The sequence below is a fragment of the Tachypleus tridentatus genome, chromosome 12 (genome assembly GCF_004210375.1).
Source record: "Tachypleus tridentatus isolate NWPU-2018 chromosome 12, ASM421037v1, whole genome shotgun sequence".
Lineage (NCBI taxonomy): Eukaryota > Metazoa > Arthropoda > Merostomata > Xiphosura > Limulidae > Tachypleus > Tachypleus tridentatus.
In genome coordinates this window covers 97,452,689-97,596,867 of record NC_134836.1, presented here as the reverse complement: position 1 = coordinate 97,596,867, position 144,179 = coordinate 97,452,689, and the positions used below count along the sequence as shown (strand labels likewise).

The 144,179-nt window shown below is 34.4% G+C and overlaps 3 protein-coding genes across 7 annotated transcripts in view; all 3 read right to left on the bottom strand.

The window, feature by feature from the left end:
* The window catches only part of LOC143234100 (doublecortin domain-containing protein 2C-like), a 45,997-nt gene extending 4,034 nt beyond the window's left edge, over nt 1-41,963 (bottom strand). Inside the window, exons 1-7 of the mRNA XM_076471163.1 lie at nt 41,344-41,963; nt 29,110-29,164; nt 28,197-28,273; nt 23,978-24,109; nt 18,730-18,876; nt 16,075-16,307; nt 15,504-15,628 (exon numbers count right to left, since the gene is read on the bottom strand). Coding sequence (XP_076327278.1) covers nt 15,504-15,628; nt 16,075-16,307; nt 18,730-18,876; nt 23,978-24,109; nt 28,197-28,273; nt 29,110-29,164; nt 41,344-41,717 — 1,143 coding nt within the window. The 5' untranslated portion in view covers nt 41,718-41,963. The remainder of the gene's footprint in view (nt 1-15,503; nt 15,629-16,074; nt 16,308-18,729; nt 18,877-23,977; nt 24,110-28,196; nt 28,274-29,109; nt 29,165-41,343) is intronic.
* Nucleotides 41,964-53,413: 11,450 nt separating this feature from the next.
* Nucleotides 53,414-61,824, bottom strand: LOC143234098 (uncharacterized). The gene is made up of 2 exons (XM_076471162.1): nt 61,667-61,824; nt 53,414-57,404 (listed from the first exon to the last, which is right to left on the bottom strand). Exon 2 carries the CDS (start codon nt 57,399-57,401, stop codon nt 55,785-55,787), a length of 1,617 nt encoding a protein of 538 aa, XP_076327277.1. The 5' UTR covers nt 57,402-57,404; nt 61,667-61,824; the 3' UTR covers nt 53,414-55,784.
* Nucleotides 61,825-82,023: 20,199 nt separating this feature from the next.
* LOC143234097 (enteropeptidase-like) lies at nt 82,024-138,509 on the bottom strand. 5 transcript variants are annotated; one of them, XM_076471159.1, is made up of 10 exons: nt 138,115-138,509; nt 107,257-107,410; nt 101,650-101,863; nt 96,951-96,989; nt 94,569-94,681; nt 91,423-91,490; nt 90,867-91,027; nt 90,479-90,541; nt 87,074-87,403; nt 82,028-83,609 (listed from the first exon to the last, which is right to left on the bottom strand). In XM_076471159.1, the coding sequence occupies exons 2-10, from the start codon at nt 107,392-107,394 to the stop codon at nt 83,359-83,361; spliced, it is 1,377 nt and encodes a 458-aa protein (XP_076327274.1). In that variant the 5' UTR covers nt 107,395-107,410; nt 138,115-138,509; the 3' UTR covers nt 82,028-83,358. The 5 variants fall into 5 exon arrangements, with proteins under 5 accessions (XP_076327276.1, XP_076327275.1, XP_076327274.1 ...); XM_076471158.1 differs by lacking the exon at nt 138,115-138,509 and adding an exon at nt 107,603-107,626; XM_076471160.1 differs by lacking the exon at nt 138,115-138,509 and having other exon boundaries at nt 82,025-83,609; nt 87,074-87,145; nt 107,257-107,627.
* Nucleotides 138,510-144,179: the final 5,670 nt, after the last annotated feature.

Below are 144,179 nucleotides of genomic sequence, written 5' to 3'. Positions count from 1 at the left end.
TATAAAACTTTACAAAAGTTTTTCCATAATTAATTGTAAATTAATAGACTATAATTACTGGGGCAATTTTCATCACTTCTTGTGAAAAGAGGAGAGACATTAATGTCCTATCCTCTGGCACTTGCCCATTATTAAAGAACTAACAAAAGATATTAACAAGCATATCCAATCTTTAATCCAGTATCTGGCCCAAAAGCCTTCTCTTTCTTTATCCTGTCCAATTTTTTTCTTAAGAAGCTCAAAATTATTGTGATAATCTTATTTGATCTTCTTGTCACCTATGAATTGTTCAAGATGAGAAATATTGCTTAAAGTTTCATTAGCAAAAACTGAAGAAAAAGTAGAATTTAATAACTTGGTAATTTCATGATTATCAGATAGTAGCCTTTCTTTATCATCACTCAAGGGTCCTACCTCTATCCTAACATTTTGTTTGCCCTCAATATACATACAAAATCCTTACTGCTAATTTTTATGTTTTCAGCCAATTTATTTTCATACGTCCTTTCAGATGTCCTAATTTCCTGTTTGACCAACTTTCTTGACCTTCTATAATATCAGTCTATTTAAACTCTATACATTTGTGATGCTTTTCTTTATCTCTCATATCCTTTGTTTGTCATCTCTCATATCCTTTGTTAGTCATCTCTCATATCCTTTGTTTGTCAACATGGTTTTTTACTTGCAGCCACTATTTTCTTTCTATAAGGAATTTGTTTATCTTGAATATTTGTAAATTTATTCTTAAAATTTCGCATTTGATCTGTGTATTAAAATAATTTAGCTGCTTAATTCACAACAGATAATTATTGTTGCATTCTTTCAAAATTTGCAAGCAAAATATCATTATTCCAGACCTCCGTACACAGAAAACATCATACCTGATAGAGCAATGATGACTTACACACAGATGTTCCTCAATTTCCATCAACCATTTCTATACTAGAAGTTAATAAAACTAAAACAACACTGGTTTTAATGGGCTCCTTGACCAAATAGTGAAGAAAAGTATTTTGAACAGTTAAAAAAAAAACCTTTCTCCCTCATGGTTTGACCCTAACATTTACTAATTTATATGCCAGAAATTAAAGTCACCAACAATTATGACATCATTAAAAGCTGAAATATTAATATCACTGTAAAAGTTTTTATTAATCTTACTCAGTATCATCTGGTACTCAAGTTCCCATAAAAGGCTTTTCCCTTTATATCTGTTGATAGGAAAATGAATTCATTCTCTTTGCTATTATCTTTAATATCCTCAACTTCAACAAGGTGTTTAAGTATAAAGCCTATCCTCCTCCTCTCTTTAGAACTGTATCTCTGTTAAGTAACCTATGATCCTGCATTTCAAAGACTTTTCTGTCACCTAAATTTATATGTTTGAGTTATTTCCATTCCTTCCAGTGCCCTACAGCCATCTAATTAATTTCTATTACTTCTAGTATTGTAATAGTAACAATTAAGTTTGTTCTTAACACTGTTGTAGGTCTTGGTTTCAGACCATTTGGGTCTTGATGTTTTACAGATCTTGAAAACAAGACAGGATAAATTTAAGTGTTATAAGTATTTAAACCTGCCCAGATGATTAAACCCTAAATATTGATTATAGAGCAATTCATATGAAGTGTAGTATTAAATCAAAGATGTTTTACTACTAAAAACACTTGGTAGTTGGTACTATATCTTTGCAATGATTTTTATAGTCTGTTCCTTATTTTTGCTTATAGACCTCAGATAGAGTGGTGTTGTTGAAAATTGTATTTAAACTGGAAAGAGAGCATTAATGTAGATTGATGTTGGGTTAAGAGGAAGGGTAGTTAGATTGGTACAATTGAGCCAACATTACAGAAAGAGATACAGAAAGTAAGGGTGAGACATAAGGGCAGTTAAGGGATCACAGAAAACATTTCACTGATTCCCCAAAGCTCACTGAAGGGGATGTATGTGTGCATGATTAACTCTAACACTACTTGCTTGATCAATTCAGCTGAGTTTGTGATCCCAAACTAACCTTTATAGTTTCCATACCATAATGAAAATATACAAAACATTAGAAGTTAAGTTTTGTAAGCTTTCAGTACTCATTAAGTCATCTGTAGACAAAAAAAGAGAACAGAATTTTTAATGAAGTATAGTTACTAAAATTTCTCCATGAATATAGGAGTTAAATTGTTGATAGTTCCAATTGCAAAATAATTTCTTGTTAAGATTAAAAATATCTTTCTCACATACTTATTTACACCCAGAGCTAAAAAGCTTAATTTGCCCTCTAAGCATTGCAAAAATGTAACAGCACACCAATTTATTATACTTAATTTTTGAGCTTTTACAGCAACATGTGCTGATCATGTCATCACACCCTCCACCAATCATACTGTACCACCTAGTTCAGGTACCTTCTACCACTGCAGCACAATCCTCACTTTTAAGAATTGGTAGTACAAACCAGAAATACTGGCAAAACAGTTGGGAGGAAGTGTGTGAGAAGAGATGTTAGAAAATGTTAGTTTCCTAAACGGTACTAGCTCCACTTACGCAAAGCTAGAATCCCACATTGCAAAGGTAGAGAGGGCTAGTGAAGGTGGAAATTTAATCGAAGAAATGGAGAATAACCTCCATGAAAGAACAGGTGTTCCAAAATTATAAAAGCAGGCACCTGTGGGATATATAACTACTTCTAGAACAGGTTTGTTCTTTGCCCAGTAATGAGTATATTAAGACACATAGGGCAGAACGGAATAGATAGTCACCATGTCGTGTAAGATAAATTCTGTCTGTGGACAACAGACTGTATGTAAGACATCCACATACGTAAAGAGTATGAACACATGACACGGTGATAATTGGATTTCAAGAAGGTGTCTGTAAGTTGATATATGAATATGTGGCTAGGTCTAAAGATCTGTTTATGAACACTCCAAGTGCAATCCACCCAGGCAGAAAACATTCAGGTGAAATGCCTTGTAACAGGTCATGCTAAGTATAGTTTATGGGCAAAAACAACAATGGAAGCACTTTTAATAAGTTTATAAGATCAACAAGTATTGTCTGCCTGGGCAAAAAACACCCAAGGGTAACACCTTGGATAATATGGAGTATGCCAAATGCAGTCCATTTGAATATAAAACATCCAGTGAAAGTACTTTGCATAAGGTTGATCATGGTACATTGTAATTATATGAGAATGAGATATGAACAAGTGCATACCACATATGCATAGACATATGTAGAAGTGCCTTGTGTTACGTGATAGCATGATAAGTGTACAGTCCATATGAGCAGAAAATATCCAGTGTAAGTGCCTTGCATAAAACTGTAGATTTCATACTTTATATAAAACTCGCTGAGAGATCAAAGTGCAGTCTGTACAGCCAGAAATATCCAGAGGAAGCATCTTATGTTCAATATTGAGTATGGCAAGTACAGTTCATATGAGCAGAAACCTCCACTGGAAGTGCCTTGCATAAAAAATTAATAATAGTGTGAACAAGTCCAGTCAGCCTGTGCAAAAACATCTGAGATAAGAGCCTTGTGGTTATTGAGTATGGTAATTGTGGTCCAGCGAGGCAGAAAATGTTCAGTGGAAGCACCTTGCATGAATAGTGGATGTCTGTCATGATCAACAAGTATGGTCAACTTGAGCAAAACCCAACTGCAAAAAGCATCTTGGATTGAGAATATTATTGTGATAATGTATATATACTCTTCAAAAAAAGAAACGCAAAAGGGATATTTTTGTTATTTTAAAGAGAAATATGTGTAATAACGTTACAAGCTCAGAGTATGTGATGTTACACGTATGTCAGACCAAAATGACAATAAAAGTTGTGCACTGTGAAAACGGAGGCAAACATTGGATTATTCGCCAAAACGCATGCGTGTCCAATAAATTTGTTTGAGAGATCTGCATGTTCTGCAAGTGCAACATGTGCAAAATCCTATAAAAGTGACGGATTCTCGGTTTCCATAGCTCAGTGTTAAGCCACTGACAGGCAATACAGTTACACCAAGACTGACTGAAGCACAACGCAACAACGCCATTGGTCGCTTGGAAGCAGGTGAATCTCGATCAGATGTTGCTAGAGCTGTGAATGTCCACCCAAGCAGCACCATCACAAGGTGACAATGGAATCGTCACCAACAACATGGATCAACTTGTGACCGTCCACGATCTGGCAGACCTCGTGTGACCACGCCCGCACAAGATCACAACATCCGGTTATGTCACCTTTGGGATAGGACCACCACTGCGATGTCTACTGCCTCAACCATACCAGGGCTGCATAGGATTTCCAATCAGACAATACGCAACCGTCTACGAGATTCTTAGGCCCATGTGCAACCCATCATGGTGAACGTCAACGACGTTTTTCAACATGACAACGCCTGTCCTTACACAGCCCGACTCACCACTGTCTTCTTGAGACACCACAACATCAACGTTCTTCCCTGGCCCTCCAGATCACCAGATTTAAACCCCATCAAACATCTTTGGGACGAGTTGGACCGACGTCTGCGACGGCGACAACCTCAACCGCAGACTCTACCTCAGCTTGCAGCAGCTTTGCAGGCTGAGTGGACGGCCATTCCACAGGATGTGATTCGTCATCTCATCGCTTCCATGGGCAGGAGGTGCCAAGCAGTTATTGATGCTTACGGGGGGGCATACTCGTTATTGACGTTGAGTGACGTTAAACTTCACCTAGTGAGCGTGGACCTCGCCTTTGCAGACTTTGGATGTTCAGCAGTGAATGTGCAAAGTTTCACACATGTCATACAGAACTCCTGGAATAAACTTGTTAACAATTTGTCTCATATTTTGCCTTTTGCATTTCTTTTTTTGAAGAGTATATGAAGTATAAGAACAATCAACAGCCCTGTTTTCACAGAGTGGACACATGTAATTATGAAGTTTGTTTTATCATACAAATTCCACTGCTACAGAAACCTCCACAATTCACCACTCCAGTGACTGAAAATTTGAAGTAATAAGGACCTCTGTGCTCTACTAGAAAGAAAAAGAAAAGAGGAGATATGCATGAGGGGGTCTAGAGAAATGACACATTGGATAAAGTGCAATGGGAATCTGTGTGTTTCTCTATTTTGAAAAGTAGAAAGAGTATGATTATAAAATTAACAGGTAAGTGGGGATGGGCAAAAATCTGCTTTACTTATGAGTGATGGTCCTTTATATACGATAGTGATAACAATAAAAAATATATATATCCACACTACTTGAAAAGCAGCTGGTGGTGTTACAGAAACACCCCATCTCCATGATGAATGTTACAGAAATACACAGACGTGCTGCTAAGATATAAAATTCAACATAATTGACCAGGTAACATGCACCACCATTTGGGATCCTGAAATGTAATGTATATCAATGAAATAAGATGAAAAATTATGGTATGATGACTTAACACAGTTAAAGGCAAACAGACATATATAGAGTTGCCACAGGAAGAAGACAATACTCATCCAAGAAAGAAGCAGCTATGTCATGCAGAGGAAGACTGACAAATGTATTGGGAGTTGTTCACACACAAGGCTGAAGAATCTCCTACAAAAGATGACAGTTTTAAACAATTAAAGACTTACTTAGATGATGAATTTGGGATGAGGAAACAGTATTTGGAAGGCAGCCTACTACAGACATATCAAAATATGTCAGTCATATGAAATGATGAACCCAAACAGAGACCTTCATAGATGAAGATCATGGAAAACAGAAGAATACCAACCCTGAAAGGAGGTAGTACAAACCAAATAACATAGCAGGGAACAAACTGGACAAAGGAGATGATCCAGATCCAAATGAGAATACAGGAGGGAAAAGGAAGGTACAAGAAATAAGAAAAGAGGCAAAAGAACCTTCCTGGGCAGCAGATGTCTCCTGAAGGAAGGCCTGATCCCACCAGTGGACAATGTACAAGAAATTATAAAGGATGGCATAAATATTGGAATGATGCTGCCTGTATGCCAGGATGGAAAAGAATCAGGTTTTAAAGGAAAAATGGTACTAAGAATGAACTGTAATGGGTTCAAAGGAAGAACTCGACAGGGTATGAAAAACATCACTGAGGTCTCAATAAAGGAAGGAAAAAACTAGGGAAGAGAAAGCTTTTTGACACTAGGAGCATGAAAGGTGACAAACATAGCAGTCCTATAAAAAACTAAAGTTGAAGCAGATGAACCCAGATCAAACAACCAGATGAATAACTGAGACAGGTGAGGAACAGAAGCACAGGATGATCAGAAGCCATGACACAAATACCAAAGTCAGAAGCAAGACCAATGCCTCTGGTACTTAGACAAGGAGGAAGAGCAAACAGCACAGGCAAGAAAAAAAGCTACACGAGGGGCAAGTCCCTAAGGTGAGGCACAGGTCCAGGTAAAAGCTGCACAAAAAGATGGAGTATGGTGACACTAGTAAGAAAAATTTCGGATTTCAGTTATTGGAAGAGCAAACAAGTCAGAAAATGGCAGAGTATGTTGCTCCAGTAAGAAAAAGAGCAGAAGAAACCACTACTGAGTTGACCAATACAAAGCAGCCAGCAAAACACAACAAAGGGTGGTCTGGATGAGGGAGAACTCATATAAGAGTGCAGGCATATATGGGAAGACCCTTTCAATTTTGACTGAAAGCATCCACCTATAGAACTGAGGGAGGAGGAACTGGAGACCAAACAGGAAGAAAGTTTTGCCATTCCAATGTATGAGAAATACATACAGATATGTGGTGTTCCCTCTTGGGAACACACCCACTGAAATACCTGAGGAAGAATCTTGTTGGGATGTGATAAGAGATCAACCATAAAATTCTTAACTCTGGGAATATGATATGCCAGAATCATCACAGGCCTAGTACAGGAAATTTGGAGTCTGAAAAGACAGAGACTTGGATTTGGTTCCTCCTTGCTTAATGATAAAGAACATGGCAGTGGAATTGTCAGAATGAACCACAACTACCCCTCCCCCACAAAAGTGGGAGGAAAAAATACAAAGTTTAATGAACTGCCAAAAGTTCCAGAATGTGGATATGGAGAGAAGCCTCCTCAACTGATCACTGACCTGAGAGCTCTGAGGAATTAAGAAATATCCCCAACTCACCAAAGAAGCATTTATGAACAGATAAGATTCAGGATGAAGTGGAGGAATGGGGACCCCCACTGTGGTGAAATTCCTGTCAAGTTACCAAGCAAGGTTGGCCCTGATCCCAGGTGAAAGGGAGATAGGATGATCCAAGGTAAAGTGGGAGAAGTTACACTGGTCTAGAAGCATCCAATGAAGGGAATGCATGTGCACTCAACCCAAGGAAATGAGAGCTTCCAAGGAAGCTCACATTCTCAACTGAGATAGGATTTAATGTTGCAGAGACTTAGAGGAGATGGTAGGACTAATGTGACTGCCCACTCCATATCCTGGAATTGAAGTGAAGATGGTTAGGCCAGACAAAAATGAGAAGTGAAGAGAACTCCTAAGTGAATAAAGTATTACAATGGGTTAGTAAAATACTTCTCCAAATTGATGAGAAACCCAATCTGAGGAGTTTCTCAAAGAAGGATGCTGGTGTGAGTGACTTACTAGGCACAGGAAGAAGGAAGCAGTAGCCAGTCGTTCATCAAATATGGTTTGTTTGTTTTTTATGAATTTTGCGCAAAGCTACTTGAGGGCTATCTGTGCTAGCCATCCCTAATTTAGCAGTGTAAGACTAGAGGGAAGGCAGCTAGTCATCACCACTCACTGCCAATTATTTTAACAACAAATAGTGGGATTGACCATCTTATTATAATGCCCCCACAGCTGAAAGGGCAAGCATGTTTGGTGCTACAGGGATTCAAACCAGTGACCCTTAGCTTACAAGTCGAATGCTTTAACCCACCTGACCATGCCGGACCTTCATCAAATATGGAGTCCAATGACCCAAGTAGTGAAGATGAGGTGCAAAAGAGTATACTATTCAAAACAAATACAGAGCTGAAGAAAGACAGAATAGAGGCACCTAGAAATGGGAGGTAGAATCCTTGTAGAGGAACCAAAGAAAAATGACAAGAGAGTGGGGCAAAAAACCCACTGCAGTGAGAGGTAGGGCTTGATGGTGAAGTGAGGCCAAAACAGAATAGTGATGGGAATCCATGCTTCTATGTATATCAAGACATAACATAAGCAGTAATAAGGTTCCTGTTAAGTAGATACTACCTGTTTGATAGCTCCTTTGTGTAATAGGACTTGAACAGATTTGGTGAAACAGCTGGACAAGGTACACTCTCAAAGAAGAGGGAAGGAGACCTGGGAAGTAGTTAGAGGTGGAGAAAAACAGGACCTGTAAATCCTCAGAAAGAACCTTTATAAATAATGGAACTCTTGCAAAGTGTAGCCAAAAAAGATACATATATTAATGAACTTGGAGAAAGTATCCATTACTAATGAACTAACATAGTGTAAAAACATGCAGCCTACAAAGTACATAAAAATAACAAACCTGCAAAACTATAAAAGTTGACCTAAAAAAGTAAAATAAGTAACATCTAGAGTACAAAACCACTAAAACGACTTAGATGATAAAGGACCCTTAAAATATCAGACTTAAGTCCACTCAAAGAATCTCTAAGACAAAGAACAAGATAAGACCTACCTAAAATAAAGTGTGAATAAAAAAAACACTCAGTTAACAATAACAGTTTGACTCAAAACCCATCCTTAATTAGATGTGACAGAGTAGTAAAGACAAAGAACTTACAAACATTTAAATAATATTAACAGTGAAAAGAAGTAAAGATGAAACAACTCTAAATTCAAGTTTAAATTGAAGTAATCTAGATTATAAAAGTATAAAATCTAGCCCTTACCCAACACTGAGCAGAGAGGACATGAGTTACCCATGTTACTGAATGCAGAAATTAGATCCCTCCAAATCAGCTCATATAAACTATTTGAATATGTGTATATCTACGAGGAGTGAGAAATACACCCTTAAAAACTTACCACAGATCCCCTGGAGAAGAAGAACAACATCTAATCCATCAGATTATGAGAGGGCACAGTATCAGGTAGGAAGTACCACAGAAAGAAACTTTCCACATAATAGTTCTCACCTTCTCTACAAAAATCGTAATGTGAAAGGAACAAACCCTGGCCAAACGTCAGATATAAACTCCCTGCAAACAAAAGCTTGTGGTTTTACGCTTACGAAGGGAATTTTATCATCTGCCATATTGAATCTTGAATTCATATGAACAAAGTACAATTCAGAAAACAAAACCATTTCAAAACAAATGAGTAGAAACAATGAAAATCAAACACAAGAAATCCAAACTCATATTAATTTGCAATCAAGCTCAATCAAAGTTTTGTAGTTACATGGAGAACAAGTTAAAACACATGCCTAAACAGCAGAATGTCAATTGAGATAGGTTGGTTGGTTTGGTGTTTTGTGGAGCAAAGTGACTCGGCTATCTGTGCCAAACATCCATGAGATAGGTTGGTTGGTTTGGTGTTTTGTGGAGCAAAGTGACTCGGCTATCTGTGCCAAACATCCATGAGATAGGTTGGTTGGTTTGGTGTTTTGTGGAGCAAAGTGACTCGGCTATCTGTGCCAAACATCCATGAGATAGGTTGGTTGGTTTGGTGTTTTGTGGAGCAAAGTGACTCGGCTATCTGTGCCAAACATCCATGAGATAGGTTGGTTGGTTTGGTGTTTTATGGCACAAAGTGACTCGGCTATCTGTGCCAAACATCCAGTAAAACGTTAAAATTAAATTTAAATTATTAAAATTCATAAAAGGAAATTAAGGTAAAACAAAACAAAGTTTAATTTTTGAAATATAAACATAAATAACATTAAATCCAATTTTCACATCTAGTCTACAGGAATAAGAGAAAACTACAGTAATACAAGTTGTAAAGGTCTTTCTCTAGCATAATTGTAATTATCATAACTTGCCAAGATGACTTAATGAGTAAGTTCAAAAATCAGTGTTAGTCACCTGAAGTTGGCCTTTTCAGTTGTGGTTTTGAGTTATTTGATAATATGGCCATTTTCTAACTTCAAATTGAACTAGATGTACTTTGATTCTTAAAAGGAAATCACATTAAAAAAACAACACTTAAATAGCATTAAAAAGATTAATGGCCTTTAAAAAACTAAAAACACTTCTAAGGTGGACAGTGTTACCATTGCCAGTAACACTGTCTAACGTTATGGATAAGCCTTGAGACAAAACATGTTTAAAATGGTGCCGTCATTGAGAGTCGTAATTATGGTAAAACAGTAAAATGTGGCTTATCGTGACCTCAATGTCACACAGACAACACATTGGTGCATCAGCCCCAGATAAAAGAAAATGATGAGTTAAATTCTGTGACCAATGCTTAACCTCGTTAGGACAACTTCTTTCCAATTCTCACAGAAGCAAGATGGCTAAAGTCCAATAGAGGGTTTCATTTGGAAAAGCTTATTTTCACGTTGCTCACTACAAGTCTACTGCTAACTGGCACAGAGCCGAGCCTTGAAAACAAGACCATAGTTCATGTATGGAACAGGTACAGCAGTGACAGTACTAGAGCAGACAGATTTAGCTGTGGTGTTGGCAAACCCATTCCTGAAATACCAATGTGGCCTGGTATCCACCTTCAATACAGGACCATAATCCATGTATGGAACAGGCACAGCAGTGACAGTGCCTGTCACTGCTTTTATGTGATCCAGGGCAAGAGAAATGGCGTACAGTTCGGCAGTGAACATAGAAATTATAGAGGGCAATCACTGAACCACAACAAACCATGGTAGAGCCCACAGAGTCACCTGATTTTGAACTATCTGTATAAATAGGAATGGAAGGATGGTTTGAAAGATGTTTAGCAAATAACAGACAGTATATGCTTTTTTCAGATTACTTAAAGAAGGGCCACATTTGGGGACTATAATAAGCAATGGTGGGATGGGCTGACCAGTGGTTACAGCAATATTATCCAATGACAGACCCAATTCATCCAACTGTGCCTGGATATAAATGTCAAAAGAAGCAATGGCAAATCATGTTCTGAAAAAGCATAGCACAACAAGGAAGGAAAACACAACCTGTGGTAAGAATTGAAGTTTTGAAGCATACAGTAAAGACAGTTGCAAATGGTGGAGGTGTAGAGGAAGTTCATGAGACTCTGAGCATAAGCTCTGAGCTGGGGAAGTGCAGAAAGCCCTGGTGCAGAGCCGAAGTCCCTGAGGATGAATGGGGTCCAGCATCTTCAAAGCTGAGGTTCTGGCAGAGCCATAGACCAGTGGTCCATTGTTTAGTTTTGATCAAATAAGAGCACAATATATCTTTAACATAGAACATCGATCTGCTTCCCAAGTGATGGAAGAGAGAACATGGAGGATGTTCAGTGTTCTTGTACATTTGACCTGTAGCTGCTTGATGTATGGCATAAAGATCAGCTTATGGTCAAAGATAAGCTCCAAGAACTTTGTCTCAGGGACCATAGGCAACACAACTTCACCGATATGGAGTTCAGGATCAGGGTGAATACCCTGTTGGCAGCAAAAGTGCATGCAAATGGTTTTAGAGAGAGAGAAGTTAAAACCATTTGCTGTGATCCACTTCAGTAAACAATTGAGGGCAGTCTGTAGTTGCTGATCAACATACTTAATGTTCGATGACTGACATGAAATCTGAAAATCGCCAACACAGAATCTGTTTGCAACAGTAAGAGGGAGTTGTTCAGTGACAGCGTTAATCTTTATACTGAAAAGTGTGACACTCTAAACACAGCCCTGAGGGATTCCAAGTTCCTGGAGAAAAGAATGGGAAAGTGTCGAACCCACATGAACTTGGAATTGCCTGTCCTTGAAAAATTGTTAATAGAAATGGGCAAATGGCCACGTAACTTAAATAAATGGTGGTCTCTCAAAATTCCATACCTCCATGTTGTATCATAAGCCTTCTCAATGCCAAAGAATATTGATACAAGATGTTGTCATTTGAGAAAGGCTTCTTTGATTGACATTTCAAGTTGAATTAGGTAGTTCGTGTTGGAGAGCTGTTGTCAGAGGTTATTTGATTGGAAGAACCAAACAAGATGAGCATTAGCCATCCTCTCTGAGGTCATACAGAGACAGCTCATCAAAGCAATTGGATGGTAGTTTGAAGGAATCCTTCCCAGGCTTAGAGAAAGATAGGACAATTGCCTGGTGTCAGGCATCAGGAAAAACATTTTCCTGCCAGATCCAGTTGAAAACAATCAGAACAGCAAGAAAAGGGAGATAGATGGTGCAGCATTTTGTAGTGTACATCATCAGGTCTGACTGATGCCGGAATGAATGTTAGGGACAGTGGGTGTTGACGTTACTTCATTAACTTTTTTTAACCATGGAGGTCAAAAGACTTTTCATTTGGTTTGAGAACGTTTATTTTGGGGGTACAGAGAGATCTGTCTGCACTCCCACTGTGGTAGTGGAACAAAGTGCAGCAGCATATGTCCGAGATGAAGTGGTGGTGAGTAGCTTTTGAGCCTCAGGGTAAGTAATGTTTTGAATTGTCTTCAAATCCTGCTTCTCTTTTTCTTCCAACCATTTAGGGCAAGAACAAAAGTGGAATGAGTGAGAACCATTGCAACTGACACAGTGAGGTCTGTTTTACACTTACAGGCATCGTGGTCCTTGCCACCACAACAAGCACACATCAGGGACCACAACATAATGGCTTCAAGTAATGGAACTGTTGACACAGGAAACATCTGAGAAGGTTTAGAATGTATGGCTGTACCATGCATTTAAGATAATCTGCCTTGATAGTGGCAGGTGGACGTGGTGTTGTAAATGTCAGAATGAGGACATTGGTTGGCACCATAATTCCATCTTTGAGAGTGGATATACGCCTCACTGCAGAAACTCCTTGGGTGGAGAAACCAGTGAGAATCTCTGACTTGGTGATGTTCTTCAAATCCCTCTCAACAATCACTCCTCGTGATGAATTCAAAATAGCATGAGGCATAACCTCAATAGGTATATCCCCAATCAGCTTTGAATGTAAGAGGAGTTCACTGTGTTGAGATGTGATGTTTCCACCAATATGTCACCAGAGCAAAGCTTCTTGACTGGCTTTGGAGAGCCAGCAAGTCCTTCTGATTGAAAAAGGGAGACATTTGCCCTAAATGATTGTCTGAAAGAGAATGTAGTATAAGAAAATGAGGTACAGGTGTTACAGATGTTGAAGATTGCTGCTCAGAATTTTCAAAATGTAGCTGTTTACCTATGGACTGTTTTTTTCACTATTTTGTTTAAGTTTTTATTTGGAAGATCGTTAATAAGAAAATGATTTTTTTGGTGCCAACTGACCCCAGTCACCATGGAGCACTACAATAGGATGCACTATAATGCCAAACAAGGACACTGCAGCAATACCAGGGTTTTGTGAGCACTGTACCCAAATGCCTGTTGAGATCATCCAACACTGGTACTTGGTTGACCATAGTCCAAATGGACCAGCCAACTGACCTAGGGTAGCTACCCCAAGGATGCCCATCTACAAGAATTCAAGGCCAAAGTGATGTGTTAGGGTTGGACCCCTCAACCAACAGGATCCTCTCCTCCCCTTCACAGGTCACCATGCACGGCAAACATGTAGGTGGATGTTTAGATCCCAGAGGGGATAAACTGAAAGGACAGAACCTTCCCTGGGAGGTCCCCTCATCACATACAGGAATTCACACTGAAGGATCTATTGAGATAATGAGGATTGGACTGAAATTTTAGAGGGAGCTAGTACAGATGGTACAGTATAATTGGTGGAGGGTAATCACATGGTCAGCACATTTTGCTGCAATGGTACAAAATGACTGGGTATACAGCACTGGTGTACTGTTGAAAATTTAAAAAAATGTTTTAAAATTAAGGTCGAGATAGCTTTTGGTGAACAAATGTAGACTCTTTCAGAAAGAGAAGTATGAAATTGAAAAGGTTGACAATCAGAAGGAACTTGCACAACCTTTGGGTGTTGAAAACAAGAGATTAGGTGCTAACAGGCTCAGAGCTAAGAATTAATTCCAAAGATGGTTCACCATTGATAGCTATTCCCTCCTGATGTAGGAGGGGAGCAGCAATCAGAAGTGACTGGATGAAGAACAGGTGAGGGGTTAGCCTAACATGACTCCTGAGACAAAGCAGCTAACTGAGGTACCCATTATATAGTGAGTTGGGAAACCAGAGAAACAATGGAAGACTTCTGGGAAGAAGCCTCAGCCCAAGATACCAAGGACTTGGTCTGTGAGAAAAGAAGTTAAATAAAGTATCTCCAAAAAAGAGAAATTAAGTCAAAAGAGACAGCAGAAGAAGAATGAGAAGCCAAGGTGGAAAATAAATAAAAATAGGTGCCCTAATATAAAACTTAGGAGGTCACAGTCCTTGATAAGGAGATAGAGGGTGGAGATAAAGTGAATGAGATGGATAAAGGTCAGACAAATGTGACTAGGTTGCTTGTAAAAAAAGGGGCAATGAAGGAGAAAGAGGAATGTCTGAAGTTGAAAGAGACTTGAGTTCCAGAAATGTAGAAGGATCATGATCACAAGCCACAGAAAGAGTCTTGAACATGAGGGGAAGAAGAGAAAAATGTTGATTGACATCAAAATGGGCACAAATGTCCAGGGAGGGATGAGGGGAAAGAGTAAGTCAGAAGAGTGAAACTTATGAACTAAAAAAAATCTGAAAGTCATCCTTACTTTCTGGTGAAAGAGACAGAGTGTCACATACCTAACTTATAAGGGTAACAAACAAAGAAGGCATAGGTAACTGTTCCTTGTGAGGAAAGTGAAGGCTGGAGGTGGCAAGAGCTAGACAAACTCATTCACAGTCGAGGCAGGTTCCATGGAATGCAATGAAAACAGAATGATGAAGGACCTGAATTTGATGAGAAGAAATAAACAGAAGGGGAACCAATCACCTGATGAGTTATAGTGGAAACATTAAGAATGGATAATGTACCTCCAGTCAGTGTTGATACAGGTGTAAAAGATTACTGAATGATAAAATCTTGGCAACATGGGTTTGAGAATTCATGATAAATTGGCAATCAATGAGTGACTTATGTATATGTATAATATTAATAGAATAAAGAAATATAGTGGTGGCTACAGGGAAAAAGCTTGCAATAAGGTGGATGGAACAAAATTGCAATGATGAACGCAGTTGATCAAAGTCACTAGAAACTCGAAAGATACAGTAAAAATCACATCTGAACATATGCAATCCTGAGGAAAAAGTGAGCTAGAATCATATACTAGTACTCACAGGGATTACTGCACATGAAAATTACATTGCTCTCCTGTCAGTGAAAAGATATAGCATTATGACGATTATATCATGAGATAGAGCATTAAATGTTGATGTACATAAAGGTAGGAATTTATTCAACATTTTTGGAATGTGCAGGAAATTTCATGTTAGTTGTGCATAAGGTAATATCTTTAGTACAGACTTTTATTGGATAATTTGAATTAAAACATACCAAAACTTCTTCAGCCTCTAGCTGTTCAACTGGTAAATCCACAGCAGTTTCAGGAGTTTCATTAATTTCTGTTGCTCCTTCTGTTAGTGGGCTATGTTGTTTAGCTCTATATACTCCACCTAAGTCTGACAAAGTTTGTAAAGACATTTTTGAACATATATTTACCTAATGAAGATCTTACAAACTCTTCAGTTTGAGGCCTTGTAATCAGCTTTACATATATAGATGCATAACTTAGTTTACTATATTTTGTATATACTTTTAAGTTAACATAAACTTATTTAACTAATACAGCCTAATGATCTCTTGAAGTATTTAAAATTAGAGTGAAATAAGTTGCAAATGTACGTACAAAGTATAACACATTTGTGGATCATGTGGAATATTTTGTAAAAAAACAAATATATAAAAATGATCATTTGCTAATTACTTTACAGAAAAGCTGTTAAATTTAGTATTTACTTTGAGAATATATTTTAGTATTTAAATATATAACATTTTGTTTATAGGCATATTATGTTACTGAGTTTCAAAAATTAATAAAACTAAAACATCTAACATTAACTGTTACCTTGATCAAGATCTACCTCTCTGGCAGGTCCAGCTGATGTACTGCCAAAACCTTTGGCATGAAAGAGATTCTCAGAATCGGCAGTACTTGATTTAGAGATTGACTCGTATTCTTCTGTGGAAAGTACATCTTCATTTGTATTTTTAGTTGACTGTTGACTGCCAGTTTTGGGTTTTGCCTTTGTAGTTTTATTTGTTCCTGTTTTTAATCCTTTGGCTGGAGAAGGTTGTAACCTAAAGTTTCAAATATGTATAATTTATTGATAAATGTTTTCATTCTGTAGCTTGTGTTACATGACATCACAATGAGATTAAGTATAACATTTTACAGACCTTTCTTTACTTGCCTTGTACTGTAGTGTGCAATAAGAATAAATATAATAGGATCTTTTTATTGGAAAACTATTGGAAGTCATTTGTTTATCACCCATTATCAGCATTCAGGAGCAATCTTCATATAAGTTGTGCAGGCATACTCACCCGTCAACTATTCAGCCATCCAAACTGTGTTGTAATAAAGTTGCTATTACATGATGTACTGTGAGAATCATGGAACTGTTCAACAGGTTGAAAAGTGACAAATACCAATTTCTGCTAGTCTGTATTATCATAAGATTAATGGAGAATACTTCTCATATGGTCTGAGAATGAGACCAGTTTTTAATTGCTACAGTCTTTGCAGAGACAGCAAATATTAGATCCTTGGTTACTGTTTGATATAAAATCTCCAGTCCTGTGCATATAAACACACAATTTCTTGGTTTCAATTCAAGTCTAATTCATTTATTCACTGGAATACAGTTATTAAGTTCTCTGTTATAACTTTAGATGTTCAACCAAATCCAACTATTTTAGACTTTATTAACACAATTCTTCATTGCAGTTCTCCAAGTAAATTTCATTAATCTCCAGAAAGTGGCAGGTGCATTATATAAACAAAATGGTATAATGTGGAACTTGTATGACCGTAGGCATATTATCATCTACCTTGACCTGTCAATAGATGGAAGCCAAATATAGCATGCTGAAACCATGAATGCTCTAGAGATTTGTCTATCTGGCAAAAAAAAAGGAAAGGCATTGACATGTATTACCACATTAGCCCCACTGCATTCTTAATATTATTAACAAATGCATAGATTGACCCAACAGTACAATGTTTGTGTTATCCTATTCTTCAACCTCTGTTAGATTTCTATGTTGGCAACATCTGTGATGCTTCAAGGAAGACTGTGTAGTAGTTATTTTATCAGATGCATTTGCTATCTGTATCTATGTGATGATGTATGATCATTGTCTGACCTAATTGGCTATTTTCTCCTCCAAAAACCTTACAAACTCAGTGAGTAATACTTACAGTCCATGACTCTCTCGAGTTTAGATTATTAACATACCACTAAACTAGAGACCACATATACTCAAGAAATCGTGTATTCACTCTCAGACAGGTTACAATGACTGTGACTCTAACTGACCACATAGTTTTCACAACTTTTATCTTCACCATTATTCAAATAACAATTCTAGTTGAAAGCTGAATATCTTTAATTACAGGCTTCACCAGTGACTTCCAACTGTTTCGTAATTGTTTCCATTAATGACCATCACCATAATACGTTCAAGAGAGATAAACCCTCAACTTGTATTCTAAAAGATGGTTGTATGGGTATTAAAACTTTAATTAAAATAAAGTACAGAATAACTTTTCAACCTTCTAAAGTCATTATCAGGTTAACAATAAGAGTTTGCAACTGACCTTTACTGGGCATGTCTTTGGGACAAGAGTGTGAATGAGTACAAGACTACAGGAGGCATTGTTCTTTATTTTATTAAAGTTTTAATACTCATACCAGGAGTCTTTAAATTGATTTTAACTTTAAGTGGGTTTCTCATCATCATGAAACCCTCAACTTATTCTAACTCATATAAGTATCACATACAATTAGAGTAGTGATGACACAAAGTCCAGCAAGTACAAAGGTTTACTGAGTGACCACTATAGTTACAGACCTTTGTCCAGAGGATCACTACAAACTTACAACTTTTTAATCTTATTTCAGAGGACTTCAACTAAAGAAAAGTAGAACACCTGCATGAAAGTTTTGCAAAATATTTGACTAAAGATATTTTGTTTTCTAGTTATGAAAAGTAAAATATAGCTGTTTTTCAACTGTCACAGATAAAGGTTTCAAGATCTGAAAAATCTAAAACGTTATTAAAAAGTGATACAGTGTTTACATATCAAGACAAAAAGATATATATCAATGAATATCAATAATGATAGTGTTTGGTTAATATTACTGGAGGTGGTACATCTTTAAAACAATAGGTTTCCTCTTGAAGAGAGAGAAATAAGAAAAAAAAGGACATCAGAGGCACAAATACAAAACATACAATTAATAAGATATGTTTAACAAATTTTCAATAAATTGTACCTGTATGGAATGGAAGGTATATAACTTCAAAAATTTCCCACAAGTTAGTATCTTTAATGAAAATGTATCAAGTTTAAATTAAGAATATTTTTCTACTCTTTATGATACATAAAATGGAATGAAGTTAGTATTTGTCTTTTTGTCTGATTTTAAATAATATTAATATAGAGTGAATCTACAGTTACACATAAAAGTTATAAGTGAATAAAAGTTATGCTCACACTGAAAGTTTTTTAGATGTCACATTTCCTTTGCTCATCCCATAATTAACTTTTTTAAAGGTTTCAGAGTTACCAACAACCACATACTTTCTGCCACTAACTAGGTCTTCTGGTCCATTTACAGGTTTTCCATCAATTGTATGTAACCTGGAGTGGGAAGATTAATAGTCACATGTATATTTACACACACATAAATAAATGAATGAATGTTTGTGTATACAGAGATACAATATATTGTATTTTGGGGCATTACAAATTGTGATAGTTGTCTACATACAGATTAGATTATGCATTCATTTCATTCTCTAGCTGCTTGAGATATGCAATGGTTAAAAAGGTATCTCATGAAAGTGACATGTGTCACACTTCCATTGAAGATCCTTCTTGATTATGCTGTGTACTACTGCCTGGGGTACATGAATGCCTCTTTCCACTGACCTTTGTGGTCATCAGGTCTCACCTTCTCCATGGCTAGGTTATGATTTGTAGGTCTATTTTTGAACAGTTTTGTTTTCTTATGCCATTAAGTTCAAGGGATACCTTCATCTTAATTCTAAATCACTGATTTAAACTCATCTTTATGATTTGAACATATGAATATTTTGCACTGGAAAGTGCTGTGGTACGTTTCTGGTGGCATCACACTACCTATGAAATATTAAAATGTAGTTCTAATCTATTCCATTCCACAAAAATTTTGTATCAGCTGTGGATGTCATGACTTGCTGACTTGCATGCTCAAAATCACTGTAATAAGTAATCAAACTTCTGTGTGTGCATGTGTAGACATGCTAGCATAATGTAACTGAATTTGTGTCAAAATTACTTGAAACACTTAGCTTTATGCTCTTATCATATTTACAGAAGGAAAAGTATGTATGTATAGATGTATGTATGTGTATAAATATAATATATACAAATATATTTATAAGCTAATGTTTCAATGATACAGAATATTCTTCTGTTTTTAAAGGCAAGTTAAAGCATATAATTATAATGAAAAAACAAAGAGTTAAGAATTTCAAGTCCTTAAAAGCACTTAAAGTTTAGAGAAATATTTTCTTAACATATTATTTAGAATTTCCATGCAAATCTACACAAGGTTCAATGGCTATCAGCACATAAGCATCCTTAATTTTTAACTCATAAATTAGAGAGAAATCAATTAGGCAAAAACAAACACTACCAACTCAGGGGTTTACTCTTCTCTAACCAAATAATGGAATTTGAATATGATGCCCATGGTAGACCCATGACCCAAAGGCATAGAGTGAATTTTTGCAGCTAAGTGACATAAAACTTGAATCCTTGGATCCACGATACAATTAAATATAATAAAAGTTTACAATCACACATCTATTCATTAGGGTGGTATGTTTCAGGTCATTGTACTGCTAAAATTCCAAGACAGGGTTATTTAAGTATCATCCATTGGGTATTGTGTCGTATAACAGTATATCATTATAACACTATAAAGTTTAAAAATATTTCCCACATAATTCTGAAGCAGAAGAGCCTTCTCACACTATTATCCATTACCATGTTTTACTAATTTTTAAATACTTGCATAAACTTTCCATGGTAATGTCACCAGATAAAATTTTTCCAGATTTTTCAAAACTCTCAATTTTATTTAATTAGTCCATAGCACACTGTTCACTGTAAGCTTTAAACACTTGAGCATGTTCATACCTGACATATTACTCTTTTTGTCTTTTGCTTCACCTATTCTTTACTATAAGCACTTTTGAATAGCTTTATTGCAGGCTCTGATTACATGCACATAATGTATTTCCATATTTATTTTTGTAAATGATTTCAAAAAATTAAACGTTGAACTTGTTCTTTCTGGTCTTTATTCTTGAATGTCCTTGCCTTCAGGTGCAGCAAAACAATGAACTATAGTGTTTCAAACACTAAGTTTTTAGCAGCATGTTGTTAAATTTTTATTATGTAAAAGAATAACCCATGTTAATTTTTTACTGAGTAATTCTAAATTATTTTTCATACTTTTTTTAGTTTTAGGCATATTGAAATATGTGATGTCTTTGGATGATGTTGGCATTTTATTGATCATTTGCAAGTAACTTAAGTGATGGAAAGAGGGTATGAACTTAAAACAGGTATAAAAGATAAATACATCATTATAAAAACACAAATTGATGAAACCCACTCAATCTACATTTAAGGATAAGAAAAGGGAGGCTGCAGTTAAGGATGCTTAATCGAATGGGGCAGGAAGGAGTTGGTTATCTAGACAGTAGTGGAAACGTAGGTTCAACAAATGCACCCTTCATACCAATGCTCTCTATACCTGACTGAAAACATACATGGCTGAGACCAATTGAAATGGAAGGGTACAAAACTGAACATTCTGCTCATTGTGGATGTACTGGACAAATCAGAACATAAAGGAATACATCCCAAACATCACCTGAAAGGAAACATGTACCTCAGATTGAGAAAACCATCCATCTGGAACCAAGAAATGACAAGAAGGTAGTTTAAGTATGATAGACCTATGATAGGTTGCCAATCTTTAATCTTCTTGAGAATGAAAAAAAAAGGGGGTAATAAAAAATATGTTGTTGTTCCTAAATAGGAAATAAGATAGTTTCCATCAAGCAATGAAGATACAAGGAATCTGAGGGGGTAGAAAGAGGAAGTTGTGTATACAATGACAAGAAAATCGATGACAAAGTATCTGTGTGACCTCAAATTCTTCTACAAAGGAAGTCCAGAAACAAGTCACAGTCTTGTTTATGACAGTAAGCCCTTCAAGATAGGACTGTTAGAAAGTAGTAAGAAGTGACATTATAAGGCTCTTTAGGATGAGAAACCTGTTTGGAACTCAAGATCAAGTAAAGAAGAAAACTACAAAAGAGCCAAGATGACTGCTGCTGATCTTCATTGTTTAGAGTTTCCACTCTAAGAGTAACTAAGAAACTAAATTGTCCTCAGTAAAGCTGTTGGGATAACAATCTAAAGTTTCCAAAAGAAAGAGAAATATTGACAAAGTGAGCAAATGCAAGATGAAGATGAGCAGAATGAAGGCAAAATAAAGACAAAGAAAGAGATCACCAAACTGAGAAAAAGAGAGTCACAGGATTAAAGTTTAAGGAAAAGAGAATCATGACCATACATCACACAAAAATTCTTGGTGTCTAGGAGGATAATGCAGTTGGGGTTTGATTAGGTAGTCTGAGAAGATGGAGGCTTACACAAGGTAACCCAAAATTCTGCAGATAACTACTGGAAAAAGAAAATCATAAGTGTTTAATCAAAGCAGCAAAGGAGAAAGATGAGGTTATACTTTCTTCATAAGAAAAGAAAGTATCTGAAGCAAACAGATGCTGGGAACAGCTACATAAAAATTACTAAAACACAAAGCAGGATGTTGAGAATCCTGAATCTGAGATTAGAATGAAACCAACTACCTGATGCAATATGGTAACAGCATAACTAACCATCAGAGTACTTCCAACTTTCATTAACACAGTAGATGATGACTACTGTCACAGAGTGTGAGGACCTAGGGAGATGTAAGAAGTGTGAATACATGAACTCATAGGAAGGCCAATAAAAAAAATGTACTATTTACCAATGTTTTAAAGTAGATCTGATATGTTGTTGTACAAAGTCCTGGTAATTAGCATAATGATGAAAATGTTGAGTAATTCCTGTGAAACAAACCATCACAAACACTGAAACACATGATTTAACACAAAAATGTGTTAAGAGAATAAACCAATTTAATTATAGGAAAGGTAATAACTCAATTTAAAGTCTAATATCTAAAAGGTTTAAAATTTTGTATCTTTTGCTCTCAAAATGAAAAAAAATAACAAGAAGATATATCATAAATCTGAATAATAAACTGAAACTGTAAATAATAATATAAACCTTCTGTAATTACATAGGCTTGCAAAGTTAAATTTCATAAAAGTTGTTTTGGTTTTAATAATGGATTTTCAATAATTCAGCTATGCATATTTTTAAAATAATATTTATTTTTTTTACCAATTGGGAAAAGAGCTTTCTTAGATCAAATCATTATTTTGTTTATCACAATGAACACTTTTTTGCTTTTACATTTGTTAACAAAAATACAGATAGACTGAAGAAAAGGGAAGAAAACTAATGTCAAAGGAATATTCATTCTCAGTCAGCCTGATCTTTTGTGTGAAATTTACATCATTTAGTCTCAAAATTATGTGTTGCAGTCTTTCTTTTATGTATTGCATCTGGAGCATCTGGTTTTAACGACCATTAGCATCAGTATTTTAAGCACAACAAGAATGTGAACCAATTTCAATGAAAATAATTCATTTATGTAAAAAAGTACATGAGATATTTTGTGGAAAATTTGTTGTATAGTAAAAAAATTGATATTTTTGGATTCAGTATACAGTAATTATAGTAGAACATATAAACATTTCAAAACATGTAGAACCATAAATAGGTCTGTATTATTAAAAAAAAACATTTTTGAAGCCAAGAAATACCACAGAAAGAATGATCTTGTGGTATTGCCTTCCTATTGGTGGCGGTTATGGCCTATACATATATGGTTGTGTATTTTTTCAGGGTTTGTCACATGCACAAAATCTTTTTTTTTTATAGTGTTGTGAGATAACATCCATCATTTCTGGTGAGGCAAGTAGCATTTCTGAAGGTTTTTTTTTATCATTTACTGTCTATGTTGAATGATTCCTTTTGTCAGCATTTTTAATAAATAACCAATTTAGTGTGTTGCCATTTACAAGAAATGTACAGTAAGACAGAAATCATACTGCACAGCTTTTAAGTCATTTTTGAAATTGGTTACTGCATTTGTCTTTATTGTATTTCTAAACTAAAAACACAAAAAAATCCAGTTTATTTGGTTATCAAACCTGATTATTCCATGTTTATATATAATGAAGGGTCACTACATTATTTATAATTAAACAACTAATTTCAGATTTAAATACACTTATTTTTATCTGTTTTTACCATTTGTTTCATGGTTATTTTTTACACAACAATCAAAATAAATTTTCAGGTTAAAGACAAATAAAGATAGTTGTTTAGTTATAAATATAAGCTAATAATTTCAGTCTGTGTTTATAATTTATAAACTAAATTTTGTTTCAGAACACTTGTTATTGTACTTTCAGAAAGCAAATCATTCTCAACAGCTTCATACGACTTAAAATTTTACTGTAAGTAAAAGAAACCATGTGGTTTACATATAACCAAATATTACCTTTTAGCAACTCTAGACTGTGGCTGGACAGCTTCTCCAATTGTTTGTAACACTCGACTCCAATTTGTCAATTCATGCTTGTTGATAACAATCTTCTGGGGAGATGTGAATCCGTCTCCATTATTGAAAGCACTATTTAAGCAAATCAATAGTTAGTTATTAAGTATTTTGTAATACCTTGACTATAATCTCTCTTTTTCAGTCACATACACGTAGATATATAAAAAGAGACATAAATGTCTATTAAAATAGTTTCTTCAATAAAATTTGTCTAAGTCACTAAAAATATAAATACACCACCAAGAGTACTAACAGTCTTTATTTAACACTTTGACAATAAACATTTTCCAGATAGAAATATCAAATGAGCTTACTATACAAGAGAAAATGATTTGAATAAATAAATGATGTAAAATTAAGATTTTTAATGTATTTCTGAACTTGTCAAAAAGTAAAACTTGCCACAATTTGTAGCTGAGAAAATATTCTACAGTGATTTTAAGAACTGTTGTTTTATTTTCATTCTTGCCAATGAAGACTTAAATAAATTAAACATCACCTTTCAAACATTACAAGACCAATAGTGTTGTTTGATTCCACTGACAGTAATGATGTATGTCATAGGTTCTTTATCATAAAAGAGAAAATACACTTTAAAATAAGTTTGTCTTTATAACTTTTGTAGATTGGGCATCATTCAGTACCAAAGAGAAATGGTTTAGAACAATGAAACATAGAGCTATATCAGACCAAATTAGATTACCACAGCTCTAGTTAACTATGGTTGGCCTACAGAGCTTCAGAAAGCTATGTTCTCCACTACCAGTTATATGAAACAAGATCCATAAGTAAGTAATCTATGAGTTTAAAGTAAACTATTTGATCTGGAACTGTAGGCTAGAATTAATTAATACATCACACAAGTAGGGTGTCTTTTTTGTAATTATTATTTTATAGATCTGTGATAAATCTTCCTTATGGCTATGAATCCCTACTCTGCCATCTTGATTCTCATGTAAATATCCTTGAGTTTGCAACCTATGGAAAGCTATCTCTTACTGCATATTTCTGGGATTTCAAATAAACACCATTTATAAAGGGTTTTATAACTCAAAAAGCAACAATATGTTATGATTGTTACAGATGAGTTAATAACTTGTTATGGTAAGGATCAGTTATTCATGAAAAAAAAGTATAACATGGAAACAAACAAGCCATCTCAAACTAGACTTCCAATATCTTAAAACCATTTATTCTCAAGCCTTACATTGGGATCTAAAGTTCTGTTACTAAAAATGTCATAAATGAGAAAATGCATAATAAGTAAAAAGTCTATCTTTATAACTTGTGTACATTCTAAAACTGCTATTTTTACAGGGTTTTTTAAGCTTCACATAATATCTGAAAGTAAACATTTAGTTTTGTTAGGGCTAAATATTGCACTGGTAACAGATTTTATATCAAAATTATTTCTCTTATATATAAAATGTCTCCAAATTTCACATTTAGAGTGCTGTTCCTATGTCTTGGTAGATACAAAATGTTTCAGTTTTTATTTTTCTCAGTAAATTTTAACTACTTATACTGGTACTTAGTACTATGAAGCCTTTTGACAACCATGAATCAATAGATACACATTTGTTTTTAACTGAGTAGGGAAATTATCACATGGTTTGGAATGGTTCTGAATTGCCTTTACTGTTTCCTCAGAAGTTGGTTATAAGGCAGACTGCAGAAGACAACATCATGTCACTATGGGATATATCACTAAGCACATCATTTTGAACCTGCTAAAACAAAGATGGACAACTGATTGCAAATGTCAGGTAATTTTTAAGTGATAAAGCATTTATTTAAAATTGAAACTGCACAATTAGTGGAATTTCTTAATTGATTGTTCTAATTTGAAATGACAAAAAAATTTTTTAATGCTATAAATCCAAATCTTACAGTGGCCAAAGCACAGATGGCCCATTGTGTATCTTTGTGCTTAAAAGTAAACAAACAATAATTTTTTTAATTACATGAACAGTTGAAATAATAAAAAAATAGAATTCTTCATTTTGATTAGTTGAAAATTTTAATAAGTAGTAACATCAATTAGTGAAGTTGAAAAACTTGATTTATTAGAAAATAATAATGAAAAGTCAATTCTTTGATAGATTGTTTAAGTGAAGTATTTATTATGAAACTTTGTAGAATGGACAGCAACTGCTTGTTGTGGAGACACAAGTGTAGAGAACGTTTTGAAAGTCTTCAGCCTTTCCTCTTCAAGTCAGTGTGTGTGTAGGTGTTGTCATTCTTTCATAGTGTCCTGGTGGATTGAGGAGAGCATGTTATGATTGGTTGGATAATCACTGTTTCTAATTGGAGGAGAGATTTCCTGTAGATTCAATCCATGAAAGCCACAGGATACGCATCTCTAATCTGGAATCTCTGTTAATGAAGGTTTAATGGTGTTAATATAAAATGATTTTTTGATTTTTCTTGTCTTCCAAAATTTGATTATGTCAATGATTCTAGCTTTTTCCCAGTTTATTGTGTCCAGTTAATATGGTGTACCCTGCAATGCGTGAATTTTGTGTTTTCATGAGTCTTGTACTATCTTTATATTCTTTTATTCTTGTTGCAAGTTTTTTTCCCGTTTCTCCAATGTATGTATCATTGCAGGAACATGGAATTTCATAGATGATCTTTTCGAGATTATTTTTGGTAGGTTGCTGTTTGTTTTTTTACCAGAATGGACCTTAAGGTATTGTAGGATTTCCATTGGACTTCTATGTTGAATTTCTTGGCTATGCATTTGAGTTTTTCACTGAAATGTTGCAGGTATGGTAGGTAAATGGTGGTAGTGATGGTGACTTTCTGATCTTTTCTTTTTCTCATAGTCTTCTTCAAGAAGTTTTTGATGAAGGGGGAGGTGTAACCATTCTGTTTAAAACTCTCTACAATCTTTTGGTGTTCTGCTTCGATGGATGTCTTATCACAAATGTTTTCTGTTCTTGTTTAAGCATTGGATTATACCACGTTTTATCAAGGTTGGATGATAGGACTGGAAGTGTAGGTATCTGTCCATGAGGATGGGTTTTCTGTATACAGTTGTGGTTATTTGTCTTGCTTGTTTGCTGATGAGTATGCCAAGGAATGATAGACTGTTTTGTTCCTCTATTTTCATAGTGAACTGGATTCTTTTGTCTATGGAATTTAGATTTTCTAAGAAGACTAGTAAGTCTTCATGACCATGGGGCCAATTAACAAAGGTGTTGTCGACATAATGTTTGTAGAAACTTGGTTTTATGGGTGTGGATGAAAGGGCTCTTTTTTTCAAAGTCTTCCAAGAAAATGTCTGCTAGGGTTGGAGAGAGCAGTGATCCCATGGCTGAACCATCTGTTCGTTTGTAGAATCCCTTGTTGTATTGGAAATAGATTGACTGAAGACAAATGGTTGTTAGTTCCATTATGGCATCTATTTTCATATCTGCTCTGTGTGGTGTAGAGTTGTTATTCAGCAGTTGTTGTCTGGCGATGTGAAGGGTTTCTGAGGTTGGAGCATTGGCAAATAGATCTGTGACATCAAAACTGACCTTTATATCCTGGGATTTGATATGTAGCTTTCTGAGTTATCCTATAGAACCTGTTAAGTTTTGAATGTGATGTTTAGTGTTTCCTTGTAGTGGAGATAAGATAGGTACTAGGAAAGTACCCAGTTGATGGCAAGGTGAGTTTTGAGCACTGACGGTAGGCTTTAGAGGCATATTAGGTACTATAATACTGTACTATAAATTACTTTATAGTAGAGTATTATTTATCTCAAAACACCAAGTGTAAAAATTTATTTTTGATTTATTTATAGCTTTGTACAGAGTATTTAACTTTCATAACTTTTCACCTAGTATGCAAATTTTATATTTAGTTATTTGCCTTACCATATTTACAATCATAAAAAATCTAAATAAAGCTTACATGACCATACTTCTTAAGGATCTATTCACAGGTTAAATTAGTCATCAAAAATAGTTTAAACTGTGATATATATACAGGAATGTGGCTGAGAATCTTTGATAAATTATAATTTCCAAATTTGTGGGTAACCCCATCATTAGTGATAAAATACCCAATGATTACAACTACTTGTATACCTTTTGACAAGTATTAAATTTTACAATTACTTGTAGATGATTTCTGTAAAATATACAATAAAAGTATCCTGATAACTTACAAGATTGTCACCACATCAGGTGATGAGTTGTGAATTTTGACAGAGTCTTGGACTTTACTGTGGCTAGCAGGCTTTACCTGTAAACAAAACATTTAAAACAATACAGTGAACATCACTGTGTATTACAAAATAGGATGAGGCAATGCTACTTATTAAAACTGTAATATGTATTAGAATGTCCACAAATAATCTAATGACAATAATAAATAAAATAATAAAAAATCCATTAGATAAACACATAAAAATTCCTATATTAAGGTTGAACTTAATTATTAAGTAAATTACTTTAAGCAGGAACAAATTTCCATTACTGAATTTGAGGTTCCACCTTGTAACTTTCAGCATTTTTCTCTACCAATAAATTCTGTTTATTAAGTTAAATAACTTGCAACGAGCAGGTAGAAATCAAGAGAAAATATGATCATTATAAGTTAGTACATTCAACAAAATCTAATTTTTTATTCACTGTTTTCATCAATTCTCTAGTTTTTAATTGTTTAATAATAATAACAAATTTTCATTCTATAACTGAGTTTTCCTTATGACTATGATCTATTGGAAAAGTATATTAAATAAAGCCGGCCCGGCATGGCCAAGCTTGTTAAGGCGTGCGACTCGTAATCTGAGGGTCGCGAATTCACATCCCGTTGCGCCAAACATACTTGCCCTTTCAGCCGTGGGGGCATTATAATGTGATGGTCAATCTCACTATTCGTTGGTAAAAGAGTAGCCCAAAAGTTGGTGGTGGGTGGTGATGACTAGCTGCCTTCCCTCTAGTCTTACACTGCTAAATTAGGGACGGCTAGCACAGATAGCCCTCAAGTAGCTTTGTGCGAAATTCAAAACAAACAAACAAACAAAACAAACAAATAAAGCTTCTTTACAATATTCAATATGTCTTAGACAAACATACCTTTGGGTTGACCTTGCGAACAGGTTTTTTAAGATTTCCTCCAATTTCTGCATATCTGAGGTAAAATATTTATTTAAAAATCAATTGACAATAAATGACATGACTTAGTTTTCTAAGCCTATTAGGAGCTTTAAGGTAAATGACATCTGTTATAAACAAATGAAAAAAACACATATAACATTCACTAAATTAAGACTAAAACAAACAGTCACTTGTTTTTACAGCATTTTAGAGTCAGTTATACATAATATATTACTAAATTAAACTATATCAAGTGTTCTGTAACTTCTTGCACAAAAGTTTACATTATATGTATGATTTAACTCAGATGATTTGGGCAACCTAATAATTTCCAGTATAGTTTGCTATATGTTACTTCTGCACATTTTTTAATAATATCTCGTTCTTTAAGCTGAGAGATAAGTAGTTGAATTTTTTAAAGTTAATTTGTGTTGAATTAGACTGTGAAGAAGAAAGCTATTATATGATGGTAAAACTTGGAAACTGATAGTTACAATAATTATTTATAACATTTTCAGTTATTACAGCTCGCACTCAAATCCAGTTAAATAAAACTGACATCAATGCATTGAACATTTATAGTAAAATGAAGGCTAGTCATATATAAACATGTATCTTTCACTCATTACATATAAGGGTGGAAATGCAAAGGATGAGTTGATTGCAAATATGTTTAAATGTTTCTATTTGTATCTTTAGGAGCTTAATTTAAACCGTATTAAAATGGTATCTTAATTGACTTCAGCATTTAATAGAACACTATCTGGATAACAAGTTGCATTAGTAAAATAACTTATTTTCAAAAGATACATACATAAAAATATGGAAGTTTTAGTTTCAGTGCACAGTTAGGTAAATGTCTAAATGAAGTTAAGCAACATGAAGGCAGAAAAACTAACCAGTAGAGGAAATAAAAAGTGTTCAGAACAAAATGAACTATAAAGAAACATCTGAGAGAAACTAAATTAGCCCCTGAATATTCTGTTATTTTGATTGTTTTTTTATATTTCATTGATATATATTTATAAATATGTACAAAATGCACCTTTATAGACTGAGTAACTAACAAAACAAAAAAACTGACTGAATATATGCATGCAAAAGAGTATGGTATAATAAATATTCAAACTGATATTTAAAAAAATATTGACATTTCTTTACACTCACTACAGATTATTCCACAAATAATAAAGGTAATAATTTTAAGCTTTGGAATTTAAGCTAAAAAGATACCCCCAAAATAATTATTTTCTGCTAAAGTTATAAACTTTTATACTGTTTTAGCTGACAATATGGTTTGTGTTGTTAGTTTGAATTATCTTAAGTTTTTACTGAATAGGTACAAGAACATAAATGGTAGAGCTGGCAAATCAGTGGAATTTGATAATTAATTAATCCTTTGGCTCCTTCATCAATTACATTCAACTAATGAAGTATTCTCATTTAGTATTTGGATAGCTGGAATAATCAAAAACTAATTATTGGAAGCATAAGTTTTGACAAGTTCATTATTTACATGAGAAGTGACACCAGGTGATTGAATCAATCAAAATTTGAATGAGAATTCATTGTGGCAATGTTTTGATTAGTTGGACAGTTTGAATGATTTGAAAAAATAATAATCAGAAAGATTATTTAACATTACACTATTTGATATAATTACTGTTCATAGGCAGTCAATTATATTAATTGAATTGCATTTAAAAGTAATTGGTTGTTTTGTTGATAAATGTTGATTTTGGTTTGCTGGTGGGCTTTTGTTACTCTTTCTAATTTTCTTAAACTTGATCTTTTGGAATTTAAATGTCAGACATCCAATGAAATAAATGAAAGTGCTTAATTATTAGTGTTCTTAAACCTTAAGAGAATCTTAAATTAACCACTTTATTATGGAAAATAACATAATGACAGATACTTCTAATTATGAGAAAATCTGTATTAAGATTTTACGCATTGTCAAATCTACCACGAGACTAAAATATTACTCACATTTTATCCAACTTAATTAAAAACTATACTATGTATATCAAGCATATATGTATTTCCTTGTTTTGAAGAAACGATTTACTTTAAATAATTTATTACTAAATAAATATGTATAAACAGAAACCACTTGCTAATGGTACTTTATGTTTAGAAACTTTAATAACATTCTTATCAATGTTATAGCTAAAAAGCATTCTTGTAAGAACATTCTGAAAATAATACAATGTACAAATAGTAATATTTAAGTAATACCTACTGTCTTATGAACTAGTGTCCACTGTCTGATAATTAGTTTAACGTTCACTAGATTTTCTACATTGCATTGAACTAAACTAAACAGTAAGCAGTCAGCTGACCTGATGAATGGTAGTAATGAGGAACAGCTTTATTGACACACAATATAAATTGTACAACTGGAATGCTATTGGCAGTGATACAATTTTCACTAGAAACCCATATAAGGCCAGTAAATAATAATATAATTAGAATATTATCAGTCTTATTGTTACATAAAATATCACACCAACTATGGATCAACAACAAAATGTTCTTCAGGCATTTATCTGGCTCAGCAACAAACAAAGCAACAAATTAAACTTTAAAGTTATATTTTTCATAAACTAAAAATGCATTTCCAGTAGATACATACCCCTCTCACATAATAGCTTTTCTCATTCATCACTAGCCTTGATACTATCACATACCTCACACATTTAATGTGGGCTATAGCATGCAACTAAGCAGGACAAAACAAGAGTGTGACACACCCTTCTTACACAGCTGGCTCACCCTCTATGTTGTAGAACCTAATCTTCACTTTGAAATTCGGCAAAAAAAGAAAAAGCACTGGAAGTGGGGTGGAAGGGTGGGAACTTTGAGAGGAAGTAAGTATGTATAGGAAATACATTTTCAGTTTAGGAAAAGTATTACTTCTAATATGATATCTCTCTCATGTAATAGCTGGAATCTAACACTGACCTAGTGTAGGGACCAATGCAAAGTTTACGTCAATGATCATCCTTCAGAAAGTGTCTGAAGTGAACCCATGGATCATAACATCTCTATGTAGAGGAATACACATGTGGGGAATCTACAATACATCTGAACCAGGCATACTCTTTTCCTATAGCAAAAATATGTGATGTTAAATTGAGTGTAATTGGATGCAACAAATGTTGTAGAGTGGGTAGGGTGCATCAGACCATAACTGGTGGATCAACACCAGACCAAAAGCAGTGGGAATCAGGATTCATTTTCTGATCTGCAGAAGGAGAGGGGTTCTAATCACTTTCACCTCTAGCTTAGGAAGATGAAGGGAAAACAAAGTCCATTCAAACTACCCAAGCAGAGTACATGTGTGCAAACCCAGTATATAACTAAAACCAGGCTACTCAGGAACCAATGTCCAAGCAATGGTAGGAAGGAGGAATGCAACATGGTGGTTCATTCAACTACAAAACCAAGTGGCATTGGGAATTTATCTGCCAGTTCACAATAGCATGAGGGCTCCCTACCAGCAATGTGTGTGAGACTTATAATAGCTGGTCCAGCTGTAATCCAACACCACAACACCTAAGAACTAATATCCAGGCAGCAATACAATAAGAGGACCCAGAAGAAGGAGTGAACTACATTCTGGTGGATCATCTTCATCTGCAAATGTATATTTGTTCTGTGATAGGATGGTTCACACCATCTTCTCTCAACTAAAGAGGACTGAGCAAACTCAGGAAGATGCCTTCCTGGTCCATTGCCCAAATGGCTAGAAGCTTGTAAGTGGCAAAATCTTTCTTACTTCATTTGATGAGGAAGAGAACAACACAGTAGGGAGTCCAAAAGAATGCAGTACTGGAGACAGTGCAATGAGTGACCACAAAAACCTACTTTTAATAGCATGCTGGTCTCAATTTATTCATCTAAAATCAGAGGGATGGGCAACATCTCAACAGGGGGCATTATTGATCAGAAAGGCCACACAGTGCAGGTTTATAGACTAGTAAACTTGGACATGAATCACTTGCCACAGGGCAGAATCTAACATGTACCTTAGAGAACCTGAGACAGAAATAAAAACTTATCCACTCATAGGTCAACTGAGGTGTGAAGAATGACAACAGGAAAAATTTGGTATCCTGAGGAGGAAGAGACAGACACATGGATATAGGTGCATTAAGTGTGATCTGCATGTCAGCTTGAATGGTTTCTTCCAATGGACAATAAAAATGGGCAGTCAGAAAAAGGAAGGTATAAGAAATATAACAGAGAAGATAGTTATACGTTATAGAAACAGGAGGGTGTGTTGCACTCCTACTGGTACGGGGTTGTCACATTTATTTACATTCTATAATGCAGCTGTGCCATGTGAAACACATGAGAGTATTGAGGCTAGTGGCAAGCAAAAAATTAGTGCATATAGAGGGCAACACTAAATGAGAAAAGCTATTATGTGAGAGAAGGTATCATGTCAGAAACATCTATGTTTGCCCAAGCTGAAGAGTGAAGTTGAACATATTTTTGTTCTAACACTTGAAAAATATCTAATTCACTAACATGTACTCAACACTTGAATCATACACAAGTTAATTTAATAATGTATTAATACAATAAGATAAGCCTTGAAAATGTACTTCACATACGTACTTACCTCTCTGCACTACTAACAGCTATTACATCATGAACAAATGTGGAATTCCATAATACTTTAGTTTTCTACCAATATAAAAAGAACACAATCACCACGCACACTAATCTTTGTCAGCACCAGCACGTGATTATAAGGCTATTTTATCTGAAGTACATCTTCAAATAACAAAAATGTTACTTACTGCTCTGCACCATTAATAACTATAATCTTAAAATGGCAACTGCTCATCAGTTACAAAAATGAAATCCTTTCTGAAATAATGACAGAAAAGGAAAGTTCTTAGTGTATGATTTATGGGAGATAAAGACCACCTGGTGGAACAGAACCCAGTGTGAGACAACATCCTTCTCAAGCAGGGATTTTTCTTCATTATTTTTTCTTTTATAAGACAACAGACCAGATGGTACATATTGAAAAGGTCCCGTGCTGGGGGTTATGCAACACAAAAGTGGGCAGTGCATTAGAATGCGTGGATATGGCTTTAAGTCTTTTGACTTGATCAAATACTTATGTGAGATGGGTACCCTATTGGGAAGAGGAAAGAAGTCCTCATTTACATTCCAAGGCAAATCCAGGTCTTATCCAGCTGGACATATCCACTGTTAGATATTTTAACGAATTACACCTCCAAACCTACACTTCAAATAAGGAGTGGGTCCAAATGCTCTCTTACCAGAGAGGAAAACACCATTTACAAAAGTGAACTTTCCACACTAGCATTCCCCATTACGTAGGACTGGAAAAGTAATGGTTCTCCTATACTCCACTACAAGAACAGTATAGGAAAATATGCATGAACCACTGGAGTGGCGGCCCAACTGGTAGATAGGTCAGTGTATTACTATGGTTAAAGTGTGATCCATGTTTAAGGGCAGGACTTGGCCTGGTGTTGTATGTTTTGCTTTTAACACTAGATACAAATTTAAGGTAAATATTAACTGTGTGGCAATACTGGCTACTGAACAGAATGTGATAACACTAAAAATTAGGAATGCAGTGTTTAGTTATTTATTTGTTTTTTATTTTCTCTTTTTTGGGTTGTTATTCATCATACGTTTTTTAATATATATATGAAAGTATTGGTAAACTAATGGCAGTGCCACGAAAAGTGTAGGTAATATGGAGCTGAAAATGAAAAGCAACAGACCAAACTAACCATGCTAAAACCTCTGAATGTACTGGAGATGAAAGGAGATGCACACCAGAGTTGCATTAAACTGTTCAGTGATGTATGTAAGGGGAGATGAATGTCTTGAAAGATGTCCACCTTCCAGCCTGTGAGATCTCCTCCAATGGTTGGCATCAAAAACAGACAAGAGAAACTATGCTATGCTAAATCTGATGGTAGGTGAAACAAAAGGAGTATGGTTGGACCCACCTACAGAAGAATATGTTAAATAGATGAGCTGATGAACTCAAGTGGAAGGGAATAAGTTATGATAGTAGGAGGTATGTCATGGTAAAAATAGGCTATGGAAAATTCCACAAAAAGGGGAAGTCCAAGCAAAAAGTTAGGAAATGCCCACATACGGCATGAAAAATAATCATTATTGGAATAATCTTAAAATGAGGAAGCAGAAGTAGGAGAGGTCAAAGAAAACATTCAATATCCTGCATAGACAGCCATAGTCTTTAGAGGAAAGAAGTAGTCACAATATAATATCAACTGGTCTCTGTGATAGAGTCTAGGAAACATCTAAAGTATAAATGTCCATATGATGACAATCACAGGCAGGTAGAAGGAGAAAATATATTACAGGCACAAATGGTATAAGGAACTTAAAGAGAGACAAACAGTGGTAAACAGCTTGCTTACATGGATAAAGAAAAGAGAAAAAAAGAAGTACACCCAACAACATGTTGTGAACAACAGACATTCATGGCTGATGGAGGAAAGACTTACAAAAAGAGGTGGGAAGAACTTCCTGTGGGAAGAAGCAGTACAGTAGTAGAAAACAAAACTGAACCACCATAAAAGAACAATCAGAAGAATCATGCAAAAAGTATCACAAATGACAGAGAGTGTCTGGGAAAATGAGAATGGACAAGTATAGGCATAAAGAAAAAGACTGGCCTAGACCTGGCTAAGAATATTGACATTCAGAGTAGTTGAGTCTTAAGTGTGGTGAGGGAAAGCTTGGACTTGAGAGGGGTCAGAAAAATATTAATCAGAGGAGTAGTGAAATGCAAAAAAACCAAAAAAACACTGGAAAACTGAAAATTGCATCCAGTTTGCCTGTAGTAAGCATTTGCCATCAAAGTCAAAACCCCTGAGACCTAACATGCCACTAAGTGAATTTGACAATCCCAGCCCAATAAAGGAATTTTAGGATGATGGCCAAGATGGCAAACAAGTAAAAAGGGTTATTCTCTATGTCCTTTACAAAACTATAAGAACTACAATGGAGACCCTCAGTTGTACTGTGAAAAGTAGAGATATAGTAAAAGGTTTGAGTAACTGTAAGACTTAGAAGAGTAGGTTGCTCTTAAGAAAAAAACAAAGGAGGAAAGAGAGGAGGGACTCTAGAGACTGGTGTTTAAGAAATTTAAAAAGGTCATGACCACAGACCATAGAAAGAAAGACATTATGTTGAAGCAGACAGAGAAAGCACTGACCAATAAGAAGTAGGGATAGAAATGGATGAGCATGTGCACAAATGTCTGGGGAAATTGGAAAAGTAAAGTCAGCAAAAGAAAGTCCATTAAGTGAATGGATCCAAGAGTAAAAAGGGTCCACTGAAGAAAGAGAAAAATGTCAAATACCTGAGTAACAAGCACAGCAGACAAAGGAAGAGGTGGTTGCTGTTTCTCACAAAGTCTAGAAGTGGAAAAAGCTGGTCAAGATATCCAACAGATGAGGTAGGTTCCAAAGAAAGTAATGAAACAGAACAACAAGGGACCTGAACTGGAGAACAGGTAGACAAATGGAAACCACCCATCTGATGCACTTTGGCAGTAATATTATAAACAAATAACATTTCCAGTTCCCATTGATAAAAATGTATAAAATACCTGACTAGAAACATTTAGGCATTGGGACTTAGAAGCAACAAGGATTTCAAAATTCATAGTAAATTGGATTTGTTTGTTTTTCCTGTTTTATTTTTTGATTTATTAGCATATACAGTAGAATTAAAAAATATATGGTGGATATAGAAAACAAAATAATAATCAAGTGGATGGAATGAAAATGCAACAAGGACAAAGGTAAAGTAGCTCTAAATAAAGAAATGCATTTGATCAAAGTGACAGGAAACTTTAAAATGTGCTAGTAGTGTTCATGGGGATTACTGTTTAAAGAGTATGTGTCACCCTCCTCCTGGTGGAGGGCTGCACCAATATGACAACTACAGCATACACTGGTACAATACATGTAAGTATATGTGTTTGTGGGAATTGTTCAAGGGTCATGACACTGGTAGGAGAAATTGGGTGTGATTATTGATAAATCTTCTAAAGCTCTTGAAAAAAAATCATCCCTCAAAGAACTTACTTCAGTCCTGTTACTCTGCTTTCCCTTAATATATTTAAAGAAATCATTACTCTTAATTTTTACATTTTATCCAACCTTTCTTCATATACTTATTTTCCAACCATCTTGATTTCTTATAATTCTCTAAGTCTTCCATCATAGAAGTAAGTTTAACTGTAATGATGGATTGAATGTTATAATATTTAAGGGCAACTATAGAACTGTTGGTTCATCTAGGCCTGTCTACTCTCTAAACCTATTTTTCAAACTGAGAAAAACAAACAAAATCTTACAATTAAAATATTTATCAAGCCTTCCCTTCAACTCCCTTAAATTTAGTGTATTCATTACATATAAAGACATGTCATTTTAAAAGCCAACTAAACTGTTAGAAAAACTGTCTTACATGAAGACAACTCCTAACTCACCAAAATTTAAATTTACATCCATTGATTCTATCATTCTCACCATTAAATACAATAAAACATGAACTTACAATATCATTTCCATTAAACAATTAAACCAGAACCTCCCTAGTTCATCTTGTTTCAAAAGAAAACAATTTCAAAAATGTTAATCTGTCCTTTTATTATAACTTTTTCACCTCAGCAAATAATTCCAGTAGCCCTTCTCCTCTACAATAAAAGTACAACTTTTTTGTGTTCAATATTTATCTGGATATCATTAGCTCGAATGGTTTAAGAAACATCTAGATCATTTTCTTTGATAACATTATTGAGGTTCTTACCATCACAATTATACTTATAATTCAAATTATGTTACCACATGTATTAGCTTGTATTTATTATAATTAAAATCCCTCTACCATTTATTCACCAAATTAAATACTCTTGTACAACATCTTCCATTTCATAGCCATCAACAACCAAAAACTTAATATCATCAGCAAACGTAAGTAATTTATTGACTATTACTCCATCTATGTCATTGATGTAAATAAAAAAAGAGCAAAGATCCTAATTCTGAGTCCTGAAGTAGCCCTCTTGTGACATTAATCTTGCTTGACTGAACTCCATTTATAACAACCTTCTGCTTTTTCCCACCCACTAGCCATTTTTTTAACCAAATAAACCAACATATTCTTCACACCTATAGATATGTTTTTTATTTTAAAAAAGTCTTTATGTGGCACCATGTCAAATACTTTCTGAAAATCCAAATACATTAGATATGTACCTTGCCCTCATCTATATAAACAGTAACCTCTTCAAAAAATGTTAAAAAAATTATTAAGGCAAGATTTTCAACTGTTGAAACTACGTTAACTATCAAACAAAATTTAGACATTGTTAAATGACTCTGCAAAGCTGTTCTTTTTCAATCAAAAATGTTCCCCAACACTAATAAGCCTATGATTACTTCACTAATGTTCATCACCTCCCTTAAACAAAGAAGTAAAATTTGCCAACTTCCAATGTTCTGGTGCTTGACCTCTAATAAAAAAAAAAGTGACAAATGACTTACATATTAAACCTTAATCTTCTCAATTTTTCTTAATAACTTCAGAATGAATGTGATCATTTTCTTTGATCTTATTTTTATCAAGCAATTGTTCAGATTAAGGAATGTTTATCAGTAATAATTTATGAAGTAGAACTTCATAATCTTTTCATAAAAATCAGAAATGAGTCTTCCATCAAAGACCTTACTCTAAATCCTATCACTTTGCTTCCCCTTAATGTATATAAAGAAATTCTTACTGTTAATTTTTTACATTTTCAACCAACTTTTATTCATCTGTTCTCTTAGATTTCTTAATGTCTTATTTGATAAACTCTTTTGATATTCTATAATCCTCAAAATCTCCAATCATGGGAGTAAAGTTAATTTCTTAAGTTTATAATGTATTTCTTTAATTTTACTGTTTATATACTTTGCAAGGAAACCTGATCTCTCACTCTAGCAACCTCTTTGTTATTTCTACAAGGAACATCTTCAATAATTAAAATTTTATACATTTGATCAGTATCTCTAATTAATTCAATTACTCAATTCAACAGATAATTTAAAAAAATAATTTTAAATGAAACCTCACTATTTCTGACCTCCATACAAAATAAAACATTAAACTGAACAAAAAAATAACTTATTGTACTAAGGTATTCCCCAGTCTCTAAATTCTCAACCATATCTTCATTAGAAGTTAATATTAAATTGGAACTAGCACTGACTCTAGTAAGGTTTCTAACAAATTGGTGAGCAAAACCATCCTGAACAGCTTCTAAAAAGCTGAATCCTCCTCTCATGGATGTACTTTTACACCTCCCAATCAATATGCTTGAAATTAAAATCACCTACAATTATGATTTGATTAATGCTGAAATATTAATCTCATTGTAGTTTGTCATTAATTTCATTTGTCTCATTCGATGTCTGTAACAAATTTTAACTAAAATCATTTTCTCCCTACAGCTACTAACAGAAACCAAAATAGATTCACTCTTCTTGCTATTACCTTTGTTATTTTTAAGAGCACACAACTGTTTCATGTATAAAGCCATTCCTCTCCACTTTCTATTACTCTACTCCTATTAAAGAACCTGCATGGGATTAAACAGTCTTCTTATTGGTAATTTACTGAACACAGGCTTGAAGTGTTGGTAGCTCAGATGATAAGAGCATTTCAATAAAATTTGGATAGCTATTTTCACATATGGCAGGTCACAACAACTGGCAGTTATGTCCAGTTCACAAGATGCAAAAATCTGGTATAGGTGAAAAGTAGTTTATGCTGCATAAGGTTTGAACATAGGATCTTCAGCTAATGCTAATGTTCACAGTATAACAGAGCTAACAAGGCTTCAGGCTCAAGTAGGCCTCTCCCCCATTTAATTCACAACAGACATTGGTTTTAACATGAACTTCTGCATGTAGAAAAGAAAAAAGCTTGAATTCCAGAATGAAAGGCTGAAATACAAACTTGAATAATACTATAATAGCAAACAGTTAAGTTTTGGAAGCCAAGATGCACATTTTGGTTTGAAAATAATTTGTGAATAAGTATTTAAGTAATATAATTTTTTTACTTGTATGTTTCCATGGGTGCAAAATGACTTCAAAGGATCAGGAGGCTTCCTCTAACAATATTAGATTTAATGTTTTTTTTTATCTTGATGTTTTTCTTTATTTCAAATCTTCACACTTTATAGTTTAATTATTTTAAAGTAAGAATTACTGTAGCTACAAGATTTCATTAATTTTACAATTTACAACTCAGGTTATTGATCTATCATTTCAAATATACTTGATTTGTTTACTTTCTTCCACAGATATGGTTTAGTTTTTATAATACTGTTACAAAACTTAAAAAAAAAAACACATCTATAAACTAACCTAGTTAAGGTAATAACAAATCAGATAATTTGTAAGAAACTTTCTGTAGTGTGTTACTGTTTTCAACATTTCATTACAGCTATTTAAGCTTAACAGGAACATTTAACAAGACTTATGATAATTCTGTTCATACTTCTATATTTGCCTTTTAAAAAGGTATGAAGCAAAGCTGACCTAAATGTAGTTGCAAGTTGAGACCACTTTACCTGAAACGAAACAGATTCTAAGCCAATTGCTATGCTGGATTTAAGATACCTCTGTGAAAGTGTACATATATTTGAGATGCTTCTTTCCAACAAATCATTAAGTTTCACCTTTTAAAAAAATCTAGGTCATATCATGTGTAAATCAATTCAGTTAATATCCACTTGATATATATATATATATATATATAGGACTAGAAATTGATTAAAGTACTTATTTACATAATAATTACAAAACTAACTTAGATTCATTATCAAGCATAATCTTGGGCTTGAATCTGTTAAACACATTTCCTTACAAGGATGTGTTATATATAAAAACCTCAAATTTTTGTTTGTTCTCCCCAATTCAGAAGTTATATCATATTCAATTAAAATAATGGATTCTTTACCTGGAATAACAATTTTGAATGTTTAGAGCATAAATTACTGTTTTAGTGTTTACAAATTTTTATTTTGAGTTTAGCTTGTTTTGGTAATACAGTAAGCAGCAGCTTTGGTGAATTTGTAACTTGATACACTTAAATTATTTATAAGTAATGTAAACTTTTTACCCAGGTTCAAGTTTTTTAAGTCGCTCACTGCCTGCAGCTACATATTTATGGTTCATTTTTAAATCTTTGAGTTCCTCTAACTTTGTTCCATTTACAGGTGTGTAAATGTTTCTCACTGCCCCAAAACTAGGTTGAAGTTTTTCTGTCAAGTAACTTAATAGCGACTCATAATTTCTGTAGTGTTTATTGTTCACCAAACACCTAAACCCCGGGAAGTGTTCGTCGCCATTGACGTAAACTTGAATCCATTTAGCATCTGGAGCGTTTGCAGTAATTACACTTTCAGCAGGTGAATCACCAGCTGTACCTCCATCCGCAATTGTATTTTCTTCGAAACCAGCCTTAGAATCATCGTTGTCTACATTTGATGCCATTCTTTGCGGTTTCTAATGGCTTCATGACAAAGTTCGACTGTGAAAAGCCGAACTGTAAGTTCATGATAAACACGACGATGAATTATTATAAGAATTATAATTTTTTTGCATAATTACTAACAATTTACAACATGTAAACATTTGCCCTGGAAGAGAAATAAATCATGCGAAAGGTTAATTCCACAGCGAGAAATATAAATCTGGTATTCACAACATCATGCGAAGACAGTCTTGTTACCATGACAACACTCTGTTGATCTAAAATACCTTAATTTCACCTAGCGTCAAAAAGTTATAGAATTATTTTTTTCTTAGTTGTCATGTCAGTAGTTTTTGTTTGTTTGTTATTAAGCACAAAGCTACACCTTAGGTCATCTGTGATCTGCCCATGACAGGTATCGAAACCCGTATTATAGTTTTGTAAGTCCTCAGACATATCGCTGTGCCACTGGTGGGTCAGTAGTTTTTAAATTAAGTTCATGTTTAAATGATGTTGCACACAACGAAGAAACTAAACGATTAAATTAAAATAACGTTTAAAATTTAACTGCTATAAAATTATTTTGCTTTCAAGAGTGCGAGTTGAAATTATTCTTATAAACCTTAAATCATAGTTTTAAAAACCAGATATCATACATGTATATCAACTGTAATTAACTAAGAACTAGTTAATGTAAGATAAATATGTATCAATAATGACATTGTTTTGAAAATTCTTGTTGATTTAAACTGATACCTAAATGTTTTTCTTGCTTTTAGAATATTAAATTTTGAATGCAACCCTATAAACATTCTTCACATACATACTTTGTCCGGAGCACGTACATCAATAAATTAATTTAGATAATTATCATCACTGTTAAGGAAAGGAATGTTTCACTGATTATAGAGCCGATTATTAAATCACAATATAAAATATATTAATTTTGAAAAGCATCGTACTCACCAAGTAGCGACAACAGACTAATATATACCACAGCGATCAAGATATTTCACACCAACATATCATTATCATAAGGAACCCATAAGCTAAGAAAACGTAAGCAGTCGGTAGTAAATGTGACATTATTTCATAACATAACATGTAAATTAAACACATACGGAAAAATATTTCAAACAAAATACATTGTAAACAATAGTATCATTAAATAATTTACAAAATAATTATGATGACATTTGACTTGACATATGTTCAGAGGCATCTGTATTTTGAAACTGCAGCAGAACATTGATAAAACTATAGAGCAACAGCAGCCACAAACATACAACCACAATTAAATAGGATAAGTGAATATTGCCAAAAATACAGAATCAAAATAAACACAACTAGTAGTATTTACAAAATTAACTGAACATAAAAAAGAACAATAACAGATCTACATGAATGGTGAAGAACTCCAGATTGCTACATTAGCAAAATTCTTAGGATTTACGTTTGATTCAAAACTAATGTGGGTAAACCACACAAATAATATTAGAACAAAAATTTGGCGAAAAACAAACTCTGCTAGGAGTGTAACTGGCAAAAACAGTGGAACTACGGCAGACAACATCAAAAAAAAATAAAACATACATGGACACGTCATTGACTATGCAACTACTGCATGGATAAATGTAAGCAAAAAACTACTGCAAACAATACAAAATACATTACGCACAACAGCTTATAAAGTACCTAGAACAACATCTTCTGAATTTATGCATAAATACGCACACATCGAAACAATAGCGGATAGACTCCTACATAGTACAGTAAATTATTTTAATAAAAATTGGAGCAAAAATGAACTAGTGAGCGAACTTGACAGGTACTGCTTACATGTTGATGATAGACATATTCACCTTTCCCCAGTGAATATATACTTTCTAAATAAAAATAAATATATAAAAAAAATAATAAAAGGCCACCTATTAACTAGACTCCACATTAATTATGAGATTAATTACAAAACATTGAAAGGGTATTTAAATGTAAACGTTTTTTAGTTAATATCTAACTGATGAAAGTGCAAGTAATCTATGGAACTATAAGAGAAATGTTTTATTTGCACCAAGTGTATGTAGAGATCGTTTATGGACATTGCCCTGAAAGGGGCCTGAGTAAGTACGGGTTACTCTGGCACTCGTGTACCATATATAGATACACTTGGCAGTTGAAAAAAAAATAAAATAAAATAAAAATTAAATAAAAAACCCAAAATCTGAAGGGAGGAGGAAGAGGTTAAAAACCTGACCTTCCTGAGTAGACAAACATCAAAATACCCAAATACCCATACAGAGAGAGAGCGAGAGCGAACTATAGAGGCGTTAAAAAATAGCATGTACGATGAAGATATTTTGCTACTATCACTACCTAAAGGGAAAAAAAAAGAAATTGAATAAGAATGTATAGTTTTTTAATACTTATTTTAAAGATAATGAAAATCAACATATTTACTTAGTAATGACAAAGAATTCTTTTATATTTATTTTGTACATGTATACGATCTAGTAAATACATTTGATGTAACTATTATGCCCATAAATTAATTTCAAGGCAATAATTTCGTCAGAACTTTAAATTTTCGAATAGTTTATGAAAAATATGTATGCTACATTACTGTTTTCAGATTTAACAGTAGTAAGTCGACGAATTTACTGACGCTAAAATGACGACATTCGATTCTTATCTGGGACACAGCCTATAGTCCGAAGAAACATATATTAAATAACCTTTACATAAGGTAGAAACCGAAAATTGAGCATCGTAAGACATATTTCTTAACTGAAAATTGACCCAGCATAGCCAGGTGGTTAAGGCGCTCGACTCGTAATCTGAGGGTACGGGTTCGAATCCCCGTCACACCAAACATGCTCGCCCTTTCAGTCGTGGTGGCGTTATAAAGTGACAGTCTATCCCACTATTCGTTGGTAAAAGAGTAGCCGAAGAGATGGTGGTGGGCGGTGATGACTAGCTGCCATCCCTCTAGTCTTACACTGCTAAATGAGGGACAGATAGCTCTCGCTTAGCTTCGCGCGAAATTCAAAAAATAAACGAACAAAATTATCTACTTATAATTAGATTTATAATTAGATTTTGAGGATAAAAGATGTAAAATGTACTGGAGACGAGGAATGATTATCCTATTAGTATGGTTAAGAATATTTAAGAACTGATAAGTTGACAGAAAAAAAATCGTTCATACGATTTGGTTTACTCTATAATTCTTTATGTACCTGGCCTATCAAATACGATAAAACGACTTTGAAAAAAATAGAAAGGACACATAAGTTTCCAGTTGTAGGGAAGTTTGTATATTTACTGGGAAATTGATGAATATAAGCTTTATAAATATAATTAAACTGACAACTATTGAGAAAAAGTAGTTTACACTGTAGAATGCACGAACTCTAACAGTCACTCTAAAGAGAAAGCTGATGAAAATTTAAGTATTAGAATAGCAGAATATGTGCATGCTCCGTTGGGGCCTGGCATGGCCTAGCGCGTTAAGGCGTGCGCTTCGTAATCCTCGGGTCGCGGGTTCGCGCCCGAGTCGCGCCAAACATGCTCGCCCTCCCAGCCGTGGGGGCGTTATAATGTGACGGTCAATCCCACTATTCGTTGGTAAAAGAGTAGCCCAAGAGTTGGCGGTGGGTGGTGATGACTAGCTGCCTTCCCTCTAGTCTTACACTGCTAAATTAGGGACGGCTAGCACAGATAGCCCTCGAGTAGCTTTGTGCGAAATTCCAAAAAACAAACAAACAAACAAGCATGCTCCGTCACGTGCTTACCAACATTTTAAAGGTACAGAATATTGTAATATAAATAAAACTGTTAAAATTGTTTGTCGAGAATCTAATATTAATAAATGTAAAATGAGAGAAACCATTTAAATAAAGGAATACAAAACTAATGTAAAATAAAACACAATGAGTAGGTTTATATTTATGCTAGTTCAAGGCTATGGGGTTGACGTCACCAATATAGTGTGCTTAAGTGTCATGCATAATTGTGCTGAACACCTGGTGATACCGCATTAACAGTGGCGACACGTTATTTTTTAAATGATGTATTTCTAATCCATTTTAGCTGTTTTTTTGAATTTAAAAAAATATTTTAGAGTTTGTATCCACTTATGGACGTAGTTTCATCGATCTGGTGTTGTTGACTTGGCCAATGATAAAAAGACTGATGTTGTTCAGAAGGAAGTTAGACCTTTTATGACTGTTGGTTCTGTGTCTTTGACAACTAATTCCATACCCATACATGTTATAGATGATACTGGGGTGACTCAATCATTGTTGTTAGAAGGTATACTGCTTTTAGATTCGAGTTCTGTTAGTGTGTTATTGTTGAAGGTTATTAAGGGTAGCTTTGTTAATGTTCCTCTTCATGGGCCCGGCATGGCCAAGCGCATTAAGGCGTGCGACTCGTAATCCGAGGGTCGCGGGTTCGCATCCCCGTCACGCCAAACATGCTCGCCCTTTCAGCCGTGGGGGCGTTATAATGTGACGGTCAATCTCACTATTCGTTGGTAAAAGAAGAGCCCAAGAGTTGGCGGTGGGTGGTGATGACTAGCTGCCTTCCCTCTAGTCTTACACTGCAAAATTAGGGACGGCTAGCACAGATAGCCCTCGAATAGCTTTGTGCGAAATTAAAAAAACAAACAAACAAACAAATCCTCTTCATAATATTTGTTTAACATCAGAACTAGTTTCGGAACCAGGTGTAATTGGGAATAAGACCGACTGTACCAGTTAAGGGTGAATCATTACTGTTGGAAAACGATTTGGTTGGGGAAAACGTGGTTGCCGAACCCAAGATGGTTAGTGAACCTAAAACTGTTTTATCTAAGGATGATGCTGTTCACGAGAGTTCAGAATGCTTCCTTCCTATGCTGTGACTCGAGCTCAGGCTGAGAAATTAAGCCAGAAACAAATGATGACAGGTGTTTAGAGGACAATATTATAGATATGTCTTAGACATTTTTTGGAACCAACGAGGATCTCGTGAATAATTATCCTACTGACAATTCATTGGTGAGTGACAATGAACGTGAAGGATTTGGTTTACCTTGTGAAGTTCCATTTGCTAAAAGTAAATGAATCGATGGGCAAGAAAGGGATCCACAGATCTCTTCACTATTAAAATATGCACCTCCAAAAGATAAACGAGAGAAAGTTACAAATATTTACTTTTTCATAAATGGTGTGCTCATGAGAAAATGGAGACAACCGTTTGTACCAGCTTTAGAAAACTGGGCTGAAGTTTATCAAGTCATTGTTTCAAAAGTATATCGTTCTTATAAATTGAAAGTTGTTCATGAATTCCCCATGAGAGATAATTTAGAAGTCAGTCAGGTGTGTGCTAAAATTACGAAACATTTATTTTGGCCAATAATTAGACAAGATATTTTTCAATTTTGTAATACTTGTAATACCTGTCACTTAGTTGCAAAACCTAACGGGAAAATTCCTATGACTTCTATCACAACTTTTGAAGAACATCTCAGCCGCGTGATTATTGATTGTTTAATGTACTGTCATGATTTTTGAAATTATATAACTTTTTAACAATGTATTGTGTTTTATGTGTCGTAATCAATGTATACATATATGTAATGTAACATTTTAGTTAAAAATTGTCTTACTGCAATTTTTAATTCTCCAAGGAGGGAGGTGTAACGAATTTACTGATATACATTTATTTTAATACCTATGTGTGATTCAATTTGATAAATGTGACGTATATTTTTGAACTCGTATTGCACAAGTCCCGCCTGTTCTCTAAATTTGTAGAAGATTCTTGAGAGTAAGAATAAAAAAAACATTTGTTTTACGAAATCCTAGTGTGTTTATGAATATTGTTCGTTTCGCTTCTCCTTTGTAGGTATTTGGATATGTTGGAAATTTTTTGATACCCAAGAGGGTCAGGTTGAACATTTGTGAATTTCGCCTCAGACTATATAAACTAACGCGCCAAGAGACAGTAATTGAATATTATTGGTCAGCTACAGTCAGTATACTATAAGCCTCGGAAGCTATAATTATGATTAATGCTTGGTAATTGGAGAACTACAGAATTTGACCAGGAACGTTTATATATTTTGAATATTAAAAAACCATTTATCTTCAGTGAATTAATTTCGGATGTTAGTATTTCTTCGAGGACATTCAATATCTTCATCGGTAAAATGTCGGCGCCATGAGGCCAACCATGCTAGCTAGCTCAAAAGAGGTGTAACAATATCAACTCAGGATCATTTTGCTCATCGTGGACCTGGATCATGGATAAAATGTTCAGTTCTTGTTTGTTTGTTTTTTGGAATTTCGCACAAAGCTACTCGAGGGCTATCTGTGCTAGCCGTCCCTAATTTAGCAGTGTAAGACTAGAGGGAAGGCAGCTAGTCATCACCACCCACCGCCAACTCTTGGGCTACTCTTTTACCAACGAATAGTGGAATTGACCGTCACATTATAACGCCCCCACGGCTGGGAGGGCGAGCATGTTTGGCGCGACTCGGGCGCGAACCCGCGACCGTCAGATTACGAAGTGCACGCCTTAACGCGCTGGGCCCTCATGTTCAGTTCTATACCGGATATAAGACTCAGCATTGTTTGTAACTTTGTAAAACTGTTGTATATAAATCATCATTTGTGTTAACTATTTGTAAGAACCCTTATTATAAATTTTATTGTTGTTTGTACATTAAAATATATTTGTGTTTAGGTGTGTGTGTGTTTATTCTTATAACAAAGCCACATCGTGCTATCTTCTGAACCCACCGAGGGGAATCGAACCCCTGCTTTCTGTTAAGAAATAAAATTGTGTGTATCAATCTTGTTGGCGAATATCATAAATTTGATATATATCGAAATTCATTTAACTTCTAAATTACAATTTCCGACTATTCGAAATCATAATACGTAACATAATATATCCGAAATTCGTCCGAAATCAATTATAATACATACGCTAGAAAGCGGATCGAAACCCATGGTGGACAGAGAACAAACAGCCTATCGTGTAGCTTTGTGCTTAACTCCAAACAACCAACTGTATTACCAGTTTGTGATAGCTTTTAATAAAATAGGCTTTTGGTATTTTCTGTCATTCTGAATGGCCTTACGAGACAAATAGACCAAGTCATGTTTCGCCAACCCTTATTTAGAAGTACCGACCAGAGGGAGAGTCGCTAATCAATAGCGCTCATATGAAGCTAATCTTAACTGAATATCATGACTAGTCGAAAAATACGAAGCATTTTTGGCAGAATATCGTAGCTCGAAATTTCGGTCTAATCCACTGCTGGTAGTTTAATCACAAGGCCACGGCCAGGTATAATGAAATGACAGTAATGTTGACATATTGTAGTAGAGTTAGACGAAAAGGGTTTTCATAAAGCTTTAGTTGAAGTTTTATAACCCAACAAAAATAAAGCGAAGATTATTTTTTTGGCATTTTGCTGAATTTAGGTATTTCTAGTATCAGAAGCGCTTAGTTGATTAAATAGATCATTCGAAACGTGATTAAGTTTTTTTTCTCTTATGCCGTAAAATTGTGAATAGCTTTTCACAGTATTAATAAGTGTGTAGTTATTTAAACTTAATTCGTTTGTTAGCATCAAACGCCTTGCATATTACTATTTTTGGTTACACTGCACAACAAAGTTTGTGCTTCTTGAACACTGTTGAGTGTTCCTTGTAGAGTTTTGGCTGTTCATCACGAAAATCACATCCAAACTTTTCCATCACGTACCGTTTCATCGAAATCTTCAGTTTCTTCATTTTTTTTCTTATATTTGTGTCCAAAAATTTTCGTTTCTGTAAGAGACATACGAACAAAGTTTTATGCAGTCTGGGCATGTCCAGGCATGAAATCAGGCCAGGTTGGAAGCTGATCTGTGGAAGTATGCAGCCCGGGCATGCCGGAGCTAGCTTGACAGTGTCTCAGCAGGCTATAAAAGTGGCTTGCATACACAGATGCTGCTCAGGACATTGCTACAATGGAAAAACGATATCAGGGCAACCGGAATCCGTCAATGTTTGCTGACTACTATTGGACACTGCAACGTGATGCACCGGACATTGAATACAAACAAAAATCAGGGGCAAAACAATTATGTTGAACTTAATAGCATATTATAAACATACATGCAATTAAATATGTTATTGCCGGTAAACAGTTAACTGTCTATTTCTGAGAGTTCCTACGTGATGAAGCAAAACGAAAACTATATTTGTGCATACCAACCAGGCACCTGTCACAATCAGCAAAAACTTTTCAGGAAGCAAAACTTTTCAAAAAAATTGTTGTGCAGTGAATTATTAAAAGAAACGCTGATTTGAGGGAAAGATTTTGTGGTAGGCAAACAGTCGAAAAAAGAAAAATTGAAAACTTAATTCATTGTCCCTTACTGATACGGCGGTAAATCTACGGATTTACAACGCTAAAATTAGGATTCGATTCCCCTTGGTGGACTCAGCAGATAGCTCGGTGTGGCTCTGCTATAACAAAACACACACACACACTTGATTCCTTTGAATATGGTCATAAGGAAATTAAACTCTGAAGGTTTAATATCAGAAACGAATATTGTTAATATTAGGTTTGTGTTTTGAATTTCACGCAAAGATACACGAGGGCTATCTGCGCTAACCATCCTTAAAGGTGAATTTTCAACAAATATAATAATTGCCTCAGAAACTGTACTTTGGTTAGGTATAATTCCTGTGTGGTTGCCATATTTGTAAACACTTTAGTTTTTGAGTGAAAAATGAAACAAAATATGCGGGGCCTCGGATTCAAGTTCCTCTCGGTCGTTCGGCTGTTTCCATGACATTTTACAACTATGACGTAATAGTTGCCAAACATGCTTCGTTGCGCGCCAATCATTTTGTTCCTTTCATGCTGGTGTTTTATGTAAATCTGTCGGTGCTTTTTTCGGATTATATACTTTGTGAGTCTATATTTTGTCTTGATATCGCTACTTTATGTTTGTTTTATAATAACATGGTTTACTGTGTTGCTTATGGTTGTAAAAACGGTTCGGCATCGGGCAAAAGCTTCTTTTCGTTTCCGTGCAAGGAGAAGGAACCGGCAAGATGGCGACAGTGGATGCGGATGATCCATAGGAAGAACTGAACTTCTTCACACCATAATCTACCTGACAAATCTGCGATAAGCTAAGTATCTATATAGCCTGAAAATGCAAAATTACAAACTTATAACCTTAGTAGAAAGTTACTCTTCTCTCCTAGCTATTTTGAAATTCTATAGATATTGTTTTGAATCAATACATGACCATTTCATAAATATGAGGATAATATTTTCAAATCAGTCAGCTTGCAAAATAATATTATTAAAATCAAAATTATACTGATGATTGGTAGAAAAACTTTAAAACAAGAAATATGTGCAACTGAAACAAACATCTCATTGGGCTTTGGAAATATTGATACACTTGAGATGATTAAGTAGAATCATAGTTTTGGATAAACAGTATCTTTAATTGTAGGTTAAACTCAAATATACTATTTTAGGTTTAACTGCATCTTGAAAAAGACACACTCGTGACTTGGCTCCTCATCATTCAAGTCAACAAATTCGTAGTATGATGCTTCCAAGACATCGATATTCAGGCAATTTCCATCAAAGCCTCGAGTCCGAGTAATGCACTCTTCATCTTTTAATTGATTTGACACCATGTCGTATGAGCGACAACAAACGCACTCTCTCCTGGTTGGCATCTTATCGCATAAACCACACCTACACCTTGCACAAACATACGGAATATGTCATATAAATTATACATTTATGGCGAATATTAAATTAATTATTCAGACTGCTTCATCCAGTTTGATTTTATAGACAGAATTAAGACGTATAAATGAAATTCATTTTGTTACGAGTCATAAATACCCGGTACAATGATTGTGGAAGGGCCGAGAATTAGTTACCATCGTCGGCAAAGTATAAACAAATAAAACTCAGTCTGTGTTACCAATAATTTATAAACACCAGACAGGTTTCGAGTTCTTAAAATTTCACGAGAAATAATACAGACCATATTTGTTGTCATGACTTACGCTTACCATTCTTCTACTGGAGGCATGACCGACTCGCAACCGGCCTGGGCGCTATCAGTATCACTCACAGTTCAGCTACTCTAGCTCGTGGAACTGTCCTCATCACTAGAACTTGTCAGATCTGTGTCAAAAGTATCTGTTCTAGGTTCGTTCAGAATAGGTTCGAATTGATATGGCGCTACTCGACATTGTTCAGAACACAAAGTCAAAACAGTTTCTCCATATGCACTGGCCATGTTTATTTACATTCAACGCGCTGGCGTTGGCGGTTTGTTTGGCAACTATTACGTCACAGTACTTTTCCTAGCGGGAAACGTAAAAACTAAAACGTTCGGATTGCCGCTCGGAAAGGGCTCTTTCTACACCAAGTTCTGTGCTTTATTTATTAGCACATATTTTTTATAAAAAATGTGTACCTGCAAAATTAATCAGTATGAGTAGTTCTTTTGATTGCAAAGTTTTCTTTTTTTCTGTAAAATTAACCTTTAATTTAGCAGTGTAAGAGTAGAGGGAGAGTAGCTAGTCATCACCATCCACTTCCAACTCTCGGGCTACTCTTTTTACTAACGAATAGTGGGATTAACCGTCACATTATAACGCCACCACGGCTGAAAGGGTGAGCATATTTGGTGTGACAGGGAATCGAACCTGCGACCCTCAGATTGAAAGTCGAGTGTCTTAACCAACTGGCCATGCCGGGCCTAACGTTTTTAAATTTCAAATAGGTTTCACACATCTAACTGTGTGTAAACTTCATCAGGATAAATTATATTTTATTCAAATCGGGAAAGTTTAGCAGAGTGTGGAAGAAACACATTTACAGACGATGTTATTTTTATTATAAATTTTAGGCCTATGATTCCAATTTTTTTTTCCATTTTCCATGGGAGGGATCTTCACGAAAAAATGGGACGTTATTTTTAGCAAAATTACCGTTGTATTATTTTAACGCGTTCCTACTTGTATCTCGTAAGAGAATGTTATTGAACGAGTTTCGATAAACCAGCTGTCATCTGCTCTCGTTTAGCCTAACATTTTGCGAATATTACATTGTTAAATGATCTTAATATTGAAATGTATTTATTACTAGTGAAATACCCATATTTTGAAAGCATTAATATACATATATATTTTTTCTTTGTCCAGGAAGTACATATATTTAGCCATTAAAATTTTCAATTTGTAAATTGTGAATATTAACACATAAATATATTTATCTTCAAACAAATCCATATCCTATCGCGCACTTTGCCAGTTTACTTCCGTTAACAACCTCGATTCTTACAGTCATTCAAATATGAATCATTTTTGTCTCTCAGCTAACGCCGTTTTATTATATATAGACTAAATAATGTTTGTTCATTTTGTATTATATATTATGCATATATATATATTGAAATTTTTACTTCAATAATTAGCTTTTTGAAAGTATTGTATTTAAGATAATTTAAAAGTATAAGGTTTATAATTTGTTTAAAATCAAATTTTTATCTAAAATGGATTATATAACATACATACATTATGCATAGCAGTCACGTACATTTTTACTGGATGTGAATTTCTTTGTAATGCAATCTTTTAACGAGAAATTGAATACAAAAACGACAGAGGCGTGTAACTATATTGGAGACATTTATTAACGTAAACTAGTACAGCGAAGACTAAAAAATTATGGAGGATAGAGTATATCAACTCGATTAAAATACAAACCAAAGTCGTTTGAGGTTGGTTTTAAAATATTCAAGTTTACAGCAGAAAGTGTTTATTTAAACACAAGGCCAAACGCAATAGGCTATTTGTACTTCGTCCATAGCGGGGAATCGAACCCGTATTCAAGCGTAGTAATTACGTAAAGGTACCGTCGGCCCCACTATGGGTTTTCGTTTTCTTTTAAATTTCGGGCAAAGCTACACGAGGGCTATCTGTGCTATTTAGCAGTGAAAGACTAGAGGAAAGGTAGCTAGTCATCACCACCCACCGCCAACTCTTGGGCTACTCTTTTACCAACGAATAGTGGGATTGACCGTCATATTATAACGCCTCCACGACTGAAAGGACGAGCATGTAACGGGGATTCGAACCAGCGATCCTGAGATTACGAGTTGAGTGCCACAATGAGATCAACAGAATTTAATATACAAATGAACATGTATATACATTGCTATTGAATTCCAAGTAGTCTAAAAACATGTTTCTGATGTTTCATAATTTCGTTTTCTTTGTTTGAATTAAACTAAATTTCTTCGAAGATATACGAAAATATTTTTCTCAATATTCTAATTTCAACATAATTGATGTAGATGTAGTAAAGAACATTTGTTTGTCCAATCTTACAAGAATAAAATGATTTTAAGTACAATATCTGATTTCTCAAAAACGTCATATATGTATTTATTTTCACCCATCTTATTACTAGATTTTTGTGCTCGCCTTTATTATGCACTAATAAGCATCTGCCCTTCCAAAATTGTTTCGAGTCTAAAAGTTCCCTGGTGGAGTAACGGTAAGTCTGCAGACCTAAAAAGAATACTTTGATTTCCCGAAAACATAACATAATTATGAGTCAAAGTTGATAGTTCTATAACAAAACATTTTAGTGTGAACCCTTAATAGTTGCGACACTTGACATTATTTCAGGCAAGATTAAAATAAATTAATATATGAAACGTTTTAAAACTTTTTATTAGCTATATTTGGGCCCGACATGGCCAGGTGGGTTAAGGCGTTCGAGTCGTAATCTGAGGGTCGCGGGTTCGAATCCCTGTAGTACCAAAAATGCTCGCCCTTTCAGCCGTGGGGATGTTATAATGTAACAGTCAATCCCACTATTCGTTGGTAAAAGAGTAGCCCAAGAGTTGGCGGTGGGTGATGATGACTAGTTGCCTTCTCTCTAGTCTTACAGTGCAAAATTAGGGACGGCTAGCGCAGATAGCCTTCGTTTAGCTTTGTGCGAAATCCAAAACAAACAAGCAAGTAGCCTGTTGTGTTGCCTCGCAACTAAACAGTAACATCATAATAATAATAAACCGTTGTCAAGAAATACTGTTTGTTCTCACTTTATTCCTTGTAAAAATAAATGAATATATAAGTAGAATGAAACGTATAGATAAAGTTTCGGATTGGATTGCTTTTGAAATAAGAAATATTTCTGTTTCAATCTCGACGAAAAATTCGAAAACCAAAAAGAATTAAACTTTAAATAGTTTAAATTCTCTTAAATCTGTATTTTTAGAACCTTAGTATCGTTTTGAAAACACTTAGCAATAAAATAAGCATGAAACAAATGTAAGAGTAGTAACATTTTTAGAGTACAAAAGCAAAATTTACATATCTTTAAAAGTAAAATAAATAAACCAAAGGAGAAATAATGGAATTTACCGAAATAAAATATGCTCTAAAAGGACGGAGGGCGCAAGTAATTTTGGACGAGATTTATTATTCTTTGAATAATTCTGAATATCTGAATATTTTTTGAACAGTCAAAATTATTTCTTTACCGTAAACAGTTTTAGTTTACACAAAAATATATAATTTCTAATGTGACAGGCAGAAGTTTTGATTGTTAAGAAATACATTCTATCTAGATCGTAAACGGTTATAATTTACACAAGAAAATATTATGACAGCTAGAATGTTTGATTTATATAATAAATTCTATGGATTCACCAATTAGGACGGACATCGTCAATTAACAGTTGATACTATAACGGCTAATGTAACATTGTGACAATCCAGCAGTTTTTTATGTTTTTTTATGAAGACGTACAAAGACGTATTTAACAAATATAAAAGTGTATTTACCTCACGTGAAAAGAATAGAAGCTAAAATAAATCAGTTTCACTGACAGTCATAATTCTCTTCTTACTAAGATACTAGTTTAGAACAATTGATACGAATATGGAGTTAGAGTGAATGAGTAAAAAAAAATTGAACGATCATCATTTTCGTCTTAACTGGTCACAACTGGATTTATAATGTATCAGTTACTATAACGACGTTCAGTAGACATCCATTTCTGAGGAGACGTCAATGTTACCCGTAATGTTTTGATTTTTTTCACGGAATTCGGTTGTATTTATTTCTTTTATTAGTTCATCTGATCTCTTCCCTTTAGTCGTGCCAGGTGGGCTAACTGTAGAGTTCAATATATCATTTTCCATATCCACGTCAAATGGATTTTCGCCTAAGTCTGAAGTAGTGTTCTCAAAGCTTATGTCGTGTATATTATTTTTAAGGACTGAGATGTTTTCCTCAGAAATTACATCGGAAAGGTTATCTTTATGGATCAAGATATTATTTTCAGAAACCATAACTGGTGAGCTTTTCTCAGAGTTAGCTACTTTGTTTTCGGTGATCATATGAGACGGGTATTTTTCAGAAATTGTAGCATGCTTGTCATCATTCACTTCAGATGCGTTTTCTTTAACATCTGACAAATTATTTCGTGAAACCCAAATGAATGAGTCTTTTTCCAGCCCCCAAATATGCCTCTCAGTAGCATTAAGCATTTCAAAAGGATTGCCATCAGGGTCTAATACATCCATTTCAATAACTGTGTTTTTTAGGTTGTATTCAGATTTCAAGACGTCGTTAATTCCAGTTGTATTGATCAAGTTGTCTTTAGTTTGTGAAGAATCTACATTAGTATTTATGCTGATTAAACCACCTTTAGAGTTTAAAGTAGATATGTTTAAGGGACCGTCTTCAGTTTCGGAAATATTCTTCCAACCAATGGTATCTACGGATTGGTTAACGCTCGAGATGTTTTTCCAAGATGTGTTTTCTTTACTGTCTATAGTTTTTATGCTCGTGACGTCTGCAGTATTTTGTGTGATTTCATCTGTTTCAGGAAGCTGAACAGTAGAATTCGTTCTATTGAATGTAACTACGTTTTGGGCATACTTTTCTACGTTTAGTTGTGTGTCTTTCAAAAGCTGATCATCGACTTCTGTAACGTTTAAGGCAACCTCAAAAGCAATGTCATGTGATATATTTGTGTTTTTGGTTTTTTTCAATACATAGAATTCTTCCACTTTCGATGCCTCGGTTGAAAGTTTCTTCAGTACAAAATCTTGGGCTGATACAATCTGAAGGTCTATAGATCTTGTTGTAACTAGAGGAGAACCAGAGCTCATGCCTTTTACGCTACTCTCATTTGTTATTTTATGGGATTCGGTGCAGAGAACTTCTTTGCTGCTGGTACTTTCCACTATCGCTTCCGTGGTATCAGCAACGCCGTTATCCATTTCTTCCAAAGCGACTGTTTTAGTCACGTCATCTGGTTCTTTTTCAGATTCAGTGGTAGCTATTGCGCTGTTATTCATCCTAGAAAAAACCTCTGTGATTAACTCATCGATATGGGTATCAGTTGGTTGCTTGGAGTGTGTTGAATTATCTTTCGATGATGTCTCATCCAGACTGGGAGTTGTTCCATCAAATATTCCTTGATTCTTTTGGAATTTATCAGCGACGTATCTTACTGTTGTCTCAAACGAAGGGATAGATGGCACGTCTTCCAGGTCAAGTAGTGTTGTAGGTTTTTTCTCCACTGGAAGGCCCACTGTCGCTATTATTAAACAACCAATCAGAAATGGAAATTGGCAAGTTACGGTCATTCTCTGTAAAAATAAAAATACAAGTGTTGTGAAAATAATAAACATGTATTGTTACACATATCACTATATCTATAACGAAACATAATCATTGATGTATATAAATCAATCATATCAGGAATGGATCCAGGAATTTCGAAAAGGGGATCCAAATGAGTATATATCCTAGCAAACATGAATGGGCTTAACCTTTCTAAAAAACTAAATGAGGCATGAAATGCTACTAGCCACAATCCCTAACTTTTTCTGTTTTTGGCAGTCACTCTTACTGGTTTTGTTTGTTTTTTGAATTTCGCGCAGAGCTAAACTACAGATATCTGCGCTACCCGTCCCTACTTTAGCAGTGGTAGACGAGAGAGAAGGCAGCTAACCACCACCACCCACTGCAAACTCTTGGACTACTCTTTTACCAACGAATAATGGGATTGACCGTAACATTATAACGCCCCCTCAGTTGAAAGGGGGTGAGCATCTTTGGTGTGTTTTGGTTTGTTTTGAATTTCGCGCAAAGCTACACGAGGGCTATCTGCGCTAGCCGTCCCTAATTTAGCAATGTAAGACTGGAAGGAAGCCAGCTAGTCATCTACTCTTGGGCTACTCTTTTTACCAACGAATAGTGGGATTGACAGTAACATTATAACACCTTCTCGGCTGATAGGGGCGAGCATCTTTAGTGTGACTTGATTCGAATCTATGACCCTCATATTAGGAGTCTAGCGCCCTAACCACTGAGCCATGGCGGGTCTCACTGTTATTGGAAAGTTAGCAGTAATAGACTCCAATGACAAACACATTTTTTCTGGCGAAGAAAATGGGGTGTTTGATAATAATGTGTGTGTGTTTTCTTATAGCAAAGCCACATTGGGCTATCTGCTGAGCCCACCGAGGAGAATCGAACCCCTGATTTTAGCGTTGTAAATCCGGAGACATACCGCTGTACTAGCGGGGGGCATTTGATAGTAATACCGATGAAAAGGTCCCCTTCAAAGACTTGTGGTGGATTTTAAATCGATCATAATACTTTGGAAGGAAAGATCCTTTATAGCTGTCTTCAATATTTTATGTATTACAAATGATCCAGAACATCTTTTCATATAGAAATACAAACATAACCTTTCCCAGAAATTATTAACTTTAATATTTGTACCACACGCTTATCTATTTTTCTCCTTGTTTATATCCAGTATTTTACTTTTTCCTTTGATTTTCCTTTTTTTTTTGCATTTAAAAGGGGGGAGAAACCCCACCGGACTTTCCCCTAGATTCATCCATTGTATGTAATAATGTTTTATTAATTTGTATTCAGATTACTTTTAACTGAAGACGTTTATCACTTAATATTAACTACTGTTTTAAGTTAAGCACAAAGCTACATAATGTGCTTTCTGTGCACTGCCAACCACAGGTGTCGAAATCCAGTTTCTAGCGTCGTAAGTCAGCAAACATACTACTATACAACTACGAGGCTAATATTAAGTAACCGAGCACACACACACACAACAAACAATGGAAAATATTAAATATCATCCAACATTCTAACAAAATAAGTATTACATTTAACTATAATATAAGCTATTCATAAATTGTGTCTCCCTGTTATTTTTCGAATACTTACAGTCTTATTCACAAGAATAAACCAGACTGAAAACAATAAAAACTGGATGAGATAACCAACCATACGTTTTCTTATCAATCTTAGATAGACATAGTTTTTGAGACAAAGCTACACAAAAAGCTATCTGTGCTTTGTCCACCTTGGACAATATTAACTGTAAGGATTTAGTCTGTAAGCATACTACTGCTTCCATGGGGGACTACAGGAATAAGCAAAGCAACTACAGTTTACAGAACTACATACTCTTTGCTAATCTCGAATAGAGCTTTCTCTGTCTAAGTTTTGATTTATTCTGTACAGGTTCAATAATGAATAACATTAGACTAAGATTAAGGCTTAAATCTTGTGTTGTTCGTTCATAATCGTTTCTATACTTATCAATACATCTATATATTAAAAGTAAGTCTATACATAATACAAACACATATTTGCAAGGCAATAACACGTATTACATAGTTCAAGGTACATTAATATTAAAGGTTAAAATCTTCGAATCCCTATCACACCAAAAATGCTCGCCCTTTCAGCCGTGGGGGCATTGTAACGTGCGGTCAATCCCACTATTCGTTGATAAAAGAGTAGGACAAGATTTGGCGGAGGGCGGTGATGACTAGCTATCTTCTCTCTAGTCTTATACTGCTAAATTAGAGACGACCAGTGCAGATAGCCCTCGTGTCACTTTGCTCGAAGTTTAAAAACCAACCAACCAAACAAACAATTTCATTCTCATCATTAATTTCTGTAGAATTAAAATACGATGACGTTGAAGTGTATCTTCAGTTGATGATATTCTATAATAACTGATTCAAGATAGCGTACCCGAATTAGCTGCTAAACTCGCTTTCTTTGTCTAGTCGACAACGTTACCTCGTGACATTTTTTCTCTTGCAGTATTAGTCGGTTTTATCGTTTTGACAAGTCATCTTTACGAACAAACGATATTAAAGCGCTAATCCTTTCAACTCAGATGCTTTATGCTACTAAAATATCGACTATAGAGGGCTAAAAACAACGCAACTAGAACATAAATCTCGACATTTACTGCCATTAGAGGATAAAAAGTGAATAACCAGAAATTTAAAATAAAAGGCCATATTAATAACAAAATATGCTTACATATCACAATAATATGTTTTAAATTTTCCAGTGTGGACAGGTTAAACTCTTCGGTGAATAATATATCAGTTATAATAACGACAAGGCCATTCGTAGCTGATTGGTTAGCGTGAATCGAACGAATAACAGCTTGTGTTCCCTTTATTCCAAAAGTGCGTTCCGCACTTTAGGGATGTTTCTGTGCTATAGAAATGACGATTAATCCCACTGTGTTATCTAATAAATGTAGTCCAATAGATGGCAATGGTTATTATTGACTAGCTGCCTGCCCTATAATCTGTTACTTCAAAAGTAGGGACGGCTATGCGTTGATAACCCTTGAACCTTCTGTGGCTTTGCTTGAAAATTCAAAAACAATATGAAAGAGATGGGAACGACCATTTTCTAGCGGTTAATGTGCCCGACTGTGCATTGGAGGTTCAGTAGTTCGTGCTCATTACAACTGTAAAAATATCGGAGTCGTAGGTATAAAAATGACAGTCAAAACTAACAATTATATTAGGGTAGCCCACGAACTGGCTATGGGCTGTGGTGTTTGTTACTTCAAAATTAATGACAAGAAGTGCAGAGAACCCTCGAACATGTTTACGTGGAATTCAAAAAACAATAACATTAAACAAACAATGTTATATGGATCGATAAACCAAAGGGAATTTTTGTGCAGAGATCTGATGATAAAAAGCTGAAGTAAAACAGTAAACATGAGGGGAAATCTGTAAAGACATGAAATGCTTTAATGTTGTAGAAGATACTGCCAAAATATGTGGAATTATAATGAGAAAACTATCACAGCTTCCGGCTGGACCTCTTCAGTAGGCTGTTTACGAGACCCAGCCAGTAAGTTACAATGGTTTAGTAATTCGATCGAAGACTTTTCTCTGCAGTAAGTTACTACAGGCGAGGACGTTTGCTCAGTGATCATCACGAAGAAAAAAAATGTTTTGAGATAAAAAAATGAAACACATTTTTACAGTTAATTAAAAGCTCAAAACTCTTCCTCTCTGTATGCATATGGCAGTATATGCATTCTGGGACAAACAATAATTAATAAAAGCATGCTAATGATCTAAAAGCCTCATTGATTACAACGCGCATAACCGAAATGCATCATTCTTACTGAAAACCCGCATCTAGCCAGTTGCAAGTTACCATGACAACACATGTACATTAAATCAATTTCATCACGTAAGAAAGGATCAAACTTTACAGCATTTACTAAAAATTTGTTGCATGAATATTATTTCAAAATAATAAAAGTTTTGAATAAATGGGCCTTTCAGTATAAGGTTTCGTGGAGCTGTTTAAATTCTAGACTTAACGTTTTATCTTTCTATTTATTGATCATCTAATCTCCTGTTCAGGATAAGAGATGCTATGAAATACACAACACAATGCTTTACTACGTTGTAACACAAAACTTTCTCTGGAGCTCGGATCAACGTTTAAATAAATGGAAAATAAACAATTATATATACATTTATTTACACTCTGGAAAAGTTAGAAGCCCCAGCGGGTAATAAAAAGTATTAAAAAATACCGTTTAGTTCCTGTTACTGACAATGATCCTCCCGAGACGATAGGAACACTTAAAAATATTTTGATGAGATCGTTCGCAAGTCCAAATACCTGTAAGAACCTGGAACAGTTATCCGTATCTGATGGCGAATATTGCGATATTTCTGACATGCGCCTTGCACACATTACATATATATACTCGTCTTCAATAAGCTGGTTTTGCAATGGCGTGTCTGAGACAATCGATAAATCCAATCGTTGTATCTTATGCTTTAGAAATGTTGAAGCAGGTACGTCTGGTGGTTCATCTTATAAAAACTATCTAGGTAACATAAAAACACTTAAAATAATATGGAATTTTCATTTTGTCAAGTGATGTGACTGCTTTAATGTTTTAATATTTTCGCTAATACCTGAAGAAAAAAAACATAAAATAATTATTTTTGTATTTAATTAATTAAGGTACTTGAATCTGCTTTAAAGGCAGTTTTTACATACGTACTGGTGAGTCGTTTCGACTAAAACAAGCAGTATAACACATAAAATAATAAAATTAAACCTAAAACATATGACATTTGATTGCATGATTTTATGACACATCCTTTTCGTAGTCTTTGTGATCCAGTAAAACACAACGCAAGTTGAATACATCAATACATATTTCCGTCAGGAAAACACATACCGAAGCGACTGAAAGAGTGGACAGTAAGTAACACCTTAAAGCTAGATTAGCAAATTAATTTTTGTAAAAAAAGTGATGATGTTGTTTTAAATTAAGCACAAAGCTACATGATGGGCTATCTGTGCTCTGCCCACCACGGGTATCGAAACCCGGTTTTTAGCATTGTAAATCCGCAGACATACCACTGTGCTACTAGGGGGCGATAAAGTGATGAAGAAGATGGCTTAGTGGCTCATAGAATGACTCTGAATTTTTTCCAAGTACAAACGTTCAGTTCATAGCTCCGTCATCTATTGACCAATTTGAGATCTAACTAAAGGTTTGGACTCAGGATATCAAACTCTCTCAGTTTACAGATTTGACCACGCCTAAAGGCTCGCAGTGGTAAGCCTACGGATTTACAACGCTAAATTCAGGGATTCGATGTTCGTCGGTGGACTCAGCAGATAGCCAGATGTGGCTTTGCTATGAGAAAACACACACACTCATAGGTTAATTTACTCTAATCCTGCATAAAATAATATCAATTTGAGGGTAGGCTTGTAGAGGTTCTGATGAGTGATAAAAATGAATCAGGCACACGCGCGCTCCCCGCTTGATATTACTAGTACTCACAAATTTCGCGCGAAGCTACACGAGGTTTACCTGAGCTAGCCGTCCCTAATTTAGCAGTGTAAGACTATCTTCCTTCCCTCTAATTTAGCTTTATTAATTTAATATGCCAATACTTCATCCTTCCCATATTAAATTAATAAAGCTAATATAACTCTTATTTTCTGGTAGCGTCCTTTAAAGAGATTCTTAGGATGTATAAGGCACGGGTTGACTGTATGATAGAGTTCTGGATTTTGTAGGTTGCGAGTCGGATTGGAATTTGAGATACCATAAAAATATTCTACCCTTAAATTTAAAATTGTAAAGATAATTTTAGACCACTCTGCATTTCTACAATGGTTGCTGCATATAATTAGTGAAAAGTATGTGGTTAATATCATAGTTAATGAACATTGAATAAAGTCATTTAACCCAACCTCCAAGTACATAACATATATTTCGTGGAACAATATTTCTGATGTATATTGTCAGTACCATGAATAATAGTAACAAAAAAGACGTGCCAATCAATAATACGTCACCCGCTGGTACAGCGGTAAGACTAGGGTTTTACAATGCTAAAATCAGCGGTTCGATTGCAGTCGGTGGACTCAGCAGGTAGCCCAATGTGGCATTGCTATAGAAAACACACACACACAGAAACACATACCCTTATCTAGGGTTAATGATTAGGGATGAAATTCCAAGTAACCACTGTAACTCAGTGACAAATGGTGACCGTAATTATGGATTGGAATTATTTTTTATTGTATTTTAAACATTTTGGCTGCTGACTAATTCAGAAGTAAAAATCATATGATCAATGCAAAAACAAATTCCAAATTCTCTATAAATATAGGCTCATTGTGGTGAGTGAAAGACAACGAAAAGCATCATACACATGACGAAGGTTTGTTTATTTTAGAATTTTACGTAAAGCAACACAAGGACTGTCTGCTCATATCTTTTCCTAATTTTAGACTAGCAGGAATACAGTTAATTATTAAGTTACTATTTTGTGTTAGGACAGTTGGACAATACAGTTGCTCAAATAGCACACCCACTGTTCTAAAATGCATACAATATATTTTTGTGGAATCATAAAGTGATTCACGGTGCTGTAGATTCACAGTCTCGGCAAGCTAAACGGTACTACAAGTAACTTATAAAGACGTATCTATCTGCATTTTACATATAATATATATTAAGCTGTAATTATCTATATTACAGGCAATCAATCTATGTGCGACAGTAGAGTGTCAGCAGATGTGCAGTCTATTCAAGGAATCCATCCAAAACCATAAAGTTTGAAAAGTTACTTTAAAGTTTGTAGCGTTTAGTCACGCAAAGTGCGACTTTAACGTCACGTGACGTTTGTATGTGATAACCACTGTTATACTTAAAACGACCACGCACACCATTCTGACATCTTCCAATATGCTCACATTTTAAATTTTAATGAGATTTTCTAATGTTCTCTGTCTTCACTTGATATTTATTTCCTTTCCTTCAATTGATGACATTTTTTTTTCACTTATTTATTTTGTTTTTGAACGTAATTTAATATTCACTTGACAGTCAAACCATCATTTTTGGATTGCGCATCTGAAAAGAACTCGTACAATACTTGGATTCATTTATTACTTTCGTAGAAACTGTGATTTGACGTTTTTTTAATTTCCAAGGTTTCAAAAGTAAATTTACTTTAATTTACAGACTTTATTCTTCTATGGTTCATTCATTTATTGAAAATTCTTTGCTGTTTCACAAATATCTGTAGCATAAATTAAACAAAAAAAAAAAGCCAGAAGTTAACTAAATTAGCACGTGATCGGTGCATTTAAATATTTATTTTCTGAAACATTAAGTTGGACCAATGATCGGTTTCATTCACCACCATACGGCTTAACGAGACAATTCACAAACATGAAACACGTTTGTTCGTGTTGAATAATTTCTTGAGCAGTTAAGGTTGGTTTGTTTTGAATTTCGCGCAAAGCTACACGAGGGTTATCTGCGCTAGCCATCCCTAATTTAGCAGTGTAACACTAGAGGGAAAGCAGCTAGTCATCACCACCCACCGCCAACTCTTGGGCTACTCTTTTACCTACGAATAGTAGGATTGACCGTTACATTATAACTCCCCCACGGCTGAAAGGGCGAGCATGTTTGGTGTAACGGGATTCGAACCCGCGACTCTAGGATTACAAGTCGAGTGTTTTATCCATCTTGCCAAGCAGAGCCATATCAGTTAAAGACTGCAGTTTCCAGCTGTTTCAGTTATCATCAGTTCAGCTAGGTCGGTGCTGGAAAACGTTATCCAACCGAGCTTTATATTCATAATAGTTTGAAAAACAATTAATGTGGATGTTTCATGGTACTGATTTAAAACTCTCGTTGGAACATATTAATGTTTAATTGAACAAGTACCAATAATTCTAGTCAAAACGACAGATAAAGTTCTAACTAAATTTGTAGTGAACGATTATAATCATGTGAGAATAAACCAAATATACACCAAATCAAATGTTTTCCAAGTTTTGTTTTGGTTTGTTTTGGAATTTCGCACAAAGCTACTCGAGGGCTATCTGTGCTAGCCGTTCCTAATTTAGCAGTGTAAGACTAGAGGGAAGGCAGCTAATCATCACCACCCATCGCCAACTCTTGGGCTACTCTTTTATTAACGAATGGTGGGATTGACCATCACATTATAACGCCCTCACGGTTGGGAGGGCGAGCATGTTTGGCGCGACTCGGGCGCGAACCCGCGACCATCAGATTACGAGATTTTCAAGTTATTATGAACACAATGCGCTATTAAATAATATTTACCACCACCTATGTAGTTGAGCTTATGAAAGCTGAAATAGTTATAAACTATATTCCTTAACCGATAAAGACGTTAGTCGTCAGGAGAACTAAATCTTGATTAGCTTTATGCATGTGTGTGGTTAAAGAAAATAGTTTGGTCTATAATAGAAGAAAATTAAAATGGTCTCCAATGAGAGAATACGTTTTCAATTAACTTTGGAAAGGAACACCGATTCTTCTACCTGTTTATCAGTTGGTTCACCAAGGGCTCTGTGGCATATAATTACACCTCTTAGAATAGTATCTTTTGGATTTCCTGACCAAAAGAATAAAAAAAAATGTTTAAAAAGTGTCAGAAAACTTGTCGGAGCCCAAACTATTTCGTGGAGGATAAATAGAGTAGTTATTAGTGTAAGAACAAGTTTACAGCTTATTTGGACACAAGGTATTAGTGTAAGAACAAGTTTACAGCTTATTTGGACACAAGTTATTAGTGTAAGAACAAGTTTACAGCTTATTTGAACACAAGCTATTAGTGTAAGAACAAGTTTACAGCTTATTTGGACACAAGTTATTAGTGTAAGAACAAGTTTACAGCTTATTTGGACACAAGCTATTAGTGTAAAAACAAGTTTACAGCTTATTTGGACACAAGTTATTAGTGTAAGAACAAGTTTACAGCTTATTTGGACACAAGTCATTAGACTCCCTAACTCCAACGATTACATATTCGGGGATTCGTTAAGCAGGTACACACAAACAATCTTTTTTTTTCTACAGTAGTTTTAATATGATTCATGTATTATGTTAATCAATCTCGTACCAGGGGCTCATATGTTGGTGAGATAAGTTCCAGGATTAAATCATTTGGAGCCCAGTTGTGTGCAGTATAAGTGCTAATGAATCTCTGGAAGATGTAACAGGTAGTGTCGCACATTCTGGGTAGTCAGTGAAATAATTGATAAGTTAGGATACTTAACTAGGTTTTTCTTACAAGAAGGTTTAAGCAACACGAAGAGGCTTAGTTACTGGTTGAATGGAGGGCTTATTATAAGGTTCTGTGCCAAAAAGGCTTCTCGGTGGTGGAAAGGTATATTTATGTTCTATTAGCCAATGTTTATCCATCTCAAGAACGAAAGCTCCATTTTAATAGGGTATTAGTGGTTTACCATCATTCGTCTGGATGGACAGAACTAGGAACAAGAGTTCTGAACAGCAAGTGGTTATCGTATTACAGACAGTAATAATAACAAATCACAAAACTGTAGCCAGGTGGATGCCCACGGGAGTAACAGAGTTCATGTATTCAGCGAGGGATCTTAACTGACCAGCAGAAAAAGGAAGATCTAGCATAAGTTTGGTAAACAACACATGTGTAAAAAGTTCAACAAACTCCGTAAGTCTCATATCATGATAGGTTACGACAAAACCAGGATAATTAGGGGAAGCAAGTACTGTCTCGAGAAGTTCTCTGAATTTTATGACAACGTACTGTTTCAAGAAGCTAAACACTCAGATCTAGAGGAATTCACTCTCACTCGCCTTAACTTCATATCACATACTGATTCAGAGGCTGGAATAACCATCAGAGGTCGGTACGACAGCAACATTCGCTATGAACGTCATGACAGTTTTCAGTAGCATAATCACCATCATAAGCTACATATCATCTAGTTATTAAACTTAAAGTATCTACACACATGTGCCACTAATGTGCACATGCAAGGTAACACATCATGTTGAAGAGTGAAGGAATGTTCTTACCTGACAGCACTTTTCTATACCTAGCAGCAGGAAACTGCAATGCCAGATACCTAAGATATAGGTGAAAATATTAGTAACAAAAGTATACATTGTGCTCTCCACAGTATAGCTACTAATCTTACACCACCAAACAAAGGTGAACCAACAAGAATCGTTGAGTGTCAAGTTGACGGACTCTTAAATGGACTTCGTCTTTCGTAATCTCACCTTAATTGTCCTCTCTACCTGGTATTGAGGACAACGATCCCTCAAATATTGGGTGCATGTAAATACTGGAAAACAGTGGTATAAAGCAATTACGAAATCCATACAAAATGTCATGCCATCTGGCAGCATTCGTATTCTCAAGTACTTCTCTACCATAGAGCAAAATCAAGGAAACAGTTGATGTACAAGAAACATTCCATATTGGTGTAACAGTGATATTAGTAAAACATGGGAAGAACACAGTTAAGCTAAGTCTGAGTTTATGTGGATAAGACATGGCTTATTTCAGAGAGAAGAGGCAATGAATGTACAGAATAGAGCCTGTCCAATTTACAGGTGATCAGGTTCCATAGCATGAAATATAATATGGAAGGAATGAATTACTAAAAATTCTGATTTGCTTCAAAGATCAGCACTTTCGCAAGTTCTCTTTAGCATCTACTCTGTAGATCTAACTTTCTTTGACAGTACAATCAAATGTTACATATTAACATATGCTGCAAAAATTTTGGTGTATAGTGGATGCTCTAGAAAAGCTGAAATTGAAAACAAGATGTAACTATCTCGTAGCAGAGTGAATAGATGGTACTGTGACACAAAAATTCCCATATATCTCGTCAGTGCTACATTTCCAGGGTGACTTCTGTACATACACGTTGAATGAGGGCAAACCTTCATCATTCTGTACAAGTAGTATAATCTTTTTGGAATAAATACCTGGGTGTAACCTTTGAGAGACAATTATGCACTAAAATTGGTTTGAGAACCTTAAGTTATAATGAAACATTGACTTATGTTAACAACAAAGCTAATATTAAAATAGCTGAAAACTACAGTTTCGAGCAGAAAAAATTTCTTAATCTACCTTCGTTCAAAAACTTAAAGTGCTAACTCATGTTATCCTACTTCTTTTTTACACTATAAGTTTGTTAATTTGTTTGTTCGTGAACTCCTATCATAGTTTTGTAGCTAGCAGTGGCAAATTTAGCAGATCCACTTATGGTGACCAGTGGGCATAATATCTTTAGAATCAGGAATAAACGCACTCAGAAGGCTATCCAGGCATAAATCTAAACCTGGAATTGATATTTGTGTTCCTGGGCTTCCTCTGAGACCTGGAGGCACTATACTTGATACTTTATTCATATCCCAACTCATAAGCGAGCAGGAACAAATGTAGCACAAATTTTCAGATAACTGGGGTGGGTGTCACAACGAGTTTTTTTTTTATTTTGTTCAGATTCGGACTCCCTTGGAGAACTTACTAAAAGTAGTTCTTTATGTATGTGAAGGAGAGAATACATTATCTAGAGATTGATGGCTCGATTACAACAATCATTTGTGTGGTAACTGGAAACTGTTTGACAACGTATACGGGCTATATTGTTTCAGGGTTTTTGTTAGAGTAGGGGGTTAAGAAAGCTCCTAAAAAGGCAAACTTACACCTGTCTATTATGAACTTTTATAAGTAAAAATATGGAATTAGCATCAAAGGAAGTAACAGGAGATTTAATAACAAAATTAAGGATTGCTCTTTATAAAATTTGTACTTCCTTAATGAATACTCTTAGCTTGTTCGTTTGTTTTTGAATTTCGCGCAAAGCTACACTGCTAAATTAGGGACGGCTAGCGCACATAACCCTCTTGTAGCTTTGCGCGAAATTAAAAAACCAAACAAACTCCTCACTATAAATTATGCTATACTTGTCTTACACAAATACCCATACTTACACATACACATACATAAAAAAGATTTAAAGAACAAACAAAACATAAATTTTATATTATAATTACTATTGGAAATAATGAACTGAATAATATTTTATTTTATTATTTGCGATATACTGAAAAATTAAATTTTAATCTAATATGTATATCACGCCAGTATTTTCAATAAAAATTCTTTATTTTGCTAGAAAGACAAACCACCAGGAGCACTGAAACGAGTGATTTTGAATCAGCGTGATTTCATTTCCTCAAATATGTCTAAATTGCTTGTACAAAATGTTTTTTTTAAAAGTCAGTTAATAAAAATGGCTGATCACGTTTGTGCCTTAAGTGATTTTAAGTAATTACCACATGTTTGACTCGTACCAAAAACATTTTATGTTTAAAAAAATAAATAAATCTCAGTAAAATTGAGTGAAGTTATCCACAGAATACAAATGACTTAAGGTTCATATTACTGTAAGCTGTAACAATGCAGAAACAAATGTACTGATCATACAGATGTTGCTAGGTCTTTTATAAAGCTGGATAAATGTTATTAAAATCCTTGAGATTTCATAATTCACCACCATTTCTCAGTGTGTGGTCGTTATTCGTTTTATTATACATAAGTTACGTACTCGGTTAAACCATCAGCCTACTGCTTTTGAGAGGGGTGGACGATTGTTAGAATAACGAGGCAAATATAAAACGATTTTGGTTTGTTTTAGTGTTAATTAACAGCTTATCATTTAAAATGTCATCATTTCTTCTTTCTTCTGCCTAAACTCGTATTGACTGTAGGCCTAAAAGTAAGTTAAGTTTTCCATTATCACATTTGAAAACACTTCTTTCTGGTATCAGCTTTATTTTTCAGATACGAAATAAAAAAATTAAAAATATACAAATTTCAATATTTCGTGACTTATCCTAGACTAGTTTGTAAAGAAACATCTTTCTTCAAGGTTGTAGTACAGAATGTCAAATTTACTTTTCAACGTTCAATATGGGTATATATATATACACAATACTCTGCAAAAGTGTTAGAACAAGAGAATATTTTGTTATTCCTTCCATTTTATGGGGCTAATTATTCCATGCCGTTACAGAATGTAAATTTCAACATGGTCATGTTTACTAATCCTAGTTCACAAATGAATGAACCAGGATGAGAATACTTATCATTCTTTAGAATTATGTTATACTTGTATCAAGGGCTTGTCGTAAAGGTTCTGCTTGAATGAACTTACTCATCAAATTTTAGGGTTTGAAATACCTGCCACAGTACATAAATAACTATACAGAAAGAAGCTATATGGTACCGGTATATGCTAAAATACATTAATTTAATTGCAATCCATGAATGAACATTGATAAAAAATAATGTTTAACACTCTACATGGCTCGGCATGGCCAGGTGGTTAAGGCGCTCGACTCGTAATTCGAGGGTCGCGGGTTCGAATCCCTGTCACACCAAACGTGCTCGTCCTTTCAGCCGTGGGGTCATTATAATGTGACGGTAAATCCCACTGTTCGTGGGTAAAAGAGTAGCAAAAGAATTGGCGGTAGGTGGCGATGAGTAGTTGCTCTCCCTCTAGTCTTACACTGCTAAATTTGGGATGGCTAGCGCAGATAACCCTGGTGTAGCTTTGCACGAAATTCAAACCACTATATATAAAATTTTCTTGACATGGAACGACCCAAACACCGTAGAGCATAAAAACCTTTATGTGATTCTAGTTGGACTCTTCCACAAATTGCTGCAGACTTAAAATGTTCCTCAAATATTGTCAAGTACATCCTAGACCATAAAATAGAACACCTAAACTAATGACACTGAAGTTAAGTATCTTAAATTATGCAGTTTTCGAGAAAGAAGGAAGACTGCCACTGAGATAACCAACCGTGTACCATATGACCAAAGAGTCCAAATCTGCAGCATCAAGAAGACTGAACAAGAATGGAATATTTGGTTGTCTGACAGTTTAAAAACATTGACTTCGATCTCTAAATACTGTCAAGATATTGACACATTTGATAAAAATTACAAAATGAACTGTTGATGATTGGAAAAGAGTATTATGGACGGATGAGTTTAAAGTGTAGGTTGTATGACTGGCAGAAAAAAAAGAAAGATACTTACCTCAATGAATAGTATCTACCATGAACTATGGAAAAGGCAAATGATATTTTCAGCGATAATTTTATCCATTAAAATTCAAATGATGGTAGATCGTTGTTATACTTAAGATTTGTTTTTGGAATAACAAATTTCAATAGTTAGTTTGTTTTTCAATTTCAATACATATGATGGTAGATCATTATTATACTTAATATTTGTTTTTGGAATAACAAATTACAATAGTTTGTTTTTTAATTTCAATACACAGGATGGTAGATCATTATTATACTTAATATTTGTTTTTGGAATAACAAATTACAATAGTTAGTTTGTTTTTGAATTTCAATACACAGGATGGAAAATCATTATTATACTTTATTGTTGTTTTTGGAATAATAAATTACAATAGTTAGTTTGTTTTTGAATTTCAATACACAGGATGGTAGATCATTATTATACTTAATATTTGTTTTTGGAATAACAAATTACAATAGTTAGTTTGTTTTTGAATTTCAATACACAGGATGGAAGATCATTATTATACTTAATATTTGTTTTTCGAGTAAAAAATTATAATAGTTAGTTTGTTTTTGAATTTCAATACACAGGATGGAAGATCATTATTATACTCAATATTTATTTTTGGAATAATAAATTACAATAGTTAGTTTGTTTTTTAATTTCAATACACATGATGGTAGATCATTATTATACTTAATATTTGTTTTTGGAATAACAAATTTCAATAGTTAGTTTGTTTTTGAATTTCAATACACAGGATGGAAGATCATTATTATACTCAATATTTGTTTTTGGAATAATAAATTACAATAGTTAGTTTGTTTTTTAATTTCAATACACATGATGGTAGATCATTATTATACTTAATATTTGTTTTTGGAATAATAAATTACAATAGTTAGTTTGTTTTTGAATTTCAATACACAGGATGGAAGATCATTATTATACTTAATATTTGTTTTTCGAGTAAAAAATTATAATAGTTAGTTTGTTTTTAATTTCAATACACAGGATGGAAGATCATTATTATACTCAATATTTGTTTTTGGAATAATAAATTACAATAGTTAGTTTGTTTTTTAATTTCAATACACATGATGGTAGATCATTATTATACTTAATATTTGTTTTTGGAATAATAAATTACAATAGTTAGTTTGTTTTTGAATTTCAATACACATGATGGAAGATCATTACCATGCTTAATATTTGTTTTTCGAATAACAAATTACAATAGTTAGTTTGTTTTTGAATTTCAATACACATGATGGTAGATCATTATTATACTTAATATTTGTTTTTCGAATAACAAATTACAATAGTTAGTTTGCTTTTGAATTTCAATACATATGATGGTAAATCATTATTATACTTAATATTTGTTTTTCGAATTACAAATTCCAATAGTTTGTTTGTTTTTGAATTTCGCGTAAAGACAAACGAAGGCTATCTGTGCTAGCGTCCCTAATTTAGCAGTGTAAGACTAGAGGGAAGGCAACTAGTCATCACCACTCAATTCTTGGGCTACTTAATATTAAGTATTGTTTTAAGTTAAGCACAAAGCTACAGAATGGGCTTTTTGTGCACTGCCAACCACATGTATCGAAACCCGGTTTATAGCGTAGTAAGTCAGCATACATACCACTATACTACTGGGGGCTAATATTAAGTAACCGAGCACACACACATACAACTAACGATGGAAAATATTAAATATCATCCAACATTCTAACAAAACAATTATTACATTTAACTATAATATAAGCTATTCATAAATTGTGTCTCCCTGTTATTTTTCGAATACTTACAGTCTTATTCACAAAAATAAACCAGAGTGAAAACAATAAGAACCGGATGAGATAACCATACGTTTTCTTATCAATCTTAGATAGACATAGTTTTTGACACAAAGCTACACAAAAAGCTATCTGTGCTTTGTCCACCTTGGACAATATTAACTGTAAGGATTTAGTCTGTAAGCATACTACTGCTTCCATGGGGGACTACAGGAATAAGCAAAGCAACTACAGTTTACAGAACTACATACTCTTTGCTAATCTCGAATAGAGCTTTCTCTGTCTAAGTTTTGATTTATTCTGTACATGTTCAATAATGAATAACATTAGACTAAGATTAAGGCTTAAATCTTGTGTTGTTCGTTCATAATCGTTTCTATACTTATCAATACATCTATATATTAAAAGTAAGTCTATACATAATACAAACACATATTTGCAAGGCAATAACACGTATTACATAGTTCAAGGTACATTAATTTTAAAGGTCAAACTCTTTAAGGAAGATATGACAATCATTATTTCCACGCTTCAAAACTCTGGACCATCTACAACAATATTATTTAATATCACAATAATTTGTTTAAAGAAATGACAAGAAATGTGACCTTGAATAAGTCGGGACAAATGTTTTTAATCAAGATAAACCTTTCAAATTTTTATGAAAGTCAAGAAATTGGGTTCTTTAGTTATTAAGTTCACAATGTGCTATTTTCAAGTAAAAGTATCGACTAGGTAACAGCAGATTTGGTGAAGAAGTAAGAGAAGTGTGTTACATGTGATAATTTAACTGTCAAATAATGAGATTGGACAAATATGAAAAAAGAACAAACTCTTTATCATGACGAACAAACAGAAAGCACAATGTGTGTAGTTGCACACATAGAACCACAGTCTATTGTACTGGAGTTTGTGTCCACACCATTTTTATTCTCATCATTAATCTCCTTAGTACGTCTTTTTTTGAAGTGTGTCTCCATTTGGTGATATTCTTGTAGAACTGCCCAACAAAACGTACAAAGATGAAAAATATATTGACTAACAAAGGTATATCTATCAAAGTGAGCTAAATAATTCTTAGTTGCAACATGAAGCCAGTCTTGATGCACAGTTGCAAATAATGGACAATAAACAAACAAATGGAAAAATGACTTAATACAATCGAAATATGGTTTCTATATAGAATTCTCAGGGTTTTCTAGAAAGACCAGAGAACAAATGAAGAAGTTCTGCAACAAGCAAAAACAAAAAGAACATTGTTATTAAAGTGGGGAAAAGACAAGCAGTATTATTTGGTCGTGTGATGAGGAGAAAGTGGATAAAACATTTGGTAACATAATAAAAATTTGTAGCGAAAAGAAACAGAGATGCACAATGAGAGAAGATCCTGGACACTTTAAAAGTTTGGCTATACAAAGAAAGGATGAATGATGTAACCACAACTACCTGGAACCGGTAATGATGGAGAACATGATCGCCTAGACAACACAACATTGCACTTGATAATGATGATATGGAAGAAACACTTTTCTAGTCTTGTTAAACGCGTGCAATGTGCAGTCAAGACCTGGCCTGGCTCTTTAGTTGAACTGCAACCCAAACACTCAAGAGGCTGTTAAATAATCGTTATGAATGACATACCTACACGCATATTCATATTTTATTAAAATTATTTTCTTTCAGACAATGAAAATATCATGGATATTAATATCAGCACCACAAAAGCTTCAAGCTACGGGGTTTAATAGGGAATATTTTTTGATATCAAACAGGCCCATCAAATATAATACTCCATTCCAGCCTACAGGTATAAATGTGGGATGAAATATAGCACTGGTACATCATCTTTAGATGTGTGAACTACTGTAATTTAACGATCTTATCAGTCCTACTGTTTTTACCATTTTATTGTCAAACCGGATCAGTGACTTACAAATATGAAAATATAACTCATGCTGTAAATTGTTACTGTTAAGTCATTTTAACACAATGAACCACTATTTGTTCTGTAATTAACACATGATTAATTTTAATATTATTTATATCTACTTACTTGATTATTAATTTGTGTATCAATATAGGTTATGCAGTCACGTGACAGAAGGCCATCTGCCATTTTGGACACAAACATGACGAATTTCCTTACTGTAAAGTTACATTGTGTAGTGAAAAATTTGCATTTAATGCTTTGGTTGGCATTTTATGGGGAAAGCAACTAGGCTGTCTGTGTTTTGTCTCTGCATTGACAAATAATTTAGATGGACCGTCTAAACATCGATACAAGGTAAAATGTCAGCAGCTTGGAATAGCATGACAGACCAGTAATTTATTTTCCAGGCAATGACTACACGTTTAGTTGCAGCTTTATTAGTCATGTTGATAAACAGACACACAATTATGGAGGATTTCTAACATGGAATACCCAAATATTTTTAGTTATCTAGTTTTTTATTTTAGTGCCTCAAATTGAATGCATACAAAGTTTAGATAGATATAAATACTTTGTGACAGGCTGGGTGCACAGCGTGAGACTGCAAAATGTATGCGGATCATCAGTTTTCGGAATCATTTGAAGGTAAACAACTGGTATAAAAACTGTTAAGCTGAATGCAGATGAGTTCTATTTAATCACCTTTATTTGCTCAGCAGTATTTCACATGTGCTGATGATTTAAAGTAAACCGCTTTGTTTGTGAGGTTTTCTGTAACATTTCTCATGTTTACTAAATCTATTGCTATTAGACCTAGAAGCTAGATGTAACTGTTTAACGATATAACGCTTTATTATAGCGTTACGTTACATCTAGACTTGCACTTTATGTGCCCAATATTAGTAAAGCCTTTGATGCATGTTTATATCTAAATATACACATTTTTATGAAATAAGTACTTTAAACAATCAGCTACACACTCCTAAATATAATTATGGTTTCTGAGATAATATAATTTGTTAAAGGAGTGAAATATAGCTGAGTCTTTATTTTCTGTGAAGCATAGCTATTTCTCAAATGTAGCCCAGGTGCGCGTTACATCTGTCACATGTGTGGGTGGATACAAGTAAAATATTGTGTGTTATTCCACTGCTATGAGTGAAGGAGGTATGGTAGTCAATCTATAGGTAGTGGTTCCAGGGACTCTTAAGGCAAGATAAAACTTGGATTTTATATAATACAAGGAATGGATGGCACGAGGTAGGTGTGATGCACCACAGTAAAAGTATGAAAGCAGTTGCTCTTGCTGAATTCAGGTCGAAATATTGAAAGGCGGTGGTAAAACGCAGTACCTGAACTATCTAGAGGGAAACTAGTTATGGTATGGTAAAATTAAGTGGTAAAATTGAGCAGGTAATTTTAGATTCTCTATCAAAATAATAGTTCTAAATATAGCTGATCGCCTACACAACACAACTAAAGGTAACGGCAGTGTGTGTTCTTGTTAATTACGTTGCCAAGTGAACAACAATTAACTGGATTTTCATCAACTCTCATGATGCTTGAGTGATTCTGAAGAAAAGCTTCCTATAGTTTTGATGTACGTATGTGTGCATTACTTAGTGCAAAGATGCTAGTGTCTAGAGAAATAGACGGTAGGCCTGATGTTTCATTAACTGACATGTACTAATCTGTAGGTTAAAGGGTGAGTAAGTTAGTAATACACCAAAAAAAAAATTATGGCAAATTCAGTTTTGAAAAGAAAATTCGACCCAGGAGACTTGATATAGCAATGACAAATTCCAGTACATAAGCAACTGCGTTGTAGCTGGATATCTTATACATGAATAACGTAGTGAGCTAAGTTTCAATATTCATGTGGAGTACAAACATAAAGTGAACACATTGTAAAACTCTAGCGTAGCCAGCATTAAAGGTATGTGGATGCATACATGGGAAACTCTGGTGGAGGGATAGGGAGCATACATGGGAAACTCTGGTGGAGGGATATGGGGCATGCATGGGAAACTCTGGTGGAGTAATGGGGAGCAAGTCTTTATAATCAGTGATATATTAGGAAAAATTTTAATGAACGAATGGGAAAACATTACTTTTATATTTACATATGAAATGTATATTATATAGCTTAAAATTATGAATATGATATGTGTGCTTGAACATACAACTGTATGTGGTAGCTTCACCACTGTAAAGCTCAAATTGTGTTATGCGTCATATACTGCGAGCTGAGCGGACCGGGAGCCTGAGATTACTGAGGGTGGTGACTGTAAATATATTGTATTGTACGATTGACGACTCTGATGATGAGAAAGAAAAGCTTATCTGGCAGTCCATGAATAGACAGACGAAGTAGAACCAACAGAGAATCCTTTTAGTTGCTTGAATGATCAACTGTGATGCTGGAGATAATGTTCAACTTGGTTTTGATGTGATTAACTATCTGATATAAATCAAAAGAGAGATGCACTCTTTATTTTCTGAGTGGGTTTTTATACTGAAACAATGACAGGATATTTTGTGCTAGGCATTCAACTTTTACAGTTAGGGCAGTTTTGTGATAAAAATAAACAACTGAAGTAATGTGCCGATCATATTTTCCAAGTTATTTGGTTGAACAATCTTGTATTTCTATACTGCAGAGATTGTTAGACGTAGTTTCTAGAAGTAAAATAGAACTGTGAAAATATATTACTGTGGCTTACTCAGCTTGATAACATTAGTTGTATAGGAGGAAGTTAGTTGTTATGAAAAGGGCTCATTTTGCATTATAAGATTTTCATATTTATCTCGAGCAAGCTTTATAATTTCAATGACATCAGTGTGTTGACTGAAAAGAGAGGTAAACTATTTAACTCCATTAAACTGGTGTCATTTGGTTGCTGTGGTGAAGACACGTGGGTCATCGTACAATGACAGATGATTAATATATATACGTATATATAATATTTAATACATGACATTGTGTAACAAAGATTCACTCCAGTTAAAAGATTAGCACCTTTGGATACTACAAACTCTCACGAACAATTACTCTGCTTGGTTTAAACTATTTCTGACATTTATCTCATAGTTCTAACACTAATTCCTCCATCTGAGTAACAGTGTCAGCACCTTGAAAGGTTCTAGGTGTTTTAAGTATTATTCTGGTAGCGAATTAGATATAATTTATTTCAAATCAAATTCAGCATAATTAGATAAAACGAAAAAATAAAAACTATAAGTAAAACCAATATAAATAAATGTATAACATGAGTTAGGCAATCTTGGTAATTCGATTTTCCAGCAGAGTGGTCAGCTAGGCCCATCAGCAAGACATTGAGAGAATACCTAACTACAAAATATAACGAACGCTCTTTCTGATATAAAAGTAGGATCATCAAATAGAAAAACCCGACACTGAAAAACGTACAAGTACACATGTTAACTTACACAGTTTCACCATCATAACATAACACAGTCACAAAGAAAGAAACTAAATGTTTATTGGTTAATATTGGAAAGTAAAAGTGATATGTAACTTTTATTTAAAAGCTCTTGTCAGTTTGATGTGTCCATCCCGTAAATTAATCTTTCGCTATAAAATCCTTAATATACTAATGAAAGCTTGAGAGCAGTTAATTAAAATGGAAGTTGAACGTCAATTTCACACAATGCTAAATCGTACTCACAACCCTAGTGACGATAATACAAATAAAAAATAAAATAAAACTTTATACTAAGCAAAATCTACTACAATCAAACCAAAACTTAGACATTAAATATTACAAACTAAGTATTAAGTGAAAGTAATTTAAAACTACAAAATCGTCTAACATTACTGAAAATTAAAGTCAAAATCTTCTAAAATGTTTCGGAAAGTTAGGCTTACAAAAAGTTTCCTAATTTGTCTGTTGAAAATTCCTAAAATCTTGTCTTACAGCAGCAAACCTAGTTTTTTTTTTTACTGAAACAGATATACAAACAAATCCAAATTTGCGCGCCAAATACACTTTACGTTCAAGTTCTGTGTCCAGTGAGGGTTGAGCTCTAAGGTACAGTTATGATTCTATTAACGTGTCTTTTCCATGTTGTCACTCAAAGAAAATGTTATAAACGTCGCTCAGACACACGATGGATTGACTAAAGCTACACTAAGTGCCTTTCATTCAAATAAGAACTGGCAGAGAAGTGGTGCAGCCAGAAAGTCTATTACCAAACAGTTCATCTGCTGATGAAAATATATTGACCCTTACAATACGCGAAGTAAACACAACAATGGGTTAAATGTGTTGTGTTCTCCCAATCGTGTAATCCTTTTGCTGCTTATTAATCACTGATATTTTAAAATAATTTAGTAAAACCTGCAACGCAATCAACATTATAGAACAGGAAAAACTGCTTAAACACTTTTAAATATTAAAATAAACGAGAGGATTGTTTGTTTTTGATTTTTCGCGGAAAGCTACACGAGGGCTATCTGCGCTAGCTGTTCTTAATTCTGGTGTAAGACCAGAGGGAAGGCAAGTACTCATCACCAACCAACCGCCAACTCTTGAGCTACTCTTTTACCAACGAATATTGGGAATTTACCATAACATTATAACGCCCCCACGGCTGAAAGGGCGAGCACGTTTGATGCGACGGGGATTCGAACCAGTGACCCTCAAGTTACGAGTCGAGTGCCCTAACCACCTGGCCTAAAGGAGAGGGATATGTAATATTAATATGTAACATTAATTCAATTTATAAAAGAGCCATTTTCCTCTGACATGTTGCTACATGAGAAATTATATTGCACTTATCCTCAAAGATGTAATTTGTATGGCATATGTAGATAGGATTTAAATAAGTAATCGCATAAAGAAAAGTTAGTATTAGAAATACGTTTCTTGAAACATGTTATTGACAAAGAAGTTTACAGTAACATTATTGACGCAATTTATAATAAATATTGTAACAAATTCAAATTTTCACAGTGTACTAAACTTATAGTTACTAAGGTTGATAGAACCATATTTTTATGCCAATATTCAAACAAGTTCCGCATACATAGAGAATGTTTTAAAGCAATATTTTAACAGTCGAATAACGTTTTCACTTCTGATTCAAGTTTTTTTATTATGTTACAGCCTGTCTTCATAAAAAAACAATCACATTAATCGGATGTATATTCGCCAAACACCTAGAAATTCAAAATATGTATTGCCCCCAGTGACACAGCTGTATGTTCGCGGACTTACAATGTTAGAAACCAGGTTTAGGTACCCGTGGTGGGCTGAGAATAGATAGTGCATTGTATAGCTTTGTGTTTAATTCGAAACAAACATAAATGAATTGTAGTAAAACATAAAAGTAACTGTTTGTTTAGAATTAAACACAAAGATACACAATGGGCTATCTGTGCTCTGCCCACCACGGGTATCGAAAACCGGTTTTTAGTGTGTAAGTCCGCAGACATACCACTGTGGGGCTAAAAGTAACGAACTGGTTTCAACTTAACATATGGCGGAACAAGAGTATCAAATGTGAAATTGATTATACATTCTAATAATATATGCAAACTAAATATAATAGTATCATAGAAATATTTGTAAATGCAAAATTAATTTTGAATAGAGACTGAGGTCCAGAGGTTACTGGAATTCATTGTAAAAGAGAGATAAATAGGTGGCAGCACTATCACTATTTCCACTAATTAGTTGGTCGAAGTTTTTTTGCATTATTCACAATTGGAAAGGTATATAAATATTAAAACAATGTTTATCGTTGCTTCCTACTGCGTGGTGATGGTGGGCCTTTAGGTAAGGCTTGTTACTTTCGATATAATTTTAAAAGTATTTTCTGTAACCTTGTATTAATGATTTTTTTGCAAAAAAGAAATTGAACACTGTGCAGCAAAGTAGAAATCCAACGTTATGTTTCATAAAACAATCGATAACGAGTGAACTGATAAAGTACACGCTTCGAAACGAAATAATCAATTTGTTGATATATTGATGTACAACCTATCTGTAGATTTAAAATTTAAATTTGTTTCAGTCTAAGAGAGTATAGTATCATATAGAAAAGTGCATGATGTCAATGTGCATGTATTACCCATGTCACATATGGTAATTTCCATATAGGAAGAAAGGAGATATGCTCTTAAGGTATAACCTGATCTGTCAGGAAAAATGTAAAACATTATATTTTACAATAGCCTTTCCAACGAAAAATCGCACATGACAGTGCTATCAAAGAAGGATTGAAAACAATAAGTAACTAGGGAAAAAGGCATTTGGTCCCATTTCTCGATCAACGTTCCACTGTTAAAATTACATAGATGGCAATAACTATATATGCGTAAAATATTTAAACAATACTTATGAACCTCATTGTTCACCGTAATAACTAATTAATGAATGTAAGAAATATCAATTATACATTTTACGCGCACACTTTCAGTTGTTTTCAGGACAAAAATGATTATAAAATAGTTTGATCTGTGGTCATTTTAGATAAATTATATTCAGCATATTCAGCAATTGTGCATGTTTATCAAATCAAATACGAAAAATATAAATTTATTTTGCGGTTATATTTTTCAATATCGCATTATATCAAGAAGTTGTATTCTCCAGAAAAATGAAAATCAAACCAAAGCCATTTGTTGAAATGAAATTTGTTGAAGAAAGAAAGTTTAAAAATACCCAATCTCATAAAGTTACCATTTTTACTTTGTAATTCTTGCTTTATTTATAAATTATTTAGTTTTCGCAGTACATACATTTTTTTTTTACCTGAAATACTTCGTTGTGAATTGTAAGATGTTCAGTTACGTGACGGTATACTTGATAAAGTACGGTGTAAGATCGATTAACTTTGGAAATACAACTAATTCTTAAAAAAATATCAAATGTTGTTATCGTAGTGTTTCTTATAGAAGTTACTTCAATACAATATATCATTACTTGAAAGTCAGTGTTTAATATATTGCATGTACGTCATACCAGTCTGCTGAATGATGTTCCTCGATGGGTCAGTGCTAAGTTCATGGGCTTACAATCCAAAAATCTGGAGTTTGATACACTTCATTGTACAGAGTCTAAATAGTCCACTATGTAGCTTCGTAGTAAGAAAACAATAACAACTGTAGGTTGTTTATTTTACTGTTAAGTATAAAACTCCACAATGGGCTGTCTGTACTCTGCCCATTACTGGCAAATAAACAAAAAAAACTGTTTAACGAACACTATGTGAATATAAACTTAACAACTGTTTCATCAACTTAAAAAGTGTGTGAAACATTTCCCAGCAATTCCTTACTGATGACTGATAACCAGACAAAGCCCACTGATAAAGTGTCAGGTTGCTGATCAGAAATCTCAATATTCAAACTCTGATATACCGCTGAAAACAGTCTCCACTTTTAATTATAATGGTGTTATACAAATAACAACAAATCTTGCTATTCAAGTAATACCAGGCGTGAAGTATTGTTAACTGGTTGACCTTTCTACAGACAGCAGTTCTAAATAAGGAATGTTTATTTCTGAACCTGACACTTTAGTTCACATACAACCTAAGTGCTGTTCATGTTGGACGTTCTAAATGTATTCCTGATAATTATTAGAAATATAGAGTAAACAAGGGAGAATTTTGTTTACGTTTTCCAAACATAGCTTTTCTAATATGCTGTGCGCAGCTATTTATCGGAACAATACGACACTTATGTAATACTATTAAAATTTATATTCTAACAAGTAAAAGTCCTCCTAGCCAGTGAAGAAGATATCTGAAAAACAACTTATGTCGACACAGTCAGTTGACGAGACAATCGAGAAAGTGTACACTAACGTGAACATGCTAGCGATGTCCAATTTGTCCCGAGAGGTTTCGAGCTATTGTTAATTTGTGATGCATCTGATACAGCTATTTAAGCTTGATGTGACTAATCATTATGTTTATTTTAAATATCCTTATAGGCCTAACGGAACATCTTCATTCCTTATACACAGTTCGATCTAAAGAAAATTCTTCTTCAGTTTTGATAGGCTTAACGTCGTTACTTTGTTCTGATAAGCCCAATGCTGTTGATGGACTATAATTTCGTTTCAGAGACTAATGGACAATAACTTTCATCGCTATTGTCACCGCAAGTGTCTATTCCATCACACCATGCTGTGCGCTTGACACAGCGACTATTTTGACACTGTTTGTGGTTTATCAAACAAGGAACTCGACATCGTTCTGGCTCGTCGCTGTGGTCTTCACAGTCGTAATATCTGTCGCAAAAATAATCACGTGAAATGCACTGACCGTTGGTGCAGGTGTATTGATAACCTGGACAGACTGGAAAAGAAAGAATAAAGATTGAATAGTTACATGTTAAAATTCACAAAAAATACATGGGAGAGTAGCAGTATAGTTTATTCCATGAAGTGGAGTTGGGTGGTTATTGTATATATGCACAGTGAAATACAACACTGAACTACATCACGTTATTTTGTACATACCTTTAGTCATGTAATACAGGTTGTGATACCGTTAATATTCTAGCCTCTAATAACCTGCAATACTTCATTGCAGTACAGTTTGACTTATTGCTGCCGTCTAAACAGTCTTCACAACTGTTATACATTTCAGATACTGGTAAACAGATCGTATCATTTCCACAAACGAACTGATATATAATTACATCTCATGTTTGAGCTGAAACTAAACTGTTTTTGTATAATTACATTGTAAACTTTTTCACCTTTCTTTTTTGTAAAGAATTTCAAGTTGAAAGTGCACAAGAATATTTAGATATCGTTGACATAAGGACATTTATAAGCTCTCTGTAGTTTTCACAGGAGGACCTATTCTAATGTACAAACAAGTTTGTTTGTTGTAAATAACGCGCAAAGCTACACGAGGGCTATCTGCGCTAGCCGTCCCTAATTTAGCAGTGCAAGACTAGAGGGACGGCAGCTAGTCATCACCACCCACCGACAACTCTTGGACTACTCTTTTACCAACGAATAGTGGGATTGACTGTCACATCATAACGCCCCACGGCTGAAAGGACAAGCATGTTTGGTGTGACGGGGATTCGAACCCGCGACCCTCAGATTACGAGTCAAGTGCTTTAACCACCTGGCCGTGCCGGGCCTATGTACAAACAAAAGTTTATAAAAATGTAGATTATGATATCTCATTTATTTTTGAATCATTCAAAAGTATTAAAACATTTAGAGGAAAAAATCCCACATGAATCAGTTAATCATGAAAAAAATCCAAACGCTAAAAATGATTTTGTACAAAACTTCATAGATTAGATTTAGTTGTGAGTAGGCGGTAAGCTCTCTCTCCATCTGATCAGAAGCTCAAAATTAGCAATGTCCAGGTCTTAATTTTGGGGTCTGTGAGTTAACCCTTAGCCTTAATTTTGCATAAAGCGCTGCTCAGTTAAAAAACAACAACAAACATACAACAAAAAACAAGTGTTTTATATTACAGATTAGTATCTATATTTTTAGCAAAGTTACACAATGGTCTATTGTGATGTGCCCATCACGGTTACCTAAACCTAGTTTTTAGCGTTTTAAGTCTTCAGACTTACTTCTAAGCCAATGGTGGAATTATCTCTCAGGAAGTTATGAATGGAAGCACATTATGCACCATTAACTATATGATAAACATAATACTCAAAAATTACTGCTGGAAGAAAGAGTATTTTACCGAGTTCAGTCTACTGACAAACCTACGCAAAATGGCATATAAATTTAAAACAAGTTAGGAAGAATGTTAACCTGTCCAACACTCTATACAGTCTGTGGGTTAAGTGGTTAGCTGAGAGAATCTGATGCTCAGACATAGCCTTCTCAATTTAGAATTGCACTGTGAAAATATGACAACCGATGACGTCCTGTCACTGCTATAATGGACCCACAGTTGAGTCCAAGAATATTAAACAAATATTCATTGACAAAATAAAAATCTATTAAAATCAATGTAGGTTATTAAATGGAAACTTCCAACAATTGCATTGAACTATAAAGTAGAGATATGCTCAGATAGCATCTCAATTACATACTATTGTTTTTGTTATACAACGTAAAATTAATATAGTATTTTATTTATGTGGTATTTATAGCTAGAACTGTATTAACATGTAATGTGTAAGACAACAATAAGGAATATTAAATAAAAATAAAGCAAATAAGAGCCTGACATGGGTGTTTAAACAGCACAATACAATTAAACAATATTTACAGAGTTTAACAAAATCTGGTGAAGCAATGGTTAGAATCATTTAGCTGTAATGGTCATTATGCACTGTACGTGCGCAAGACAAAAACTGGCAGGACAATACTGACATTCTTCTTTTGATCAGACTAGAGTGTTCCTGCAGTATCCTACAGTTATAATTCATCTTTACTCCAAATGAAAGGACTGTGTTAATGTATTTCTCTTGATCAGACTAGAGTGTTCCTGCAGTATCCTACAGTTATAATTCATCTTTACTCCAAATGAAAGGACTGTGTTAATGTATTTCTCTTGATCAGACTAGAGTGTTCCTGCAGTATCCTACAGTTATAATTCATCTTTACTCCAAATGAAAGGACTGTGTTAATGTATTTCTCTTGATCAGACTAGAGTGTTCCTGCAGTATCCTACAGTTATAATTCATCTTTACTCCAAATGAAAGGACTGTGTTAATGTATTTCTCTTGATCAGACTAGAGTGTTCCTGCAGTATCCTACAGTTATAATTCACCTTTACCCAAATTGGTAGGACTGTGCTAATATTAACTGACTAATATTAACTATCTATACACTTACTTCCTTTTTCTTTGAAAAGTTGATAATACTTATTTTTAATACAGTGTTTCAACAGACATAAGAAGGTTGTATTTATAATAAAGTTCTAAATAAAATGAGATTCCAACTGTTATATTTATTATTGACTGGCACTTCCTGTTTCACCCTGTACTTTAAGCTTTTTAAAGGAACACCAAATTGCTGTAAAAAAGACAACTTCAAGGGGTAGTAATAACATCGTTTACACTAGAGTTACGATTTTTTTAAAATTGCTACTAGTTATTAATAATACAAGAATACTCTGTTTGAAACTATGTCATCTGAGTGAATTTGACCGATACCTTTGTTTTCGTTTTTCAGTCATCACGCAATGAAAAAGAAGCAGATTACAGAAGAACAAGAAATTAAAAAACTTGTTACGATGTTTACATACATTCCCAGAACGTATGATTCACTCATTACATAGATATTGTCAAAAAAGGGAACATTGTGCAGTAATGTAAGTTCCGATGACCTACTGAGTAGATACTTAGAATAACATTTCGACGAACAATCCGAGCTGTCCCTATATAGGCAGGCTTCTATCTGTCGTATAGAAGGAGGAATCTCAGCCTTTCTACTGCCATAAATGCAATCTAATCAAAATTTTCTTCCACATTACTTTTAAGGAATACTAAATCTCAATAGAATACTAGTTACGTTTTGTTATCCGAGATGGACACAGCCATTGGTCAATTAAAATAAACTTTTGTGATCAAATTGCTTTTAATCTTGAAAATAAAACGATGTTACTTTAAGTACATTAATGAACTATTTCAGGATGAAAAACGTATGAGTTGCAGTTCCTTGAATAAGTTTTAGAGCAAAGCCACATTGAACTATTTGCTTTGTCCACTGCGGAAAATTAAACGACAAACTTACCTTTGTAAACCTGTCACTACTATCTAACTGGGGACTCTTGATTAATTACATATATATCACAAAAAGAAATAATGATGTACAGAAACTCACTGGAAAGTCCTGAGGTTGTTTCATTGACCATCTCAATATCTTCCGTCTTTGATGCGCTTCCGGTTGCATTCACTGAAGGATAAACATTTTCTACAGAAGATGAGCCTTTTAAGGAATTAACTATAAGTAGCTGTACGGATGGAAAACATTCGCAATCTAGTATCTCAGTCTCATAACCTCCTTTACGTTTGCATAATGCATTGCTAAGCAACTTGCTGCCTCGACCAAAATTAGTCCTACAGTCTCTGGACCGACTGTGCATTTGTTTGGAATCGCATCTGCCTAATAAATCATTACATGAAGTCCACTGACTCCATGGTGTCCAAGCAGCTGAAAATATAGCAATCATAAGTCAAAGCAATTATTCCAGAGCTGAAACGATGAATTCAAAAGTGGCTTTACTTGAATTATGATTTTTAAAATGTTGAATTTTTAAGATATAATGTAGTAAACAAAATAATATTAAAACACGGTGATAGTTAAAGAAATAGCATTAGTTCATCAGGAATTAGGTCGCACATATCAAGTTTAGCGTGTTGTATTTTAGATCATTTGTCTTAAAATAAAAGCCGGAACATAACACGGGTTTTCTATGTTACATATACAATAGTAAATATACATAAATTATTTTGAGAATTTAACTCATTTACAAATCTAAACTAACATATATTATTTTGAAATTACCAAAATTAAAAAAAACAACAAACTATTTGACAAACTTGGTACATAGAAACAACTGCTTATAAGCTCAAGTGTTGTCGACGTCCATACTGTTTTATTTTTGCGTATTTGCAAAAATAAACTCATCAAAAAGAATTATTACTTATTGGAATTTAGAGTCTTTTTAAATTTGCTATACAGTAAGCTCACATATATTTATATAATTTATTATAATGGAGCAATAACGAGGTCGTCTTTTTCTATGTGGCCAAAATGATAAATACTGTTGTGCCATCTGTTGTATGAAATACAAGATCTTTGTGACTAAAGTAATGATTGAAACTTATAAAACGTATCGCCATCTATTAACTGGCACCACAAACTTTTCCTAGGACTCAACGCGAGGGTTTAATTATATCTTTACGTATGTAAATTTAAATGTGTTGAATATGCAAGACTGTTTAGTATAAGTTAGTTAGCTCATTCAGTGATAGTGTTTAATGAATATTTAGTTTTCAGAGCAAGAGTGTTTAAAGTTAATTATTTTAAAAGCGATAACGTTACGTAATTAGGTAAAAATCGTACGTCGTTTGTATAGTTCAATTATTGTACATTGACGTTACATTACTCGAACTTTCTGCATTTCTCTTGTTGCCTTAATTGAGTACATCTTGTGGTTTGTAGAACGTTCTAGGCATCAGTTAGGTATATTATACACAGAGATATAGATATACAACCAAGTTAGTACGAGTAAAGTTATATAGTGTGATTGCTAGCTTAGCCATAAAGGGCAATATTTTAAAGCGTGTTTCACAGTTTAGAGATAAAAATAATAATTTGTCAAAGAGTGTTTTAAAGTAACTGAATCCACCTGGATACAATTAAGATAAAGTAAATGAATTTATCGCAGATAGTATAGAAAGAAAGAGAGCAGAGAAAAATAATTCATCTTGTCATTTGGGTTCTAAAGTAACTAAACTAGCCAAATGTGGGTTTTTCAGAAGAATAGATAATTATTCAAAGCTTTAGATACGACTGAGATAGCCAATAGTGTAACGAGTTTTTATACATACATTTGACTTGTTTTGAATATATTACTTTAAAATAAGTGAATTGTGTGATGTCCGTATATTTTTAACGTTTAGTTTATGATCAACTGATGCATCGCTTTTCGTAAAGGAGAGAGCCCTAAATAATGTGGACGAGATGGTCAAGCTGGCCGAACAGTATATGCAAGCCCAGTGATGACTGACCAATAGCAGGAATCCACTAAAAGTGGTAAGAGGTTAACAGCCAAGTGGAAGAAGAGAAAGAAACAAAAAGATGACTTTTACGGTACATTCTGGTGACAAAAGAAGCAGAAGAGCGACAATCAAACTGATCACAAGAAGAAAGTGCCATTTCCATGACTAATCAATACATGACTGATGGTCAGCTCAAGTTAACAAATGGATGAACAGTGTCAGTAATGATTAAGGAGCATGTAATAGGAGGACAATAAATTACAACACACCACCAAGGAGACAAGAGAATGAAAGTTCTACGAGACAATGGATGTATTATTGATGCACTACGGGCTTTTGAAAAAAACAACAACAACAAACAATTAGAGTTTTAGGTACAAAATCTCGTTACATTATCGTTTAACTTGTTTTAAATATATTACTTAAAACAAGTGGATTGTATGATGTCGGTTTATTGTTGAAATTTATCGACAATAAGTAAGAGACAGCTGCTGTAAAATAATTCCAGCCAATATTAAAAACCTGACAAAATATAATGCTGAAAAACTGGAGTTTTTAAACTATTTATTTTTCAACAGAGGACAGCACTTTTAATATATAAAAACATTCCATTTAATCATTGATGAACTTAGTTGTACATGACTAAAGAGCACAATTAGTACACTTCCCCTGGGGCGAACTTCCCATTAAAAATAATATTTCTTAAAAAAATGTTCACTTTGTCTACGATTAGTAGACAATTAGTAAATACTACGATTAGTAATTACTAGCACAAACAGCCGCTAGTTCGGCGGCTTTCCTGCTAGTGTGAATAATATAATATTTCGCCCAATTCACTATTCGATACTAGAAGCCATCACCTGGACGGAAGTTATGCAAATCCATTATAAACGAAAGGCTATAGTAAAACATGAAAAGTTGCATCCATTATATGAAATTGTAAATTTGCATGTGCCCCCCCCCACATGGATCTAATGAACCCCTACACCAATTTTAGTGAAGATCCATCCATACCCTGCGAAATAGTTACATGGACATACGAGAGACAGTACTATAATACTTATATAGATTATACAGCGAACCAACTGTTTAAAATTTGTATAGATGTTAACAATTTCTCACATTTTCACCAAAAGTATGTGTGTGTGCGTGCGTGTCTTTTCTTATAGCAAAATTACATCGGGCTATCTGCTGAGTCCACCGAGGGGAATCGAACCCCTGATTTTAGCGTTGTAAATCCATAGGCTTCAACAAAGGTGAAACTGGTAAGATAATCTGACATAAGAGCCTTATGTATTTCTTTGGTTTTCTGATTCAAGCTGTGCTCATGAGCCTTGAACAGGTCCACATTAGGTACGGCCAAACAAGGAATGCATTAGGTTTCTAGATCACATTTTCTATTTTACCTTTGGTGGAAAAGAAGTCTTTAAAATATTTATAAAGATAAACAATATTATCGTAAAGTATTACAATTATATTAAAAACAAAATTATACGCTTACCGTCTCTCAGAGGTGATGTTATTAGGTTTAAGTCAGTAGACAAAGTTGTAACACCAGGCAATCCTAAATGTAATTAATTAATGAAAGCATTATTAGTATGAAATTTAGACAGAACAAAAAGTAACGAAGTTTTTTAAAGTCTGAGAAAAGTCTGTTACAAAAAATAAACAAAAACATAGTTACTGTTGAGATTTCCATCTACTATTACAGTTAACCCTCGAAATATCTTTGTAAAGTTCGTTGGGATGAAATAGAAGGCAGCTTGTGATGAGATATTAACTTAACATACTTAGATTGGACTTACGTAGACAAATTACTTTCAAGTAGCATTTATGAATTTTGCAGGAAATATGAATTTTATCTATTTACTTATCGGTTAGTAACTTACCAACAAATCTAATAGAGGTGATGTCCACATGAAGAGATTTTGTCGGTAGTATGCCATGACCTTTTTTCAACGACTGAGCGAAAGTCAGTCCAACCAGTTCAGCCGCTCTACTGAAGGGGCGGTTTAGAAGTATTTTGCAGACCACTACCACACTTCCATTTCTGAATAATAAAGTCAGTTATTAAAATACACCAATACGCAATCTTACCTAAGGCAGTTTTTCACATGAGACGTTGTTTACGAATAATAAATTATTAGGCACAGACAGACAACAAGAGGAGTTAAGAATGATATTCATTCATTTTGACTTTATTGTCCAGTGTAGAATTACGAATAGGATTTTGTAATAGGCACGAGATGACACATAAACCTCATAAAATGATTATGAATTCAATCTCAGCAAAAATTATGGCCAGATGTACGAGAACAGAAATTATATTTACAGCTTGAAGCAATATTTCAGAATATTTTAAAGTTCAAGTGCAACTGTACTAACTAATGCTATTAATTTAAATAGACAACAACTTATGTTAAAAAAATATTTTTTTAGTCTTACCTAAAGCCTAGAATTTCTGTTGAATTATAATCCCGCACCAGAGAGCTCATAATAAATAGTTCGTCCACCTGAAAATATATTAAAATGAAGAACATTTGAACAAATTACAACGCTGCAAACACCATCACTCAGATATGCGTGAATTTCTGAAATTATAATAGCAATTTAGAGTTGATAATACAAAAAATAATGTACTGGCTATGCATCGAAACCAATTCTGGATCTCTCATTTAGACATATTGGCTGATGCAAGAAGTGAAAGATATGATTATACAAAGACAATCCCTTTGAAGTGAACTGCATCTTTTCAAGCATTGTATATTTTAATAATAAATTACAATAGTTAAATTATATTGTAAAACCAGCTGAAGTACTCGCTCCTGTCAATGAAATGTTATCTTAGGACATGAAAAGTTGCTTCCCTTATATGTATTTGTAAAAAAACTCATAAAAACTGCAAAACACAAAATGTGAAACTACAATTTTGTATTCATCGCTGCATGGACCCAATGAATATTCATACAAAATTTGGTGAAGATTCATCTGGGAAGTGCGAAATAGTTGTAAGAAGCGCAAAAAAGACCAAAAACACCAAATTGAAAAACGTGTATGTATCTTCCTATGGATACACTGAGTCTTCGCACAAATGTGATGAAAGTCCATTGACAGGTAACGAATTGGTGGAAAAAGAAATCACCCATAAAAATTCAAAACGCAAAATGCAAAACTGAAAATTTGTATACACTTCCTCATGAACCTCAGTACCAATTTTGGTAAAGATCCATTGACATCCTGCGAAGTAGTTACATGGACAGACAAGAGACAGTAATATGACATTTACATAGGTACACGTTTTTAAATACAATAGTTAAGCCTTATAAAAGTATTAATGCACAATTTTAACAACATGATGCCTTTCAAAGCTAATAGCTTGGATAACAATATACGATTGTTGTAAAGTTAAACACTGCTTACAAAACATTATCTTACAACTGATTAAAACGTTGAAATAAAACATGTGTCGGTGATGTTTAAATGTGATTACTAATAACTCAAGTTTCATCACACAAAATATGCTAAAGGTGTAATATTTAACTTAAAGTGGTTTTATTTCATTTAAAGCAAAAAGTATCACTATTCAAATATTTGTAGTCGAATGCGATTTGATAAATTAATTTTTAAGAAAAGTTTTCTAAAGTTTTACAACGATGTTATACAATGTATAAAGGAATGAGTATATTATTTAAAAATAGTTTGAATATGCAAATCAGCAAGTCACGTAACAACCATGGTCGATATAAAGTCACAGTAGATCAAAATCAATCTAAAGTACCTTTTGACGTTGTTCAGGACTTTGTAGATACAATGATACACCGAATATCTTTTGTAGATACAATGATACACCGAATATCTTTTGTAGATACAATGATACACCGAATATCTTTTGTAGATACAATGATACACCGAATATCTTTTGTAGATACAATGATACACCGAATATCTTTTGTAGATACAATGATACACAGAATATCTTTTGTAGATACAATGATACACCGAATATCTTTTGTAGATACAATGATACACCGAATATCTTTTGTAGATACAATGATACACCGAATATCTTTTGTAGATACAATGATACACAGAATATCTTTTGTAGATACAATGATACACCGAATATCTTTTGTAGATACAATGATACACCGAATATCTTTTGTAGATACAATGATACACAGAATATCTTTTGTAGATACAATGATACACCGAATATCTTTTGTAGATACAATGATACACCGAATATCTTTTGTAGATACAATGACCCACCGAATATTTAGCACTTTTGGAAGGATATATGAAAGCTCTTTCCAATGCAAATAAGCCTGGCATGGCCAAATGGTTAAGACGGTCGACTCGCAGTCTGAAGGTTGCGGATTCGAATTCCCATCACACTAAACATGCTTGCCATATCAGCCTTGAGGGCGTTATAATATGACGATCAATCCCACTGTTTGTTGGTAAAAGAGTAGCCCAAGAGTTGTCGGTGGGTGGTGATGACTAACTGCCTTTCCTCTAATCTTACACTGTCAACTTAGGGACGACTATCGTAGATAGCCCACGTGTAGCTTTGCGTAACATTTAAAAACAAACAAACTAACGCAAATATTTCTCAGCGGAGCAACAATAAGTTTAAGAAATTGCAACTCTAAAACCCGAGGCTCGATTGTTTGCGGTATACACAGCAGAGAGCCTAATGTGGATTTGCTATGAAACAAACAAACCCAAATACAAAATATTCATACATTCAGATTATAATAACTGAGATCAGTTAGGGGATTCAAAATTTCAGAAGGTGGTTATTCCCTGTATTTATTGTTTGTTTGATTTTGAATTTCGCGCAAAGCTACAACAGGGCTATCTGTGCAAGCCGTCCCCAATTTAGCAGTGTAAGTATAGAGGGAAGTCAGCTAGTCATCACCATCCACCGCCAACTCTTGGGCTTCTTTTTTTATTAATGTTTAGTGGGATTGACCGTCACTTTATAACGCCCCCACGGCTGAAAGGGCGAGTATGTTTGGTGCGACAGGGAATCTAACCCGCGATCCTCATATTGCGAGTCGAGCGCCATAACTACATGGCCATGCCAGGCCCTGCATATGCATCCTTGAATGGAACGTTATATAAATTATAAGATACTGTTATAGGTACTCGCTGAAAGGGCGAACATGTTTGGTGTGACGCGGACTCAAACCCGCGATCTTCATATTACGAGTTTAGCTCCCTAACCATCTGGTTATGGTAGGACTTCCCTGTATTTAATGGCATTGGAAAAAATTAAAAAATCGAATTACAAGTGAAAATCCCTAATATAAATGGTAAGTGGTAAAAACTGTTCGTGTGTCAGGCAACAGTATACAACGTAAAGAAAAAAGGACCTCCGTTTGGAAGGTCTCCGTTTGGAAAGTATAACGACATGATGCTGTTCCAAAATCATAGTAATATGACGCACTCAACTTCTGAAACACAATACTATACAACTTAGTTTTTATTAAGGGAGAACCAACAGAGCTTTAAAAAAATCATATCAGTGTTCAACATCTCAGATTTATTTACTATGTTTGCGTAGCGAGAAAAGAAATAAAACGTACCGACTTGATCACCTCTGCTGCCAGGCTTACAAAAGCTTCACTTTTGTGATTATTCATGACTTTGTTATAGACACGGTTGATCACTCTGAACTCTCCTTTAACTGCCCAGAAACCTAATAATAGAAGTAAAATTCTAAATTTTGTATAGGAGTTTGTAATTATTCTTATAACTAGGAAAGGTAACTACATAAAAGAACTATTTTGCAGTCTGCCCATGCGTATTAATTGGTATTTGTAGTAAATACAACAAATAAGACAAACTGTACTTTTGATTTATTTTTTTTTATTTTCAATATACTCGAATTGTTTGTTTGTATCATTTTTGAAATTTTGCGCAAAGCTACACGAGGACTATCTCCGCTAGCCGTCCCTAATTTAGCAGTGTAAGACTAGAGGGAAGGCAGCTGGTCTTCAGCACCCACCGCCAACTCTTTGGGCTATTCTTTCATCAACTACTAATTGAATTGATCGTTATATTATAACGCCCCCACGGCTAAAGGGCGAGCACGTTTGGTGTGACGGGGATTCGAACCCGCGACCCTCAAATTATAAATCTAACGTCTTATCCCACCTGGCCATGCCGGGCCTCCACAGAGTGTTACTTTAAATTTTCATAATCACCATTGAGGCAATGGTTCTTATTTGCTCGGAAATTTAAGCCAATGATTTTAGTAAAGTATCAGTGAGTTAATGTAGAAGTTAGAGCCTAAAGTGACTTAACTTATTTTTGAATTGTTTTTGTTTAGCACCTCTTTTCTTGTTTTGTAGTTTAATTTATATGGGAGAGAATACGTTCTAGCAATAGCAGTGTTTTTAAACATACTCTACATTGTACCTTTTGTTAGTTGTATATACAGACAAATCATCTGTCTGGGGTTTTATTCTATTGGAGTGTAGTGTTTTGTATTTTGTTTATTGTAATTAAATATTTGTTATTTGTGTTGTCTCTTTTCTCATGATCAATCACAACATAAAAAAGAAATGTATCTTAAAGCCCAAGCAAAAGACTGATGTAGAGAAGAGGACTTCTATATCTTATCAGTTTACCCTCAGTATCGAACTCTTTCACTCGTTCATAATTCCTTTATCTAGAAAATAACCATTTTCAAGGTTTACACAAGTACAAAACTTGTGCTAAACAAGAGATAAAAAGGAGCACAGAAAAGTATACTCGTCAAAAAATGAGAAAAAAAACTGTAAAAATAAATACTGTGATCATGACACTAGAGATCTGGTATGGCCAGGTGGGTTAAGGCGTTCGACTCGTAATCTGAGGGTTTGCGGGTTTGAATCCCCGTCACACTAAACATGCTCGCCATTTCAACCGTGTGGGCCTTATAATATGACAGTCAATTCCACTATTCGTTGGTAAAAAGAGTAGCCCGAGAGTTAGCGGTGGATGGTGATGACTAGCTGCCTTCCCTCTAGTCTTACATTGCAAAATTAGTAATGGCTAGCGCAGATAGCCCTCGTGTAGATTTGCGCGAGATTCCAAAAAAACCAACATGACACCAGAACTTCTCATTACTATATTTATTTATTTATTCTGATTTCTGATGTTTAACAGAAGCTCTACTAATAATTATATTTTTGAGGAAAAAAATATTTACAGATTTAACACTGACATTTTGACTCGGCTGAGTTGCAAAAAAAGAGATTGAACACCTTCAATTAATTATTTATATCTATAAAAGAAAACATAAACAACTCAAAACAATGAATAAATGCAGTAGACGTTGGATTGTGCTTTTCCAGAAAAATTATGATGAAATACTTTGGATAAAAGTCTGTAGAAATTTTGTTCTAAGTTGAGATAGTACAAAGAAACAATAATTTTTTTTTCCAGAGGACAAGCGGTACTCACGCCACTGGTTGTTCCAGGTGAAAGTGGAGTTTATCTTTTACGAGTTTCTAAGCCTAAATATGACGATTTTATAAGATAATCGAAAAATAGATCTCTACCAACATTGTACATAAGAATTATCAAAAAGTGCTTAAGTGAGACACTCACCTTGATCATTTGTATCAAGCACGCAAAATAACTTTTGGATTGCACTGTACAAGTTATCTTTTCCATACGCAAAAGACAAAGCATTTTAAAATTGCGTATATCTGAGAATTTTTTTAATTTTTTGATAAAGTATATAGTCTACCTGTCTAAGTCAGAAGGAGATAGAAATATAGTTCTTCTGGGTACTACATCTGTAACTAACCTAGATTTTTCTTTATCTTCTAGGTTCAGGAATTATTATTTTTTCAGTAACAAAAGTAAACAAAGAACCAAATAATACAATGCTAACAGTATTTCTAGACTGATAAATTCCCTGTAATATTAAGTTTCTTTTCACTCTAAATTATTTTTAAAATGTTAATTTTACTCACCATCTTTCTCTATGTCGCTACTTGTATAGAAAGTTCCATCTATGAAAAATATAAAAAAGTTAAGTATGTATTTCTGTTGAGTGGATGTTAAATTAATAATAATTCGGAGAAATTCGAAATAAGTGTTTACTGTGTTGATGCTGAAGATCATAATAAGCCTTTGACAAGCGATGTAACACTGCTTTGATAATGAATAATTAAATACGTAAATAAATATGGTGAAAAGCCGTTTTTTTTCTGGTTTTAAACAAAAGTTTGCACAAAACGTAAACTTTGATATTCTTTTATAAATCACTTCTTAAACTAATTTTCAGAGAAATTATAGTATTTTGAAATTAATAATTTAATTTGGGATCTTAAATACGATTAAATAAATAAGCATGGCCTGGTGGTTAGGGTACTCGACACAATCTTCAGGTCGTGGGATCACTATCCCTTGCTGAAGATGCTCGCTCTTTCAGCTGTAGGCATTATAATGTGATGGCCAATCCCATTATTCATTGGCAAAGAGAAGCCTAAGAGTTGTTGGTGGGTGGTATTGATTTCTTGCCTTCTCTATGGTCTATCATTTGAAAATTAAAAACGACTGCAAGAAATAACCCAGAAGCAGCTTTCGGTAAAATTCAACAACTACAAAATATGCATTCTACTATTAAGTACACTTTACATTCGCGGATGGCAATTAATAAGAATCTTTCACATTATAAGAATATTTATTTCTCTTCTTACCTTAAGAGAGTCAGTTAAAATGTTTTTATCCCACATTTCTTTTCATACTTTAACGAGTCAAAGTCGTTCATTTCTAGATGCTACGATTATGAATAAACTAATCGAACCAGATGTCTATTGTTAGGCTTACAAATACAACGTAAAAGATAACAACACACACGGTAAATGAGATGAGTATCAATCACTACACTTAGTACAATTATGCAAGTTAATGAGTTGAAGTATGAATAACACATTACAGATGACACAAATACTGAACCATTTAATTGTTATTACACTTAGTAAACTATGTGTTAGGTCTATCTGATGTTCCTAGATGTCGCTTAACGTGACTTATATATATATGTTAAAAGAAATATTCATACTCATAGGTACAAGGAACTAGCGGTTTTGTTTGAATTTCGCGCAAAACTACACAAGGGCTATCTGCGCTAGCCGTCCCTAATTTAGCAGTGTAAGACTAGAGAGAAGGAAGCTAGTCATCACCACCCACCGCCAATTCTTGGGCTACTATTTACCAACGAATAGTGGGATTGACTATAACATTATAACTACCCCACGAAGGAAAGGGCGAGCATGTTTGGTGTGACGGGGATTAGGACCCGCAACCCTCGGATTACGAGTCGAGCGCCTTAACCACCTGACCATGCGGGGCCTAAACGTTGAGCTAATCATTTTATTCTATGACAATAGTTACTGATGTCTAAAACAGTAGTTATCTTAATTTTGACTTGTAATAGTTTATGAAGCATGTCGGGTCTACATTCAGTATTAGGACGTTGAATTTGTGTGAATCGTTTATTACAATTGGCGGGTCTATAATCCGAATTAACCGGCCATTATAAAAGAACACGATAATCAATAAATTGTTAACAAATCTAAAAATATATGAAACTTAGGTATATGGATAATTGGACAGCAAGAGCAGTCAAGTAATACTTGATAATTGAGATTAAAACAATTCTGTCATAGTCACAACTTAATACTATCGAATAGTTGATAAACTTTAAAGAAAACTCCTTCATATTTTTTAATTTAATGATTTTGTCACTTTACAGTGAAAAATGTTGCTACAAACATGCTCTTCGATAACTATTTCTTTGTTTGTGCTAGAGCAAAGCCACATTGGGCTATCTGCTGTGCTAACCGCGGTGAATCGAACCCTGTATTTCAGCAATGTAAGTTTGTACACTAACCGATGTACCAATAGGGGAACTCTTAAAATAATTAAGTATTTGATAACGTAAAAGCTAAAATACTGCAAAGTTCAAGCTTATTGAACAGTTTAAAAGTTGCACACGAAGTTCAGTAATTTATTGGTATCTAAACAAACGCTACTAGACAAAAATAAATAAACATTGTTTACACTCGAAATGCCAATTTATAAAGCATGATTACTTTGTCAGTCGGTCAACTTATTACTCAGGACAGTAAATACTTAGATATCTATCTATCTATCTGTATGTATTTATGTATGTATGTGTATGTGTGTGTATGTTTTTGCCCAACTTTGAAGTCGTAGAGCAAAAATCAAGCGAAAGTAATTCTTGTTCATGCTGCTTTGGGGTTTGCGAAACTTACTCTGAGTGGAGTTGAAACAGCAGACAATTAAGACACCTTGTAGACGATAAACGTTGGATAAACCAACCAACCAATGACAGGCTACTCAATATTCAGCTTATAAATGTCATCGTGAGAATTTCTACGTTTATTTTTGGACAGCCTAACACCTGTTTCAATAGCCTGATCCATCAGAAATTCATAGGCACTTTATCTAGCGATTCGACCAGTAAAGTTTCCTATAGAATAGACTGAATACTTGTTTCATTCTCCAGCTAGCTTGAGGTGTGAGATTATTGAAATCAAACGTTGTTGGCACAACTTGTGGACAGATGGTCGGCTTTTGACGAATGACCATTTTCTTCGTGGATTCTCATAGGCTATAAGATGCCTCATTTTACCACCGAGGCTGGGGTACCGCTTGTAGCAGGTCTCTTTCTGGATTATTTTATGCCCCAAGTTAGTCTATTTTAGTTGTGAACAAGTATTAGGTATATATACTCACCTTGGAAGTTCTAGACCTCCAATCAGAACACATCTTTATCATCATGGTGTACGAGTATTTGGCGTCAGAAAACACTGTCATATACCTTCTTAAAAGCGATTAATTGTTGGTGGCAACACATTACCTAGGGAATCTAAACAAGGCATAAGGTACCTTTGCCACGTACCGTTTCACCGAGACTTTACATCAAATATGGTGGTCACGTGACTTCCTAATTCAAATATTCAAAATCGTTTTAATGTAACGCATTGAATCTTCTGTAAGCTCGACGTACAGCTGTTGGAAACCTTCAGTTTATGCATCGTATCGTAATACATAGAAAGATATCTGAACATTTAGGCTTGAATAAACAGATACAAACCTTCTGGAGCATATTTGGTCACTCCAGCTTAAGTGAAATATCAAGGATTTATCAAGATTAGAACGAGATCTTGGATCATGCGTTTGTCTTGGATCTGATGCGTTCGTCAGTACGATGAAGAGCAGAATGATACCTCCCCTTTCACATTGCATTGAGAAACAAGATTGTTGGCTGTTCATTATTCTGTTAACATGCAAGTAGACGTGGCGCATATTGTTCGTCTCTAGATCATGTTAAAGTCAAGAATTTCGATCTTGCAATATTTTCTTCCGTTATAAACGTTTGAAACTCGATAACAAATCATAAGCTTCAAGGTGAGATACTGGAAAGCAGTACTATCACTTTATTTATCAACTGTTTATTGTTTGTTAAGTACAAGGCTACACATTGGGATATCTATATTCTGTCACCGCAGGTCCTAAAACCTAATTTTTATCGTTAATAGCCCTTGGATCGAGCAACCAAGAGGTATTCGGCCACTGATGAGCTTCTTGTGGACAAATAAAACTGTTCAACCAGTGTCTAAAACGTCTTCTAAACAGTTAAGCTGAAATATTCATTTAGACGTAATTACTATAAAGGCTGGTAAACCTCAAACTAGTTAATTAGAATATAATTTAATCTCTTTCTTACCGTATTTACCCAACTGGGGTGTTTTGTTTTTTTTTTTTACCTTTCGCGCAAAGCTACACGAGGACTATTTGCATTAGCAGAGTAATACTAAAGGGAAGGCAGCTAGTTATCATCACCCACCGACAACTCTTGGATTACTTTTTACCAACGAATAGTGGGATTTTTACCGTCACAACATAAAGCTCTCACGTATGAAAGGGAGAGCATGTTTAGCGTGACGAAGATTCGAAACCACGACCCTCAGGTTACGCGAATCGAGCACCTTAACCACCTGGCCATGCCAAGCTGCAACTGTAGAATAAAGATGTTTAACATCTAGCACTGTTATGTTTCAATGTAATTACTTTTTTCTAAAATACTGAGAAAAAGCCAACAACTCTAACATTGCTATAACTCTCGACACTTTGTCAAATGTTACTGATCTAGATATTTTTATAAACTATAAGGTTTTGACTAGAAATAACAAAGAAAATCTATATTCATATATTACTAATAACAAGTGTAATAAGATGATTATTGTTTTAATCATGGACAATTTAGGATAAAAAGATGCGGAAAAATCATTAATTTTAAAAAGAAAGTAGAAATAATTAGCATTTAGAAACAGTAGAAGCCAGTGTAGTTTGTTACGATTTTGAATTTCTACAGTTTGTTACAATTTCTAATACTTGCACTTGAACTGTGCATCATTTTGAAAATTAGACGCTTCGTACTTTAACCAATAACGCTTACTTTATTTGAAAATGCACAACAAAACATCTATTATATAACAGAAAAATCATCTACCTGTTTTTGTATTATTACTAAGTTACGTCAAGGTGATTTATAAGAATGCCCTCATCTTGTTTACTGGAAAAAATAAAATAGATTTTTTAGGTAAGTTTCAAGTAAGAAATAAAAGGGGAACTTACCAGTTATGTAAATAGTCATTGCAATACCAAACATAAGGATGACCAAAACGATGAAAAGAGCAAAGAACAGTTTCCAGAACTTGAGGAAGGTGCATTTCTTTAATGTAGCATATGCAGGAATGTTATGATCGTCGAAATGTTTCAAGGAACTTGTATGTATGTATGAAGAAATGGTCAGTTCAATTTCCGAGTTGTAGTATGACGGGTTGTCCACCTAAAAATATACTGAAATGATTAATATGAACGTCCAGTTAAGGTTTGTTTGTTTTGGAATTTCGCGCAAAGCTACTCGAGGGCTATCTGCGCTAGCCGTCCCAAATTTAGCAGTGTAAGACTAGAAGGAAGGCAGCTAGTCATCACCCCCCACATCAACTCTTGAGCTACTCTTTTACCAACGAATAGTAGGATTGACCGTAATATTATAACGCCCCCAAGGCTGAAAGGGCGAGCATGTTTGGTGCGATCGAGATTCAAACCTGCGACCCTCAGATTACGAGTCAAACGCCTTAACCCACCTGGCCATTTCGGGCCCATCCAGTTAAGTAGTTCAGAGCAATTGGTCAATAACAAAATGATTTATATATTGAGTCAAAATTTAACCATTCATATTGTATTACCCGTAAGCCAAGAATGACGAAGCACTCTCTGTTGATCGGTAATATTCCACGTTTGGTTTCATCAAAAGAATGGAGAAATGAACTCAGTTTAGAAATTAAATCATATAATTATTTATAAAGTTATCCCATAGAAAGTCTTATGGCAGTTTTATGTTTACCAATAATATTTCTATAATTGCTTTTACTAAATATTTTCGGAGTTATTGAACAATATGTTTTTAATATGTAATATATTTTAGGTTATTAGAAAGGACCTCGCTGTCGAGTTTTTGTCTTAAAATAAAACTACTTAAATTGGCTGAATTACAAATCAGATGAATAGCTAAGGGGTCAACAAGGGGCCTGGGCCCCTGATCCTGAACAATTTAGGCATATTGATCAAATTGTTTTTCATCTCTTGTGCATAATAAACTCGTTTTGTATAATTTAATAGAAATTTAATAAAACTTCTGTTAACACTACTGCCTTTGATTTGATTTGTTTTAACCATTTTATTACAAATTTAGACCAGTTTCAGCTTTTTAATTTATTGAACCCACTTAAAAATTTCAACTTTTCCTCGAGTAGAAAACTGTTACAAATCGAAATCCTGAATTTCCGAAAAGTGATGACAAAAGTTACAGGCAATGACCTTGCCACTTTTATTAATGTATCCAATTAGTTTTACATACGTGTAAGCCTTTGTGTTTGTGTGTGTTTCTTATACCAAAGCCACATTGGGCTATCTGCGGAGGTCACCGAGGGGAATCGAACCTCTGATTTTAGCATTGTAAATCCGAAGACTTACCGCTGTACCAAGCGGGGGACTTTAAGCTTTTGTACAAGCTCAGCCGCTGTTCACAGAAGCAAGGTTCTGTAGATATACATTTTTCATTTTCTTTTACCTTTAGAATGTAAAAGCTACACGCATTTGTATTATAAACAATCAAAGTTGAGTGTTTGCTCCCTTTACGATGGAAATGTTATGTCTGTTTGTTTGTTTCTGAATTTCGCGCAAAGCTACTCGAGGGCTATCTGCGCTAGCCATCCCTAATTTAGCAGTGTAAGACTAGAGGGAAGGCATCTAGTCATCACCACCCACCGCCAACTCTTGGGCTACTCTTTCACCAACGAATAGTGGGATTGACCGTCACATTATAACGCCCCTACGGCTGGGAGGGCGAGGATGTTTGGTGCGACTAGGATTCGAACCCGCGATCCTCGGATTACGAGTCGAACGCCTTAACACGCTTGGCCATGCCGGGCCTAAGGTTATGTCTCATTTGTAGTATTACCTTTGTAGAAGTCATGTTGTTCATGCTACTTCTATAGAATAAGAAAAAAGTATTTATTATAGTGTGCTCTGTTTTAATAGTACGGCAAAAACTGTGTAATGCCGTTTTCTAATTACGACCGAAAAATTAGCCTTATGCAGTCTTTTGGTTTCGGAATACTAATCTAAATTTATAATTCAGGTTAAGTATATCTTGGTTTAAACATCAACAAGAATAACTTTTATTTAATTTTTATATTAAATATTTGCGTATAATAAATATTTCAACACGGGTAATAAGTTTCACAATATTGTAATAGTAGTGTTTTGTAGATCAATCACGTATCTACATTTTCGTAACTATAACAGGCTCCCTTTGTCACTGTCGAGAACCCTTATATGCTTCTGTTTTAGCAATGCTGAACAATATACATCATCTCTTACCAACACGTCTATCACCTGATTGTTCTTAGGCCAATTATGAGGTTTATATTCAGTGCTCAACGTCCACGTTGATTTCTTTGAAATGTTCATTTTTATTCTTCATTTTTATAACTTCGGGGATATAACAGCAAAATAGTTTAATTCGGAAGTTGTAGCCAACAGTAAAATTAGTTTTACCAAGTAAAATTTCTGCCAAGCCTTGCGTTAAGCACGCGTGTTACGCCTAATGCTTAAATTAGACTACAAAGTTATAGTCAGTGCTTAATAATTTTTAAATTGGTAAATAAATGTTAATTAATAAATAATCTTTTGTTTTTTAACACACGTGTCACCTTCTTAGTCTTAAAACATAAAGAAATAAGTATTTATTACCACCAAATATCTTTTATTCTTTGTACAGTCGAAAGAGTTGAAAATTTGTGTTGAAATGTGCGTACTAAGTTTTTTTACACCTACTATATGAAAAGACTCCAGAGAGCTGCTATTCAAGGATGTACACGTACTTTTCTTTACGATAACGTCTGATTTTGCAGCATAGTTTTTATTAAGTATGTGGTTATTAGACAATTACTTCGAGTTCGAGACTGATAAAATAAATGAAAAGTAGGTTCATTTTGAAAGTATAAACAAGTTCGTTTCAGGTAAATTCTATAATTTTCGTTAATCATTCAACAGTGGTTTCCCATCATTTTTGAAGAGTTTTTTTTTTTTTTTTACTAGTATATAGATAAAATGGCTAATCTGGGAGAGAAAGAAATTCAAAATAGAGATTAAACTTTGCTTTGAAGTAATTCCAAAACTGAACAAATTGTACGAAAAAACTTTGTTAATATTATATTTTTATGTACGTGTTTCTTTTGTGTATCTGCTTTTAAATACATCGATTTTACTTTAATACACTTTCGCCTGGTAACCTGTGCCAAATGGACAGCTTGAAAACTGCTTCGTGTATTGCTAATCGATTGTTCAAATCACTGCATACGCATTATATATAAATACGAACGTCTACCTTCGAACGGTTTATATAACTAGGTTGTTCAATACTTAAGCACCTTACATAACAAAGTTAACTAGTTGTAAAAAATGAACTCGTATTCATACGAAATTTGAAAGTTAGCTTATATATTTATGATACGTTTAGTCAGTAGAAGTGTGAGACAATATTTTGCCATCCAGTCTGAGTATCTGCAACACGAGTGATTGTTTTGTTAAGCTACTTAGTATTTACATTTTGAACGAAACATTTTGCAACACTTGTGCTTAATGACAAGATCAGATACCCCAAACTTCAGGCACAGCCAGCATCCCTAATTTAAGAACTTTTGAACAGAAGGAAGGCAGCCAATCAGCAGCACCCTTCGTTGATTATTCTTAACAATATCGAGCATAATCGATGGCGTTTTGCAGCTCGAATCTTGGACCTTTCAATTGGCAACTTATCGTCAGGTAGTAATAAATAAAGATGTAATAAAGAAACAGAAATATTTCTATTAAATAGAAATTTCATAATAGAATTAGTGAAGACAAAGATGCTTTGTTTTGTTTGTTTTATTAAAATGTAGTGATGACGTTTTTTTTCTCATTAATTAAACATGAAAATTCAATTGCCTTGTACATCAGTATTTGTGGGTAACTAGCATGAATATTGACGTACTCAGCGAAGCGAAGCTTAAGACCTCTGCGTTGTCCTCAAATATAACCGTATATCTTAGATACACTTCAGTAAATTTCAAGGTCAGTCAATTTCTCATACATTCAAATCGATATTTTATTTTGTTTAAGTTTATATAAACATATGTACAAAATCACAAGTTCTTCTAAAATAGTTTACTGATATGTAATATTTTAAAGCATACTGGACAAGTTTTCTGATTTTTTGTCACTTTCTTCAATACACCGCGAGTAGGATGAAAAAAAGAAAAAGAATCGATGGAAAATATTTTCAAATTTTAGTTCTTTTGTAGATATATTTATGGATTCTGTTGCGATGGTTTCATTTTCATCACGTGAATTTTTTTATCACAAAGTAATGCTCTCCGATCAAGTAAATATGTGATCTTTGTTTTTTGAATTTCGCGCAGAGCTACACGAGGGCAATCTGCGCTAGCCGTACCTAATTTAGCAGTGTAAGACTAGAAGGAAGGCAGCTAGTCATTGTCGTCAACCGCCAACTGTTGGGCTACTCTTTTACCAACGAATAGTGGAATTGATCGTAACATAATAATGTCCCCACGGCTGAAAAAACGAGCATGTTCGGTGCAACGGGGAATCGAATTCGCGACCGTCAGATTAAGAGTAGGGCGCCTTAACCACTTGGCCATGAAATATATATATATATAAAATACAAAGGTCCACAGCTTATAGTTTGCGTTTACATAAATATTTAATTATTAAGAATGAAACTCATTTTCCTACACTTATTAATTCTCTGTTAATATTGTAGTTTCATCATTATTCGTTGCTTTAAATATTAACAAAACTTAAGTGGCAAAACATAATTTTTTATAAAATTATCCTATATAAACTTTTATGGTAGTTTTCAGCTTGTAATTAATACTCCTATAAATGCTTTTACCAAGTATTTTCGGAGCTATAAAACAAAATTATTTATGAGTAATCTATTCTAGGTAATTAGAATGACCTCGCTGTTGGGTTTTCGTCTTAAACAAAATTACTTTAATTGGCTGAATTACAGATCTTGAATTTCCAAAAAGTGATGACACGAGTTACAAGCAATGTCCTTGTCACTTTTAGCAATATATCCAATTAGTTTTACATACATGTAAGCCTTTGTGCAAGCTCAGCCGCTCTTCACAGAAGCAAGGTTCTGTAGATATACGTTTTTCATTTTCTTTTACCTTTAGAATGTAAAAGCGAAACGCATTTGTTTTATAAACAATCAAGGTCATGATTCGTTGGGTGTTTGCTCCCTTTACAATGGCAAGGTTATGTCTCGTTTGTTGTATTACTTTTGTCACGTCGTTCATGCTACTTCTATAGAATAAGAAAAAAATATAGTGCTCTGTTTTTAATAGTACAGCAATAAACTGTGTAATGCCGTCTTGTGATTGTGACCGAAATATAAGCTTCGTAACTTCATACCGCATTATGTATATTTATGATACCAAGAAAAATGCACAGTTAAAAAAACTAGATAAAAGTGCAGTTAAAGAAATATTTCGAGTTCCCAAACATGTATTAGCTTTATGTAACGTTTTATAACCGGTCGAAGATGTATTAATTTGGTCTATTGTTATTTTTTGGTTATCAGAGTAAGATATAATCTGAACTTACCCCATCTCTGTAAAGCTCTTCTGGATTTCTTATACTGAGAGATGGGTGTTGAATACTTGTAGATATGGCATAAGCATTTCTCTCCGATGTAGACGTGGGGAACGATTGTATAGGAGATCTATTTTGATTTTTTCCCATGACTTTTGAAATATACCTGTGAAGGATAAAATAAAACCTTTTTTTTTAATTTTATGATAAACACTTTTACGACATTTTTTCTTATCTTGCAACTAAATTATTATTATTTTCACTAAAGTGAGTTTCGATAAGCTAGTATTAATTAAGTTATAAGAATATCAATATGTATTAAGTTGAAGTATCTCTTATAATCTTATTAAGTTTAGACTTCTAACAGTTTCTGCCGTCGATTGATCAACTGATGCGATACACTGGTGTAAATGCACATATCGTTACGTAATAGCGAGATGTCAACCAATAAAAATGGACGCACCTGATTCATCGGCCAATCACCAGGAACAGTAAGCACTCACGTGTATGTAACATAGCGATGCATGTTGTCGGTTGTTAAGGAAAAAAACAGTTTAAAAATAAGTGCAGTAATAATGCATAGAGTGTTTGAACAATAAGGTATATAAGAATAAGAGTAATTATTATTGTGACATTCAATGCAGAACAATAATAATTTTTAACAAATCTTTTTTTTTCTTTAGTGGCCCTGTACGTGTTTTGAAATAAAATGTAATAATATCTCTTTCGCACTCCCAGTGTGCTGAACGTAACTGCCAAAGAGACCTTCACGCACAAATTCAAACTTCTTCATGTCGGCTGGGCATATTTTCAAGGAAAATTAGGATTGAGTACAATGAATATAACCTTATATATAATAAAAAATTCATTTTGGTGCTAAACATATATGTTGTTGAAACTTAAGTGGCTATATAGTTTAAAATATGTGATGCAAAAGCACAATAACTACAGGTGCTTTTTTCCACATCTTTCTAAATATGCCCATTATGGATTCGGAACCAGACGTACATAAAAGAAACATGCCATGTCACTCTTTTTGTCTTCCATAAGTCACTGCTCAAGATGTCTTTAATTTACTAACGAGGCTCGTTGGCTTGTATGATTAGAGATAAAAAAAATTCATAAAATGTCTATATATGTACACAGTATAAGTACTTCGTAATTTAAAAATTAAACGCTAAAGTTGACAAAGCATTGAAATTATCAAGCCTAAAATTTGTGATAAAAAGTACATTAACTTCAAATGTTCCCCCCTTCCCCACATTCCTCTTAATTTGTCCATTGCTTATTTCAAAATTAACACAATTTGAAAACAACATTTCAGATATTCAGGGTGTTCGGAAAGTCACTGTGCAGTTTTGTAATCATATTTTAACAGCGTACATTCAGTCTATTTCAAGCCAGCAACTAATAGCGGTGTTTAGAAACAAAATAAGAAGGATCCAACCCTTTATTGATGCCAACGACGGTCACTTTGAACATTGTTTATAATTGTCATTCGTATTTACCTCCTGTATTCTATATTGAAACATGTCTGTTAATAAATATATAAGTGCACAGTGACTTTCCGAACACCCTGTATATATATAAAAAGAGATATTTTTGTTTTTTATGTTTTGCCTGTTTTTGGGTGGATAGTAACTGCAGATATTGAAAGCCCAGCTGCTGTGTAGTGGTAAGTATGGAGGCTTATTACACTAAAAACTAGGAGGCTTCGATACTTGGCGGACGTAGAAAAAGTTCACTGCATAGATTCGTGCTTAACAAGAAAACAGAGGATACAGAGACAACAGCAGCAAATGCATTGACACAAAATAATATTCCGCTGGATAATACGGTACCGTTTTAATCGATCAACCGTTTGGTAATACCTTCTGCTTTTATGTACTAAACTTCATTGCGAATAACTTAAATAAATAGCTTTTATATTTCATAATAAAAACAAACAAAACAATCCGCTCAACATTTACGCCCTTGTGTGGAAAGGTAAGATTATTCTAGTTATTAAACTTATGGGCTTTAAAGAAGAAGGATGGGTAGAAGGTCATATTCCATCTTTATTTAGTGAAGAAAAAAAAGACAAAGTGTATGTCCTTGATTGTTCAGTCTACGCAACTCCAGAATTTGAGCTGTATATTTCTTATTGTTATTAATGATATCATTTCTTGAAACAATAACGGTTCCGGCATAGCCAGGTATGTTAAGGCGTGCGACTCGTAATCTGAGGGTCGCATCCCCGTCGCACCAAACAGCCGTTGGGGCGTTATAATGTGACGATCAATCCTACTGTTTGGTAAAAGAGTAGCCCACGAGTTGGCGGCGGGTGGTGATGACTAGCTGCCTTCCCTTTAGTGTTACACTGCTTAATTAGGGACGGATAGCGCAGATAGCTCTTGTGTAGCTTTGCGCGAAATTCAAACCAAATCTGTTTGGTCTAAAAAGTGAATATTTTATTGTCGGTTCACGATGAGCGAATTCTATATTGATGTTGTTACACTTTGCTTGATGGCTAGCCTCACGCCGTTTACAAGCTTACTGTCAAATTATAACGCTCTCACGGCTGAAAGAGCGAGCATGTTTGGTGTGACAGGGATTTGAACCTGCGACCCTCGGATTACGAGTACCAGGAAATATGCATCTTAGTGCATATGCTATTAATTTATATGGATATTAAATTATCAAGGACAAATTAAAAGACGTAACAGTACTAAATTAGACTTTTTCACATTTTTATCATTACATTAAAGTTTTTTTAAGGCCACCTTATATAACGCATATCGGCATTAAAAGATTTGGATACGAATTTATGCTGTTGTTTTGAATTAAGCACAAAGCTACACAATGGACTATCTGTGCTCTGCCCACCACGGGTATCGAAACCCGGTTTTTAGCATTGTAAGTTTACAGACATACCGCTGAGCCACTGGGGGCGACGAATTTATGCATTCACACAATTCGCAACTTTGACCACACGGATTAAAATAAGAGATCAGTTCTTCTAAAAACGTTACCTAATAAATTTTTTCTAAAATTGTAATGTCTTCGAAGTATCTACTAAAATGATCTTTAGTTTAAAGGCCATAAAATTACGATACAAATGTCAAATAAACCTGTTTTCTTTACATTTATGCTTCTTGTTTAAATAACACTTGTAGGCTGTCAAAGATTTTAAATAACATCTAGAAAAATAGGAAAAAACGAAAGATCTATACGGATGAAAGAACAAACTCCATTTGCTCGATAAAGTTCATAACCTGAACCATTAATTTTCTTTGCTTTTTTGTTCCTTACCTGAAGGTTACCTTGATTAGGGCAGATTAATGTAGAAGCAGCGACAGAAGTGAAACATAATTTATTTACTTCCATAAAACCTGTAATTTGCTGACCAAGATATGGAAGACATTTCTTAGGTATAATATCTGCACGAGCAAGTCATAAATTATTTTTAGTTACTGTACACAAACTTTCGTTTGTTGGGAAACAAAGTTTGAGCGGTTTTCTATAGTTCAAAACATTCAAGGTTTTTAAAACTTGTTATAACAGTTATGTTGTGATAATATCATTTGTCCATTATATCTTAATTTGTTTTAATAATAATGTTATCCCTGATAATTTTAAAATTCAGATTAATTTATTGGAAGTAATCTACATACGTATTCAGTAAATAATGTTAATATTTTTAGTACTTATGGCAATTGTTGTGCTTCTGGCCAATAGTTTCTTACAGCGCCAATAACAACCATGTGCATGAATGCTGTCTACAAGTTGAAGAGTGTAGCGTGCAGAAACGTTAAGAGCAAGGTCATCAAGTTTTAAAACAACAACTTTTCAGTCGGGCACCGGCATGGCCAGGTGTTTAGGGCGCTTCACTCGTAATCTGAGAGTCGCGGGTTCGAATCCCTGTCACACCAAACATGCCCACCGTTTCAGCTGTTGGGATGCTATAATGTGACTTTCAATCCCACTATTCGTTTTTAAAAGAATAGCTTAGTAGTTGGCGGTGGGTGATGATGACTAGCTGCCTTCCTTCTAGTATTACACTGCTAAATTAGGGACGACTAGCGCAGATAGCTCTCGTGTAGCTTGGCATGAAATTAAAAAAAAACGAAAAAATAATTTCTCTTTCACACACACAGTTTAATAAATATTTGGCTTCAAATACTCATAAACAGCACCAGTAAAGAATGGATTGAGCTAGATTTATTCATTCAGCTCATGAATTATCTATACACCAGGTGCACTTCAACAGGATTTCTCAAAATTTTCTGTTTCAAGGATAAATAAAACATAAATTAATAGTAACAAATATTTTTATTTCTTGCTTTCGAAGTTCATATGATTTACTATGTTATATCCTACAGAGTAAAAAAAAAGTCATCTCGTGATTCATAACATGCTCACGTTTTAATGATGTCACAAAAGTACAAATTGAAACGTTAAGATTTTCTTTTGTGACGCCATTTTGGTATCTACTGGGTGACTGACGAACGACACACTATAGTAAACTAGTACGAGTGGTTAGAAGAAATTACCCCTCTAGACGGCTAAAGGATCCTTTTCGATGAAAGTAGTCATTCCAGTTTATGCTTCAGTATTTAGAGATTATATATAATCATATAAACATGTTAATAAATTTAAATTTTTGCTTAGGACTTATACCATTGTGTTTGAGAGTACACCAGAAAACAAAAATCATATTTTAGTTCTTCTTTATTATTATACAGACAATGGTAACAGTTTGTCTCCTCGATCAGTTAGTTTTCAAAATTTAATACAAAAAAAAATTAGTTTGAATTGAATGTCTCTTATATCATGTATTCATTCTTTTGAGTTGTCGCAGTGCACGTGTCAGCCAGGTGTCCAAATAACTCGTAAGTAGGAGAACATTGAAGGTAGTTTTCATCTTCTGAAATAACACCTGTCTTGTTATAGAGTAAGTTAACTGGTTCGTCCGTGATGACGAGAAACCCACTTGAAGTAAAAATGTATCTTAAGACTGCTGGTGTAGGTATTAAAATAAAGTATCAGTCGTCTTAAGATACATTTCTAACTGGTCCGTATTCCGGCATGACTTCTGTCGCAAGATGCAGGATAGCAAACAGGATGAATGTTTACTGTTTCTAAACAAACTGAAAGAAGGTATTAGTTTGTGTTGTTAAAGTAGTATTGTAATGTAATATTGTATAGTGTAATATTGTATAGTGTAATATTGTATAGTGTAATTAAATATTCTCCTTCCTTTAAATCTGATACTTTTCACGTATAGAGTAAATTTGTATGTAATGTCGTTTAAAGCGGAATATAGTTGACTCTTTTACAGAGATAAGATAATATTATTCAGTGATTTGGGTTGGTTTGTTTCGAATTTCGCGCAAAGCTACACGAGGGTTATCTGCGTTAGCCGTCCTTAATTTTGCAGTGTAAAACTAGAGGAAAGGCAGCTAGTTATAACCACCCACCGCTAACTCTTGGGCTATTCTTTTACCAACGAATAGTTGGACTGACCATAACTTATAACGCTGAAAGGGCGAGCATGTTTGGTGTGACGGGGAGTCGAACCCGCGACCCTCAGATTACGAGTCAGTGTGTTACGTATTACTAATTCGACAACCGTATTTTTTACAATAACGTCTGTTATAAATGTCAGTGTTACCAAAATCGAGAATTTAAATATCGTGAACACTGTCTTCGCGCCACGCCAGTAAATACTGTTACCACAAGATTCATTAAATGAAACCATATATTTAAAGCATCTGAAGCATGATAACAAGCGCTTGTAGGACTTGCAAGAGAAATAACAAATGTGTTCAATGGTACAAAATGATCAATGCTTACATAAAAAGTGTTTTCCATATATACATACATACATATTATATCAAGTTAAAAAACAATTGATGAGTAGATCAATAGAATAATTGAAATAAAATTTAGTTTTTAATTATTTAAATCTGTTCGTGAGGTTCTTTTAACTATAAGGTAGTAAATTACTTTAGAAAATATTTATCAGGTCATCCATCCCTTAAGTAATGTTTGATTTCAGGTTTAGAAAAAGAGAAATGATTTCAAAAGCTTTTAATGTTATTTGATCAGTAATATATGTTACATTATTATTAATTACTTCCTGCCAATGATTCACAAGCTTCTGAATGCCACTTCTATAAAATTCTTGGGGTTTGGAGGAAAATAATGTAGAGAGTGTAATTTTGACATCTTCATGTGTTCCAAACTCATTTCCATCAAGATTGTTCTGCAAACTTCGGAATAGATTATAATCAGATGGGGCAAGGTTTAGAGAATAAGGAGGATGTGGAAATTGTTCCCAGTCCAGCTCTTCAATTATTGCAGATGTGATTCTTGCTGTATGGAGCCGTGCATTATCCTGGTATAACAAAACACCTTTACGATGGATCAAAGCAGGCCTCTTTTCTCTCAGTGCACCATTCAAGCATTCTAACTGTTGACAATAGAAGTATGATGTTATCGTTACATTGAGTGGCAGCAACTCAAAGTGGATCACACCAACAATATCCTGCCAAATGCTTAGCAAGACTTTCCTAGGGTGGAGGTCCATTTTGGGCTGTTCTTTAGCCAGTTTATCTGCACTGAGCCATCGTCTGCGTCACTTTACATTTTTATAAAATATCTATTTTTTCATCTCCAGTTATCAACCTGTCCAAAAAAGGTGACTTACATTCACGAGTGTGTAGAGAAGTGCAAATGTTCATTCTTGCTCAGAGGTTAGCTTTTGCCAAATCATGGGGGACCCATTTTCCAAGTTTTGACACCTTTCCAAGCTGTTGCAGATGACGGTGAACTGCTGAATGGGTTGAATTAAGCTTCTGTGCTAGTTCTTCAACTGTTACCTCACAATCTTTATCAAGTGTAGCCAACAGCAAGTCATCATTAAACTCAACAGGACGACCTGAACATGGCGCATCACTTAAGCTGTAGTCACCTGACTTGAACTTTTGAAACCACCTTCGACATTTTCTTTCGTTCAAAGACACTGCACCATAAATACCTTGAATGTTTCGTGTAGTTTATGCTGCACTATTGCCTTTTAAAACTTTTAAAGCATTATATATGCCTAATGTGCTCCTCAGACACGTCTTCATAAGGGTTTATTTGATTAAATACCTGAAAAAGTGGAGCTGGGTTAGTTTCTTTTATTTATCTGAACATTTTTTATACACGTCCTACAACACATTTTAGTCATTACAGCCTTTTACAAAGACAGAAATGATGATGCACTTTCTGTATTAAATTTTTGGACATTACTTATGGGATGACCTTGATATAAATAAAGCATTTTATGTATATAACACAATGAGATACTACATGTTGAATAGCTAAGGTACCCATGTTTACAAATAAATAAATGTGTATATATATATATATATATGCGTGTGTGTGATTACACATGACTGATTTATGATACTTTAGTAAAACTTCCAAAAGGGTCCTAACGATCCACTCTAATGAAATAAAGATGAATGTCTAGGTCTTCAAACCTTTCTTCTGACGTTTAACTATCGTTCGTTTTTTTTGTGCGATGTCCTGGTGACAGACAATTATTCTAAAACTATTCTACACAGTGGGAGAGTTTCACAAAAACCCTAGAGTGTCAGTGTTGGCTTCATTTCTCTTAACTTGTTTTCTAAAGTCCATTAACCATGACTTTTGTTGATCATTATGAGCAGCTAAAGGCGCAGAAGACCAGATCTCTGAATAGTACAGCATGACTTCTCGTTCGCACTTGCATTTTGCGAGGTGTATGTGTGTGTGTGTTTTCTTACAGCAAAGCCACGGGCCTGGCATGGCCTAGCGCGTTAAGGCGTGCACTTCGTAAGCTGAGGGTCGCGGGTTCGCGCCCGAGTCACGCCCAAACATGCTCTCCCTCCCAGCCGTGGGGGCGTTATAATGTGACGGTCAATCCCACTTTTAGTTGGTAAAAGAGAAGCCCAAGAGTTGGTGGTGGGTGGTGATGACTAGCTGCCTTCCCTGTAGTCTTACACTGCTAAATTAGGGACGGCTAGCACAGATAGCCCTCGAGTAGCTTTGTGCGAAATTCCAAAACAAACAAACAAACAAAGCAAAGCCACACTGGGCTATCTGCTGAGTCCACCGAGTGGAATCGAATCCCTCATTTTAGCGTTGTAAATCAATAGACTTAACGCTGTACTAGCGGGGGACCTTGCGGAGGAGCTAACATGTTGATTGAAAGTGTGGCTGGATGCTTCGTTTTGATGAAGTTATAAACCGTTGACAATCAACAGTAAAAAGAAGGCACAATAGCAGGAATTTACAAAATAAAAAGTAATAATGAAAAATTACACCAGGCGGCGTATCAACTTTTAGTTTCACTTTCATCAGTTATTTAAAAAAAAAACGTTTATTTTATATTTGAAATTACAATAATGAGCAAGTCAGTGTCTTAAGTACACTAAAATGTATGAAATCATATGATGAATAATTTCGGCCACCAAATGATTCAAGTATAGATTCCTCTCTTTAGGCATAAAACAATTTTTTGCGTATTTGCTTAAATGCAACGAAATAAAGAATACATTAATTATATAATTATTACTAACTACAAACCAGTAACTATCTTATAGATCTTTCTTCGATATCGTGACGTAACAAGCTCTGTAGATTATTATTGCCATGTGACGTCAGTTCGTTCTTGGTGAGTTAGTTTTTAAAGTTTTGGTTTTTTTTACTCTTAAATTACTTTGTAAGGTTTGGATTTTAATATTGTACTCTACACTTCCCTCTATTGTGGAACGTCAGGTCTTAGGGGAGCACCTAGATGACAGGGCTTCCTTTAAGTCATCACCGCGCTAAGCCTTACATACATCCTGGTTCAAACATCAAGATGCTTCTGCTTCTGTAATTACTATTTTGGATTTCGAATATCTTTCAATAGCTTCTTTAGTCTCCTCGTATCACCATATCAACACCAACATATGCTGAGATTATCCGATTGGTCTCTGTTGACGCAATATGTGTTTTTCCTATTGCTACTGCTTCAGCTCCAGTTTTTCCAGCAACTAGTTCAATCATTGTTTATTTGTTTTTAAATTTCGGGCAAAATTATTCGAAGACTATCTGCGCCGACCGTCCCTAATTTAGCAGTGTAAGGCTATAGGGAAGACAACTAATCATCACCATTCGACGCCAACTGTTGGACTACTCTTTTACCAACGAATAGTGGGATTTACCGTAGCTTTTAAACGCCCCCACAGCTGAAAGAGCGAACATGTCTGGTGTGACGAAGATTTGATCCCACGACTCTCAAACTGCGAATCGATTTCCCTAACCAAATGGCCATGTTGAGTTTAAGATTAGATCGTAGGGGTCTAGGATTAATGGCTTTCTGTACATTTATTGATAGTAGGAGCTCTGACAAAGCAATATACTTAAAGTAATTTTTTTCTTGTTTATGAGCGCTAAGGTTGAGTTTTGTTGGAAGCGTGATGAGATTTTGTAATGTGTGAGGTTTTAACTGATATTCTGGTTGGTCTGTATCAGTTTTTTTCTTAAAGTTATGCTCTAAAATAGCATGACATGGATGCTATAGCTCATGTGAAACGCATATAAATTTCTCTAGATTTTATGCATGTAAGTAAGTTTTCACGATTTATGTGAAATTATTTGTGAGAAAACATAGAAGTTTGGTCCAGCTGCTGTGTTATGATGGTAAAAGTAACTGTGCAGCCATCCATCAGAAGAGCCATTTCTCATAATTTCTCTCTGTGATTACCTTTAGTAATCCTTTGGTATTCTTTAGTCGATATTGTTCTAACTTGTAAGGCAGTTCGTGAACGTTATATGTGTGCTATAGAATGCTGAATGGTGTATTTATGCATAATAAGTATACTTCAGTTAATATGTGGCCTATCTAAGTATGTTAGTACATACATTATATATGGTAAAGTTTGTGTCTACAGGAGCAAACGTTTCTCAAACGAATAAAACTTGCTTCGATATTACATATATACAAGAATGTACATTTAGGAATTACAGTAGTGATTAGCTTATACCATATTAAAGAGAAACATGCGTCGTGTTTTATTTAAAATATTGAGGAATGTGTTTTGTTTGGTATTTAACTGAAACATTTGTGTATGATATGCCACCTAAATTGCTAAGACAATCTATATTACAAAAAATTAGAAGCCTTTTGAACCCACTGTCTCTATTGTTGTTCATTGTGAAGAAATACTTTGTATTTTGGCAACATCATGTGCAGAAATTGGTGACTTAATCTTTGTTAGGAGAAATTACGTTTATTGATTCATTCAAACTGCTGATCTAGAAACATGTTATTTTCGCAATTGACCTATCTTTACTCTTTTCAGACAAAACTGAATGTTTTATTCCTCAGTCTTCACTAAATTAATTATCCCTGAACAATGTTTGTTTTGAATTTCGCACAAAGCTACACGAGGGCTATCTACGCTAGCCGTCCCTAATTTAGCTGTGTAAGACAAGAGGGAAGGCAGCTAATCATCACCACCCACCGCCAACTCTTGGGCTACTCTTTTACACCGAATAGTGGGATTGACCATAACATTGTAATGCCCCCACGGCTGAAAGGGCGAGCATGTTTGGTACGACTAGGATTTGAACCCGTGCCCCTAGGATTACGGGTCGAACACCTTAACACACTTAGCCATGCCGGGCCCATCTCTGAACAAGGACGTTGTTGTACAAAATTTTGTGTTAGCTACGTTTAGTAGGGTATTATGATATAATTTCTGTTTTGGATACATACACACATATTCGTTTCTCTTTTTAAATCACATATACTTTTATTTATTCATTAAGATTATATTAATTTGTGTAAGAAAGCGAGCTAGTGTGTGAACAGACAAGCTGTAAAACCTTATCAGTTGATTAAGGTAAAGAAGTTTGTTTAATTTCAGTTAAAGATTTGAGGCGTCAGTTTGCAGTTTTATCAACAACAGCCAGGACAGTTTCAGTTAACATTGAAGTGTATACGGTTGACTACTTGTACTACTACCGGTCAGTCCATTTTGATTAAATAGATGAAAGCCAAAGTCCTGTTACAGGGAGAGAGACTGGGAAAAGGTGACAGATGGACATGAAAAGTGAATAGCTTGTGCAAGAAACCAACGTTTCAGAAAATAATGCGCAACTCTTCAATCGTTTGCAGAGGGCTCAGTGTTTCATTTGAAATCTAAGACAAAACGTAATGATTGACAGAGAATCTGTCTTTCTTGTACAAATAAGCTGTGTTATACTTGATGTATTGTATTACACGTAATTCGGCGTTGTTTGATTATTTAATTTTGTTTTCAGATTCATTTCTGCATTTTTTTTCTATTTTTACTTAATATTATTCTATATTTTATAAATATGCTACCGAAACTAAATCACACTATTATTATAGTCACAGTAACTGTCATTTATCAGTTCTTCATATGATGTATTTAAATAACGTATAAGAACAGTTTGTCTATCGAAATAGTTATTTACGAATCATTAAGTAAATGTGTTAAATATATCGCAACATCAGGTGGTAAACTTTAACTAGAACTAGTTCAAATTGTTTGTTTGTTTTGAATTTTGCACAAACCTACGCAATGGTCATTTACGCCAGCCGTCCCTAATTTAGCAGTGTTAGACTAGAGGGAAGGCAGCTAGTCACCAACACCCACCGCCAACTTTGGGGCTACTCCTTTACTAACGAATAATGGAATTAGCTGCACATTAATATACCTGAGAGCCTAAAGGTAAATATCTCATTATATGTTCAATTATTCCATAATCATTAAATGCAAGGCTTGAATTTTGACAAATGTTATTGTTACCCTTAGAAGAGAATGTTTATTTAAGTTAAATTTAAAATCTAGGATTAAATTCCCTGAGATGTTAGGAACATGTTTATTTATACAAAAAAATATATATTGATAATAGTTAGAAGCCGTCATCAGTTATTTGGTGAATGTGAAAACGTATTAGTTATAAAGATAGAACTATATAGTCATCATCTTTACTAGTATCTGTAGTCTCCATAGCAACACGTTTCAAATTTTCTGCTTAAATTTTCTTTATATTCAAGGAATTCCTTTTCACTGAAAGGCCAATTTCTGTTTTAAACGTAAGGCTATAAAATAATGGTTTACAAATTTTTGTCACTGGAGAAACACTAATTTATATACCTGAATTTGTGCGACATTCCTGTCGCCACATACAATATTTTTGTAGATTTTTTTATATTCTTAATTATTATTTTCTTTGTTAAATTCTCGCGACAGCCCTAACAACTTCTCGTGACACAAACTACTGCTACAGAGTATTTAAAAAGAGCGTAAGTTTGAAATTAGCATTTTTCCAAGTGTTAATGGAACAATATTTTTAAATACAATATAAACACACACACACACACACATATATACCGTTTTCTTGTCTTGCTCAGTGACCAGAAATATGTGGCCCAGCATGGCCAGGTGATTAAGGCACTCGACTCATAATCCGAGAGTCTCAGATTCGAATCTCCGCCACATCAAATATGTTTGCCATTTCAGCCATGAATGCGTTATAATGTGACGGTCAATCCCACTATATGTTGGTAAAAGAGTAGCCCAAGAGTTGTTGGTGGGTAGTGATAACTAGCTGCCTTCCCTCTAGTCTTACACTGCTAAATTAGGGACAGCTAACACTGATTGTCCTCGTGTAGCTTTGCGTGAAATTAAAAAACAGACAAATAAACATGTTTTTAGTAACTCCTACAAACTTTCGATTTCGAAGTGATAATTAGTACTAACCTGATGTTTTTTGGACTCGTTACGTGGACGCCATTTTTACGGACTTAAAAGATTCAAATTGTGCTGACAGTTTTCTCTCAAATTTGAAAGTAATATATCCCAACACGAAGTTCACAGTATAAAATGAACTTGATGCAAGCTTTCATTTTTGAATGTTTTTGTAAAAAAAAAATAGACAACCAATAAAACATCGTAAAGATTCACATATAAAGGTTTATTTTCATTGAAATGCTAGCAAGAAACGGGCATCATAAAAATTATTTGTCGTGCAGGCATGACTGTATCTGGCTGTATAAGGACACAAAGATCTTGTCCTTGATTGTTGTTGTTTTTTACTTTCTGTCTCCTACACATACATACGCACACACGTGTATATTTATAATTGGAAGCTACACTTTGAAACCCTTACTTTGACGTCGGGAGAACATTAGTTTCTCGTCAAGGTACTACATAAATGTTAAACTATTTATTTCTCTCAGTAAGCTTCTCTTAGAATTCTTCCAAAGCGACAGCTAAAAGTTTATCGCGTTTACAGACAGAATTAAGATACGTATCGCTAGGTTACGAACCTGTTTCTTTATTGCGTGTTGCTGGCATCTCGGTTTCTGACAGTATAAGTCCATAGACTTGGGACTCAATTTCATGCAAACTAATAATTAATTTGATGTATGCAATTAATGATGTATTAATAACAGGTGGTTTTCCGCTGAGACAATGGTAACTCTACAGATTTACAATGCTAAAATAAGGGGTTTAGTTCCCCTCAGTCGACATAGCAGATAGCTTAATGCTGTTTTGCTACAAGAAAAAAACACAGACATACAATTATAGACGATTAATTAATTCAATGTTTAATATTAAAATTAATAGATATGTAGTTCATTTAAATACAGAATGAACGTAATTAATATCTGTGTTAATTGTGTTAATCAAGGGTAATTAATATGCATTTCACAATATCCAAGTCCTTGACCTTAGTGGGTATTACCCCAAGAAAGAAAAATGCTTTCATCACCAAATCTTAGAAAAACACTCGAGTGTGTGGCCGAGTGGAAAGCATAACAATTACACTAAATCCTATCTGTAATGGTGGCACTAAAATTTCTAAACTTGTTTTCTCTGGAGAGAGTAAGGGTTAGAGGGGATTTAATTAAGAGCTTTAAGATTACTGGGCATATTATATAATATAGATCCATGAAACGTTTTGTGTTTAGTAGTGTGAACAATAGAACAAGGGGACCTAAATATGGTTGTTCCTTCCAAAAGAAGTTTCAGAGACACAAACAAAACCAAACAGTTTATAGTAAATGAAATCGTATGAAACTTTCTTGACAAAGGAATTTTCGAATACACAACATTAAGACTTAACATTTCCTCAGAAATCTTTCTTTACTGAACCTTTATTACTGATTTCAATTATAAGAAACGTAACAACATTTGGCTTACATACACAGATTTACCCTTTATCTTTGATAACTCATCTTGCATATTTATAATTAATGTTCACACATAAACTAAAACAACTGATCTGAGATTGTAATCCTTTAATACTTGAAGTATTGTTAGTACGTATTAACAACATTATATTCACGGGTCTAACTGAGTAGAAAGTATACAAGAATTGTATACTAACTGTTATATACTAGACCTGTATAAAAGTTAATTTAATCTCAGCAATCCAGCATTGTACAGTTCCTTCATGTTTCAGCTTGTGTTATTCCTAAAATATACATGTGAGGAAAACACATGTTTTGAAATGCAAAATAGTTGATGAACTAGTGTTTCTATGTCTACAACTGAAATCGTATATGATAAATCAAATAAAATAATGCGGCAGAATCCAATAATTTATTCAGAACTTTTATATTCAATCCCACTATTCGTTGGTAAAAGAGTAGTAGCCCAAGAGTTGGCGGTGGGTGGTGATGACTAGCTGCCTTCCCTCTAGTCTTACACTGATAAATTAGGGACGGCTAGCACAGATAGCCCTCGAGTAGCTTTGTGCGAAATTCAAAACAAACAAACCGAATCAGCGCTTTATTGTTGATAGTTTCTGCTAAATACCAACTTGGGTGAAAACCACAATCTTACTTAATGACGTTAGGCCAGCTAGAGCAAATCGATTGTTATGTAGTTTGGGTCAATGTTAAAAACGAAGTTTGTTCACAACTACTTTTTTGCTGTTTGTACTTTAAGGATATTCTTTACAGTTTGTTTTTGTGGTTTTATAATATAGAGATCGAAATATGGTGAAATTACCTGTTTAATATGTACAGATAAAAATACATTACGATAATGAAACAGCAAATATCTGGTTTGTTTATCATATTATCCATTATCTGTGCAAAAAGGTTTTAAAAGAAATACATACAGTCATGTGAAAAAGTTAGAACACTCTATGGAAGTCTGTGGTCTGTGTATTTTTGTAACATTTTTGGATAAATAGATATTTAATCTCAATTTTAACAATACTAAGAGATTATAAGAATATAACTAAACAATTAAAACTAAAGAAAAGACTTTCAAGATCTTCTGTAAATGTAATTCTACAAAAATGCATATTATAACTGAGGAAAAAGTTAAGACACCCCAACATTTATTCCCACTTAAAATGGCTCAACTGACACACAGTTGTATAACACCAGGTGCACATGATTAGAAGATCGTTACTCAGCATTTTGAATGAGGCTTGCTCTATTTAATCCTCAGACATTTAGTTTGGTGTGCTCCTGACTGTTGAAGTGAGAGTGAGCACCATGGTGAGAGCAAAAGAGCTGTCTGAAGCCTTCAGAAAGAAAATTGTAACAGCTTATGAGTCTGGTAAGGGATTTAAAAAGATCCCAAAAGATTTTGAAATTAGCCATTCCACTGTCCGGAAAATAGTCAACAAGTGGAGAGCTTTCAAAACAATCTTCAACATGCCCAGCTCTGGTCGTCCAAGCAAGTTCACCCCAAGAGCAGATCGCAAGATGCTAAAAGAGGTCTCCAAACACCCTAACATGTCATCACGGGACCTACAGCAGGCTCTGGCTACTGTTGGTTAATATATGAAAGCCTCTACAATCAGAAAGAGACTGTACAAGTTTAACTTGCATGGAAGGTGTGCAAGGAGGAAACCTTTGCTCTCTAAGAGAAACATCAAGGCCAGACTGAAGTTTCCAAAAGAGAATGTAAACAAAGACCAGAACTTCTGGAATAACGTTTTTTGGACAGATGAGTCCAATATTGAATTATTTGGACACCAGAACATAGGACATGTTTGGTGTAAATCAAATGCAGCATTCCAGGAAAAGAACCTCATACCAACTATGAAGCATGGAGATGGAAGTGTTATGGTTTGGGGCTGCTTTGCTGCAGCAGGACCTGGACAGCTCACGAGCATAGAATCCACCATGAATTCTACTGTGTATCAGAGGGTGCTTGAGGATCATGTGAGACCATCTGTTCGAATATTAAAACTGAAGCGGAACTGGACCCTGCAACACGATAATAACTCAAAACATACCACTAAATCCACCAAGGACTGGCTGAAAACTAAGAAATGGAGAGTCCTGGAATGGCCGAGTCAAAGCCCAGATCTTAATACCATTGAGATGCTGTGGGGTGACTTGAAACAGGCTGTACATGCAAGATACCCCTCAAACATCTCACAGCTGAAAGAATTCTGCATTGAGGAGTGGGGCAAACTTTCTTAATACCGATGTCAGAGACTGGTAAATGGCTACAAGAAGCGTCTTACTGCAGTTATTTCAACCAAAGTGTGGTAACATTAGCTATTAGGGGGTAGGGTGTCCTAACTTTTTCCTCAGTTAGAATATGCATTTTTGTAGAATTACATTCACAGAAGATCTTGAAGATCTCTTTAGTTTTAATTGTTTAGTTATATTCCTATAATATCTCAGTATTGTTGAAATTGAGATTAAATATTTATATATCCAAAAATACACAGGCTTTCATAGGTTGTCCTAACTTTTTCACATGACTGTATAATTATAGAGCATGTAATGCTAAAACCTAAATATAAAATGTTGTTAAACGTCGGTTATTATCAGTATCATTTAACAACTGCTTATTTAGTATACTTGAATAAATTATAGGAATAACTTTTAACTAATTGTAATTCATTTATTTGCCAATATACATGTAAATATGTTTACAAACCCCATTGGTTTTCATTTGTTTTTTTTTTTTAATTACGTCTTTTTATGCCCACCTAGCAACACAAGAGTTCTAACTATTATGTGCTATTTTGTTTAAATTATATTAGGCTAGAATAAAATAACATATTTTGATAAAGAGAGCCTGGTGATTTATATCACTTTTTTGGCAATTATTTGAATATAAAATTTTTTTTATTCGTATAAGGGAATTTTGAAACGCTCTTTCAGTCTTGTTGAAAGCTGTAAGTTACTTTCACAGATTTAAGAAATATGAAAAGTCACTACATGTAATTTGATATCGTGATTCTGGTTTGTCACTGTCAGCACTTTTTATTGACAAAAGCTGATCTTTTTATGTTTGTGCTGGTAGCGAAAAAAATCTCTTAAGATCCATATCGTATTTCTCAACAGGTTTTGTACACAATCTATGGCTAGCATATGAAAGATTAGAGGTGTGAGGCAGCATACAGTAAAGAGACCGGTTTTCTAATTTCTCCAATGGTGGTGTTTAATTAACTCTCCAAATTCGCTAAAGTGTTATTTACCACTTTAAAAGGATATTTATTTTTTTTGATACAAGTTGAGATTCTAACACGTTTTTCTCAGCGTCAAAAGCCTGTTGAGAGGAACAGATAGTTTTACTTGCATGCAACACCATAACCAAAGATCATTATTCTGCCAAGGTCAGACTTGAGTCTCAAGTTTTAAATTCGAATTAGATATTTCTTGGTTTTTCTATCGTGCTATAAATACGTGTAAGTACACAGAAAAAGTAAGTCATTTAGTGAAAGTAAATGTGAAAAAATGAGGTTATACTGCATGAAAGTATCACAGCTTGTATTGTAATTTATTAAATTAGTAAAAGTAAGACAAAGCTAGTGAGATATGTAGTCAAATAGATCTAGACTTTGTTTGTAAGTGTAGTTATAAAAAGTGTATAGTGACGACTTTTAAAATGTAATAATCGCAGATTGTATTGTAATAACAGAGACGGAGAAGAAGCATTCGTTTTACCATTGGGTTTCTAAAGTAATTGATTCAGACTGTATGGAATTTTGATATAAACATATTTATTTAAAGCTCTGGATACAATTTTGGTAATCCATGGGGTAACCTAAGTGAATTTATCACTAATTGTATTGTGATAACAGAAGAGAGAAGAAATAATTTTTCTTGTGAAAATGTGTCCGAAAATAATTGAGCTCCCCTCTATGAACTTTGACAAAAAAGAGACAATTCTATAAAGCTACAGATGTAACTGTGATAACGAATTGTGTAACGAATTTTTGTACATACCTCTGATTTTTTTAATATATTATGTTTTAAAAAGTAGATTTTGCCGTCCGTTTATTGTTGAAATTTCTTGCGAACAAGTCACAGACACCCACTGTAAGGAATACGGCCATATAAAAACTTACATTTAGAAAGGCATATTTTACAATAGCAATGTTTCAAGTACAACCTTAAGATGGCAAAGAGTCACATGTAGTTTAAAACAATGAAAAGGTAAATTATACAATTTATCGTTCTTGTTTTAAGGCCAGAGTGCTCGAGCAATGATGTAACAAACTTTGGCAGTGGTAGTGTTTGTCCTTATATTTTAAGAACCGACTGCTATGTTAGAATTGGTTTGCCTCACCCAGAACCCTCGAACCAGATATACAGAATTAAAAACTTCACTTTCGAAGGTTATATCATAGTTAGAAACTAACTCTAGAGACTGTACTCAGCCCACTGTTGTTTTTTATCTAGCTCACGCAGCGCGTGAGCATAAGCAATGATTCAACCCCCATGTAATATGGAAGCGGATTTTTACTTGTTAACTTTTCGAGCATGCTCGTAATAATCAGATATGGCTACTTGTGCATTGCTATCTCATTAGTAATGTTGGAGAATAGTTATTGTTATTACCTGTTATTACCAAGGTTATAAATTTTGTTGTTTTTCTTAATTTTGCACAAAGCTACTCAAGGGCTATCAGCGCTAGCCGTCTCTAATTTAGTTGTGCAAGACTAGAGGGAAGGCATCTAGTCATCACCATCCACCGTCAACTCCTGGGCTACTCTTTTAACCACGAATAATGGGATTGAACGTCACATTATAACGCCCCCACGGCTGAAAGAGCATGTTTAGCGCGACGGGGATGCGAACCTGCAATTCTCAGATTACGAGTCGAACGCCTTAACCTACCAAGTCAAGCGTAAATCATTCATGTGCATTTAGATTTACATAAAGTGAAGGAAGGAGAGAGTTATAATTTTCTGATAACGTTAGCCAGTGAGTTAGATCGACAAGGCCCGGCATGGCCAAGCGTGTTAAGACGTGCGACTCGTAATCTGAGGGTCACGGGTTCGCATCCCCGTTGCGCCAAAACATGCTCGCCCTTTCAACCGTGGGGGCGATATAATGTGACGGTTAATCCCACTATTCGTTGTTAAAAAAGTATCCCAAAAGTTGGCGGTGGGTGGTGATGACTAGCTGCCTTCCCTTTAGTCTTACACTGCTAAATTAGGGACGGCTAGCACAGATAGCCCTAGTAGCTTTGTGCGAAATTCAAAAGCAAACAAACTAGATCGACAAATTTTGGCTTTGTGAATTTTACTATTTATTTTATCGATTTTTATAAGCGCTTCGGTGGCTTGCTAGTCTGCATTTAGTTTGTATACTACTCAATAGTGTATGTGTGTGTATACGTACTAATAAAGTTTTGTTTACATGTTATTTGCAGTAATATGTGTTACACATATTGTACATCTAGTCGGTTTACGTTATATATACTACCGTGCTTATGGAAGTGAAGAAAATGTAAACAGGAAATCCATATTGCACAACATCACCTAAATCAATCAAAACTCTTGGTTGTAGTGGTAAGCTGGATCCAATCCGGCTGTTATATCATGTAAAAACCATAATAAATAAATAACAAAAGTTTTTCTCCTAGGTATAAAAATTGTTTTAAGTAAATGAAGGGCCTGTGTTATTTTTAAAAGTAAAGCCATTAAATTCAGTAATCATATCTTGTCATTAGTATTACGTTGTGTATCTCTTTGAAACATGTTGTGATACACAAATACATCATAGCATTCTACAACAATATATTGCGTTGTCCAGAAATAAGTGTCTGATTTCTTACGATGACATTCAGAAGCTGAATATTGAGTAACTTGTTGTTGGTTGGTTGGTTTAATCCAACGTTTGTCGCTTACAATGTATCTTAATCGTTTGTTGTTTCAACTGTACTCAGAGTAAGTTTCACAACTCCCAAGGCAGCATGGAGAAGAATGAATTTCGTCTGATTTTCCATTACGACTTAAAACTTGAATGAAAAGTTACCGAAACTATACGGAACATCAACCATGCATTTGACCATGGATCTGTTACTGAACGAAATGTCCAGCGTTGGTTTCAAATGTTTCGACATGGAGATGAAAGTCTTGAAGACCACGACGGTCTTGGAAGGAAGCCATCCTTAGGTAAAAACACATTTAGGGAAGCAGCTGAGACAGACCCTCGCACAACAGTACGTGAGCTTGCAGAAAAGCTAGGCACAAGTATACCAAGCATTGCCAGCCATGTGAGTGGGATTAGAAATGAAAAGGTTGATAAGTGGGTTCCGTATGTCCTGACTGAAGATCAACAAAATCAGCATTATGAGACCTGTCAAGGATGACGCTCCAAAAATTGAACAAATTGGGAATCGAGGTTCTGCCTCATCCAACTTATTCCCCAGACCTTTGCCTTATAGATTTTAATTTTTTTCAAGCACTTTGACAACTTTTTAAACAATAAACGCTTTCAAAACCAGGCAGCTGCAGAAGAAGCTTTCAGGTAGTTCATTGACCGTAGAAACTGATTTTCACAACATGGGCACAAACAGCATCGTTACACTTTGGCAAAAGTGTGGTGAAGCAAATAGTGCTTACTTTTATTGAAGCATGTTTTACTACACTGGTTTATACTTTTCCAAACTTCACAGTTCAAAAACGACATTTATTTCTGGACAATCTAATATTTCAAGAAGAGTAGACAAAACGTCATCCACAGTATTTTAGATAATAACCATTTATTTCAAATTTGTTTTCAATATTTCACCGAACACGCTCGCCCTTTCAACCATAAGAGCATTATGTGTGATGTTCAATCCCTCTATGCGTTGATAAAAGTGTTTTATGTTTTGTCAACCATCTTCATTCTCATAATTCAGTTTCCTCATCATTAATATATTGTTATTGACTTAACAATATAATAAGTGAATAGCTCAATGTCAAAACATCACTCTATGTATTATTACTATAACCATCTTTTCTCTTTACTTATGCTTATAAGATCGACATTTTGTCACTTTCGTTTTTTTAAAGCACTCAAACAAGGATAATTTATATTTCATGACAAAGTTTTAGATTTTATTATTTGGTATCCAAAACACAAGTAATCTACTTTGTAATCGTAGAAAAAAACAACCGATTAATTTCAGCGATGAGATTTATTGCTCACATGTAGGCAGACATGTTGATTACAAATTCATGGTAATAAACATGTACAAAACTGACCATCAGTGTACTATAATTGCTTAATGTTTGTATATATGGAAAATTGATTACGTGACAAAACAAAAATGTAATTAATCATGAACATATATATAGGTGCAAACAAAATCATGTATAAATGTTTTCAAGTGAAAGAGCGTCGAATAATTATCCAAAACGGTGGAGAACGAAGTAAGTTGAAGTTGCTTTTTATTATGGTTTCACAATAATCATGATGGGGTTAATTCCTCTGTTTGAATAACGAGGTCATTACGAAATGTTATTAACCCAACAAATCATGAATTAAAATTTATGTTTGTTTTTAAACGTTTTGTTAGCGGATCATGTTTACTGGATGTTCAAGTCTCTGACTATGGTGTTTTTAGATAAAAAAAATAACTGAACTTTTCAGCACCAGCAAATAGACTGAGCACCATAGATATATGAGTGTGAGAAACAGCATGTGTTCTAATTGAATTCATGAGAACAATGTGTACCTGTTGATAAGGATATAACATAAATTAAAAATAAATGTAAAATAAACTGCACGTGAATGGTTTGGTTTTGAATTTTGCGCAAAGCTACAGGAGGGATATCTGCGCTAGTTGTCCCTAATTGAGCAGTGTAAGATAAGAGGAAAGGCAGCTAGTCATCACCGCCCACCGCCAACTTTAGCTACTTTTTTAACAACGAATAGTGGAATTGACCGTCACATATAACTCCCCCACGGCTGAAAAAGCAAGCATATTTCTTGTGTCGGAGGTTCGAACCCGCGACCCTCAGATTACGAGCTGAGCGCCCTGGCCACGCCAGGCCCTGCATATGAATTCTCAATGAAATGCAATATAATTTATAAGCTACTCTTATCTCTACATTAAAATTCTGTTGATCTGTTGTAGCCAAGCATGAGATTCCAATTGATCAGATCACGTGACTAGTATATTTTTAAGAAGTAAAATTGCATTCACGATTCAGTGATAGAAAAATAGCATAAAATAGCAAAAACAGGTAATAGCAAGCGGAACCACTAGTCCTGGTAGCTATAAAATCAGTTTTGTTACTCCCAAAGAATAAATTATATCTATTCTATAAATGGTTTCTTGTATAAGGCCTATAAAGCTACATATGATGGAGTTTATTTCTTGACAAAGCAAAGTTTTCAAATCTGACTGCATACATTTTAAAGTTTGTGTAATAAAGAAATTTTGCATCTTTTACGCTACGTTTAATCAGAAATGTCGATTTTGGCTTTCTAGCTATCTATCGATTAGATTATCTGGTTTGTTGTATCATAGATCAAAGTTATTACAAAAGATGTGTTCGAAATGCAAATGTGTTTATAATTTGAATGTTTCTGGATAAATATATTGTAATTACGGTAAATTCTTAGGTGATAAGAACATGAAATAATAGGACTGATGTTTTATATAAATGTATGTGTTATGTGTTATGCTTATTGAATAATGCCAGGCACTAGTGTTCGAGTACCCTCTTCTTTCATTAAAAAAAAGTGAGGAACGTTGTCATTTCAACAACAATTAAAAATTAATGAAACTTTCATGACTCTACCAGTGTTATTTTAATTAATGAAGACTTAAGCAGGCAAAACGAAAAAATTATAATAAGTCAATGAAATTGAAATGAAAATTTAAAAAAAAGCTTCAAAACTACTGGTATTGGTAAAACTATGGTTTCTTTTTAAAAAGTATTTTACGGTATTTATTCGCAAGTCATTGATTATACTGTGTTATTGGTGTGAGCTGAAAGGGCTTAAATAATAACAACCCAATGCACATCGTGTGTAACAAGAGGGAAAAAAGGAGTGTATACAATAGAGGACTGTCGTTTACCTCACTAACGGTGTGTACTAGGTAATTTATAATATTATTTATTCATTTACTACTTTCATAATCGAGTTTACCCAGGTTAGAGGGAGATATAAAAGGAATCGTATCTATAGAAAATGTTGCAGGCATTCAATAAATCAGCAAAATATAATATGCTTGATTTAGTTTCATGTTCAGGAAGCGTCAGTTGGTTGTCACCACATACTAGAACGAGGGGACACATCGGCAAGGCTATATTCTATGACACATCTTCGCATGTGTGGAACCAAGTTCGAATATAGTTTGTTGTAAAAAAGATGTATATGTATATTTAAGAACATTTCAGAAAGTGCTGGAACGGCGTTCCGGTGCATATCGCTAAGAATCCAGCGCTGTCTGGAACTTATTTATGAAATTATTATGACTTTTAATTTTCAAATTAGGGGACTTAAAAAAGAAAATTATTACTTAGAACATCTGCAGACGATCAAATCTATGTTGCATGGCTGATATAATTGCAGTTGGTTTCCTGTGGTAAATTTATAAAATCTTGGATTATCTGAGCTGGATTTTAGATTTACGTTATAATAATTATATTAATGTGTTTTAGGGATTAAGAAGTTCAGTTGGTGCTTTCTTACTTTATCTGAAACATACTAGATGTTTATTTTCTCTTTTAGTTCGGAAAGTTGAACACTTCATGTTTCCAAATATGTTAAAATATTCATATTTACGCGCGTGTGCCTACTCTTGAACATACAGTTTGCACTGACTATTCTTGTTTTAATCACACATTGTCAAAGGTCATCCACTTTTGGTATTTCTCAGAAAACGTCGCTGTGGTATTCATTAAGTTTGTATTAGTAAGTACTATATTTGCATAAGTCAAAATCATGTTTGGATATAACATGTGACATGAATTTCAGAAGATCTGATACAAAATGGACAAGTACACATTGGTTGGTTCTCTTTGCTTTTACCAATGTTTTTTTTTTTTTAAATCATGTCTAGACCTCCTTCAACAGACAGAGCAGAAAGACGGTATCTTGTTTTATGTATGCTTTTCATACCTCAATTGTACTGTAGTTTTTGACAATTCGGGTCTGCACGTGCTTTAATATTATTGGGAAACTTCGTCTAATCTCATTTTAAGCATTTAAGTCAGAATTCATATTCACTCTACAATATATTTTTGCCAAGTCTCCTTTTACTACTGTTGCCTAACATAAATTGGTATACCTAAGAATACCACAGAGTAACGTCGTAAAGTCGAGCTTTTGATGCCAAGATATAAATGGGTAATATGTCTACATTAATTTAGAAGCGTGAATTGACATGCAAATGAGTAAGGTTATTGTAGGAGAGAAGTGGTTCTATGACAAGACGATGAAACTATGAAAACTCAAACAATGAGATTGGATATGCCTTTGGTATATGACTGTTGCATGTACGTTTGTTTGTTTTTAAATGTTGCGCAAAGCTACAGGAGGGCTATCTGCGTTAGCCGTCCCTAATTTAGCAGTGTAAAACTAGAGGGAAGGCAGCTAGTCATCACCACCCACCGACAACTCTTGGGCTACTCTTTTACCAACGAATAGTGGGATTGACCCTACGTTATAACACCCCACGACTGAAAGGGCGAGCATGTTTGGTGTGACGAGGATTCGAACCCACAACCCTCAGATTACGAGGCGAGTGTCTTAACCACCTGTCCATGCCGGGTCAACTGCTGCATGTAAACATCACGATTCTTGCTAAATCGGCCTTATTTTATTTCTAGGCGGCTTAATTCATCAAAATAAGTTCTGTGGTTGTGTGACACTTAAAAGCATGTTAAACATATTCACAAGCTAAAGCTATATGCCAGTGATGAAATTCCTATGCAATGGTTGTACCAAAAAAATCATAAGTTGAGGAGACTGGTGGGCCGAAGAACAGTGAACTGTGTTGTACAGTTTCATCTCAGATGGTGAGGAGTCACTGTGGAAAAGTGGCTTGCGTGCTCTGCCCAAAACATAGACGTAAACCTCTTGATCATTCTGGCTGTGATTAAATGCCTGACCAGCAGTCAGTTTGATTAGTTTTTCAAAAGATTAATGAATGAAAGGACCTTCTGTGCTCTCAAATGGTGGTTCACAGAAGCATTTATCTAGGATATCACGTGACAGCCACTTGATTACTGGGGTAACTGATGATCGGATGTAATGCTTAGAACAATAATTAGAATGATGGAGAAAAATTTTCAGAAATCCTAGTGCATCTTTAAAGTAAATTACTTTGGAGTTTTCATCTTCCAGGGATTCAGGCGGAATGCTGTGGTGATTGTTTATATAAGAAACTACATAAAAAAAATTTGTTTATTGCAGGTGCAGAATGTTAGTTGTATTTATATAAATGTCACTTGTATGACGTGTTACAGTTGTAGGTGTTCATATTGGCAGCTATCCAGGAAACTAAATTTTCTTTTACAGTTGATTATTTCACTTCACTTACATTAATCTATCGGTCTATATTCTGTTGTGAAAACAAAAATACATGTTAGATTAGTTGTGGATGACAACTCTTAGTTTGTCTAAATTTTGCCTCCTTTTATGTTTAGTGATATCGAGAGATTTATTGAATTATAGATGGCAGTATGTTAACTGGTACTTAGCAGCAACGACGACTATGTTGCCATAGCTACCATAGACGAGTCATCAGACATTCTGTCGAATGCTATTAATGTTTATGCAACGATATTTATGGTATGATAACGATATGGTTAAATGTATGTTTATGGTACTTGAGCGCAATGAAAGAGAGGACTGTAGTCCTTTAACCACAAACGTTTAAAGTGTGTACAAAAATAACTATTCCATGAAAAACTCGTATTTTGATAGCTGAATAGTTATCTCTAACCTGAACTACTTCAAAACATTTAGAAATACATTTATTTTGTTTTTTTAATCGCTCATTAACTACTACAGTAGGGCCCGGCTGGCCAGGTGGTAAGGCTACTCGATTTCTTAATGTTAGGGTCGCGGGTACAAATCCCCGTCACACCATCCTCGCCCTTTCAGCTGTGGAGGCGTTATAATGTTAGGATTAATTCCACCATTCTTTGGTAAAAGAGTAATCCAACAGCTGGGGGTGATGATAATTAGCTGCCCTTCCTTTCAGTCTTACACTGTTAAATTCCAGACGTGTGAACTTGCGCGAAATTCGAAAAACAGACAAACCATCACAGTATACACGGAAGACACTGCAACTTTCCTTTTTAGTGCTTGTGTTAAGCGATAGCTTACGTAACAACGCTATGAAACCACCTACTAATAATACAACTTTATTTTTAGATCATGTAATAAAGTAATAATAGATAATCTAAGTCGTCAAGCTATTTTTTCGCTTTTGTTTGCCGAAAAAACCTGATTATAGGTTATCTATCTGGTATTTGAAGGAATATTATAGTTACAGATTTATCTGTATTGGCGATAAAAGGTCATCATGGCCGTAAGAGGTAGAAGATAACCATCAGGGAGATTAATATCTGTCTTAGTTTAAGTAATCAGAAAAAAACAGTACTGAGTGCCTCTCTAGTTAAAGGACTGAATTTGTCTAGAAAATATAGGACGACATTTCGAACTATTAGGACTTAATTAAAGAATATCATTGAAGAATGACAACGTATTTAATATTCTAATTATTGAAACTGAATCATGTAAAGATTACCAGTTAAAGAACCAATATTAACCACAAAATATGTTGATAGAGTTTTCACATGTGTTTATGATATTTATAGTTAAAAGAAAAAGTTGTGTAAAGAGGACAAACAGAAAAAGTAAAAGACCGAGAGCTTCATAACCACAATAAGAAATAGTAAGCTTCAAGCTACGGTAGGCCCGGCACGGCCAAGCGTGTTGAGGCATGCGACTCGTAATCTGAGGGTCGTGGATTCGCATCCCGGTCGCGCCAAACATGCTCGCCCTTTCGGCCGTGGGGGCGTTATAATGTGACGGTCGATCCCACTATTCCTTGGTAAAAGAGTAGCCCAAGAGTTGGCGGTGGGTGGCGATGACTAGCTGTCTTCCCTCTAGTCTTACACTGCTAAATTAGGGACGGCTAGCACAGATAGCCCTCGAGTAACTTTGTGCGAAATTCCAAAAAACAAACAAACAAACAAGTTGCTTACGACGACGACGTTACATGCTGGAAACAGGCGTATTGTGGGGACGTTGACTATACTTTGTTTGTTTAAAACTTTTACATCATATAATCTTTACATTTTGATATAATTACCCTTGAACTAGGGGTAAGTTTTTAAATGTATAAATGCAATTTTTAAAGTAGATCTTTGAACATTATTAATCGCTTTCCAGTGGCTAAGCGATAAGTCTGGAGGTTTATAACGCTAAAAACCGGGTTTCGATACCCTTGGTTGGAATCATACAGATAGCTTATTATGCAACTTTGTGCTCAATAACAAACAAACAGAAACAGTATTAGTCTAGTATTCCGATTTTGATTTTGAAATCACAATCAACAAGTAAAGTCCTGGGATAATATTCAGCTATAAAAAGTGGATCATAAGAGATTTTCCATTTTTCGCACAATCTGCCCAATGGCTATTTGTTTATAGCCATTCTTAACAGTGAATAACTGATGGAGAGAAAGGAGCTCACAACTAGCATTTACCAGCAACTCTTGTCTGACCAACTACTTTTATAACCTGTGACCTCAAAGACAGGAGCGCCATATTTTATTTTACTTTTGTGGTAACAGGATTCGAACCTCAGATTTACAGTTTTGTACGCTAGCCGTCGGGCTACGCTCGGTTCCGAAATTTTTTTGTAAACCTAAATAATTAGGCGAGACCCTGAATGTGTTGCAAACAATCCATCTCATTCATGGTTTGTTGTTTTTGGTTTCCAAAATGTCATTGGATGCGGTATTGATACAACTTTGTGCACGAAAAACAATTATTTTAGTAGGAGAAAACGTTGACGTGATTGAACAGAAGCAAGACTATTGTAAGAATGACCAATTTAAAAAGAAAAGAAAATAACAAGTGTATTTAGTGCAGGTTACACATTGACTTGCTAAACGTTTTGGTTATGACACTATATCCCTAACAACACACTTGTAGATTTAAGGGTGGTGATTAGCCACCATCGTTTTATATTTTTTAAAAAATGGAACATACATATTTTAAATATTATAAAAAAGTGGAATGGCTAGCCAAGTTAATTCCCTCCTAAATCTGTGATTGCAACATATCTTTCTTGTAGCTAAAGTCAAACTACCTAAGCAAATAAACTTTCAGTTTTATTTACAGAATAAACCAATGGGATCAACATAAATTTGGTCTGTTTTTTAAACAGTTCTACATCACACGAAAAGAAACTTCCATGAAATAATTACTTATTACCTAACAGACAGCTCTCCAAACTGTTGCCTGAAATTACACATTTTGATTTCAAACTATTCAGGAACTGAACTAGTGAATTTGGAAAATATCTCCATGTACATTGAAAGCATATATAGTACGTTACATGGTGGTTAACTTATGGGAGACATGATAGAGGATTCTAAACTGTTTTAAAATATTTAACCATTTTGAAATTATTATTAAAAGTCAATAGCTTATAACTAAAGGATGGTGCATTTTATGATGCATTCAGAAAAACACATTGTACACAGTAATTATACACTGCGGTGCCGAAAATCTGTAAAGCACTTAAAAGTCCAGGAAGAAATTTAAAAATCCCGAAAGTAAAATCAAGAATCCATACACAATATTAATACCAGAAAACATTATCACAGAGGTATGTAAACAGCTTAAGACACTTCCTATGTTATTTTAGCAGATTCTAGGAGCATGATACGATTTAAACACCCTTATATATATTTTGATTTCAACTTTTATATCACATAGAACATTACAACCGGCTGCTCAAGGAATTTATATTTAAACACACCAAGTATAATTTAAGATTACAATCGATCTGTATTATAATCATATATAACACAATATAATAAAATATTTAATAAAACTAATAAATTAAGTAGAAGTATGAATAATTTAATTATTGTAGAAGATTCAATGACTGATAAAAAATTATAATAAGCCAATGGATAATAGAAATTTATGGTTACTGAAAAATAAATCCTATGCAATTAATGTCCATCAAATTTTATAAACTTAAAGTGATATCATTTCTAAATCGTGTTACTAGAACTCAGCCTTAGCACCTGAGGACATTAAGTGAGCCGTCTAGGTAAATAATCGCCATCTATTGTACATTTTTAGACCTATGAAAATGTACGTGAGAGAAAAAAAAAGAGAGTGGTGTGGTTTTGCTTCCTTACAGTATAGATTCATAATGGGGAAAATGAAGTTTAACAATAAAAATGAAGACGATTGATAAGGCTTAAAACAAGGTTGGAACGTTTCGGAATGATTTAATCCACTTTCAACGAAACCTGAAATCGTGTTACAAAAATGATTATTATTAAAATTATATTTACTATTGTAACGCAGTAATTAGTTACTGAATTATTATGAAAAGCGGCAAATGATTGGGTAAAACAGTGTTTATATATATTACACAACAGCTGAGTTAAGTGTGAAAATGTGAAACGATTTTAGATCTAAAAAGCTTTATGGGTCGTTAAGGGTTGGTCAGTCTTTAGTTATGAGCAGTTTTTCTTCAATGTAGAGGGCAAGATCTGAAGATCCTGTGGTGATAATTGTTAAATGGTACATTGTGACCTGTGGTTTCAAAATGGGAACTAATGAATAAGTGGCTAGGTTTAAATAGTGTATGGTTGTTTGTGTTAGATACTCCTAAATGTTCACAGACTCTTAGTTAAGGGTCGTTAAGGGTTGGTCAGTCTTTAGTTATGAGCAGTTTTTCTTCAATGTAGAGGGCAAGATCTGAAGATCCTGTGGTGATAATTGTTAAATGGTACATTGTGACCTGTGGTTTCAAAATGGGAACTAATGAATAAGTGGCTAGGTTTAAATAGTGTATGGTTGTTTGTGTTAGATACTCCTAAATGTTCACAGACTCTTAGTTTTTAAGTGGCATTCCGTTTTGCCAAAGTACGCGACCTGACGGTCACTATACGTATATTCATATACGAGCCATGAACATAATTGTTTAGATATATTTGATCTCTGTACAGAAACGAGTGTTTAATATGGAGGCCAAGTCTTATCTTATTCTAAGCTGAATTTGAGAAGTTTATGGTTCGGGTGTGGTTTCTTAGTTGGTAGGGATTACAAACCCATAAAATAAGGGAGATACTGAGGAAAACTTTGGGGATGCTGTGTACATTGGCAGGTGGTTGGAATTTGTTGTTAGGAAGTCGCGTGTAACCTTCGTTAGGCATTATTTAACATGTGCTTATGCAGAAGGATAGTTTCTTTGTGTAAAGCAAACTAATTAGAAATAAGATGAAAACTCATGTTTAACAATGATATAACCGGATTAAGTTTGTAAAAGTTGGAAACAAAACTACTGAAATTGGAATTAGAGGCCAGTAAAAGTTCTTTTATGATAAATAGAGGTTGAAAAATGTTTACCTTTGGTACTCTCCTGGGAACGATGAAAAATAATTTTCTTCGAGTTCGGATGTTATTTGACATTGGGTTGTTGGCAGTTAAGGTGAGAAATGGTTTGATTTCAATTTTGTGCAAAGCTACTCGAGGGCTATCTGCGCTAGCCGTCTCTAATCTAGCAGTGTAAGACTTAAAGGAAAACAGATATTCATCACCACTCACCGCCACCTCTGGGGCTACTCTTTTACCAACGAATAGTGGGCCTAACTGTCACATTATAACTCCCATGGCTGAAATGGCGAGCATGTTTGTTGTGACGGGGATTCGAATCCGCGACCCTCAGATTACTCTCGAACGCCTTATCCACCTTACCATGCGGGGCGGTAGTAACAAAGGGACTTTGAAACGTGGGCTTGGTTGTCGAAACAGCAAGAAAGTGTCATCAGTAGAGGGTCTGTAAAAGACAAGTTTGAATTCACGTGGGACGTTTTTTATCCACTTGTGTTCATGATAGCATAAAAAAACAACACCCAAAAACCTGTTGGTTATCATCGGACCCAGCAGGGATAGTAAAGCGATTCCAGCTATCTGGTCATTAATGATGTCATTAAAAAAGGAATGGTTTAACTTTGTGGACACGATAAAAAGTCCCAATAATTCTTTACGTATAAAACTAGGATACTGTTCAGTGTCTATGGGAAAGAGAAGGCCCATGACTAAACTTAAAGTTTCTTGGTATGGAAAGATTCGATCTCAAAACTGGCCATAGTGTATTGATGAGCAAAGGGAATTTTAGATATTTCAGAATCAAAGGTAAAATAGTTAGTAATCGTAAATTCGTTCGTGGTGAATGAATTAAGAATATAAACGATAAATGAGAGAGGTTGTAATTGAAAGAGTCTACAGCTGAGAGAATGAGTTGGAATAATTATCCAATTTTGTGTACTTTGGATAAGCCATAAAGAATATCGGGTTTGGTGCTATTTGGGGAAATTTGTCGAAAATTAGTTTCAGAGATAATGTTTTGACTTCTTAAGGTTTTAAAGAAACGTAGGATCTTTACGGTTAAGGATAATATGTCAGTATATAGTTTGTTTTTATTTTACCAGGTGTGGCTAAGCTAGTGGTTTAGTTTATTAATATACTCATTTTTTTTTCCTAATGACAGTACCATTATCTTTGCCTGGTTTATTACCAAGAGCGTCATACGTTTTAAGAATCTGTAGTTTAATGGAGAGATAAGACGATGGAAATTGTATCTGTACAATAAGGAAAGTTCATTTTTTTTTCTAAAACTTTGCGCTGTGCCGATGTTCGATTCAGTTAACACTAGAAGTAAGGGTTCTGTTTTTTTTTTTTTTCAAAATTAATAATATAACTAGCATAGTTTAGTTTGAAAGCTACAATACTAAAGTTAAGGCCTTTGGTTAGAGTTGTTTACAAACATCATCAAGTTAAATATCACTCACATTAAATATAACATTATCAAGATTAAACTCTGATGAAGTCACAGTTTTTGGAGATTTCTGTTTTGAACGTGTTTCTGTCTGGTTATTCTTATGGATTAGGCATGACAAATGTACAAAATTAATATATGAAACGTACTTCCGAAGGTCCTGGCATTGGTGTTCTACGTTAGTAAATGTTGACGCTAGTGCTTATGTTTCAGTTTAAGTTCTTCCTCTAGAAACTGGTGTTGGCAGGTGGCGTGTGCGGATGGGTTTCGCAATTTGTCATTTGTTACTCTGAAACAAATGAAAGATGTCGTAAGTTTATGTTATCTGCGTTGAGTGTAAGAAACCAGATAATTATCCTAAAATCGAGAGCTATTGTTATTTCTTTTGTCCAATCTGTAGCATTATCAAAACATCTGTTTTTGAAAAGCGTTCGTATATTTATATACGTTGTGTATTACACACTTAAAGTGTTCTTATATGAGCTTACTTAACAACATCCAGGATTCTGAGATTGAGGGTTTATAACACTAAAAACCCAGGGTACAAAATCTGCAGTAGGTAGAACGTAGACAGCCCATTGTGTAGTTTTGAACTTAAAAACGAACGCAGATTGCTCAGTAAAATAGACTTTAATATATCTAAGTTTTAAGTGTTCTTCCTATTTTTACTGCAACAACAGTAATGTTGCCTATCTTTATTGGCCGTTGGTTTCATGTTGCATAATAATCAAAAGGTGAGTTCAACATGACCTAAAGAGAAAAAACCAAACAAACCTGGTGTGAGAATATTTCTGTGATAAATATTGGATGTGATTAGTTTTCTAATTGTATTTACTTATGTGAAACAGGTAAAAAATTGAGTTCCAGTTAAAACAAGGGCATTCAATTGACGATTCAAAGGATTTAGTCCTTACAGATTTAAGTTTTTTGTGAACTAATTTATGCTATCAAATACTTGGCAGTTTATTTACAATATCAGCTTCATTGATGTATATTTTTTTCCTTTTCCTTTGATTTAATAGCCTTTCTTTTCCCTAATAGTTTCAAAAATAACGAAACTGCGTAATCATATTACAATATATATATATATATCTAATGCTACTATTTTACATGTGAGTAAAAAATCATAATAAACAACAAAAAAGTCGTAGATGTTTTGTTAAAATATTGTATTTATTTCTACCACTGGCTACGTTCTTTTCGAAACTACCTGCGAAACCAACTGAAAAAGAAAAAGTAATTCTGATATGTTCCTTTCAAATGTGATTTCATGTTAGTCTTAGCTATTACGTGGTTTACTGATTCAAGTATTCAAAATAGTTTTAGCATAAATTATTCATCTTTCTCTAATAGCACTCTCGTCTAGTTGTGTTTTTGTATGTGGTTAAAATTGTTTCTTTTGCTCTCAAGAGGTTGTTGTCATTGAACTGATTGCTAGTCACGTGACGATAAAACTCCCTGTGGCAAACGTCTTAAATTAAATTAAAATGTAAAAAGCCACTTGTATATTACGTTTATGTTTCGAAGTAACAGACTTGAAGGAAAGCAGCTAGTCAACAACACCCATTGTCAACTGTTGGGTTACTCTTATTACTCAGATATTAGGATTTGACTGCTACTCTTATAGTGTATTTTCGCTGCAAAGTTAGGAAAGCGGCATCGGTTCTCAAACCAAGAATTTTCTTTATTCACAGACAGAAACACCCTCTTCTTTTTGTTATTTGATTAGTGCTGGTAACAAAATGTTATTCATTAATAGCAAACAATATATTAAACCACTAAGCAATTAAGTTTCAGTTCGATACATTGGTACAGAAAAAAAACATTTTTTTTGCAAATTGTTGATAGTTTCACATATACACATATGTGTATATAGAATATATAAACATATATATTCCAATATTTGTTGGAACTTTTGGTTTTCGAATTTTAGATCTAGGAATAATTTTCAAACATTTCATAATTAAGACAAGTAAAAAACACATCTATATGATGATACAAATGAACAACATTTTATGTATGAGATTCATTAAGTGTAAAAATGTACTTTTAATCATTGTAAATTAAAGATCAACTTGATATCTTAAGCTTTGTAATAATATTAACAGGTGTATTTAAGTTAGCCCCCGCTAGTACAGCGGTATGTCTCCAGATTTACAACGCTAAAATCAGGTGATCGATTCCCTGTGGCTTTGCTATAAGAAAAACACACACACGTATTTAATTTTTTGAAGTTCGTACAAATTTAAAGCTACTGAAAGAATATGTTAAGTTTTTGCTTTTTGCAAATTACATTTAGTCGAGACCCGACATGACCAGATGGTTAAGTCATTCGACCTATAATATGAGGGTTGAGGGTTCGAATCCCCGTCACATCAAACATGCTCACTTTTTCAGCAGTGGGGGCGTTATAATGTACGTTCAATCACACTATTCGTTGGTAGAAAAGTAGCTCAAAAGTTGGTGGTGACGACTAGCTGCCTTCCCTCTAGTCTTGCACTGCTAAATTAGGGACGTCTAGCGTAGATAGGCCTAGTATAGCTTTGCGTGAAATCAAAACAAACCATTTAGTTGATCTGAGGAAATTAATGATGTCAATTGTATGTATACATAACTATATTTCCTTCACGTCAAATTCTTATTAGCGTTACCAAATACGTTACTAATCCGTTTTCTTAGACTCAGTAATAAGGTTTAGTTTATATTTGTTAGTATTCAATGTATTAGTTATATTTGACAAAACACATTTGCCTCGTGAAAAGCAGGTTTTTGATTATTACTAACAGATGGCGACCTAATATGTTGGTAAAATATTTCTATCTTTTTTACTTGCTGTTTTATTTTTCTTAACTCTTTATCTCAGTGGCTTTTGGGCCCGGCATGGCCAAGTGTGTTAAGGCGTTCGACTCGTAATCCGAGGGTCGCGGGTTAGAATCCCGATCGCACCAAACATGCTCGCCCTCCCAGCCGTGGGGACGTTATAATGTTACGGTCAATCCCACTATTCGTTGGTAAAAGAGTAGTCCAAGAGTTGGCGGTGGGTGGTGATGACTAGCTGCCTTCCCTCTAGTCTTACTCTACTAAATTAGGACGGCTAGCACAGATAGCCCTCGAGTAACTTTGTGCGAAATTCAAAACAAACGAACAAACAGTGGCTTTTTGTCTCTACTGTAGCTATTTGAGGGTTATCTGCCCTGCATTGCTACAAATTAAAGTAGTTCCGATAAACTCAAGTAGTAAAATAATGCTAAGGACAAGACTTAAATTTATATCAATCCACATACTTTATTTTCGTTAAAAGTAACCTACTTCAGTTTGTTTTTATTTTGCATCTTAAACCCACTAGTTTTAGTTTCATATTCTCCATAGCGTTTCCCCATCATTCTGGAAGTGTCTTTGGTTGTTCATGTGTATGCGTTGTTTTTATCCTTGGCCCATTTATTCAAGTTTGCTGATAATAAATAACCAATATATATAAATATAGGGGTTGTTAGAACAACACGGTTTTGGAGTATTTTGCAAATCAATCTCTATATTTCTTAATGCCACATTTCTAGGAAGGTCACCCTATTGAACATTACCCGATACTCTTTAGATGACATCCGGAATAAATGAACGAATGTTTTTGACATAGAAAGATTGAGAACAGTTTGGCGAAAGCTCTAAAATAAGCGACCTATTTCTATTCATGGCTACGTCAAGACTTATTCGCAGATGAATAAATGTACAAGAATTCCAAAACACTTGGTCACTAATTGATTCACTTAGGTTAAAAAAAACACACTTTAAAGTTCTGATCTTGAGACTAGTTTAACCAATCAGTTTTCTTTAGAAATGTACACTTTACGAAAACATCGTTTTAAAGGTTTACTCCAACTATTCATTTTTTAAAGAACACATTACTTCTACAGTAAGTGATAATGTTTTAGTGTGTTATGAATCATTATCGCAAAGTTGGTTTTAATGTCAAACCTGTAATATTTTAATGTATTTCATTAATAATACACATTCACGACCGTGGTAAAAGGTATGATTTTTTTTTCTATTAGAGCTGTGAATAAAGCACACACTGTAATCACTCAGTAGGTTATCTTTAGTTAATACGGACTTTTAAATTCAGTTTGTGTTCTTTACAGTTAAGATCTAGGCCAGTTTTTGTTGTTTATCACAGAACGTTAAAAACTAATTATTTTGTATCTGCTCGTGTTAATTACAAAGCTTGTATATATACGAGTAAATTAATAGTTTAAAATTCATAGGCATTTTCCAACTCATTTTTTTGAAATATTTTCCTTCTACTTTTTATTGTTCAGTTTATTATTCGAAGCCATTTCTAGCTGTTGATTATCTTGTCTTCTAGTCTCGTCTACTACTTCCTCTTTTGGTAGTTGTTTTGCTCTAGTCTGAATGTTTCATGTAACAGATAATTTTGTTAGTATACTCTAAACCAAAACACAGCAGAGTGAGTATCTGATGTTTTAGTTAAATTAAGTGTGTTCGATCAGGCTAGGGAGATGTTGTAGTATCGTAATTAAGGTACCGTTCTTTGTCGCTTATTTAGGTTTAACTGTTAAGATGGCTCTAATGTAACAAACTTATCGAAGCTACGCCGTCGTATCTATCAGAAAGAGGC

Bases quoted from the DNA above. Each gene is read 5' to 3' on its own strand.
- LOC143234098 (XM_076471162.1), bottom strand. From the start codon at position 57,401: ATGACCGTAACTTGCCAATTTCCATTTCTGATTGGTTGTTTAATAATA.
- LOC143234097 (XM_076471159.1), bottom strand. From the start codon at position 107,394: ATGGGAAAAAATCAAAATAGATCTCCTATACAATCGTTCCCCACGTCT. The intron at 96,990-101,649 runs GTAAGTTCCCCT...TATTTTTCATAG, and splicing joins AATGACTATTTACATAACTG to ATGGAACTTTCTATACAAGT. The intron at 91,491-94,568 runs GTACGTTTTATT...ATATATTTTCAG, and splicing joins CAGCAGAGGTGATCAAGTCG to GTGGACGAACTATTTATTAT.